This window comes from Macaca thibetana, chromosome 18 (assembly GCF_024542745.1).
Source record: "Macaca thibetana thibetana isolate TM-01 chromosome 18, ASM2454274v1, whole genome shotgun sequence".
In the NCBI taxonomy this organism is placed as follows: domain Eukaryota; kingdom Metazoa; phylum Chordata; class Mammalia; order Primates; family Cercopithecidae; genus Macaca; species Macaca thibetana.
In genome coordinates, this window is record NC_065595.1 from 43031452 (window position 1) to 43175630 (window position 144179).

General features: G+C 43.1%; 1 protein-coding gene and 1 long non-coding RNA gene across 2 annotated transcripts in view; one reads left to right on the plus strand and one right to left on the minus strand.

Moving 5' to 3' along the window:
- Positions 1-20434: 20434 nt before the first annotated feature.
- LOC126941062 (uncharacterized) lies at positions 20435-112468 on the minus strand. The gene is made up of 3 exons (XR_007721065.1): positions 112359-112468; positions 28337-28412; positions 20435-20655 (listed from the first exon to the last, which is right to left on the minus strand). It is a non-coding gene; the product is annotated as an uncharacterized LOC126941062 (long non-coding RNA).
- A 24698-nt stretch (positions 112469-137166) lies between these two features.
- The window catches only part of TPGS2 (tubulin polyglutamylase complex subunit 2), an 821754-nt gene continuing 814741 nt past the window's right edge, over positions 137167-144179 (plus strand). Inside the window, exon 1 of the mRNA XM_050767311.1 lies at positions 137167-137170. The gene's annotated coding sequence lies outside the window, so the exon portion shown is untranslated. The remainder of the gene's footprint in view (positions 137171-144179) is intronic.

Consider the following 144179-nt stretch of genomic DNA (forward strand, 5'->3'; position numbering starts at 1 on the left):
TATGCCTCAGTTATGGCCCCAATAGAAGAGTTACCTGCTCAAAAGGCTGAAAGGAACTCAGAGTCTAATGTAATCCCTCAGCCCCTAGACAAGATTCGTGTTAAATCAGCTCAAATGGTCTTTACCTTTCTTTTAAATAAATTATAAACTCATCTAGAAAATCGCAGACTCTTAGAGGTGGAAGGATCTCTTTCCTGAAATCCAACATCTTTGACAGATGGCTGTACAGGCTTGGAGGGAGGAGGGGGATGAGTTCAAGAGCTTCATCCCACATCTCTATTCTTTAGAAAGTTAGTTCTTGTGTCAAGCTGAAATCTGCTTCACTGTAGCTTCCATCTGCTGTTCCAGTTCTGCCATTTGGAGCCACACAGGACATGTCTGCTCTCTTCCATTTGACACCCTTTCATTCCTGACCTCCACCTCCCATTGTCTCTCCTCTGCACAAAACATCCTCCTTCTCTTTGAACATTCCCCACATGCTGTGGTTTCCATATTCTTTACTATGCTAATAGCCTCCCTATGAAGCCACTGTTTGGTTATTGTCTGTCTTAAAATGTATCTTCTACAACTGAGTCCAAATGTCCTAGATATGTTCAGGCCCACACAGAGCACCAAGAAAATCAGTGGTGAAGAACAACAGCTTTTTCGGTCAGATATACTTGGTTTCATCATGTCCTCGCTCTGTGTCCCGGCCAAGTTAAACTCTTTGAACCTAAGTTTCTCCATTCATAAAATGAACATAGTAATGTGGTTTTCAGGAGTCGTAGCATTAAGCACAGTACTTGGTACATGGTTAGTGCAGCATAAATGGTGGCCACATAGAATGTTGATGTTTTTGTATTATTAGACATGATACTCCATTACTAGTATAAAATTTTAACAGCTATTCATGCCATTAATTCACAATGAGTCAGCCAAAACATAATTTTTTTCTACAAATTATTGTCAAGAAACATCTCTCCTACCTTGTTTTTGTGCAACTTGTTATTTGAATCCAAATTCAGAATTTGTCTGTATTCATGTTTATCTTCTGGCTCATTACTCCAACATATCAATGTCATCTTTCATGGGTAAAAAAGAAAAGATCCTCCCTTGGCCACAAGCCACAGCACTTGACTGCACACAAAGTCAGGAAGCTTTTCTAACATAAGCAGAACCCCTGTGTAGTTGGAGTCCTATTGCATCATGGTTTCTTTCCCCACCTGGCACTCCAGTGTCCAGACTTCCACCATCAGGAATTTGATGGTTTCATTCAACAAGTTAAAGGCATATTTGTCGAGTGCCTTTTCCGTGGCAATGACTTCTCTTGACTGGAGCTATGCAGTGGATAAGACAGGCAAGACCCCTACTCTCATCAAGTGTACATTCCCGAGGGGGAGGACAAGCAAGAAGTGCATATATCAGATAAGTATAGACCATACATATTATGTGTGAATAAAGCAGATGGCAAAATGGAGAGGGATGTGGGTGGGGAGAGGACCACTAGACTGGTGGTTCCAGAAGGCACTCCCTACCGAGAGCATGACCAGGAGGTGCCAGACCCAACAGATGTATACGTAAGCACTCCCCTGGTCTATTTGGTTGTTCCTTTTTTATAAATATGAAAGACACCAAAATGAATGTCATTAAAAGCAGTAAATTGCTCTATCTTCAAAGCTTCTAAAAGCCTGGCTCGAGTTGTCTACCCACAGCAAGCTCCTCTGGCTCATGAAACAGAGCCTTCTTTGCTCTTGCCAGGAATGACAGCAGTTTAGTGTGATAATCTGGAATATCATACGCTCTTTGGAAGTTAAGGGAGCAGTTAAAATGGGAAAACATATTTTCACTAAACTGGTTCACTTGGGAAACAAAATCTTATGAGATCCATAAGAAGCTGGACACAGTAGGCCTACTTGGTGGGAAAGAGTCCGGGCATCGTTTCTGTAGAGCTCGGAGGTAGGGCCCAAACTCATTCCCTGAATTGCTCTCCATCAGTGTGAGAGCACCATCCTCATGGGACTATCTGATTTCTCACGAAAAGAGGCCTCCTTCTTTTCTAATCAAAAGATTAGAGGTGCACTGGGGTAGGGCTTGTTGTTTCAGCCGTTCTCTACTGGGATTCCAGGTGTACTGCCACTAAGAGCAATTTGTCCTATTTTTTTCCTCAAGATGGCCTCTTCCTACCTAAGTATAGGACTTCACTTTTTCTAAAGCCCCATTGGAAAACAACATGAGAAAAGAGGAGACTAACAGTGCTAACTAATACATACACCTTGGTCAGAATCTGGGGAGAAGCTCCACTGGTTCTATGAGCTCTGGAGCTGAGGGGGTTATTGACTTGGTACTTGAGCCTGACAAGGAGAACAAAACCACAGCTTGAAAAGATGATCTCATCTTTTCCTATGGAGAAAATTAAGTCTTGAATCAGAAGTACAGGTCTACCTCATCTGACCCTGGCCCACTCACCCGCTATTGCAGTGGGGCCTTCTTTCTTAGGTAATCAAGAGTTGTTCTGGGCCCCTACCCCAACACCCAGCCCCCAGAATTCCTCACTGATGCATTTCACATATACTCTCAGGTTACACTTTCCCTGGAATAATACTGTGTCCACATTTACAGGTATATCAGTATACACTTTTCCACATTTACAGATATATAGGTGTAAATACATAGAAAACTTAATGGAAAGATTCATGCAAAATGCTCACAGTAGTTACCTCTGGGGAGGTTTGAGTTCAGAAAAGGGAGATCAAAGAGAGTTTTTTTTATATATCTCTACAGTTTTAATATTTGGAAGAACAATGTTTTCAGAACTTACTTGTGCAATGGAAATTAACTGTGTAAAAAAACAAAAAACACTACCAGCATCTGGGTAGAAATGAATCAGATGGACTACGAGACAAAAAAAAAAAAAAAAAAAAAAAAAAAAAAAAGAAGAAGAAAGAATAAAGAACAGGCTCAAACTTCTCCTGTACAGCACTAAATATGAGAAGACTCAAAAGAAATACATAGAATTTGGGGGGAAATTCTATAACCAAACCAGTGGTTATTCTGTGATGACTATGACAACAACATATCTTCTGAATAAAATTACTCAGAAACGATCAGTTAATCCAAAAAGGAACTGTGTTAAATAACTTAGAATAAAAGATTACAGTTCAAGAGGAATGGTGCAAGTATCAAAAGCACTTAAATGTAGAATTGAGTCTGAATGATTATAGAAAATGTGGACTCAAAAAAAAAGAAAACATTTAAAGAACATAGGTAATGTAAAAATAATTAATTATTAAAATTCCAGTTCTGAAATTCCCCAATAACAACAAAAGCAGGAAATGAATGGAGAGTTAAAGGCATGGCATAAAGTAAAACTGTATTAATGTCTTCATCCACAGAGTAGGCAACTGACAGCTTCTGCTTTACTTGGGCAAGTCACTTAACTTTCTGTGTCTCCAAATCCTGCTGTGAAGACTAATTTAATGAATATACATACATTGCTTAGCACAATAGCATGACATGTATTAAGAGCTCAAAAAACATTAACTGATAATTATAATTATCAATATTATATTGACTTTTATACTTCTAAAAATACAGGCTCAAGTATATATTAGGCTACTTGATTTTTAGTAGAATAAAAAAGATGCATCCTTAGCAATTCACAGGAGAAAACAAACGCAAATAAAATATCATCTACATACATATAACAGAAAACCAAAAGCTAAAGAGAAATAATACATAAAAAGCAAGAAATGAAGGTAAAAAGATTTAAAATGAACATATTGTGTGGGCTGGGTGCTCCTTCTATAAGCAGCTGAAACCCTGATTTAAATTGGCTTAGGGCCAGGCGCAGTGGCTCTCGCCTGTAATCCCAGCACTTTGGGAGGCTGAGGCAGGTGGATTACTTAAGCCCAGGAGTTTGAGACCGGCCTGGGTGACATTGTGAAACCTCGTCTCTACCAAAACTAAAAAAAGTTAGCTGAGCATGGTGGTGCGCCCCTGTGGTCCCAATTATCCGGGAGGCTGAGGTGGGAGGATCACTTGAGCCTGGGAGGAGGAGGCTGCAGTAAGCCATGATCGTGCCACTGTAATCCAGCCTGGGCAACAAAGTGAGACCTCATCTCAAAGAAATAAAATAAAATAAATTGGCTTAAACAACAAATAAAAAATTGCCTAATTTTATGTAACAGGAGCACAAGATGTAGAACCACGACCAGATCATTGATTTAGAAGCTCAGGGATACTTTCAAGAGTCCCAATTCTTCCCTCTGTCATCCTTTTGAGGACTTCCCCCAAGGCAGGCAGCAAGGCTGCTACCTATCACATTTCCAGGAGTACCATTTCAATGTGATCCCGCTCAGCAGAAAGACCACCTATTCCTGTGGCTTTCTTAGGAGCAAAAACATATTCTCCAGAAAAGCCTCCCAGGCCATTTCCTTTCTCAGTGTCTTATCCAGAATTGAGTTACCTGCCCATTCCTAAGCCAATCACTAATACAAGTTGGGATTGCACTTGGACCAACCGGCTCACCCTGGGAGCTAGAGTGGAGTCAGGTTCTCCTGGGATGCAAGGACTGAATTCCTATAAATATCTGGGCTCACTTGAGACAAGGCAGGAAGGAAAAGATTCTGGGCAGGGAATAGCAATGTTCACTACCCATATCAGTTTTGAAAATCACTGTCAGTGTAATTAACTCCCTCACTAATAGACAAAGGCTTTTTTTTTTGTTTGGTCAAAATACAAAATACTTAAGCTACAACTCAAACAAGGTCAGAAATAAAGGCTAAGCACTTAGCCAAGATGTATGCACACAAAAAGGAAACAGGGATAGAAACTGCAAACAAAGCATTAAACAGGCCAAGAGGGGCATTTTAGATTGATTATGGGTATAATCCACAATTAAGATACAAAAAAACGCACAACCTCATTTCACACTGTTATAGCATAATAGAACGAAAGCAAAATCTCTGACAAATGAGAGAAAACCAAGAGTCATACAGTCACCGCAGAAAAGTTGGACACATTTCTCTCAGGTTATGGCTGATTACATTGTCAGAAAAGGGTGGAGAATTATAAATAATATGACTAATAATGCCTATCTAAAACATTTCTAATTTAAATGTCTTCTAACCTGGCTAGCCTGGTCTAAAATAAAATTCAACTGATGGCTCCAGTCATGATCATTTTAATCACCCACCTACCCTAGGAAGCAATAATGATTTCAAGGTGCACTCTGATGTTTCTTACAGCCCCTCAGGGCTCCTCATCCCAGGTCTGCTTCATCAGTCCCCAGGACTGAGCCCTCCTGTTCATCCGTGTACCCCCACCACCTCCAGCTGCTTGGCCACCATCTTTGGTACCCTGCCACCGGACCAAGGCTGCCCTCACCTTGGCAGAGGTCTCATTTCCCCTTCCCTCTCTGCATGGGTCTAGAAGATACCAAAGCAGATAACAGCTTTAGCAAGGATTTACTGAGAGTTCATAAAGAAGGAAAGAGAGAACCAACTATCCTTGTCAACAGATGTACCCACTTCTGGAGGCCTCAACCAGGGCCTGCCCTCAGGGTTCCTCCAGCAACCCTCCCTGCCCTGCCTCACTCTGTTCCTGAGAGCTGGACCTTTCTGTACAGCTGTGCTCTACTGCACTCTCCAGGATAATATTGGCCTCCCTAACCTTGACTGATTGACTGTCAGTATTAGTATTAGAGTCTATTCTAATTAGTATTAGAGTCTATTTCTGAAGCTGCTTCCCTGTACCACTGGTTCATTTAATAATTTTTGCTTTGACTGTAGGAAGGTCTGTCAGCTTCAGATGGAATCACTCATGTCTCTGTGTGCTCCAGCCCACTGGTCTCATCAGTGCTATCCAACAACTTTTACTTTCTACTATGTTTTTGAAATTCTTAGAATTAAATTTCATCTTGGGTATCCCATTACAGAAATATATCTAACTATAGATACTACCAACAGAGAACACTGTATCTTTTCAAACACACATGAAGCACTTAAAAAAAAAAAAAAGCATTCTATATTAAGTCATAATAAAAATCTGAATAAATTGCAAAGAGAAGAAATTTTGCAAGTGAATAGCAAAGAGAAGTAACAACAAAACACAACCACTTGGAAAATTTAAAGGTATTCCTAAATCACACTGGAATTAAATGTTTTTTACGACTGTTGAGAAAATTATAACAAATGGAAAATTATATATAAAACTTTTGTGTGACAACCAAAAATGCTGTCAGTGTGAAATTTGAGGCCTTAAAAGCCTATAAAATTTAAAATGAAATATGAAAATAAATGAACAAAACGTCCAACTTAGTTAACAGAAGAAAAATAAGATAAACTCAAAAAAAGCAGAAATTTATAAATCCATTTTAAAATATGAGTTAAAAATGAGAAAACTGATAAATCCTAGGAATAGATCTTTGGAAGGAGAAGCCAAATAGCTAAATATCTAGCAAGTATATGCAAGTAAATGATACAGAAGATACAAAAACAAAAAATTAAAAATGAGGAAGCAAATATATTCATATACTTTTTAAAAAATTGTATAACAATGATAAAAAGAGCAATTTTCTAGGGAAACATAAGTGAATCAAAGCTTAATCATAAAGAGCAAAACTATCCGAACTGATCAAAAATACAGAGAAAAATCTCAAAAGGCAAATACCTATTATCTCCTAAATGGCACAGAAAAATATGTGGGTTCTTTAAAACTCCATGAGATATAAAATATTCCAGAATATATTTTAACAGATTTCTAGGTTATTTTCCATAACCTTTATATCCAAACTTGATGAAGAAAGTATCTCCTAAATACACACACTCACACACCACAAACACCATATACACACATCTCTAAGCCCCACTTACAAGTGCAAAAATCCAAAATAAAATATCAACACAAACCAGAATCATAAGGATATTGAAGATAGAAATCAATACACATGATCAAGTAAATGTGACTTCAGAAATTTAAAGATTAAAGAAAAAAATATATTTAAATAAAAAATAATATTCCTGGTTAAAATCATTTCTATGTAAATTTACATATATTATATGTATATATACATGTAAATGTGTATATGTAAATTATATACATACACTAAGAATAAAGCTTTCTTCCTAAAAAATCTCTCTTAAAACTGGACACTTGGTTAAATGATGAAACCAAAAGTCCAGCTTTATGATTCCTCCATCTACCTTAGAATGAGTAGCAATACAAATAATACAGGCAGTGTCCCTGTTTTTACGTAATACTTTGAAAGTTCTAACCAATGCAACAAAACAAAACAAAATGCATGAGTAATATATATTTTAATAAGTAAAAGGAAAACTTCAGAGAAGAAACTAAAATATTAGGGCCAAATACAAAATGCATATAACACGCAGCACACTCCACAATCCACAAGAGCTTTCCACCAAGAATATCAGCAAATGTATAAAATATCTAGCAATAAATGTAGGAAGTAGGTAGCACTTAATGAAGAAAATTGTTATACTTTACTGAGGAGCATGAAGGACTTTTAAATAAATGGAGAAACTAGTAGAATTCCTGAGTAGGAAGAAATAATTTTTCAAAAGGACTTAATACTGTAAGTATATCATTTTCTCCAAAAGAATTCATGTTTCCATAAATTTTAATCAAAATGGCAAAATTTTCTTCAAAATGAATGTAGAAATTCATCTAGAAGGATAAACACAGAAACCCCTCAAAGAGAGAGTAATGAAAGGGGACTAACACTACCGGAAACGACGCTTACCACATTGTCAAGCTCAGTAATTAAAGCCATGTGGTGCTCAAGCAAAAATTATTAAATGAACCAGTGGTACAGGGAAGCAGCTTCAGAAATAGACTCTCATACTAATTAAAGTTCAGCATTTGACCAGGAGCACATTTAAAATCAAGGGAAAGAGAAGAGAATGTAATGGCTTTTAGACAACTGATTACATTTTTGGAAAAGAGAATGTTAGATTTCTGCTCTATACCATATCCCAGAAATACTGACCAATTAGTTGTAAAATGAAAAAAAGGAAAGAAGGGAGGGAAAGAAAGAGGAAGGGAAGGAGAAGGAATAAAACAGAAGAAAATGTATGTTATTTTAAAATCGGATTGAAACCTAAAAACAAAGGAAAAAATTATTGAGGAATACCTACATTTTAATATCAGACATGTCTGTTTATGGGGAGAAATTACTATTTAATTTTTAAACAAAAGCAATATCTGGGGAAAATATTCATAGCATTTATCAGAGTTCTCCAAAGAAATTTTAAAAAGCATTTACAGATCATTAGGAAATGGACAAGAATGTAAGCAGGCAATTCACAAAAGGGAACCAAAAGAAACACAAAAATAATAAGAATGTATTTAGTATTTTATGCAAATTAAATAACTGTGATTTCCTTTTTGTCTGTTTATCAAAATAGTACTTTTTTAACAAGGTTGCAATGGAAATATGCACAAAGGTTGTTAATGGGAGTTTAAATTGGTTGACTTTCTGGAGTATATTAATGTTTATCAAACACTTTTAATATCTTTTAAAATCTACTTTTGGCAATATTTCCTAAGGAAACAATTTAAAATGTGCCCCAAAATATGTGTATAAATATTCCCATATATGATATATCCCTAATTTAAAAATTAATGAAGAACATCTTTCATGTCTTCAAAACAGGGCTTTGGTAAAATGTTCCTAAAAGTTTGACAAAAATGTTCGTGATATAAGTGAAAAAGCTAAGTGTGTAACCTTAATCATGTATAGCATGAATATGGACTTAAATTTGTAAAATCAAAACAAAGATAGATGAGACAGAGAGAGAGGTGAGGACAGGAGTGAATGACAACGAAAGAGAAAGAGAAAGACAGAGACAGAGAGAGAGACAGACAGAGACAGAGAGAATAAGCACACCATATGTTAGCTAAGTGGTGGGAATAGAGATGTGTTCTATTTCTTCTTAAATCATACAGGGTGTTTATTTTTTAATTTAATGACTAAGCATTGCTTGTAATGTCTGAAAAAAAGGTATCATTTAAAAACTAGTCATTATTTGCATCAGGATTCTTATTTAGGTGGAAGTGTTTTGATTAGAAGCAAATCTTCTTGAACTGTATTTATACTTTAAATATTGTACCTACAAATAATCATCCCTGTCTTTGCCATTATGAAGACACTTTTATTAAGCTTTTCTTCATTTCATGCAAGCGGTGTGTGCAGAGATAGAGATATATAATAAACTCACTCACTTCAAGGACTTTATACTCTAGGTTAGCCTTGTACATGGAACTTGATGTCCCACTGAAGATTTAACTTGTATTTATGTTATGTGTTTCTCTCTTTTGGCTAGACATAGTGTTGGTCTTTCTTAGGATAAACCAAAATGGAGAGGCAAAGATGACTTTTCCCCTTGCAGTGGCAAAAAGAGCACATCATCAGATAAAAGGCTATAAGCAGACCATTTGGTTCTGTGCTTCTGACAAAGAGAAAATACCTCCTCCCACAGTGGTCCTGGGGAGGAAAAAGAAACAGTAGGAGAGACTCTAGACCCCCCGCTGATACCATATCTGGGGCCTTAGGAGACAGCTATGAATGGGACTGAGCCTGTTAAGTAAAAGCATTGCAGCCCAGGGAATCACAGCAAAAGGCAAGCTTTTCCTGATGGCCCCAGAGAGAGAACCATTCTCCACACAGATGCTGCTGAAAGATTCCTCCCTCCCAGGGAAAATTTGACAAAGATGCTCATGACATAACACACTAAGTGAAAAAGCTTGATGCAAAATTTTGTCATATGTAGCATGAATATGAAATTAAATTTGTGAAAACCAGATTTCTTTCCATTCAGTAGTGCACCACCAATTGACGAGTCTGGATAAAGGGCTTTCAACACCATCAAAATGGCGGCAGGAAGAAATTGCAATACTAGGAAAAAGAGCCTAATTCATAAACAAAGCACTCCGCACACAGCTTGTCATTTAAAAATGACACTTTCCCCCTTTGGATTTTGTAAGACCCTGAAATTTCGTGTTTTCTCAAAATGTGATTATACATTCAAAGAATGGGGGAGGAAATTCCAGTAAGGAGAACTACATAAGCAAAAAAAAACTGGAAATGCTATTTTGTCTGCAAGAACCAATAAATGGTTGCATTTTCTTCCAGTGTGTTTATTATTACAGTTTGTCCCTGGTTCGAGTTTAAAAACAGTTTATCCCTCCTCACATCAGGATGACTTTTTTCAAAAGACATAAATTGCATTTACCCAGCTGGATCTGTCAACAAAAACAAAAAGTTTTTCTGCTTTCCTTTCCTTTGTTTTACTCAAAATATTTGATCCTCCTTGTATCCCAAATAGAAGAATATAATAATCAACATTGATTTATTTGTGTGGACAGAATGATTTGATGCTGTTTCTTGTCGTTGACAGAATGATCTGGGTGGAATTGCATTCCATTGATAAAACTGTGATGAAATGTTATTCGTTGGATGAATAAAGTTAGAAGTCAAGTGAAATTGCTTTGGCTCACATGATATTTTTTCTGCTGTCAGTCATTTCTTGGCATTTGATCACATCATTGTCTCTGCTCCCATCATATTGACTCTGTTGTCTGTTATTAATTGAAGCATGACTTTTCTTTCAAAACTACAACGAAGAGCACAAACTCCAGAAAATAGAAGAAGTTTCACTTTTACTTTTTCTGGCTTCTTATCTATCTGGTTCTCTCCAGAGTGCCTCAACTTCCTTATTGGCAAGCTTAAAACATCATAGCCAGGGCTCAGTGGCTCATGCCTGTAATCCCAACACTTTTGGAGGCCGTGGAGGGAGGATTGTTCGAAGTCAAGAGTTCAAAACCAGCCTGGGCAATATAGCGAGGCATCATTGCTACAAAAACCTTTAAACAAAATTAGAAAATTAGCTAGGCACTGTGGCACATGCCTAGGACATGTAGTCCTAACTACTTGGGAGGCTAAGGCAGAAGGATTGCTTGAGCCCAGGAATTGCAGTGAGCTATAATTACATCACTGCACTCCAGCCTGGGCTACAGAGTGAGACTCTGTCTCAAAAAACATTATAATAATAAACATTGTAAAATAAAGGTTAAAAAATTAGATATCACAAAATGGTATGCCTTTCTTTTAAAGATGTACTCTATGAAATGAAACTTCTCATGATTTGACTCTATCCAGCATGTCTTCAAAGAGCCTCATGAAGACACACACTTTATAATAATGCTCCCTTGATGTGCAACAAGAATACCATACAGCACTGAGAAATAAACAACTGATCATGCATAACAGCATGGATGCATCTCACAAGCATAACGTTGAGTGAAAGACACCAGGCAAAAAGACATATACTGTGAGTTCATCCATAGAAAGTTTGAAATCAAACAAGATTTATCATTGACGTTTGAAGTCAGGAGAATAATCTACCTTTGTGGGGCAGTGACTGAGAGGTGATGGAGGGTACTTCTACAAAAGTTCTGATTTTTTTTATCTGAATTGTGGTTATAGATATACATATTCTACTTGGGAAAAAATCCCATCATATTGTGCACTTATGGAAGTTTTTGCATAGATATTATACTTTAACAAAAGTTTACTAACTAAAAAATAGTTTAATTACCATTTAATTAATTACTTTAATTAATTTTAATTAAAGGGGGATTTTTTTGTCATTAACTGATTAGACGTAGAAATGAGAGGAAACAAGACTGTAGGATAACCCCTATGTTTCCTTTAGGCATCAGTGGGTTAGGTGTACAGAGGACAAAAAGGACACAGTGGGGAGCTGGTTTGGAGAAGTTGAGTTTGAGACGCCTGCAAGTCAGGACACCCAGTATACACTCAGAATGGACACCTGAGATGGAGTATATGTTCAGAAGCAGTCAGTACAGCAATAATAACTAGAGCCTATGAGAGGATGCAATTGCCAGAGAAATGTCAAAATAAAAGAGGGGGAGTGAGGAAGGAGCAGGAGTAGGTCCCTGGGGTGGGCTACAAATTTCCATCCCAGGGCACATGGGCAGGATGGACTTCCTGGAAACTCAACTTCCATGGACCCAGACTGCCCCTGGGGCCCATCCCACTAAGAAGGAGGTGGGGCTAATGCCAGGGCCAGTCTCCTACCTCAATGACCCTTCTGACCCTGACCTCTACTTTTTACATTCAGACCTAAGCTCCTTGCACATATTTGATGAATGAATGCTTCACAGATAAGTCCTTAGTCATATCAGCATTTACGGGCTTTTGCAATGCCAAACAAAAATGAAATAGAGGCCAAAGGTGAATGCAATTGATGTGTATGTGTGCTGGCAAAATGAGGAAAGCAATTTAAAGCACATATTGGAGGGGAATCAGGGACTATGGATATAGGGGTTTTACATCAACTTTGGGCAGAGCAGTGGGGAGTGGGGCGGAGACAGTTATTAACAATTCTCCCACTTATAATTCCCTATCCTCCTTCTCCCAGTTCAGTTCAATAAATACATCCAAAAATAAATTCTCTTTCATTCTATAGACAGTCAAAAAATATCTGACAAGAAGCAGGTCAGCAAAAACGGTAGTTGTATCTGCAGTATGGAAATCACCAAAGGAAGCCACTGTTTGTTTTGAAATTAATGCCTGTTAGAATCAGTAATACATTGGAAAATTGATATTGACTACAATGTGTTTGTGGGTGGCTTTCAGCAGGGTTGGAAGGTCCATCAGCTTCCTTTTTACCCAGAGGTTAAATAAGCAAGTCACAGTGCACAATAACAAGGCCCCCCTGTTGACTCCATTCTTGGAAAAGAGCACCCGACACCAAGTAAGAGCTCAGGGAATATTAGCAACTATTTGTCAATTTGTGTTTCAGGTGTTAGTGTTTTGTCATTTGTTGGTTTTAAAAATCACCGTGAATTAACAACACTTGATATAATGAAGGATTTAGTGCATTTACCAATGTCACCTTATGTCCGACTCTGTGCTACAGACTCTCAGGTAACTCAGAAGTAAGACAAAGCCCTTCTCAGGGTCACAACCTAACCCACCTTTAACTAAAAAGGGTTTATACCAGCATCTTTGCCAATCACTTTGTTTTCCAGATGAGGGAATCTGAAGTGATAAAGGACTAAGTCTAGAACTCAGTTTTCCTGAGCTCCAGTTTAGGGAACTTTCGACTATAGTATCAGATCTCTTCTGTACTTGAAATTTTTATAATTGTATTAAAGAAAACACAAGAAATATTTACAACAATGCAAACTAATGTGTTTGCAGTTTATGGTTCAGGGTCTACTGGCAACAGTGTTCTGAGAAGGGAGGAAACTCAGAGGCAATGTGGTATAAAGGGATTGTAGTCAGAGAGTCATGGGTTCAAATCCCAGCTAGCAGGATGACTGGAGATAAGCTATCTAACCCTCATGAGCTTCTTTAAAATGGAAATAAAATAGTAATACCTACCTTAGAATTAGCTCTCAGGAAGAAACAAAATACAGCATGAAAAATGACTAACAAGGCACCTGGCACATTAGACAATATGTGTTAGCTTCTTCCCTTTTTTTCTCTCCTTGTAGTACCAGTCAGGGGTTCATAGAGAGTATAGACTGACAATGAACCCTAAGCAATACAGTCGTTTTTTTTGTTTGTGGTTTTAGGTTTTTTTTTTTTTGTTTTTTTTTGTTTTTTTTTTGTCCCTGAGTTGGTGTGTTGAAGTTTGCCATCCAATATCCACAGTGCCCAAGGCCTGAGCTGTGAATTCCGACTCTCAGGGTCATTGCTTACTTGAACTTGCTTGCCAGGGCATAGGGTGTCTCAGCCTGGGTCCTCCCCAGGTTCACTCTCTAGAGCATGCTCTAGGAAAACAGAAAACAATTGTGCAGCAGCCTTCCTTCCCACCTACTGCATGCAGCCCTGCTGGCTGCCCAATATGCAGACCAACAATGCAAAACCAAGGTCTCCACAAAAGGCTTTCATCTTTATCTCTTCCTTCTCCTAAGAACCTTTGAGAACATCTGGATTTCTTTCATTTATCCAGAGGACAGTCCCCTCAAAAATAACTGAACCAAGACGAAGTTCACTGACCGCACCGAGGTGCTTGCAGGAGCTCCCTGGGCCCGTGGGTGATTGTGCACTGACCTTGACTAACTCATCCACTTGGGGCCTGCACTCAGTCTTCATCACCAGGTCTCCCTTAGAACACTCCATCTCTCCTGAGAATGACTGAAATCCACTCAATCGCCCTCTTCCCTGGGCTGCACACATTGTGAAACCAGACATATCACAAGAGTAACTCTCCTTGTTCCAGAACTGCTCATGCAGAGTCAAGAAGAGACGGCACAAACACAAAGACACAGGGTGTCATGCCCATACACTCCCTACACCAAGAAGACATTCCCACAGCACACAGATATGCAGGAGCACAGAAAGACGCCCAAGCACACAAATTATGGTACACACACACTCATCCGCGCAGCTTCACACAAGAGCAATCGCACATGTTCTGCATATAGACACAAACCTCTGCCGAGACTACCATGACTGTGCATGTCTCTGTGTGTACCCAGGCACTATGTGTACCCCTCTCCAAAGCATCCCCACTGGCAGCTCCCCCTGGCAGGGTAGTTCAGCTCTGGAGTCAGAACAGAATTTGAATTCCTGCTCTAACTTTTCTACTCCATAGCCATGGGCCTAGAGCTTGGGCAGGTTGTTCAACCTTGCTGGCTTCCTTTTCTTTATCTGTGAAATAGGGGAAATAGCAATTTCCACCTATAATAATGTGTGGTTTTTTTTCCTCACAGGGCTGCTGTGAGTTTTAAATGGGATCATGTATTTGAAGTATTTGGCACACTGCTTACCAAATAGTTAATGTTCCACAAATGATCTAGGTAGGTATTACAAGCCCACAATCACAGAATCCAAAAAAACTAAAAAACCAAAAGGTTTTTTATAACCTGACCTGGAGAGACATTAGGTTTTTTTATAATGCTTATTCACCCCACTTAGGATCAATATTCATAACTTTTGCTGCAAAAGTGTGAGTATGTTTGGTTAGAATACTGCCACAGTTGCTACTGGGGTTTTGCTTTATACACATTATTTATCGCTTTGCCTTTGGGAAATCTGCAAACTTTGATTTTGAAAAAAGTATGGTCCCGTGGATTTGGACAAGAAACTGTAGACCAGAATTATCATTAATATCATTATACTTTTTAACAAAAATAAGAATATATTATATGTAATAATGACATTATGATAAGATTCAATAGTACTGGAATAACAGCTCTTGTTACTGTCATTACACTCATACTCTCTGCCTTTCTAGCGCATACATTTAAGTGTCAGCTGTGATGGTGAGCTCACACACTAGCCTGCCTTCCTTTCCTCCCTCACATACCAAGTCACTTTCTCCTGGCATCATCTCTCCCCACTTCAGGAGGGATTGAAGCTTCTCACATCTCGCTAGTGCAATGAGCATCTGGGCCATTGAGGCCGCCCTGGTCTTGCTCTTGCCCAGCCTTCCCCGGCTTGCAGCACATCCTGACCTCTCTTTCCAGCCCCAACTCCGTCACACACACTGGACTCTGATGTCCCCAGTCCGTGGCTCTATGTAAGGTAGTGTTTCAGCACTGATGGGGTATGGAGAAGAGGAAGCATCTCTCCCCATGTGTGCTGTGACTCTGGACAGCGGAGGTCTCAGAGCTCATTGCCTTGAATCCCTCACACATGTCTGAGGACCAGAGCCATAAAAATGATTTGTAGATTCCAGTGCATCCAAGACATTTACTTGGCTTTCTTCTCTATTGTAACCCTGAGTATACTCAGGCTCTCTCTAAGTCAATGAGACCTCAGGCCAGGACTGCACTTTTCTGCATTGGTGGCTTTAAGGTTGGTCCTCAGTGTTAGGTGCTCACTAGAATAACCTGGGGAGATTTTTTAAAATCACAGTAGGTGGCCCACATCCCAGACCAATTAATTCAGAATCTCTGGGGATGAGACCCAGGCATCAGTATTTTTTTAAAGCTCCCCTGTATTTCCACTGTGCAACCAACACAGACAGTCCTGTGCTCTGGGCCACTGGAAGGAAGACCACACCTGCATGTGTTATTAAACCTCACTACATGATTGTTTCTGGGTAATCCCAGGAGCCAGGGACTGTGGGATAAGTACTGCGAGGAGGAGAATCTCCCACAGAAACCCTGGCTGTGTTGCCCTGGAATAAGAATCTGGAAAGAAGGCAGCACCAGATCCTTGGAGGACTGGGCAGGGGACAACCCCAGAAGCAGAGCTCCTGAGTGGGCTCAGCAGTAACTTGAGGCCTATGGAAGGTAATGTTGCCAGGTAAGATACAGAGCAGCCAGCTAAATCTGAATTCTAGATAAAGAGCAAATTATTTTTTTAGTTTCAATATCAAATATTGCATGGGATATACTTATACTAAAAATTATTCTTTATCGGAAATTCAAATTTAACTACACATTCTGTAGTTTTCTTTGCTAAATTTGGCAACGCTAGGGGGGACAAATTCACCCTGATTTCCTCCCACTTGTGTTGCAAAAGTTTGTTTATGCAAAAAAGAAGGAAAGCAGTCATGTTATTCCAGACAGCATTCATTCCATTTGCCAAATAAATAGAACTTGTACTTTCCTTTTTAAAAAATAAAAATAAAGCTTTGTCACATTTCTTTCTTTCCCCCCCCCCCCGCCCCAGAGACTTGGTCCTTCATTTTATGCTGACACCTTAACTCTCTGTCAAAGGCCATTCCAATCTGTAATGGAAGGAATTCAGGGATGCCTTCCCTTTCCGTGTGCATCGCGCAAACATAGAATTGGAGATTCGCTGGCAGAAATACCCTCAGCTACCTCTCTGGTCTTTTCCAGCAACTCCCAGAAGGGCCTTGATCTCAGGGCTCTTGTCTGCCCTACGCCTGGGAAGCTTTACTCAGGGAAAGAAGAACAGAGGGAACTGGGCTGCAACAGAGATGGTGTTAATTGGAGCAAAAGATTTTGCCTACTGGAAATAGTAGCTGTAAGCGAGATCAGATCCAAAGAACCCAGTGCAACTCTACAGGCCCTCCTGCAGCCTGGCTCCCCCAGGGAAAACAAGACTGAATCCCCATTGAGGCAAGGCAAAAAAGGCTCAAAATCAATCAATTAACAGCACATATAAGACAATAAATGCCTGTATTTTTTTTTTCTTCTATCTCTGTGTGAATGTTAAAGTCTTATTCGAAAAGGAGAAATATTTGCTCCACAGCCTCAGGATCTGCCAGTCAAGTCAATTCAAGCTTCAACACTGAAGGGTCATGGAGGATGACCTTGGCTGGGAGATATCACCTTACTGTCCGCAGCCTGCTGGAGCTGTGCTGGCCCCGGGGTTGGGTACTCTGCAGACCTCTGAGGGGTTGGTTTTGGTTAGGTCTGGCTTCCTCAAGGCAACGTCTTCTCCTATCTCAGGAGCCTCCCAGCTGAGACCATCCCACTTCTGAACCCCATAGCACAGTGCTGCACCTCTCTTATGTAACCTTGCACCTCTCAGCCATCATCATTGGTGTGCATCAAGCCTACCAGACACGTGAGGCTGGGAGGGGTAAAAGTGCCCATCCCATCATCCTTTCATCCATGCATTAGCTAGCCCAGTGCATTGCTCTGAAATATTTGATGGATGAATGAGTGAAGAAATAAAGAGTGACAACTACCTTCCCTTTAAATATACACGCTTACTATCTCCTTCCTCTTTCCCATTGCCTCATCAGAGCAGAAGGGCTACAATTATTAAGCTCATCTTGCAGCCTAGAAAACCAGATTGGGAAAAGTGACTTTCCCTAATGGGTTTTAACTCACTTGTGGCAAAGCCAGATTAGCAGTCCCCACCCTGGAGTCCTGCCTGGGTGTTCTTTCCTGGCACAGCACTGCCTCTTTGCCAGGCTGCTGAGAGGAAGACGCATTGGAGATAAATGTCCCAATGCTTGAGAGTTTATCAACAAAAACATGGAGACCTGATATGGTCCATCTCTTCCATAACAAATAAATAATACATAGTAATAGTTGTGTCAAAATATTAGGGAAAGGACAGAAACTGCAATGCATGTTATTTGGGTAAAATACACAGACTATATATATCCTTTTGAGTAAAAATTGTAGTCAGCTAGAACTTGTTTCCCAAAAAGGAAATCAAAGCTTTCCAAATCAAACAGCATCTCTTTGGGGCCCATTTATTTATTTAGACGTTAAGTAAAGATTTGCCGTGTGCCTGCTCTGGGCCAGGCATCACTTTAAAGGCTGGGATAGAGTTGGGGAGTGAGTCAGGAGGGCTTTCTCTCCTCATAGAGTTTCCATGCTGGTGTGGGGAGATGAACAATAAAAAATAAACCCAACAAACAGGCAACACAGTGCCCGGGTGTCATCAGTGCTATGAAGAAAATAAAGCAGTGTGGTGCAGGAGAGAGGATGAGTGAGGGGCTGCTTTAACCAGGTCAGAAAAGGCCTCTTGGTAGAAGTGACATCTGATCTGAGACCTGCCTGACAGGAAGCAGCCAGCCCTAGGAAGACGTAGAGCAAGACATCCCAGGCAAAGGAAACAGCCAGTGCCAAGGAACCGAGGTGGGGACAACCTCAGGGTCTCTGAGAAACAGTAGGTGGAGTGGGATGAGCAAACAAGGAAGCAGAACAAGAGATGACATCAGAGAACCCAGCAAGGGCCAGACCCCAGGAAACTCAACTACGTGGGCCAGGATAAGAAATTTGCATCTTATCCTCGGCATAATAGAAAGACCCTGGAGGGTTCTGAGCAGAGGAGTGCATGGTTTCATTTATGTCCTAAAAATACCATTTGACTTTGTGAAGAGTGGATTTAGGTAACAGGTGAAGCCAAGGGGATGAGTGAAAAGAAGATTTTGCAATGTTCCTGATTGTGAAGATCGTCGCCTGCCCTGGGTTGAGAGAGAACAATTTAGAAGAACGTAGACTATGTTTTTAAGCAAAGTCAGTAGGATTTGTCAATGAAAGATATCCAGGGAATAGAAGGATGAGATAGATTAGAGTTAGGCTTCTGCTTGGCTTGAGCAACTAGGTATATGGTGGTGGTGGTGCCATTTACTGAGATTTGGAAAAGAAGTTACAGAAGGCAACAGAGCCTCCTTTGGGGATGTCTGAGAAAAAAAAAAAAAAAAAAAAAAAAAAAAAAAAAAAAAACAAAAAAAAAAGAAAAAAAAAAAAAAAAAAAAAAAAAAAAAAAAAAAAAAAAAAAAAAAAAAAAAAAAAAAAAAAAAAAAAAAAAAAAAAAAAAAAAAAAAAAAAAAAAAAAAAAAAAAAAAAAAAAAAAAAAAAAAAAAAAAAAAAAAAAAAAAAAAAAAAAAAAAAAAAAAAAAAAAAAAAAAAAAAAAAAAAATAAAAAAAAACTATTAGATGAACAAGTTAGTTGGGATTCCTATTAGATGAACAAGTAGAGGTGAAGAGAAGACAATTGGGTACCTGAGTCTCAAGATCACGGAAAAGGCCAGGTGTACACACTTGAATAATTTTGGAGTTACTGATACAAGGTTAGTAATTAAAACCACAAGGTAAAGAAATTTCCCCAAAAAGAGGAAGTGTTTGTAAAGGAAAAAAGAGAGCCCAGCACGATGCTGTAGGTATTCCAACATTCGGGTGGGTGGGAGGAGGAGTGAGTGAGATATGGGCAGTGAAGCAGGAGGAAAATCAGAAAAGTCCAGAATCCAAGAGCACTGGGGAACTAAAGATATCATAAAAGGCTTCCTGGAGTAAGCGGTATTCAAACCAAGCCTTGGAAACTGGGTGGTGTTTAAATCAGTGTAGAGCAGTGAAGGGCACTCTGGGTGGATGTAAAGGTGTGAGCAAGGCCTTGGAGTGGGGCCCAGGCATTGAGGATCTGTGGACAGGAAGAGGAGCAGGTGATAGTTACTAGGATCACTGCCCTAGTGTTGGGGGCCCCAGGTGAGAGACAAAGCCAGGGTTGTGTGAGTGAAGGCAGGAGGAAACCAAAGCTGACTGCATCTTCCACACCCCTTGTCCTGCCTGCGCTTCAGATACCTTAAATGCCCTGGGAGTCGGGCGTGGGCACCCAGTGCTATTGCTTTCTCCCTCCTCCAGGCCCATCAGCAAAGAGCCATGCAGCGAGCTATCCAGGCCCCAGGGTCCTTTGCCCGCTGTGCAGCCAGACCATCAGCTTCTCTGGCTCAAACCTGCTCCTTTTACTGCTATCTGCTTTGGGGAGGGATGCCATGGGGAGTCTTTAACCCAATAATTCAGGAAATTAGCTCTACTTCAAGCTCCACTCTCTCCAACCAACTTTCTATAAACCCCTCTCTGCCCCAAATTAAGGTGCTTTCTTAATAAAGGTGATCTCCTAGTTTCTCTGTAAGCAAGTGTGCTTTGTTTTCCAACTTTCCTTCTCATCTACTTCTAAAAATTTGCTTAATGGTCTCAGTTTCTCTAGATTCCTCTTATTTTGAAGAAAACTTAACCTTTACCCAAAGAAGCTGAGTCCAGCCTGGGCAAAACACACATCATCGGCAGCGTCCTCTAACACTTGTGGACTGGAAAAATGCTTCTCATCTTGAAGTCTGGAAGCAAGGAGAAGTCCAGGGCTGGAATGGAGCTCCAGCTCTTCTGGAGGAACCTGTATCTCACAGGGAAAGCCAGCCAGACCAACACAGGGATGAGGTCTCATGGGTTCACAGGGAATACTTCCTAGAAGAAGAAAGAGAACAGATTAGATGATTAGTGCATGGGCATCTTCAGCCTCCCCCAACAGAAAGGAAGCCCCCACAAGTGTAAGCACACACATAGAAACATGCACACATTCTACACACAATGATGCTCACAAATCATAAACTCATGCATACAAAACACCTGAGTAATGCTGTTAGAGTTCCCTCAAACATGTCCCCTTGGTAATTTTCATTCTTTCACATATACATGCATACAGTTGCACAGTATTCACTTTCAGTATCGTACAACATTCACTGCCTGCAATTAGGGAGGACACTGGGTTTTCCAATAACTAATGCTTTATCTACAATGTACCTCCTGCTGCCTGGAGCTCCTCCCGCACCCCCACCCTCATCATCACCTGATTTGGCAGAGGGGTGATGGGCTGACTCCACGTGTTTGGGACATCCTGCTCTCAGCTCTGTCTGTCCTGTCTACTGACATTAGCTATTCAGCTGGAACCATTTGCACATGTTAATGTCTTATTTGTGTCTCTTCATGGGCCTTTTAAACATGTATGTTTGTCCTAAATACTGGTCTGTGGCAGAAACCACATTTCTCAAATTAGGCCAGGAGGCCTGAGATTCCCCAGAGTGCAGATTGTCTTCCACCAGACTTGAGACACCTGGTGATGACGTGCCTGTCAACCCACCTGAGCTGGAGGCTGCTGGAAGGCTAAGGCCTTCACTTCTATTTCACTGGCACCCTCTGTCTGGCCCACACCAGGGCTTGGCCCACAGGGGACGCTCTGCAGGTGGCACAAGACTGTTTGAGGTTAGTGGGGTTATGGGCCTCCTTCCTCCTAAGTACTGGTGTACTGGCCATCCTCTTTTCAGCCAGTGCACACAGAGGGGTAGTTGTCACAAAGACCCAGCCCTACTTGTTCTCCACCACCAGGTCTGGAGGTGCAGGACTGCATAACCTCATCTGCACACATCGGTCCACATAGGTCCAGTGTCAGAAGCATCAGGAGGACCCACTGGATGCTCCTAAACCTCACCCACTGGTTGCTGGTTGATGACTGTTTTCTCTTCTACCACTTAAGACACAAAGGGAAAGTCTCCCTTGGAAGGTGTCACATTGACTCTGATACTATGTCCCTAACAGGTCAGCTCTCATCCCGGAGCTTCTTCGTGCGAGGGGCTGAATATGAGATCTCTGGGGGCCTGGTCTTGGTGGTGGTGATGGTGAAAATCCTCCAGGGAAGGAAGGGTGAGTCGCAGATGAGAGGCCCAAACTGAACTCTCAAACTGTATCTGTATTACTCAAGGTTTGCCAGAGAAACATAACCAATGGAATGGATGAATGGATGAGTGGGTAGATGGATAGACAGATGATATATATGATATATATGATAGATAGATAGATAGATAGATAGATAGATAGATAGATAGATAGATAGATAGATAGATAGATGATAGATAGATGATAGATGATAGACACATAGATAGATAGATAGATAGATAGATAGATAGATAGATAGATAGATAGATAGATAGATAGATAGATAGATAAGAGTGTATTTATTATGAGAATTGGCTCACGTGATTATTGAGTCAGAGAAGTCCCATATGCTGTTGGCAAGCTGGAAAACCAGGAAACCCGGTGATATAATTCATGTGATGCCAAAGGCCTGAGAAACTGGGAGGCCACTGCTGTTAAGTCCCAAACCCCAAAGGCCCAAGAACATGGAGTTCTAATGTCCAAGGGCAGAAAAAGATGGATGTCCCAGCTCAAACAGTGACAGCAAATCCACCTTTCCTCTGCCTTTTTGTTCTATCTGGCCCTCAGCGAATTAGGTAATGCCCACCCACATTGACGAGAGCAAATTTTCTTTACTCAATCCACTGATTTAAATGCAAGTGTGTTCCAAAAACCACCTCACAAGCATCCTGATAAATAATGTTTTGCCATCTATCTGAGTATGCCTTAACCCAGTCAAGTTGACATCTAAAATTAACCATCATGATGTCCTATATACCTTGGTTCTTGCACTTTTTTCTTTTCTTTATTGTCTCTCCTCTACTCACCACTTTCTCTCCTATAGCCCACCTAAAGTGAAATAAAGACTATCTGGAACATACAAGTTGGTAGGGGCAAGTAAGAGTGACTGTTGTTTCAAGAAGGGATTCAGCCTCCTAAACAGCCAACTAAGAACAGTTAGAACGTATAGACCAGAGTGGCCTTGGCTGACCTCCTTAGCCAGGACATCAACATCCCCTTCTTCAGTGCTCCCATACCACTTTCACATTGCTATTACAGCAGCTCAGACAGGGCATTGGAGGTGGCTGTTGACCAGCACCTCTGCTGGATGGCAAACCACTTAAGTAGAAACTGGGTTTTATTTCTCTTCATATTCCAAGCACCTAGCACAGAACCCAACATGGCAAGCACTCTTAAGTTCTCACAGAAGAATTATGAACAGGAAGAAACTTTTACGGGTCAGGTTTCCCAGAAAGCAGACTCTGAGATTAAAACTGGCAGCAGGAATTTGTTGGAGGGTGTTTTTGGAATCCACAAGTTCCCCTGACAGGAGTGGGAGAAGGAGGATTGGGCAAACAGAGTAGTTGAATTGCAATGCAGTGACTACAGGGAGCTCTGCAGGTGAAAGGGCCCTTCAGAATTATCCTGTCTTCATACATCTTCATCCAGCAGTCTCTACACGGTGGACCAGTGTACTAATGCCCCTAGCAGCGGGGGGAAGGAGTGCTTCAGTGCTGGACAGGGGGTCTGGGGCACCATGACATCCATCACAGGAAACTTAATGGAATATCAGTATTTCAGAAATGGAAAGAAATGTACTAGCAGAAGAGCCATAGAACCCAAGTCAGGAGCCCTGTGCACTAGTCTACATGCGTTTTCTGATCTTGGACAAGTCACCGAGCTTCTCTAGCCTCTAGTTTCTTTTATACTGGTGGCACATTAAAATCTCCTGAGAAGTTTTTGAAAATTACTATCCCTGGTCCCCATCTCATACCAATTGAATCAGGGTCTCAAAGGGTGGGTATCTAGGCATCAGTGTTTTTTAAAACTTCCTGGTGATTTTAATAAGCAGCCAAGTTGGAAAACCAATGGAAAAATATATGGGCCTTAGAGCCTCTCCTCAGTGATTTCTAATGTCCATGGTACTGGATTTCTAGTGTCTATGCTCTGTAGCCAAGAGCTGGCTCCCCTATGAATAGAAGGACGTACATGACTTCTGGTTGCAGAAGCTTCCCCAAATTCACTCCTTGTTATGTCTCAATTGCATCCTCACAAATTTTGTATGTTGAAGTCCTCATCCCATTCAAGTACCTTGAAATGTGTCTGTATTTGGAGATAGGGCCTTTAATTAAGTAGAAATGAGGTCACTAGGGTAGGCCCTAATCCAATGTGATGGGCGTCCTTACAAGAAGAGGACATCGTTATGTACAGAAGGATAACCATGTGAAGACACAGAGAGAAGATGGCCATCTACAAGCCAAGGAGAGAGGCCTCAGAAGAAATCAACCTGCCAACTTCTTGATCTCTGACTTCCAGACTCCAACACATTTCTTTTGTTTAAACCACCTATTCTCTGGTATTTGTTACAGCAGCCCTAGCAAACTAACAGAGTCCTCAACTCCAAACCCCTCTTCTTTCGCTCAATTTCTCTCCCCAGTTTACTCTTTCACTTCTCCCAGAGACCAAAGTTCATAAACACTCTCAAAGTCTCCCGGCTCAAATGCTGATATCACAAGACAGAGCTAAGGAAACTTTCATCCTTGTGAAAAATCAGTGAAAGCAACTGCAGAACTGTTTCCCTGGCGTTCTCTCACCTTTCCCTCCAGTCCATCAGTGAAGAAAGCTGATTAAAGTCCTTCCAGAACAGCCAGCCCATTGGGCCCATTCTCAGAAAACTCATTGAGGGATTTATGAGGAAAAGAGGGCAGTCATAAGAGAAGTTCTTTTCTGTGTGGAGTGGTGGTATTATGGGCAAGCCAGCCTGCCCATAATAATCCTCCTACCAGCCTCTGGCCAGTTGCTGAAATTCAACCATCCAGGACATTCTTGTATTAGTCAAGGACTCTGTTAAAATGCCAATGCCAAAGAGACAGGAAAACAAAACCATTATATGCTGTTTATACTTTAGGCTCAATTTGCTATTGAAGTTGTGTCCTATGGGTTGGTTTGATTAATGGTTGTTAAGAGAGAATTAAGGCATTAGTCACTTCAAAGAAAAAGCTGGACTTGTAGAAGGCCTGTTGCCTGCAAAAGCTGCCTGCTTGACAGTATTGGCCACTATTCCCTTTCTTATTTCACCATAAGTCCCCCAGCAAATAATCAGGGAGTATTCCCCAGCCTGCGTTTGCACTAAGCAATCTTAGACAAGCATTCCTAGGTTTCTCAGTTACACTCAAAAGGAGGCCAATCAATTTGTCCAAATAAATATCATAAACACAAAGTGTTTTAAAAGCAAAGGAGAATGGGAGGAACTTCTAGTCAATTATCTTCCACCGTAAATAAATACTGGTTTTCAACCCATTCCCTCAATGACCGAAAAAGTCCTGTGGACACAACAATGTATTTCCTGGGGAGAGTTTCCCCCTAAGAACGCAATCTCCTAACCCATTCCTTTGCATAAACAGGAATGAAGTGTGAAAAACAAAAATGCTCTAAACAGGATTTGCAATTATTTTAGGTTCTTTCCTACAGGAAAAGAAAACATCATCCTGCTATAATTTTCTCTTTACTTCCCTCCCTCATTCTCTCCTCCTCTTCTACCCACTGTTTAATGAGCCCCAGAATTTTCCTCCAGAGAACTTTTCCCCATCATATAACACAACCTTGGAAATAAACACTGGCTCCAGTTGGATGGTGTGAAAAAACAGGGTGGGCCTAAAGAGAATGCATTCACTGTAAGGGAACAGAGCAACTCTGTGCATTGGATAAAGCTGGATCGTTTCTGCTTTTTTCCATACCCTTATTCAGGCAGTTCCCATGTTTAAGAAAACATTCTGAGACTGATGTTCAGCCTTGCCCTAGAATTTAGCCAACACTGAGCTTAGAGAAGGAGTATTTCAGAAGTGTATTATAAGACCCTGGGACTCAGCACTGTGTGCTTTAGTATGAACCAGATGCTGAGCCCTGGGAGCTCTCTTGCTTGATTCTGGCCATTGCCTTCTTGTCTTGCTCTCATGCATGAATCCCTGTCTCAATCATCAATCTAGTATCCAGACCTTCCCTGCTCCAGACCCCAGTGGCCAGTCATGGAGATGGCCCTTGTGTTGACTAACCCCATGCTTGCCTGCTGAGTTTGCCTAAATCGGCTTCCTGCTGTGTTCCTCAGTTTCACGCTGCCCATTGTTAGGGCCATGCTCTGCAGAGAAGCAGTAGAAGGAAGTTGTTAAGGGCATGAACCCTCCAATCAGCTAGCCTGGGGTGAGGTCCCAGAACCATTTACCAGCTGTGTTACCTGGGAATGTCATTGCTTTACTCTGCCTTGGCTTCCTCATCTGTAAAAGAAAGATGAGTACCACTTGCCTCCCAGGTCGGCAGAGAGGAGGAAAGGAGCTAGCACATGCAGAGTGCTAAGAACAGTGCAAGATGCACAAATACGTGGGGACTGTGAGCTTCCTCACAGTGGTTTCCCCTTGGGCTGCTTGCTTGAACGGTCACACCCTCTGAACACTACATTTTTCATCTACTGGAGTGTGCTCCCCACAGTATCTGCTGTACACATATGGGCCCATCTAATTCCAGAGCCCACTAAGATACTATAAATTTAACAGCAAATAACAAAAATGAGCACTTACTACGTGCTAAGCACTATACTGGATATGGGGTATGCAATTAATAATTTATATCCTCTTACCTTTTTAAGGAGCTGGGGGTCTAATACATTTATAGAATGTCTCTAAAATCACAATGGAAATTAATAGGAAAAAGAATCTTTGCACCCCCGACATGTGACCAGTGCGTACAGTTAGATTCCCCCGAAACTTGATGCTTTTGTTTTTCAGGACTGAGTTCTCTGGGTTGGATGGGGGTTGAGGGGGTGGGGAATCGAGTCAGCTATCTCAGCATCCCATGAAGACTGACATTCTCTGGATTGTGGGGCAAATGGATCTCCAGGGAAGAGATTCAGGGGAAGAGTCCCTTTGGTAGTTTTCCAGTTCTTAGATATAAAGCCCTTGCCACCACCAGGGGATTGTGTTTACCGTGGCTATTCAGGGAGGCACAACAGGGTTATAAAATTAGAAAGCAAATCAGGTTGATGATCCCCAGCCCTTCTCTAATTCGTTCCCTCACTGTCTCTATCACCCCAATCCTTAGGAATCCAATATGTTCCTATGCATTCATGCTTGTTTTCATCCTCCCTATTAGGAATGAAAGGTGTGCAGTAAGCATAGTTACTCTGTGGAGACAAATCGGAATGTGTTTTCTGTGCTGGGGCCTTAAGCCAGCACCAACTGAGGATGGCTCAGGGTCCCAGTGAGGAGTAGGGTCCATGCCAGCCTTCAGAGCCCACAGGCAGGGTGGGCACAGGCACTGGTTGCCTCGGCAGAGAAACTATAATATATGTGGAGGGATGAGGGGCTCAGGCTGCAGTATTTCAGTCAGCACACCCCTATAGGACTGCCTATTTAGTGCAGTAATCATGTTTCCCATAGAGCCCTGGGAGCCCCAAGGCAGAAGGTAGGGTAGTTCTAGAAGCCTTCCCAGAAAAAAACAATGCATAAATTAGACTTAAGGAGGGTCCCAAAGAGGGTGATGTTTAACCCAAATGATATAATGTTTAAGCCAAGCAAGAAAAATACCTCGGGCAGCCTTTCACAGAGCCAAGACAGAATGATGGGCAGAGGCACGGAGCAGGGAGACCTTGCTGGCAGCCCTAAGCTTTGCCCCAGATGCACTGCAAGGATATTTAAGATGGCTCTGCAAACAGGCTATGTAAACTGAATGAAAAATCAGAACCTGAGGCACAGGGTGCCCTTTAGGAAGCTGGTTTCCCAGGCCTCAGCCTCTAGGGATTTCCCTGGAGGACTGGCCAAGAGTTCCCTGTGTGATGCCAGAGACCTAAGTGGTCAGCATGTCCTTCCTGCCTTCCCCTCCTCCAGCCTGCCCCTCAACCCCCAGGAGTTGCCGCCAGGTGGGTTCCTTTCCTGGGTCTACTTTCATGAGATGAGTTTTCAGGAGGCAACACAGAGGCCTAAAAGGCTGAGCACTTCAACTCTTCTTTCTTTGTCTTTTAACATCACATTAAAATTCGCCTGTACCTGGGAAGCCTGTTTATGCAGCAGCAGCATCAAAAAGCCATTTCCCTACTTCCCTAATGCTTTTTCTGAAACACATAGTAGCTCACAGGAACTAGAGCCAGAGCTCTTCCTCCTTCTGTCTGTGATCTTTGTGTGTTCATGGCTTCAGTGTCAACATCACAGAGACTAACAGAAACACAGGGTCCCCTGAGGCGGCCCCTCCCTATAACATATACACACACACACACACACACACACAGCCCACCGATGGTCTCTTAATGAGTCCTTCCTTCCTTTTGCTCTCCGTCCTTCCCTCCTCCCTTCTTCCCAGCACTATTTTACGTGTGACTGTCACTCTCATCATGGTGTACGACAAGTATCCCTTTGCTTGCTGGGCTCCCCTACAGACAGCCACAAGCCCCAAGAGAGCCACACAAAGGTACCCGGTGTAGATGCTCGATCCGTGTCAATTACTTGTTGCCTTCACTCACCCATCTTCTTCTCAAGGAGGTCTTCTTCCTGGAAAAATGCAATCCAGTTTCATCACTCCAGCCTCCTAAGACCTCACAGGTATTATTTAGAGAGTTTATCCCTTTCAAACCAATACAGATTATCCCCTTCACTATATTAGTTTGCTATGCCTTCCCTCCCTTTTAGGGTCATGTCCCCACATCTAGTGCAGAGCCAGCTCATGGTGAGAGTTCAGTATTTGTGGGATGAATGAATGAGTGATAGTGTCTTCCATAGCAAGTGGGCCCCAAGAAAGCAGGGGCACCATTTCACTTTGGTCTTGACCTGCCTTCAGTACTCCTTACATAATTCTACACATAAAGACACTCAACCACATTAGCTAATGGTACTTGCAAAACCATTTGGATGTGTTTCTTTTGAGGGATGCCTGCATTTTGTGCTCTCTACCTCTTCAGATCTCACCTATCCCTGTCCTAGCCCATTTCCCACCTAGACAGCACTGCCTGGGAGTCTAAGCAACACTGCCATCCTATTAAAGTCCTGGGCATTTGGGCTGTTTCCCTTGCACAGAGGATGGGCCCCCCAGTGCAGGTGTGCAGTCTCTACTGCCTCAGCTGACCCCCAGGAAAGAGGGTGTCCTGGGCTCATCATGAACTCTGAAACTCCTGGTTGACCTGACTTGAATCACAGCTGCAAATCACTTCCCACAGGCTTCTTCAAGGGGCCACTTCCAAAACCTGAGAGCTACGGCCCTTGGCCCTCAGTGACCACAGACCCTCCCTCAACAAGGAACCAAAGGCGACTGAAGAAGTCATTGCTGTGCAGCTGAACTCCTCTTTATGCTGGAATTCTGTTTGGATTTCTGTCTATAAAAGGGAGTGTCCTTCTGAAGGCAGTATAAGTTGGTTTGATTTAGAAAACTCTTCACTTGCTGGGCTCCTCTATAGATGACCACAAGCCCTGAGAGAGCCGCACACAAAGCTACCCAGTCTAGATGCTCGATCCGTGTCAATTGCTTGTTGCCTTCACTCACCCACCTTCTTCTCAAGGAGGTCTTCTTCCTGGAAAAATGCAATCCAGTTTCATCACTCCAGCCTCCTAGGTGGGTTTTCTAAATCAAAGCAACCTATACTGCCTTCAGAAGGGCACTCTCTATTATAGACAGAAATCCAAATTCCTGGTCACACTCAAGGTTTTGTGTGTCACTAAAGCCTGAAGGCTCTTCACTCCCCCACCCCCACCTCCTATCTCTTCCCCAGATGCCTCCACCCTCTTACTGGCTCAGCTCTCTTCTGGAGACAAAACATGCCCTCAATGGTCATGTGCTCTTGCGGTTCTGTCCTCGGCAAATTCTTACTCACTCTCAAACCTCCCAAACCCCTGAAATCTCCCTCCATTCCCCCAGCAGAGTTTGTCTCTATCTGCCCTGTTGTAAAACTACACCCTGTGCCACATTTTCCCATACGATCATTCATGCAGGTGCGGAAAATAAATGGACTCTGCCTAAAGTAATCCTGCAGGGAATTGACAAGGAAACCACCTCTCCCTCTGACATAAACCCACATCGCTCAGGGCTGGCAATGCTGAAGACTGCCCACAAGGGACAGGGAGAAGTTGAACCTTGACCACCTGCACCTGCCGCTGAGCCAGGCTGTCCTGGGGAGACTCTCGCTCACTACCACATTCACAGCCAGGCTGGGCACATACACATCTTACCTGCATTCTGCCCAAACTGGAACATAACCAGACTCAGGGTAAAATAAGCAAAATAAGCTAAGAGGTTGGGCACCACTGGGATAGCCTGACAAAACAGGATGCTGGTGTGAGGCAACAGAGCCCACCACATGGGGCCTAATTCAAGTTCACTGGGACCCTCACAAGCTCCACGGCCAAGGGAGCAAGGCAAGAGAGGCCCAGCCCACTCGAAGTTCCCCTTTCCTGCAGAGAATCCACTTCTCTGCAGTCAACACTGGAAATTATGGCGCCCTACAAAGGGCATCCAGGTGTGTCCTTGCCTGATGACCTCAAGAAACCAACATGTATAATCCAATAATCAATAAGCCCGACGTTTATCTAAGGGGAAGACACCTTCACTGAGGTAGGTGGAGGGAGGGAAATCATGTTTTAATCTTTTTAAATTCAACACATTTTAGTAAAGGAAATGTTGCTTTTCTCCCATTAATCCACCAGTAGAGATGTCTGCTAAATCCAAATTGCATGGGGACAAGCTCTATCATGTGAATTTGGGTTCGAGGAAGGAAAGCTGGGGGATCTGGGTAGGAAACTGCCCACCACGAGGTGACAAAGCCAACAGAATACACGAGTTAGTCTGATTAACTGAGGTGGGCTGGTATGCTGACAGCCTGGGCCCAGTGAGCCCCCCCATCCCTTCCAAGCAGCATCTGTGCTTGAGTAGGAGCATCTAGAGGGAGTCACCCGCCTGATGATGATGGGATTGGGTATGAAGAGCAGAGGGCAGGACTGACTGGTCTGGAGCACAGGCCTGCTGAGCTGCTGTGCACAGCCTCTTCCATGGCTGGGACACACAAGGTCAGCTCTAGGGCCAAGAGGGAGACTCAGGGGAAGCCCCACAGAAAGGGCCACTTCTTCTTTCTCCTCCCATTATATAGCATACGACATGCAGTTAAAATGAGCATATCAAGGGCAGCTTGAGCAACACAACTGAGAGTCTAAACATCAACTCAGAAAAGAAAGGGCATCCCAGATGGGGAGAATGGCCTGAATAAAGGCTTAAATAGGGGAATGACTACATTCTGTTCTGAGCAGAGAGAAGAAAGCAGCTGATTTGGAGAAAAGATCTATTAAAAAGAAGATTGAATTTTTTCCTTGTACCTTTTTAAAAAGAAATTAAATAGAATTTACTGATCTCCCACAAAGACGACCAGTCCTTCCCTTAAGGAGCTTAACGTCTATTAGTGGGAAGAAGATAATAAACACACATAATCAGGGCAGAACATTAAAAAAAAAAAAAAAAACCACAGGACATGAGGGCGGGCATGGAAGGCATGGTTTCAGGGGAAAATAGTTCTAAGGAAGGTCAGAAAATGCCAGCATTTAAGAGGGTCTTGATGTCAGGATCATATCAAAAACACTTTTCCAGGACTCAAGAATGCTGCCCCAGGGAATAGCTTCTCTGTGTTTGGCCCCCAAACCCCGATGGGCTGTGGAGGAAGCAGGAAAACCGTTTTCAGGTAAGATATGCCCAGAGTAGCTGCTTCAGTGATTCTGCAGGTGGGGACTCATCTCTCTCCTGTCTCTGTGATTTACAGTAAATGCCGAGGGTGCCTGGAGCCACCGCTCTGCATTCTAAGTGTGTGTTTCACACTCTTCTTTGGGGAAAGATGAAACAATTGGGCCAGGCTTCCAGCCCATACAGGTGAGTGGGTGGGGGGCTGTGTGATGGGCAGAGTAATAGCAGAAAGAGCTTTTCCCCTCAGCTGGCCGGCTTTTCCCTTCATCCTCCTCCTTTTGTTGACCCTTGGAACACCCCCACCCCATATTTAGCCTCCCCAGTCAGGGGCCCAGCAGAAATGGGTAATGAAGGAGAGCTTGTGCTCGCAGCCTGCTGGCCCCCTGCTGCTGTAAAGAGAGAGGAGCCAAGCCTGGACCGGTGTTCTACTCAGTGAAGTGCAAGACCTGTCTGGGTTGGATGCCCCCAAAGAAGTTTTCATAGCCTAGAGTTAGCGGTGCCCAAAGCTGATACATTTGAGTGGTGGTGCTGAGACTGTGGGATTCTTTGTCCTTTTCATAGGTCAGCTGCCTGCTTTGGAGCTTGTCTCCCTGGTCTTCAGAGATGCTCAGTAATTTCAGTTCCTACATGAGAGAGGCTCTTCTCTACTTGGTCCAAATTCCTCCTCTCATTGTGATCCTTCAATGTTCAACCTGCAGGGAACTCCAGAGGAGGCACTTGGGTACACACAGACCTGGGTCATCTCAGTGGTGGATGTCATTTCAGGTGACCGCTCTATGTTGACCTTTGGGACCTTGAGGCAAATGACTGCATCTCTCTCAGTTTGTTTCCTCATCCGGAAGATGGATGTGAGCGTGCCAAACTTTTCGGATAGTGTGAGTGACTGAGATCACGCACGTAAAGCTCTTAGCTCAATGACTAGTGCATAAAATTAGATCTTACTTTACATCATTTACTAAAATAAGGCCCAGATGGATGAAAGACTTAATACTTTTTAAAAATAGAAGAGAATATTGAAAACTGCGTTTATGATGTTGAAGATAAGGAGAGTCTTCTTATAAATAGGATAAAAAAAGCAAAAGTCATCAAGGAACAGGGTAATATAAATGGGCCAAATCAAAATTAAGCACATACATAGGACAAAAAACAAACAATGGATGGAAGAAATTAATGTCACCAAATATAACACAGATTACTGTCCAAATTATATATTTTTAAAACCCCAAAAAAAAAGTGAGAAAAAGGAAATTAACTCAATAAAACAACAGGCAGCAAACCAAACAGGTCATTCGCAAAACAAAAAATACTAGTAGGCAATAAATATATAGAGGCTCAACTTTATTAGGATTAAGGAATAAGGAAAATTCAAATTAAAACATCAATAAAATTGCATATTCTTTGACACTGCTTAGATTGGCAAAATTAAATTTGGTAGTATAAATGGATGGTGAAGCTGGGTTGTACAAGAACTTTAAAAAATGAGCAAAATGACAATCCTTGAGGAATCTTTAAGATATATTCATATATTAAGACATCTACAAGGATATTTATGGCAGCACTGGTGAAATTTTAAACAATGACTAAATTAAATGTGGTATCCTTATAGACTAGCATAAACCTGTTAAAATGAATATAGCATATCTCTATGTTCTAAAAGAAAATAATCTCTAAGATACAATATTGAGTAAAAAATGCATACATGTGTGATATCATTTATAATAGACATTTATATATTGTATGATTTTTACAAGTACATATATGTACACATATATGTCTTTTTAAAAATCACAGAAAGCTGCATACCAAACTTAAAACGGATAACTGCTAGGGAGCTTGGCAACGGGGGTAGTCAAATGATATTTAGTTTCCACTGTAATGTTTTAATTTTTTACAAGGAGAATGTATTCATGAATTCCTTATGTAATTAAAATTAATTTTTAATTGAACAAATAAAACACAATAAAACCTATACCTCATTATAAACTTCAAATTCTGATCTAAGGGATGCATAATAATAACCACTAATGTTAATTGAGAGATTATCAAATGTCAGACAGACCCTGTTCTAAGTGGTTTCTATGTATGTTTTCCATGTTGCTATGTTTCTATATTTCCTGTGTTACATCCTCAGGACAACACTATGAGAAGGGCTTGTTCTCAATCTTCCTGTATGGATCGGGATACTGAAGCAATAGAGAAATGAAGTTATTGGCGAAGGTCACCAACTGCAAGGAGTTGTAGAGCCAGAATTTGAGCACAGGTAGGCAGACTGGTCAGAGGAGCCTACTTTGCATTGTCCCTTAGCTCCTTCTGGGCCCATAGCAGAACATATGAGGCAGCAGTCTCCTCGCCCAGGGAATGCACAGCCCTCCCAGCTCCAGACCCTGTACTTCCCAAAGAAGATCCAGTCTGCCTTCCCATGGCCTAGGCTCCCTATCTCTGCGGGTATGGGAGGACGGCTTGCTAAGGGTTCCGTAGAAGGTGGCAGGAGTGGGTCTTGAAAAGTAAGAAAAACTGGAGAGCCCCTCACAGGCAAGTGAGACAACAGTGAAAAATAGGCCAGAAGGCCTTGAGTCGAACAGTTCTCAGCAGTGAAGAGAGGCTGAATCGGGGAGGGCTCCCAGCAGCCTGGCCCCTGCAGTCTGAGAAACCAGATTTTCACCTCCAGCTCTTGCTGGAGTGAGAGAACACACCATATTTAATCCTTCTAAATTGGACATGAATTATTCAAAGACATTTAAAAAGAAGAAGGAGAAAACCTCTCTCCTGGTAAATGTGACTCTTATGGACGCTAATATCATATGATTAACAAGGGGCAAAATGAGGCATTTGGCACAGGGCAATAGCAATAAGTGAAACATTTCCACTGAGACAGATCCTGCCTGACTCAGCCTCAGGGCACCAAGAACCAGGCACCTCTCTGGATTGTTGCCCATCTGACAGCCAGAGATGGTTCCCAAATGAAGTTTGCTCATGGACATCTTCTACCAGGGACAAACCTTTGCATGGGTGAGCAGAAGCCAGCAGCATACATATGATTTAAAAGTCATCATGATGTACTGCTGGTCTCAACTATGCCTCCACAATCAAAGCCTCCATGATTGGAATTCCCCCGTAGGCACCACAAGGGTTGAGGCCATTGTCTCAAGAAGCCCCATAAAAGGGTACTCACTTAGGACACCAAAGAAAAGGGTTGTCCTGGGCCATTCCTTAAGGAAGTTCCCAGACTCACAGTTTTTAGAAATCCTGCATCAGAATACTAATGGGTAGCACCTACTGAGTGTCTGCTAAGTGCCATGTCTTTTAGCCATTTTACCTAACTTAATCTTCACTGTAATATAAGACAACCGGTAATGTTACCCCCATCTCACAAATGAAGAAACCGAGGCCCAAGGAGGTTAGATAACTTGCCCAAGATCGTGTAATTAATTTGTAGGTGCCAGAGGAGGGATTTGAACCCAGGGAGCCTAGTGCCAAAGCCCACTCTGTTCTGATTAATACAGGATAGTATTAAAGTGGAAACTCTAGGGCAGGACCAAGGAGTCTGCCTTTGAATAAGCTACATAGGTGACTCTTATGCATTCAAAGTTTAGAAAATCAGAATATTGTGTGCCCTAAAAAAACCAGCTGCTTCTTTGGAACTAACTCTGTTATTTAGCTTATCTCACTATGTAGACTTTGCACTCCTTGGAGAAGCATTGTTTTCATTCTTAACACTTGCCCCGCAACCCTCCGGCCTCCTTAGCACAGTTCCAGAGTGTGGAACTCCGGCAATACTTATCAGCCCAGGGAGAAAGCTCTGGACACAAAGTCTGAAAATCAAAACTTGTATTCCAGCTGTTATTTAATTTGCCTAGGCAGGTCCCCGCGACAGATTTAGGCTCAGCATTCCCATATGTTCAATGGAAATAATGTCAAAAAGAGATTTTAAAATACTAATTTTTGGCCGGGCACGGTGGCTCACGCTTGTAATCCCAGCGCTTTAGGAGGCCGAGGCAGGTGAATCACTGGAAGTCAAGAGTTAGAGACCAGCCTGGCCAACATGGTGAAACCCCATTTCTACTGAAAATACGAAAGTTACAAAAATTAGCCAGGTGTAATGGCACACGCCTGTAGTCCCAGCTACTCAGGAGGCTGAGCCCAGGGAATTGCTTGCACCTGGGAGGCAGAGGTTGCAGTGAGTCGAGAGGGCACCACTGCACTCCAGCCTGAGTGACAGAGTGATAATTAAAATAAAATAAAAATAAATAAAATACCAATTTTAAAAAAACAACTATCTTGCATTAGTTGCTTATTCTGTGATGGGTTCTACCCAGGACCTTTGGCATACATTGACTCTGATCCGCAGGGATCTTCAAGGTAAGTTTTATTATTCTCATGTTACAGATAAAGAAAAAGGATTTCAGAGAGATTGGGTTGTTTTGGATAAGCCTGCACAGCCAGCAATGATGGGAAAAGCCTTCTTACCCAGGTCCCTTTGATTCCACATCACACGCTTTTTCCTCGACACCACCCAGAGTGATCAGCCTTTTCTCTATCCCATGGACATAATGAGAGTCAAATGAGATCATAGATATATCAGTCAGGATGGGCTGGGCTATGCTGTGATTTAAAAACAGCTCCAAATCTCAGTGGCTTAAAACAGCAAACGTTTATTTCTTGCTCTCACTACATATCTATCAGGAGTCAGCAGGGTGTTTCTGTGCAGCGTAATCACTCAGGGACCTAGATGGAGCAGCCACCATCCTGCGTGTTGCTCAAGAGAAGTAGGGCTAAATATTGCAGGCACATTGAAAGCTTCTGTGTAGTACAAATGAGCTGTACATCACATCTACTCATATTCCATTGACCAAAAGAAGTCTTGGCCAAGCCCAGAGTCAATGGGGTGGGAAAGCATGGCAAAGGCAGAAAGGAAACAATAATTGTGAGCAAACATTTAATCTACATGGAAGACCATGGATGTGGAAGGTACTCAACTGAAACAGCCTGAAGTATGCTTTCTCCCACGGAGGCATGGTTGTGGGCCCCATGGCTCCAAGCTGAGCCTCCACATGCTGCAAATCTATGGATATCTCCCCTGGTATCAGGAATCTAATTATTACTCTGCTTTCTGCTCAATTATTAAAGACAAGGCAGTGAAGAGCCATGGAAGAGGAGAAAAGTCTGTTTTGCAGCAATGACAAACCATATTTCGTATGCATAAAGGGGAGAAATAAAAGAGCATTGCTTTTACTCTTATAATTGCAATTTCCTGCTCGTTTCCTTTTCAAATTAGTGGATGTAATTGTTTGGTAATAAAATATCAGCATAATATATTAGAGGCAGAGAACAGACGGGCTTAAGGGACAGTTGCCAAGAACAGGAGGGAGAGAAAAGATTGAACAGAATCAGAGTGTTCAAAGCTTGTGGGGTTTTCATAAAATGTATACCAGGTTATTCCTGCCACTCTTCGTGCCTGACTCTTAATGGAAGCAAATGAATGGTCCAGACAGATCAGTAATCTTAACATAGCTTAAAATTCATGTCGGTACCAGGTTCAGAACAGAAAAGGAGACAGAAAGTGCAAGAGAGAGAGTGCACCAGAGAGAGAGAGTTCAGTAGGAAAAAATTACTGTGGTAAAGAACAACAGTTTTGAGATCATGCTTGGATTTAATACCAGCTCCACCACCCATTGGCTGTACCACCTTGAAAAGATCATTAACCTCCCTGAGCCTCCATTCATTCATTTGTGAAGAAGGAATAAAAAAAATACTCCATCTCAAGAGGTGGTGCTCCATAAAGAGTAGCTATTCATATTATTAGAAAATTAGAGTAGGTGGTTGAAGCCCTGCAGAGGGGATGTGATGGACTGCAGGGGTCACCTTTGGCAAAATATCAAAACTGGAGAAAATGTTCTTTGTTGCCTTCAGTTTGACCATTAGCTGCCCCTTCCTCCATCCTGGTGCCCTGCTCCCCTACCTGCCCCATTTTTTCAAGGCCTAGCCCATTGTCCTCAAGTCAATGTTGTCTGATGTTTACCATGGTATTGACTACCAAGGTGCTACCTGATAAAGAAATCCTGAAGGCGGCCGTTGTGGAGGAATGAATGGCTCCTGGACTGGGGACGTGCTGCTGCCTCCTGCAACACACTGTAGAAGCAGCCACTGTCATTAATGCCTGCCCTAATTGAGTGGTTGGACCCCATAGGCGAGTCCTAAATTAGGAGCCATGGGAGGTTAGAAATTAAACAGTAGATTCAGTCTGTAACCTTAGAAGCCTCTCAGACTGGTGGCAAGAGAGGCAGCTAAGTCTAGTGTGGAGATCGGAGCTCCCTGGGAAGTCACCCTACCTGGCAGTATGAGTTCAGGGACTTGGGGATCTTCCACTCCAAGGGAAAGCCCCTCCAGCTGCTCACAGGGGCTCCCAACCTTGACATAAGAAGTGATTTCCTTATTCAGACAATGGTGAATCAGATGCCCCATGGAAAGTATCCTCCACGCACCCTGGAATTTCACTGGCTGATTCCAAGGGGAGGGAGACCACCAGCACCCTTGTAAGGAAGGTCACAGAAGGCAGAATGCTGGGGAAGAACTTCTGGGTTCATCACTGAATGCACCCCAGGGAAGGTGAGCCATGCCAGAAAAGAGGTCAGTGGGAAGTTGTTCAATAAAACCAGGAATGGAGAAACTGACCCTCAGTTCCAACAAGAGAAACTTAGTATGAATGTAAAGTAGAACCTTCTGGCAAGGTAGTTCTCAGTCACTATCCCCAAAGCCACCTGAATGCAAAATGTCCCTCATGGAGGCTCGGTGAGAGTTTTAAAACAGAGATAGTAATTTGCCTCTGAGAGGGAGGGAGGCTGTAAAACAAATTCCCCGACGGAGACATCAAGCCAATACATACAAAATGGATAGGAAGGTGGGGAGAAAGCCCAGAGAACAAAGGTCCTCAAGTGGCATCTCTGTCTTGTTAGGACCACCCTCACAGGCTTGGCCTTGTCTTCCCCAACAAAACCTCCTGGACCTCACCTTTGTCAGAGTCAAAGCCAGAGGTACCTTGCATTAGCATGACCCCAGAAGTTCCTTCTCAAGTTCCCACTCAATCAACCCACAAATCCCTAGGGAAGACTTACTATGTGCCAGGAAATGTGCTAGATACTTACCAAGCATAGCATAAAAATTCTCAGAGTGCTAGACTCCTCCAATGTAGGGGATGGTGACTCAGAGGCCCTGTCAGACTTGCCAGCACTGAATACAATCAGTACCTGTGCATTGTGAGAGCCCAGAGGCCATGACTCAGCCTAGAAGATAAACCAGTACTTGGAGAGGTGGTGAAGTCCAGGTGAGACACAGTTGTTTGCCATTCTCTCGGAAAATTTTCCTGGATAATGACAGGAAGAAGGCATCTCTCCTTTGGCTGAGTTGAACCAGGTACTCTCTGTTCTCACATTGAGATATTCTGTCCTCAGCAGTGAGTATAGCTATTTGCTGTGTGTCTATCATCTCTTGAGCTACCTGGGAGACTTTAACTGTCTCTCACGATGCCTGGAATAGAGTCTTGAGCAAAGTGGTGCATGATGTGTGTGTGAGGGTGGGGAGGGGGAAGAGAGAATATATGTGTATATTGAATGAATAATGATCAATGGGACATCTAAGTGCTTCTGCAAAATGAATATTGTTGATCTAAGTTTACCTCTTCTCCCATGTACCGAGTATCTAAGGAGGCTTCCGGAACTGGCCAAAAATGCACGTAGGCTGATAAGACAAGGTTCACATGCACGTGGTGCTTACTATAAGTGCTGTATTTCATCATCTTCAGCTCCTCACTGCAGGAGTTGCCTGGACCCTGGATGCATTTTCTCAGCCAGTCATTTCCAGCCAGAAGAATCCTTGAAGCTTGGCTCATCATCTCAGAGTGTTTGAATCTTGAATTTCAAGTAGGAAAGCAGTAGACTGCAACAAGACTAAAACTGAAAGCTTTGAACACACACTTATGACTCCATCTCATTTCCCCCCTTTCTACAACCCGCACAAACCCTAACCTGAACCATAGAACTCATTGTCTGTATAACTGGGACTTGGGGCTACTTGACTTGTAGCATCTTCTTTATAGCTTTTTAATCTTTTCCCGTTTTTTTAAGCCCCTCCTTAGACTGTAAGGCCCTTGTGAGAGAGAAACATGTGCAGCAAGACAGAATGAGACACATCCTGCTTCATTTCAACATCACCTCTTTATGCAGAATTTACAAAGGAAAACAAATGAACGTAGTTTCTCAATTTTTGGACCTCCTCAGCTCAGTCAGGTATTTAGGGAGAGTAGAAATATAGCATATAGATTTCCCCAGGCCTAAGGAGGAATTATCCAATGGGACCACTTGCAGAAATTGGAAATGTATTTCTATACTTCAAAGACACAGAGGAATGTCCACTGACATATCTGTGAAGGTCAAGGATACTGGAACATGATCTGACCCCTTCCTGAAAATCTACAGGGTGAAGGTGGAGTTGACCAACTGCCCCAGTGGTGAGGGCCGCTTTACCAGGATTGGCCTTCACTTCTAGAATAGAGGAAGAGATGCACGAGTGTTTCTCATGAACTGGATGTGGGTCAGACTGGGAGAAGCTGCCTGGGGCCTTCTTGGGTCCTAACTAATTAAGCTGCCTGGAGGAAGGCAGGCCATCAGCAGAAAGAGGCTGGAGTTATACCATCAGATGCCCATGGCAAAGGAAGATGTCACAAGTGTCTACCTGAAGTAGATAGGTTAGGGAATCACACACTGGTCACAAAAACCTTAGGTCACAAGACCCAGCAGGAAACCTTGTAAGATCCTATGAAAGTGCTTTCAAGAGAATGAAATCAATTCTATTCCTTGGCCACCACCAGAGACCATGATGCCCTTAGCAAAGCAGATAGTGTCTCATGAGCTCAGTTCTCCTCTCTCCCATGCCTCCACCCTTGTGAGATTCACTACACAGCTGGTGACTAAGTCAAGTAGAACATGAGCTAAGAATCAGGAAACAGGAGAGAGCCAAAGAACCATCCCCCATCTCCCACCCCAGGCTTCCAGCCTGAAGCAGTCCAAGCCAGGGCAGGGAAGAAAATGTAATGTTAATTCCAGTTCAGAGTTGTGACCATCACATGAGACTAGATATACTATTTATTAGCTCTAGCCTGTGTTTGTGGGCTATGATAATGGCCATAGGTCTCTCTAGTGTCTACAAATTAGCTGAAAAGCCCGGAGACCTGCCAAGTTTCTTGTTGAGCATAGGGAAAATTATTCCCACTAAATAAGTTTAAACAAGTGTCAGGAAACAAAAATAAAGTTGCATTTTGATGATGTCTAAACCACTCACATTCAAAGTTCCATGGAACAATGCCATGTTTCAAAGTTTGGGACAAAAGTCCAGCTTTTTAAAATAAAATAAAAATCACAGTCCTAATAGTAGGAGAAATTAGGCACCAAAGAACAAATTTAATAGGGAAAACTCAGGAAATGGTCACCAAGGCCCATTCCAAGCCTCCGATCGACCCAAGAGACCACAACACCCACCTCATGCACAGAGAGGAGTGGCACGGACAGAGAATGAGACCAAAATTTGCTGTATCATTTAAAGAGATGAACAAACAAGCCAAGATGTGTGTTGACTGGGAAAGTTTACAAAAGGCAAACAAACAAATACACAAACAAAAAATCCTCTACTTTAAATACATAAAAAATGTAAAATCTCTCCATGTTCCTTAATCCAACCGAATTCTTTTGGTGCCAGCAACTCATTAAAGGCTTCAACAGGCTGCTTAAGAGTTACAAACATGGTATCTCTAAGTACCAGAGTGAGTCTCCTTAGAAGGTTATCTGAATGCAAGGCTCCACTGAATGACATGGTCCTTCTGAAAAGTCAGGAAAGACTATGCCAAACTAATAAGAATTATAAAGTGTCCAGGAAGAATATGGTGTTCAGATATTTGCACCTGCTGATCACCATTCAAATCACTCCAAAGTTGCTCTGCCCCGGCAATGGGGTTCATAATTTTCAAACCCTGAGGCTGGATGGCAACAGAAAAGAATGCTCATGGTCTGTGGTGGGAAACTTCTTATCCAGCAGGCTCTGGAAAAGTGGGAAAGTGAATTACAATGAGAAGTATGCTGATGGAAGCAGGAAGTTAGAGCCTGGGAGTTGCCCAAATGCTGGCTCCCCAAGCCTGCTGCTTTGCGTGCCACACAGCTGCTCCCTCATGCTAGACTGTTCTTGCAGATACTGCCCCTCCATCAGCCACAGGGTCTCTCCAGGATCACTGCTTTCAAAGCCCTGGCAGTCCTCTCAGCTCTCCTATTTGCATCATAGTTTACCATTCCAAGGATCTCAGCTTGCTTAAGTTTATCTAAAGAATATTTTATGGGCCAGATGAGGTGGCTCACGCCTATAATCCCAGCACGTTGGGAGGCCGAGGTAGGCGGATCATCTGAGGTCAGGAGTTTGAGACCAGCCTTTCACCAACATGGTGAAACCCCATCTCTACTAAGGATACAAAAATTAGCCAGGCGTGGTGGCAGGTGCCTATAATCCCAGCTACTAGGGAGGCTAAGGCAGAAGAATTGCTTGAATCGGGGAGGCCGAGGTTGAAGTGAGCCAAGATCTTGCAAGCACAATCATGCACTTCAACCGGGGCGACAAGCGCGAAACTCCTTCTCAAAAATAAAATAAAATAAAATAAAATAAAATAAAATAAAATAAAATAAAATAAAATAAAATAAAAATGGATTAAAACCATTCTGCCTCAGTTTGCAAAAGGGGAAGGAAATCTTCAAAGACCAAACCAAGAAACTGACCTAAGAAGGACGCTGGCTTGCCAGCATTGTCTGTCAATCTGTCTGCTTTAATACTACCACCAATAGCAAAGCAGACCATTATTAAACAATTATTTTTAAGTTTTCTTTTTACCCTTCTTGACATGAAGTCAGTTAATACAGTAGTCTCTCCTTATTCTTAGCATTAATTTCAAATAATCCTACCTCAGATGCCAAATACTCCTCATCACCCCACACATTTCCTTTACACACAAGAAAATGTCATTCACACACACAAGGGATTTGTGGAGTAAGTCACTATAACTCAATTTCCTTGATAATCATGTGGGAGAAAAGGGGGGAAAAAAGAAAAGGAACAGGAGAAAAAATGAAAGTCTAGCTAACCCGGCAACTTGAAAGAGAAATACAATCAATTGGCTCAGAATTTGAGGGAATCAGGGGCTCTATAACTAAAGGCAAATAGACCCTGAGTAGAAAAATCGTGTGGGAGGCGATGGAGAAGTGGAGAGAGGAAGGAAGAGATTTCTTTGGTACTTACCTGTATGGCATCGACTTCAAGTCGTCTTTAAGTGGAACTGACGGTATTACAAACACAATAAGCACTTCTAGACAAACTGGAATAGCAATCACCTCGGGAGCTGGGAAGCATTCACAATTTTGCTGTTGTCAACGCTTTCAGTGGCTTTAATTTTCAATGGTAAGCACAACTTCTATATAGTGTTGTCAAACCCGCAATGAAGTTATGTCATTGAATATTAAAGGCCCAGCCCGCGGAATGCCAACACACAGATTTGAATTTCATGCTCGCTCCTAAACATCAAGACAAATATGTCTAATTTCATAAAAACCTGGCCAGCCCCAGGGAGGCTGACAATCATATCTATTGTTACCCAAGTTTGCTAGAATAAAACCTGGCCCTGCTCAGTGTGTGAGGCCAAAAGGAAGCAGGGAGAGGAGGAGAGAGAGAACCAAGAACTATCAGCAGAGTGAAAACTGGCTGACTTTGTACAGTACTTGTCAGACATGCAGGTTCCTGGGGCACTCAGTGCCAGTAAGTCTCATCCAGCAGGATTGGATCCATGTTTAATGAGCAGCTTTAGGAAACTGTACGGTTAGGTCATGGAATTGATGTTGGGAAGCTTGCAGGAGATGGGAAGTATGACTGGAAGGGAGAAGGAAGCATATGGGCCCTCCATTACATTCCAAGGCGTTTGGACTCCATCCTGAAGGCAGTAGCAATCCCAGTAGGATTTTAAGCATGGGTGAGGTCATACTTGTTTCTTAGAAAGATTACTTTGGCTTCAAAGTAAAAATTGGATCAAGGCAAGGAAAGCTGAAAGCAAATAGAACAGTTAAGACTCAAACCCCACATGAGGCTCTGATATGGGCAGATCTGAAGAAAACCAAAACTGGGCAGCTCTGAGAGGCAATCAGAAGATCGGGATCCTTGGTGCTGGATGAGAGGTGGGATGAGGAGGAAGGAGCTGTCTGGGGTGACATCTAGGTTTCTTGCTTGGACAACTGAATGGAAAACAGCTGATGTTCATCAGTGCTAATTGTGTGCCAGGTTCTGTCCCAATGTGGAGGTACAGCAAGGTATGATAAGTTGCCCAATTAAGAAGTGGCAAATGGAAGATTCAAAAGCTCAAACCCAAGTCAACTAGGTCTGGAGTTCACACTTCTAACCACTGCTTCATGTTGATGGCAGAGCTTGCTCCATGATGGGGAATGATAGCCAGACTGAGATTAGGAGTTGAGATAGGAAAGAAGAAGAACAGAGAGAGAAAGAAGAATGTGGTGAGTGGGCAGAAAGAAAGAAGGAGACTACAGAGAAAGTGGTGTCCTGGAGATCACAAGAGGAAAGATGTTTACTAAGATCCTATAGGAGGAGGTTTATGCTCATTTATTGCAGAAAGCAAGATAAGAACTGAAAAACTCCTACGAGTTCAGCCACCTGGAAGCCATGGAGAATTCACCTATATTTCCAAGAATTAGTAAGGGAAGGCTGCAAGGACTTAGGTGAATAGGAAGTGATGAGAAGGGTGATAATTCTCAGCACTAAAGGCAACATAAAGAAAGATAGGGAGAGTCACAAGGCCTGGGAAGCCACTTCCTCAGTTCCTTAAGTCAGAGAGTCATTACTTCTGGACAGAGCACTAGCATTTGTGTCCTCATCACTCTTCTCTTTCTCCACATGTCCTCATTTCTTTCCTTCAAGGTGCAGATCAAATCTTGCTGTCTAATGAAATCTCTCATGTCCCACATTGCTCTTCCTGGGTATGACCTTCTATTGCACACAGAGTTTGAGCTGCATCCCACTGGCACCCTGGTTCACACACATTAACCTGTATGATTTTCTATGTCATGAGTAGATGTGATATAGCTGCAAAAATAATCATGGTTTAGAGCCCAAAAAGCTTGGTTTTAAATCCAGCTACAGTAGTATCTAGCAAGTCACTTGGTGCCCTGGGTATCAGGCTTCTTTGTTTGTAAAGTAGCTGTCATAATACTTACATTGCAAGGTACTGTGAGAATCAGCAACAATTTACATACAGTCTACTATATGCCACTGTGCCTAACACATATTAGGTGCTCAATAAATAAGGATATCATTTTTTCATGATCATTAGTTATATTGTTTTGATGGTATGTGATGTCTTATATCCCCAGCCAGTCTGTGGGTTCCCCAAGACACTGCTCACACATTGTCATTTCAGCCCCCCACCCCCACTGCCTCAAGCCCACACTAGTGTGCCCTCATTGGCAGATGACCTTCATTCCCATCCCTGGAAGTGATGTGGTAAAGTCTCCTCATCAAACTGTATACCAGAAAAGGGTAAGGAGAGAAACCTTGGGTGACATAATAGAAAGAGTCGCCCATATCTATGGCCAAATCTCACCCCTACCTTCAGAGAGAACTTCTCATTGATGAGGCTCCAGCAGGAACAAGGCAATCAAGCTGGGATTTTGAAAAGAATTTAATCATGGGATTAAATGCAGATTTAAGGAAGCCAACAAGAGATGTCAAGGCACCCAAATATTTGTATAGCAGGGGCTGTTGCCACCCTTAGCCTAAAAGGGCAAGGGCGGGAGGAAAGATGTTACCAGAACCCAGTGAGAGCCAGAACCCTAGAAGAGGGCCCAGCTGTTAGGAGCTGCAAGTATAGAGAAATGGTCACACCAGAACTGCTGTCCAAAGCCGGAGAGCAGGGAAGAAACACCTTGACCTCTCTCTCCTTCCTGCAGCTCCAGCATCCTGCTGGTGTCTCACTGTGGTTGAAGCCAACAGGGAGTTAGACAGAGGACTGCAAAGGAGTCTGGGGGGATGTAGGATGCAAGGGTCAGCATCCCAGGGCAGATAGCAGGATAGTGAAGGGCAGAAGAGGACAGTGGTGGAGCAGCAGATGTAGTGTTATCAGCACAATTAGCAAAGACAAACCGCCAACTGCAGAGGTGTTTGCAACATGCTTGTCAAAGAGTGAATATTCTCAGAAAGGGCTGGATGCCTAATTGGCAGGAGGTAACTGATATCATTAAGTATTTGCCCAGTAGTTGTTGGGGACACACTAGGAAAACCAAACACAGCCCATTCAGGCAGATTCATATCAGTGCCAGCAAGATGTGGGGATTTCTTGACCCAGCATCTAACAACAAATTAAGGGAAGATTGCGAAATGCTCTTCGCCAGTCTTGGTCTCATATCCAGCAATCACCATCACATGGCAATAAAATAAACAGAAGTAAACTGAGGCCTGGTGCAGAGGAGGGAAGCAGCCCTCACTGTGGCAGGCCTGAGACAATGAAACATGAGCAAGCAGGTATTGTTAAAAGGAATGTTGGTGAAAGTGGTCCACCCTGGGGTCACTGGAAGCATGGCACAGGCAGCAGCCAGAGGCTCTGATGGCATTTGGAGAGAGCTTCTGATGTAGCTCACAGACCAGCAGTTATTTTCTTTTTGGAAGGGAAAGCAGTCTGGGAAATAAGCTACGATGCTCAGGGGATTAACGGTGCAGCCCCTGCCGGGAGCAGGTGGTAGCTCAGCGGGCTGAAGAGGCTGTAGCCCCATATCCCTTCCCCACAACAACTGTGAGTTTTATTAAGAGATGCTCAGATTCGATGAGACTGGGGATTATGTGGAACTCATCTTACCACCCATTCAACTCTGTTGATTAAGTTTCTTTCTCTAAGACCCTGTGAGTGCTTAGGAAGCCAGGCCCTAAAATCCCCATCTCTGTGGTGGCAGGGCCACAAGGACTCTAAGCACAATTTCCACTTAGGCTCTGTCCCCATAAAGTTCTCCATCAAGGCGACACATAGGAGGAGGATGATAATGGTACCAGCCCCTTCTCTCTATTTAGTTGTTGTTTTGCATCATAATACACGAAAAGCTCTCTGAAAAGGCAAAAATAAGGGCCAAGAAATGTATCTATGTATGCAAATGAGATATAAACCTAAAGTTTCCTCTTTAGATTATATGTATTCATAACACATGTAGGTATGTATTACACACATATATCACCACAAAAGTATACATATACATGTATGTAGTTAAAAACACCTCCCCTATTGGCACCCTGTTCCAAGCACTATTATCTCTCTCATGAACTATTATTCTCACTCCTCATTTTCTAGCTTACACCTTTGCTTCCTATAATCAATTTCAAACACAGGTCATGTCTCACACATGTCCATGACCCTTAAATTGTTTCCCATTTTACTCATAGTAAAACCCAAAGTCCTCCAATGGCCTACAAGCCCTCCTGATGTGGCTCCCATCACCCCCCCGAACTCATCATCCCTGGCTCACTCTATCTCACTCCAGCCATAATGGACTCCTTGTTAGTCTTCAAACATGCCACACCTACACCTTAGGATTTAGCATAAGCTATTCCCACTTCCTGGATGCTCTTCCTACAAATACCTGCATGGTTAACTGTCTCCTCTGCTTCTTTTTCAATGTCATTTCAATGAAGCCTGCCTTGACCACCCACTTTAAAATCACTTGCATCCCAATCCTCAGTCACTATATACTTTACCCTGCTCTATTTCTATGTTCACAGTGCACAACATTCTATCACACTATTTAGTTTCTTTGTTATAATTTGCTGTTTGTTTTCTGTCTCCTTCTCTAGAATGTAAGCTCCACAAGGACAATGACCCACGCATCATTCACAAGTGCTCAGCACAGTGCCTAGAATAAGGCATTCAATAGGTATTTGTTGAATGAATGAATGATCCAGTGCATACCAGGCTTTTCATTGCAGATCTTTATTCCTGCAATGTGCCTAGCATAGATCTTATCACAAATTAATGCTTCTTAAGGGCTAATGGTGTTATTTATTCAACAGACACTATTGAGAGCCTATTTTACCCAAAATATCATGGGAGACAATAGGAAATATAAGAAACCCAAGCTGCTTTAATAACATTATTATCTAATTAGGGATGTGTTCCCCAATATGTGGTTCTTTTCTCCTTCCAGATACCTGGAAATTTTTCAACTGCTGGTAAGTGGGTAGGGTTGTGTGATTAATTAGCCAATGAAACCTGAGCAGGAATGGTAAGTGTCACATCCAGGATGGGTGAGTGAAACGCACAATCTTTCCAGTGATGGTGATCAAAGAGACCCTGTGCTCCAGGGTACAGTTCCTTGACAGAAGAGACTATTTGGCTTAGATCCTTGAGTCATCACATGGAAGTCAGTTGCTTGGAAAATTATCTAGACCTGCAACTGACTTCATGTGTACAGAGGATAAAGCTTTGTGGTGTTGGGCCACTGACATTTGGGAATCTTTTGTTCCTTCATAAAGCAGCCTATCCTGGTGAACACAGAGGCCCTGGCAGGGAATGGGGAGAGGTGGCAGCAGGGAGCAGGGGCACTATGAAACTGATAAGAATGATGATAACTGAATGAACAGCTTTCATGAAGCTGGATGTAAAAGGTGGCTAGTAAGAGATATAATCATTGAGGTATTCATTAAAAGGCAGGAATGTTAAAGAACTGTTGGGTAGACTGGATATAAAAACCGAGGGTATTATAAGAATGAGCAGGATTTAGATAAGCAGAAAAAAAGGGAACATTGTAGTTTAAACAAACGGCTTCAAGGAAAGCATAATGATGATGATCATGAGGAGGAGGAGAAGGAGGTATTGAGGGGGATGCTTGGTCAGAATTGAAGCCAGCTGAGATTGTAGGGACAGGCTGATCAATTCACCCATCAGTGAGGCCTGACTTACAGAAGCATCAGCATTGGGACAGGCCCCAAACAAGGAGAAGGACATTTCACAGGAGCAAATGTTACTTAAAATTCGATTTACTCTTTTTTGTTGATTTAGGGTGGCTATTTAATTAGTTTTGAGCATTGCACATTGTTTATGGTCATTGTTTCAATAGAAGTTAAAAGTAAGAAATTTTACCATGCCCTTGATTTGTAGACAAAATAACTGTTCCAGATTTCTCTCTTGTCCCCTTGCCACATTTCTGATTTAACAGTGTCTCTGACCTGGTGAATTGCTTCTAAATCATATCACCAGGTTTCCTGAGCTTCTGTTGTGTGGAACTTCTCCCAGAAGACAACATCACTAGAGCTGAGAAAACACATCTTCTCCCGTGTCTCAAGTGATAGGTTGTCTGATAACAAATGCAATAGGCCAAACGAACATTTGTGTTCCGGGAATGGCATTCCTCAATGTGGAAAATTCCACAAAATATGTAGCTTAAGCTGAGAAGTTCACTTTGGAGTCCAACAAGACTGATCTCTGAGCAAGCTAGGACTTGCCCACGAACCAGTCTTGGAAAGGCTCCAGGAAAGGCCACTTCTTCTCAGTTGTGGATCTCTAATTAATAAATACGAGGTAATCAAATGTGAACCATGTACAAAACTCTGTGCTGAGAGCTATGGGTGTGTAAGAGCAGACCAGGTTCTGGCCCACACCCCTCCCAGCTCTATTTGAGTACACATAATTAGTTCTCGAGGAAAGGAGGCTAACAGGGTGTAACAGCAGCCATGGCATTCAGGCTCCCTTCCTGTCTGCCACCAGCCTCACAGCCTGCTTGCCCAAGCACGTTTTGTGAGCCAAAAAGAGGAATAACCTCAGGAAGAACTTCCTGAGAAAATTCAAAGCACAGACAACTGATAGAAAGTCAAGATTACCTAAAGTTCTAAAAATGAGACAAGGATGAGCTTGATACAAACTTAGCATATGAAGGAATGGTCTATTTCAGGAATATTCCTATTTGTGGGAATTGCTACAAGTTGTTAGAGGATGTGCTCTTTGAAAAAGAGGCTTTCCTCAAAGCCCACCAGGATTTCTCCCTTTCAGAGCTCCTATCCTTCCAATCATTCCTAACTTCTTCTCCTATACAAATGTGGACTCTCTGCCCTTCCAGGTCAGTCTCTCACTAAGTCAAATCTGTATACACACACATACACACAGGAAGAGAGACAGTGTGTGCATGGAAACACAGTGTAGTGGTTAAGAGCTTGGATAGGGATGGGTGTGGTATTCGTGCCTGTAATCCCAGTGCTGGGAGACCAAGACAGGAGGATTGCTTGAGCCCAGGAGTTTGAGGTTATGGTGAGCTATGATTACACCACTGCACTCCATCCAGAGTGTAAGACCCTGTCTCTGAAAAAAGAGAGAGAGCGAGCTTGGATGGTGGAGCCAGACTGCCTGGCTCAAACCTCAGCTTTATCACTCTTTAGATATGTGACCCTAACACCAACTTACTCAGTCTCCCTTTACCTTGGTGTCCTCATCTATAAAATGGGGTTAATGATGATATTTACTTCCTAGGGCTCTTCTGGGAATTACATGGAGTGGTATGTGTGAAATACTTGGACCAGTGCTTGACCTGTGCCTGTATCATCTGTTGTTATAGTTGTTGTTGTTGTTCTGTGTGCATTTCAATTTAATGGGCAGATGGGAGAGTCTTTACCACATGCTAGGGACATGGACTATAAGAGAACTATTGTGCATTTCCCTCTCCCACTCTTTTGACTCAAAGACTGAGGCTTCCCACTGTGGCCTGGAGTTCCTGCAATGTAGAAAACAGGGGTTGACAGGTGCTCTCCTCTGTTCTCTGAGCTACTATTTCTTAAACAGTCAAGAAACACCTCTCAAAATGGCTCAACTTGTTACAGCAGCTTTGGGCTTCTACTTTGCCACCACCCACGTCTAGAGGAAGGGCAACAAGCAGCACAATGGGTCTTCAGCTGTGCTCAGGGTAGAAGGGGGAAGCACCACCTGCCATTCTTTCTGGCATCCTTTATGAGAAACCCACTCACTGCCCTCTTCATCTTCGCCCACTATGAAACCTTTAGTCTCTGTCCTCTTTCCCTACACACTCTCCTACCCCAGGATACTGCAGGCATGGTATAAAAACACAATAGTTCCTAAATGGTTCAATAACACCATCCCACTTGTGTTCACATTTAAAACAATTCACAATTCCAGCCAATAGCCAGACTCTGGCAGCAGGTAGGGCTGGGGAGGGAGCCTTCCTGAGTCATTCTCCCCCATCGCTGGGCTCACAATTCGAAGAATTAGTGGTAGCTGGGCAGTCAAGAAAGGCTTCTCAAAGGCCAAAGGACTTTAGCAGATGCTGGAACAATGATTAATAACAACATGTAAGGCTTCAGAAACAGTCAAAGTGTGCCAGACATGGGAATTGGCAAAGACAAAGGTGCAACAGAAATTGATGCGCACCTGCACAGGATAGTGCTACAATTATGACAGCATGCAAATAAGTATGCAGGGGCATAAATATACACAGAGGTATTTATTTATATTAGAGGACATTTCACACTACACAATACATCAGCTTACGTTACCTCATTTGATTTTCACAATTGATCTGTTGGATTAACAAGGTATGATATGATTCTTCATGTCACAGGGAGGAAATTCAAGCTCAGAGAGAGGAGCGACTTGTCTAGTTCTTAAAATCAGCAAGTACGGAACTTGGTTGTCAACTCACAAGTTCTAATTCTAGGTTCAGTGCATTTTTCCAGATGCCCTCTCACCTCTCCTTCTCCCCTCTCCCCTCCACTTCTCTCCTCTTTTATCCTTCTGTCCCTCCCATGTGTTTCTCTCTTTCTTCTCCCCACCTCTTAGCAGTCCTGTGCTTGGACAAAGGTTTTGCAGGTAAGTCAGGCTCCTAGAATAAGGCTCCTTTGTGCCAGATGAGCTCATATCTCCTTGCAAGTCTCTCTTATGAGGAATGAGTCCCAATGGTTAGAGTGCTAACCTGTCCATGTGTGCCATCTCCAGCCTGCTGCAGGGCTGGAGCTCCCATTTATATGTTCTCTTACCACTGGGGAGTCGAGTGTACCCGAGGCAGAGGGGAGTCCTTCTCAAGAGACTCATCTGCTCAATCATGCCACACCAGAGACATAATATCCCAGGGTGAGAATAAGAAAAAGGACAAGAGAAAAGGTACCTGGGGAAATAACCAGCATTAAGAGAAAAAAAAAATGCCAATATGGCTGGCTGGATTGCTTATATTGATGGAGCTAAATGCACTTAGGGGGTTATAACCATAAACAAAAATAAATAGAAAAAGAATTGAATCGCACAGGCTGCATATGTAAATGTCACTATCAGATAGTCATTCCTAGCCATCCAACTGGACCAGCAATTGATGACATCTTAGCCCAAGAGACTTGAGAATGTGAAGAAAGATACAACCTGATCTCTGAGATTGCCCCTCTTCAAGTGATTTCTAGAATCTTCTTTGGTTTGGGGACTCCATAGGAATCCTGGATGCAGGTGCAGGTGTCCCACCCCACCACACACACACACACACACACACACACACACACACACACATCACAGATCCCATCTAGACCTGTACTCACCCAGAAGATCCTGTGCCAAGAATTTCTCTTCACATCAGACCCTAGCCTCCTCCAAGATGCTCCACCTGGAAAGACTTTGATCATCTCATCCCAATATGAGTGACTGCCAAGAAAGGAGCTTCCAATGCTTTGTCCTGGGTAACATATGTATGCCCATGCCTTAAGCCAAGGAGTAAGACTGTAGGCAAAAGCAGTCTTGCAGGGCATACCCCTCATTTTCCCCCAGTGTCCCAGCACAGGGAAGTAGAGAACTATTAGAAGCTCTATCCTTGGCTCAACCTTCAATTGCGGTGCTAGGGACAGGGACAGAGGGGTCCTAGACTCCTCACTCCCCACTCCAATTTGCACTTCAGAAAGCTTAGGGCCTGATGTGATCTCCAGAGTCGGCAGGCAGTAGGGCCATCTGCTAGCAAATAAGAGTCCCACGAGGCCTTGCTCACCCACACCTCCTTCTACTCCTGGACTCCAGACCCTGGCTCCTGAGAGGCCCCACATCTGGAGAGGGCTAGGCTTGCCCTTTCTGACTCACCTGTTCTCTTGCACCCTTGCCAGTTCTTACAGGTGAGATCCTTCAGAGCCCCTCTGGGAGTCATCAAAACCCTTTGAATTGATTTCTACTTCTCACCTTAGGAAAACAAGTACCATGCAGTCATTCCTCTGTGATGCAAATTGATTTGTGGTTTCACCCTGAACCTCTCTCAGCATCCAGAAATACCCCAGTCTAGGTGTTTAAACAACATTCTTCCTCTCACACTTCTGCCCCATTCTCAACTCCAGCTTTTCCACATTTTCTTCTTACCCCTAAACTTTCCCTCTGTACTCTGGGGTAGCTGGTACACAGCAGCAGCAAACATTTTTAGGACAGTGGCGCTGGGGCCTCTCTGGAAAACGGAATGAAGTTTACCCTGGTGGGAAAAGAACAAGGGCCTTCCCTCCAAAGGGAACAAGGAACAAAGGGAAGTAAAGCCATTAATGGCAGAAATTACTTTATTGTGAGAAGGACCTAGGGCCACCGGGTGGGGTGGGAAGGTGGAAACATGAGATCAGAGAATAAGAATTTTCTAAACACACTGATCCTCAATGATATGGACATTACCTGGTCCTGTGTGCTTTGTCTTGGAGCCCTCACCCTATCATGCAACATTCCATAGGGATGAACTTAATGGCTGGAGGCACTTATAGTCAGAAGAACCCCAACACGTGCACCTAACCAAACACTACTTTCAAGAGTGCCATTCCAGGACACACTCTGCCTTAAGAGTTGTGTGTATATTTAAGTCTTACCTGCAAAGAAACGAATAGCTCTTCTAGGACAAGGACCAGATCTCCTTCAGCATTGCTTTTCCTCCTCACCACCATTCTCAACCCCAGCGCAGGGTTGGATGCACAGTAAGGAAGTTGCATGGGAACCATGGGAAAAGCTGCACTTGTGTACATGAGATCCAGGCTTTAGCCTTAGACCTGTCTAATTATCTTGTGACTTTGGGAAATTCACTAAAATCCTCTGAGCCTTTGCTTGCTCACCTGTAAAACAGGGCTAACTAGACATTTGGGCCACCTTCTTTAATGGAAAACCAGCTTAAAAATACCTTAAACTAATATATGCTACTCAAATTGTATATACTGCAGACCCTGGCATTCACAGATTCTCTTACCCCATCTTTGACTGTTTTCATGAAACCCCAAATCATATGACACAACAGTAGGTTACCCTTTTGCTGGAGTCTGATTTTCATTTAGGGGCTGATATAGTAGGCTGAGGCAGGAGCCTGGAGAGCAAGCCTGGCTGACTGCCCCACACTCATCGACCCCTCAGTGTAGCGGTTCTTCCCTATGGGCAGGCATTGCACCTCTCGCTAGAGATCTGAAGGTGCCATGTCAGTTCTTATTTGTGCCTCTATACCTTCATAACATATCTAGAATACCTCCGGTTGCCACTTATGCCCACCCTGGACTATCTCATTTTCCCTGGGCTGTTACAGCATTCTTATAACTCATCAGCTTATGTCTGCTTTGTCCCTGATTGACTGCTTTGAACACAGCAGCTGATATGATCCTTGAAAATCATAAGACACATCCTTTTGTTCCTTCAAACTCTTCCATGTCTTCCCAGCCTCCCCATCACACCCAGGACCCTCTGAGGGCAGAGACTACTGTGTCGAGGACACGGAGGGCATTGAGTAAATATTTGTAGAATGAGTGAGTGATCATTGTTCTGCATTTATAGAGAAAGGGAACTACATATGACTATTTTTCATGCATCTGAGATTCACGGAGGCCTCAGGATATAACCTCACAGATGTCAAGACTCTCCCACATTACAATAGTAAATAATCCATACATATTTAATTGTATATGGAAGTGAATTGAACGACACCTAAATCCACATTTCCAGACAATGCCCAGAATCGGTGTACAAATAAATCCATGACTGGGCACGGAAGCATGAGGCTGGCCCATGCAACCTAAGAGAGGGTGGGGTCAGATGACAGGGTGAGAGGGAGAAGGCCACCGACAGGTGCAGAGAGCTCCCTGAAGCTGCCCAGGGCAAGGCAGTTACTGCTACCCGTAGGGGAGGGATGCGGCACCTGGGTGACTTGCTGAGAAAATTCTGTGGAGTATGTTAATTTCTTTGGGACTTCAGAGGCCCCATAACTCTTGGAGATTAATAAGAATCTGGGAAGTATCTGTCTTTGCCGGCTGCTTTCGTTTGCGCAGTAATAAAGCTCGCCTTTCTTGTTTAATAAAAACAATGCGGAAACAAATGGTTCTGTGCACAGTCGAACTTTAGAGAAATGAATTCGGTGGCACAGAGGGAAGTGTTTCATCACGCTGCCGGCTCCCCAAGTCTAAAACGTAAGCCATGTTTTCTTTCCCCTCCACCCCCATTGCACTCATACACCTCTCCCCATGTTGTGGTGGTACCTTTGGACTCAGTCCTGGTGCGCCAGCCACGTGGGCAGAATGGAAAGGGACAGCAAGTCCCCTGCGTCTGAAGGCCCACACTTGTTCTGTAAACAGGAAGCCGGGGCTTGGCTCCTGAGACTCCAGTAGCTAGAAGTACATGAGTGGAGGCCCAGTCCTAGACTGGAAATAAATATGATGAGGAGGAACTGGCTTTCGTGTAAAGGGAAATCTGCCTGAGAAAAGAGACTGTGGAACAATTTAGTAGTCTCACTGAGACATGAATCGTTAATGTGTCCCAAGAAGAAACTGGGATTCCATTGCTCACTGGTTCATTCATTATGCTCAAGGGGATGGACAAGGGCAGGCAGACTGTCCCCATCTGACTGCCTCAGCCACTGAGTCCAATGACCAGCTAACCAAGCAAACACCCTGGCTCAAACAGTGTTCCTGATGCCACCCCCCTTCTTTTCTCAATTGGGAACCCTTGAATTTCTAACATAGATAGGGCATAAAAGCAACACCCTTTGCTGGAAAGCTGTGTTTCCTCTTTGGGGTCCTGTATGACTACCTGGGAAATGGCATTAAGGATCTAAACCACGTTTATAATGGGGAGAAAGACTAGTGGAGCACCTCCCCACTGCCGGAAAACTCAGAAAACACAGGATTTATTAACTGCCTACTATGTGCCCTGCCCTGCTGGCCACCATCCCCAGGGGGACACATGAATCACAGTAATGAATTAGAACCTCATTAAATTAGACAAGTAGGGGGTCTGGCCTATCTGCATTAATGAAGATCTGATTTATTAACTATCTTTAAAGAAATGCAGTTTTATTACTTTCAAGTGTACGCATTGATTCATATCAAGTGCCAGCAAGCATTGCCAAGTGGAGGTCCTGATGGCCCTGCCTTAACGAAAAGATAAGATTAATTTGTAATTAACAGCATCCATTTGCATGGAAACAATTAATGGGCTAAAGACCTCATAAAAACAGTGCAATCTATTAACTAGATTAATAATGCCCACCATACAATCTGGGATAACTTATTAGTTTTTTCCAGAAAAGGCAAAGGTCAGATCTACAGGAGCTTGGGTGCCATGCTGAGCCCAGAGAAAATTATAAAGGTGTCCAGGCTTGTTTGCAAGGTCCCCAGCTCCCTCATCTCTTTTTCCTTCTGTTTCTTCCAGCAGGCATTTCTTTTGGACAACTGAAAGAAATTTAAAGAGAGAGGTATAGAATAATTATTGACCTCAAGGAGCTTTCAGCATGGCAGGGAAGATAAGATATGTACACATTAAATACTAGGGAGAAATCCAAGTGTGGGATGAAGGTAATGCATAACTAACAAGTGCCAACTATGGTTGAACCCTGATATGGTTTGGCTGTATCCCCACCCAAAATCTCATCTTAAATTGTAATCCAAATTGTAATCCCCACACATTGGGAGAGGGACCTCATGGGGGGTGATTAGATCATGAGGGCAGTTTCACTATCCTGTTTTCATGGTAGTGAGTAACTTCTCACAAGATCTGATGGTTTTATAAGGGGCTTTTCCCCGCTTCACTCTGCACTTCTCTCTCCCACTGCCATGTGAAGAAGGACCTGTTTATTTCCCCTTCCACAATAATTGTAAGTTTCCTGAGGCCTCCCCAGCCATGCAGAACTGTGAGTCAATTAAACCTCTTTTCTTTATAAATTACCCAGTCTTGGGTACTTCTCTATAGCAGCATGAGAATGGACTAATACAAACCCCTAGCTGTGCTAGTCCTTGTGGGAAATTCTTGACATGTATATGTTAATAAGTAAGCAACACGCAGAAACAGCCCTTGTAACTTCCTTTCCCATTCTGCACATGAAAAAAATGGAGGCACTGAGTGCTCTAGGACTTGTCTACATTTGTACAGTTGATACAATGTAAGGTAGCCTCACAATGAACCATACACACGTCCTAGTATTTACACCACTATGTGGACATTGCCTCTTAAATCTCCTCTTAAATCTGGGCTGATTCGATGGCTTGCTTTTGACCAATAAGACTACTGCAGAAGGGGGCCAGGCACAGTGGCTCACACCTATAATCCCAGCACTTTGGGAGGCTGAGGCTAGTGGATCACTTGAGGTCAGGAGTTTGAGACCAGCCTGGACAACATGGTGAAACCCTGTCTCTACTAAAAATACAAAAATTAGCTGGGCATAGTGGTACATGCCTGTATCCCCAGCTACTTAGGAGGCTGAGTCCAGAGAATCACTTGAATTCAGGAGGCAGAGGTCGCAGTGAGCCAAGATCATGCCACTGCACTCCAGCCTGCTGGGCAACAGAGTGAGACTTGGTCCCAAAAAAAAAAAAGAGAGAGAGAGAGTATTGCATAAGGAGTGCTGTGTGACTTCTGTGGCTAGATCCTGAGAAGCCTTACAGCTCTGGCTACGCCTCTTAGAATACTTGTTCTGAGGACAGGCAACCTACAGAATGGGAGAAAAATTTTGCAATCTACTCATCTGACAAAGGGCTAATATCCAGAATCTACAAAGAACTTAAACAAATTTACAAGAAAAAAAAATCCCATCAAAAAGTGGGCAAAGGATATGAACAGACACTTCTCAAAATAAGACATTTACGCAGCCAACAGACACATGAAAAAATGCTCATCATCACTGGTCATCAGAGAAATGCAAATCAAAACCACAATGAGATACCATCTCACACCAGTTAGAACGGTGATCATTAAAAAGTCAGGAAACAACAGAAGCTGGAGAAGATGTGGAGAAATAGGAACACTTTTACACTGTTAGTGGGAGTGTAAACTAGTTCAAGCATTGTGAAAGTGTGGCGATTCCTCAAGGATCTAGAACTAGAAATACCATTTGACCCAGCAATCCCATTACTGGGTATATACCCAAAGGATTATAAATCATGTTACTATAAAGACACATGCATACGTATGTTTATTGTGGCACTATTCACAATAGCAAAGACTTAGAACCAACCCAAATGCCCATCAATGATAGACTGGATTAAGAAAATGTGGCACATATACACCATGGAATACTAGGCAGTCATTAAAAAAAGGATGAGTTCATGTCCTTTGCAGGTATTTACACTACTATGTGGACATGGATGAAGCTGGAAACCATCCTTCTGAGCAAACTATCACAAGGACAGAAAACCAGACACTGCATGTTCTCACTCACAGGTGGGAATTGAACAATGAGAACACTTGGACACAGGGTGGGGAACATCACACACCAGGACCTGTCATGGGGTGGGGGGCAGGGGGAGGGATAGCATTAGAAGAAATACCTAATGTAAATGATGAGTTAATGGGTGCAGCAAACCAACGTGGCACATGTATACCTATGTAACAAACCTGCACATTGTGCACATGTACCCTAGAACTTACAGTATAATTATATATATATACACACACACACACACATACACACACACACACATGCATATACATGTGAATACTTCTTCTGAGGGAATCCAGCTGCTATGTAAGAAGCCAAGCTATAGTGAGACTGACATTCTATGAGGAAGCCCAAGCTAGCCCCATGCAGAGGTTGTGTGGGAAAAGAAAGATGCCTGAACAGTCCTAGCTATTCTAGCCATCTTCACTGAGATATCAGACATGTGAGTAAAGACTCCATACTTGACACAAGCCCAGTAGATCTTTCAGTTGAGTACAACATCAATTACAGTCACCATAACCAAAGGAAAGACCCCACTCAGGAACCACTCGGCTAAGCCGAGCTAATCTACAGAACCATCATTTCTCATGGTTCTATGCAACAGACCACCAGACCTAACTGGTAAGATTTGAATGTGAGTGTTCTAATGACAGAATTAAAAACTTGGTCACTGTGTCACACCAGCAGTTGGGTAGTGTGGACCACTGTGTGATCATCATGAGTTTGCCCACCTCATCCTTTCTTCTCTCCTCTTGGAGAACCCCAAACAGGTTTCCTCCTTCATTCTGATTTTCTGGCCTGTGAGAATGGTGTTCAGTTTGTGAGCATGTCTCAGAGTAGCTGTGACCCTGCCTAGCTCCTGTGTATCAGCATTCATGAAACAGGTCTAAAACACTGCGGAGAGGGCAGGGCAGTCTAGATGGTGCCTGTCCTGAAGAGAGTTTGCCATATTGTTGAGACTCTGTCCTGAGTACCCTATTTAGACTTCCATCTCTCTGGTGTGAGTCCTGGACCCTGGTCTCCACTTTTAAGCTCATACTCAACTCTCCCTGCTTCCCCTCTGAATCCATGGAGGTTGGGCGATTGAGCTCTGCTGGTGCCTGATTTTTCTTGGGACCTAGGCAGGTGTCACTCTGAGCTCAGATGAATTTGTCCAGAGTCTGACCAATCCCTGGACCTTTGATCTATACCGGCCAATCTACCAACAACAAATTCTTACCTAAGTTTTGCCTTGTGGTCTATTCTGGCATTGGGATTTCCTAGCCTCAATAGTGCCAACCAAAGATGCTGGGTCCCATGACCATTAAGGTGGACAAATGATGACAATAGCTCAAAACATCAGGCTGTTGTAGCTGCCCTCAACAAATGCATTTTGTCACAGTCAAAATCTGTTACTAATAAATGAAACTCTTGTTATAAAATTTCTGACATCCTTACAGTGTGGGCTAAGTACTTTGATGAGCCTCTTTTCAAAATCCCTGGACCTTCTACCAGGTTGGATGATCACTTCCACCATGTATGTATATCACTGGCTTGATCTTCCCCTCACTGTCTCCATCACCAAGACTTTGTTGAAGTTTTTTTTCAGGGCTTGAAACAACACCAAAATTTCAGTTGGAGGAATGAAGCTGTAACAAAGGAAAAAAATATTTCTCCCTCTTCCTCTCAACTGTTCACACCTCTTAGCCCTGAGAGCTCTGAAAGAAAACTCCAGTTGGGAAACCTCTCTTCCAGAGATAATATGGGATAAGCAAGTATGCATAACCCAGGGGAGGTATCTTCCTGGTGACTCCTGGCTCTGACTGTGTCCCACTGAGGAAATCACATGGCCGGGGCAGGAGCACCAATCTAGAGCCCACACCCTGAGTGTCACTTCCAGACTCTGTGAATTCCAGCAATTTCCTTAACCTCTAAGGCTAATTTCTTCTTCTGTAAAAGAGGGTTACTGGTGTCTGTTGTAAAATTCAATGAGAAAACACTTTCAAAACTTTTATACATAATACCCAGTAAATGACATCTACTAGCAATAGTAGTATATACAGTAGTATGTCAATGACAGGAATATGTTCTGAGAAATGTCTCCTTAGATGATTTTGTCATTGTGCAAGCACCATAGGGTATATTTACACAAACCTAGATGGTACAGTCTACTACACTACTAGGCTATATGGGGTAGCCCATTGCTCCTAGGTTACAGACCTATGCAGCATGTTACTATACTGAATACTGTAGGCAACTGTAGCACAACGTTAAGTATTTGTGCATCTAAACATACCTAAACATGGGAACTGTACAGTAAAAATATAGTATAAAAGATTTTTAAAAGGTACGTGTGTATAGGGCACTTAGCATGAATGAGGTTTAGAGGACTGGAAGTTGTCCTGGGTGAGTCAGTGAGTGAGCAGCGAATTAATGTGAGGGCCTAGGTCATTAATGGACTCTCCTGGTAGATTTTATATACTCGGTATACTTAGGCTACACTAAATTTATTTTTTTTAATTTTCTTCAATAATATATTAACCATAGCTTATTGTGACTTTTTCTTGATAAACTTTTGTTTTAACTTTTTACTCTTATAATAACACTTAGCTCAAAACACAAGCACATTATACACCTGTAAAAAATATATTCTTTCTTTATATCCCATTCCATAAGCTACTTTCTATTGTAAAAATTTTTTTCTTTTACTTTTTAAACTTTTTTGTTAAAAACTAAGACACAAACACATACATTCGCCTAGGCTTACACAGGGTCAGGATCATCAGTATCACTGTCTTCCCCCTCCACATCTTGTCCTACTGGGAGGTCTTCAGGGGCAGTGACACACATGGAGCTGTCATCTTCTATGACAACAATGCCTTCTTCTCGAATACCGCCTGAAGGACCTGTCTGAGACTGTTTTACAGTTACCTTCTTTTAATAAGTAGAAGGAGTATACTCTAAGACAACAATAAAAAGCATAGTATAGTAAATATATAAACCAGTAATATAGTCATTTATTGTTATCAAGTATTACGTTCTGTACAAAACTGCATGTGCTAGAATTTTACACAATTGGCAGCACAGTGTTTTTTTTCACACGAGCATCACCACAAACACATGAGTGATGCATGGCCCTGTAACAAGATTTAAAAAAAAAATCACCCAAACCTTTTCAAGAGGTCATGACCTAGCAGGAGAAGCAAGAGAAATATAAGTATTAAAATTATTTTTAAATGAAATTTTCAGCTCCATTATACTCTTATAGGACCACCATCACATATGCGGTCCATCATTGACTGAGATGTCTTATAAGGCACAAAACTACTCATTTTTAGATTTTTAATTGACATAAGTTTTCAATATTGAACCTCAAATTGTATCTCCAGATTCAATATATATAAAATACAGTAAGCTTTCTCAAATCAGATTTTATTAAGGCCTCACAAAACCACTATCACAACCACATTTTTTAAAAAATTAAAATGAAATATGGAGCCATGCAGTAGCTTATATTATACCAATTTTGAGAGAAAGAATTTCAGATTTAGAAAGAGCAATGATTTTGTTAAGGTGGCATAATCCCCTGAAAAAGAAGGCCACGTTTGAACCCTATCATCTGAACTTGAACTCTAAGCCCATGCCCCTCCGCCCTGACCTTGCTAATGTAATGGTTCATCTGTCCATAAACAGGTACTTGTTTGAGCACCTACTTTCTATCAAGTTCTAGAAGAGATACAAGATAGGAAGAAAAAAATTACCCAGGTCTTCTGCTGAAGAGGTCATAATCTAGCAGGAGAGACAGGGGATACATAAGCATTAAAATTATTTTTTAAATTAATTCAGAAAACATTACTAGATTGTGTGCCAAAGTTAAGATTTATGTAAATTCCAAAACAAAATGTAGGATAGATATGGGGAGCTATATGTCAGGGACTCTCCAGGAAAGAATAAAACATTCAAATTAGGAGAGCTTCTTTTTTTGTTTGTTTGTTTGTTTTTTTGTTTGTTTTTATTTATTTATTTATTTATTATTATTATACTTTAAGTTGTAGGGTACATGTGCATAACGTGCAGGTTTGTTACATATGTATACTTGAGCCATGTTGCTGTGCTGCACCCATCAACTCGTCATTTACATCAGGTATAACTCCCAATACAATCCCTCCCCCCTCCCCCCTCCCCATGATAGGCCCCGGTGTGTGATGTTCCCCTTCCTGAGTCCGAGTGATCTCATTGTTCAGTTCCCACCTATGAGTGAGAACATGCGGTGTTTGGTTTTCTGTTCTTGTGATAGTTTGCTAAGAATGATGGATTCCAGCTGCATCCAAGTCCCTACAAAGGACTCAAACTCATCCTTTTTTATGGCTGCATAGTATTCCATGGTGTATATGTGCCACATTTTCTTAATCCAATCTGTCACTGATGGACATTTGGGTTGATTCCAAGTCTTTGCTATTGTGAATAGTGCTGCAATAAACATACGTGTGCATGTGTCTTTATAGCAGCATAATTTATAATCCTTTGGGTATATACCCAGTAATGGGATGGCTGGGTCATATGGTACATCTAGTTCTAGATCCTTGAGGAATCGCCATACTGTTTTCCATAATGGTTGAACTAGTTTACAATCCCACCAACAGTGTAAAAGTGTTCCTATTTCTCCACATCCTCTCCAGCACTTAAATTATACTTTAAGTTCTAAGGTACATGTGCACAACGTGCAGGTTTGTTACATATATATACATGTGCCATGTTGGTGTGCTGTACCCATTAACTCGTCATTTACATTAAGTGTATCTCCTAATGATATCCCTTCCCCTTCACCCCTCCCCACAATAGGCCCTGGTGTGTGATATTCCCCTTCCCGAGTCCAAGTGATCTCATTGTTCAATTCCCACCTATGAGTGAGAACATGCAGTGTCTGGTTTTCTGTTCTTGCGATAGTTTGCTGAGAATGATGGTTTCCAGCTGCATCCATGTCCCTACAAAGGACACGAACTCATCCTTTTTTATGGCTGCATAATATTCCATGGTGTATATGTGCCACATTTTCTTAATCCAGTCTGTCACTGATGGACATTTGGGTTGATTCCAAGTCTTTGCTATTGTGAATAGTGCTGCAATAAGCATAACGTGTGCATGTGTCTTTATAGTAGCATGATTTATAAACCTTTGGGGAGAGCTTCTTTATGGAGAGTTTATTACCACAGGGCAGGCAGGGTGAAGAGGAAGCAGAAGACCTAGTGTAAGAACATAGGGACGGTAGCAGCGGAGTTGTGGCCAGCCTCAGGCTGAAGGGAGGAGGAGAGGGAGGAGCTAGTGACTCAGAAAGGGAGAGGGCCTCATGTAGGGCAGACCACAGAGGAGGCAGGGACCTTACAGTGGCAGATGGAGGTGATCCCACTGGAAGGAATGAAGAGGGGAAATACTTTATCCCCGCTTAAGTCCCTCCTTATTGGCCCAAGCAGCCAGAAGCCAAGGGGCTCACATGCCCATTGACATAATTCATACAGGGCATCCTGCAGGTTAGAGGGCAGAGGGCAGATGGGGAGTGGATCTGGAGAGCCATGGGAGATATGAGGCATGGGGGACTCTGAATTGTAGATGGCATCTGAGTAGGCAGGGATGGAAAGCATCACATCAGGAGCCAGTGTTTGAAGGCAGGATAAAGGTGTGAGTGAGACCAATGGAAGATGGTGGTTGGTGAGAAACCTGGCTGAGGTATACTGAATGGGCTTGGTAGGAGAAGAGTGGGATTTGAAGTTGGGCCAAACATTCATTTCTTGAATTACAGGTTAAATTTTCAGCACCTAGTAGAATCTCAATGAATCATTTTTAAAGAAACACATCAATCCCACCACTAAATACACAGGCATGAGAATCAGGAATGCCAAAAAGGAAGGCCTCTCTAGATCTACACGCAGAGAGGAGTGTTGTAGGTGAACTGGGAGAATATGTTTGGTGTCTTTCACACGTTTTCTTCTTCCTGGCCTTTAGTTTTGAAATCTCTGTCCCATTCTTCAGTTAGAGCCCAGTGAGGTCCAGGAGATACATATTTCCTTCAAAAAGAGTCTAATTCCAGGCTTTTCTCCTTACCTTATCTCAAGCACCAGTCCAAGACATTTCTATTAGGATTACTTAGGGGGAGGGCCTCTGGATGTGGAGAGTACAGCAGGGCAGAAAAGAGCAAGGGAGGAGCTAAGTAAAAAGCAAGGTCTCCAAACCCTAGCAGAGGCTGGCCAAGCTGATGCGCTGCTGCCGTATCCCTGATCCAAATGCTTCCTCTCCCCAAACCCCACATTAACACTCAGGGCTGGTGCTCTCTACTATGAATGTAACAACAGGGAAAAATCTACCTTGTTCATGTTGGTCACCATGGGACCTTAGGCTGATACCAGTAAATAGTCATGGAATGAACAAAGAGTGAATTGGAAAAAAATATATATATAGGAAAGGAGAGGTGGAAGTGGGGAAGAAAAAATTCTCAAATGCCCCAAACTCATCAGTGGGGACGTCCTTACTGACCACCTGTGTCTCTCCAGAACAATACAGGGCACTGTTGAAAGACACGAGAAGAGGACATACTCCAGCTGAGGGACAGGACTGTGTCAAAAGGCCATCACCAAGGAGAACCATCAAAGCGTAGGCTAAACAACACAGAACTGGTCATAAGTGGAGAATGAATGCACAGAGAGCAGAGGTCAGGGGAGTGGTGAATCTGAGTGGCTCAAAGGGTAGGCTACGTTTCAATAGGATGAGTGGATGGAGAAAGGTTCCCAAGTGAAGGGAACAGCGTGAATGAAGACAGGAGGTCAGAATAAGCAAGGCTGGTGTCCAGAATATTGCGGAGACAGCGTTGCTAACTCTCCCAATTCACATCACAAATATCAACACCTGCCCCAGTACTGCGCAAGGCACAGGGGATCCGGAGATTAGGGAGAGTCTCTGCTCTCCATAAGCTGTAGGGTTACTTCCAGCTCTGAAAGTCTAAAAGTGATGATAAACTAGCCAGACTTCTTACCCCAAACAAAGACTCCTTCCAGAGAATTCTGGAATTATGGTAGGCTGGCTTCTACTCCAACATCCCCAGAGAAAGTCATCTTCATCCATTCTTAGACAATTTTAATTGATACAATTTCTGGCCAGATGCAATGACTCAGGCCTGTAATCCCAGCACTTTGGGAGGCCAAGGCAGGCGGATCACCTGAGATCAGGAGTTCGAGACCAGCCTGGCCAATGTGGTCAAACCCTGTCTCTACGAAAAATATAAAAATTAGCTGAGCATGATGACACATGCTTGTAATCCCAGCTACTCGGGAGGCTGAGGCAGGAGAATCGCTTGAACCCAGGAGGTGGAGGTTGCAGTGAACCAAGATCATGCCATTGCACTCCAGCCTAGGTGACAAGAGTGAAACTCTGTCTCAAAAAAAAAAAAAAAAAAAAAAAGAATTTCTAGTATACAACAACTGAAATCATTCCCAAACAATGTTGTTTTTGTGATGAAAACCATCATGATTACGATCATGCCTGTCAATCTCTCCACACCCATTCCTCTCTGTGGATTCTCTCCCAGGACTCCACAAGGATGCTGGGACCACCACCCTCCTGGGTGGATCTGTGATGACAGCCTTTACTCTTTCTCAGAACAAAGCCCCAGGTCTTCTCCAGCCTTAGATTCTCCCAGCACTCTGGGCCTCTGTGTTTCAGTCATGGCACAAAGGCCACCTAAGGGTCCAGTCTGGTGGTACAGTACACATTAAATGGCCAGAACCATCACAAGAAACGTCCAGGCGAATATCACAAGAACTCCCACCCACAACTGCTCTCCTTCTCTCCCTATTGACACAATCCTTTGAAAGCTGTGGGGAGTAGAAAATTGCTTGCTTTCTGTTAATCAAGGACACTCTTTAAGATGCTTAAGTACAATACTGCTTAAAAATGGGCAGTTTTATATAAAGGGAAGGAAAAAAAGTACAGCAGGAACGTACAGTATATCAGATTGAATTAGTTTTTCATGCCACAACATGTAAACAAATCTGTTTAATTAGAACACCTTGTTTTTATTACATTCTGAGCAATTTTTCAATGATGAGAAAGCAAGACAATGGGGAAGAGATTCTAAAATTTCCCAGGGACACCCAGAGATCTTCTCTGCTTTCCCTGATGAGCCCAGCTCCTGGGGGGTTCCCTTGTATTCTCCAGAAGTGCCCCTGGCACCTCCTCTTCCCACTTGCCCACACCTCCTTCAAAATAACAACCTCCAATTATAGAGATGTCAACAAATTTTATGCACAGAGGGGAGATAAGACGTGGTCACTGACATGATGAAAGCTTGGAACCCCAAGAAATGAAGAGCAGGAAATCCTCAAAGCCCCCAAGGCTCCAAAAGAGATGAGTGAGCCCTGGACTGGAGGCAGATATCTGGTTCCAAATCTGGTGCTAGGGAGGGCTCCAGGCTCACTTCCCCAGCTCAGGCCTCTGTCTCCTCAAGAGGCAAGCCCACTCTATGTAGGAGAGAGCTTGACTGAGTACCCTGGCAGCCCCCACACTAGGGATTCTATGCTTCAGACCTACACACATGCCTAATACATGGCCAGAATGTCATAAGCAACATCCAGGTGAGTATCATGAGAACTCCCACCCACAGGGAGTTCATGTGATATTCATTTGGATGTTGCTCATGACATGGCATGTTGTGGCATGATTTTCACAAGGACATTCTCCTGTGCTTCAGACCTACACACATGCTTGATACATAAAGGCCTAAATCAAGGGATCTGAGAAGAATTAAGGAAGCAGCTAGTTGCCCCTCACCCCACTCAGAGCCCAGAGGATGCCCTGGCCTCTCCACGTTCTCTGCTGTGGTTCTCTCCTCCCCAAAGTGAACACTCTCGGGTCCTTACCTACACCCACGCTTCTCTCCTCACCCCCACCATTGCACTCACACCTGCAGGGGTGTATGTGTTTGTATTTTTGGTTTCTGGTTGGTTTCCTAACAAGCAGAAGATTTAAGCTTTTAATCCATCTGTTGGGTGCAAAGCATAATATATTCTGGGAGTGGATTAGGGGACTAAATTTGGGAAATGTGTTGTCAAAATGTGGATTTGCAATGCAAGCTTATTGATGAGGGTGTCATTTGGAGTCTGAAGGCCTTTTTGGAGTCTCTGTGTGACGAGGGTTGAAGAGTAGTAGAGCAACAGGTGTACAGAACTCACCCTCCACAGAATAGTAGAGATGAAAACATTTCTTTGCAGGGTGCCCCAATCACTACTTTCTGGCTGCTTCTTCTTCTCTTGTTTCTTCTCTCATATAGTGGGACCATACACATTTCAGGATCTCTCCCCTCCATAGTACCACCCTCAGGATACTGACTTATATTTAGTTTCACTCAGGAGGGATATCTAATAATAAAACAGAAATCTCAATGTCTTTCTTGGGTATGCACATTTTAAGGATGATCAAAGTCTTATGTTCTTATGGTGGTGGGAATGTGGGCACCAATCAGTATTTAGGGATGATGCTAGGAGAGACAGAACAAGAGACTCATCTCAGGGACCCAGAAACAAGCACCCCCTGGTGGCATCTCATTCACGTGACACCTAGGATCATTAGAGAACAGATATCTTCCTCTGCATGGAAGTGGCCAAAAATAGCCTCAGTTTGTTTTGTGACTGACGCTATTCCCTGTTACCTTACCCTGTGTCACGTGCCTGAACTGAGGCAATGGGTGAATGTAGCCAGGAATTCAGGAGTCAGCTGCAGACTTGGGATAGGTAAGCAGCAGGGTAACAGGCTACGAGTGTAGGTGGGACTAAGGGATGAGGAGGTGGGGATGTGTAAGCGTAGGAAGTCATCACTCTCTCACCCAGGCAGGGCTGCTGCACCACAGAAAACCAACATGGTCCTCAGAGAAAACCGACAGCAATGTAGGAGGCCCATCCGCAGCATCCCTGACTGGTAACTACCAGCCTCTAGTAGACTATCTGCAGCAAGGGAGAACTCACCACCTCCCAGGGAGGTGGAACACCTGGCTCCAGGTATGGACTGAGTAGGCAGAGGAGCGAAGACGGGCCGAAACTCACTTTTTATAGAATCTAAATGCAACAGTAGACTAGGGTGATTGGATTCCAGCCTCCATACTACACATTTGATACAGAAGGTTGGGATGAAATCTCCCCATCAGACCCACTTTGGCCTTGTTCCAGCTGACTTAAAGATGAGGTTGAAATGTCTTTTTGTCTGTAGGCTTTGCTCCTAGCTGACTCCATCATCCCCCATCTGTGTACTGCCAAGTGTTAACCCACCTGCTGCCCTGCTCTAGACAAGTGCTTAGCGCACTGAAGCATAGGAGAATCCCAGTCCTTGGCCTCAGAAATGTCACAACCCACATGGGGGAGATGCAGAAAACGCATTCAGAACATAGAGAGCATGGGAAGGCCGTAGGAAGGGATTTGGATGCCAGTTCAGTAAAGTTTTTTTAAAAAAGATCCTTTAGTGGGAAGCCATAGACACTGGAGACCCCCACTCCTCCCTGTGCCACTGCACCTAACATGCTTCTGAACAGGGTATTTCTCACCTACCCATTTCTCATTAAAGCCCCTTAAGTTGTCGGCCTCACTTGCCCCTTCTCCCATGGTTGGTCCCAGTTTGTCTCAAAGTGACCTTGGTGTTTTAAAATAGAATTTGTCTTATTGCCTCAAGGACTAATGTCAGGGAGCCCAATCCTGCTTCCTCGTGGGCCTATCTCTGCAAGAAAAAAGAAAGAAAGAAAAGAAAAGCACAGGAAGTGGTTCAGGGTTCCATATTTAGAAAACAAAAAGTGTCCTGGTACTCCCATCCCCTGAGTGGAGAGTTGACAGATGACAACAGAGGAAACACTAAAGCTAATGATGGGACTGAGGCTACAGTGGGGCTTGATGCAATTGTTGGATGACAGAGAATCATAATGTAATAGACACCCCTATCTGGGTAAGGAACACCAGGAGTAAGAGCAGGAAAATCTTGGCCAGTTCCTTTGGTTGTTTCCATATCACTGTTCTTTATCCTTTTCTCTGCTGCACTATCAATTTTTCACTCTTACTGTATTATTACCATCAACACATGAACATGCCATTATGTCTGCCATTAAATGAAACTCACATGATAGTGTTTCTCTCTCTCTGTTGGCCCATTTCTTTGTTCCCCTTTACAACAGACCTCCTCAGAGGGCCACCTACACCCTCTCAAATTCCTCTCCTCCTTTTCTCTCTAAAACCCACTCCCATCCACTTTCACCCACACCTCTCAACCAGAGCTGTTATTACCATAATCCTTAGTGACCTCCACATTACTGTATCCACCTACCGTTTCCCAATGCTCATGGTACTCAACCTACCAGCAACATTTGACAACACTGGCCAACTCCCAGGGCTCCACACTCACTAAATGTCCAGTGCTCTGGACTGTTCCTTGGTCCTCTTTTCTATCAACACTCACCCTCTTGCTGATATGACTAGTATTATATACTTTGAATGCTGTTTCAGGATCATGAATCCTGAATTCATCTCTCCGGCCTGGACTTTGCCCCTGAATCAGAGTTGTGTATCTCCAAGTGCCTACATGATGATCTCCACTTGAGTGTCTAAGAACCCTCTCAAACTCCACATGTCCAAAATTGAGCCCCTCGTTTTTCCCACCTGAATCCTACTCCACTCATAACCTTTCTCATCTCAGCCACTCAGCCAAAAACCCTGGAGTCATCCATGACTCCTCTTTTTCTGTCATACTCCATAGCTAATCTGCCAAGTAGATTATATTGGCTCTAGCTTCAAAACACCAAAATCCGAGACACTTACCACCTTTGCTATCACCCCTGCAAGTCTAGTCAACACTTACTTCCTTCCTGGATTACTCCTGCAGCCTCCCTTCCCTCCTTGGAGGTGTTCTTAATGCAGAGGCCACATGAATGTTTTGAAATGTAAGTTTCTTGTCATTTGATTTAAGAATCATGTCATGTATCAGTTTAAAATCTTCCAGTGGCTCCCCTTCCACCAAGAGCAAACTGAAACCCTCACAACAGCTTATAAGACCCTCCCTCCCCATGACCTCTTTGACCTCATCTCCTATTACTCTCCCCCTCACTCATCACCTCCAGTGACACTATCCTCCTTTCTGTGCCTCAGACACTCTCTGCACCCCTACCTTAGGGCCTTTGTTCTGGAGTTCCCCTGGTTAGAATATTCTTTCCCCCAGTGTTTTCTTGGCTCACCTCATCACCTTCTTTCATGCCTCTGCTCTCACTTTCTAAGGAGACCTACCTGACAATTCAATGTAATCCTGCACCTGCCTGCCCCATAGCCAGTATGCCCAATCCCCTTACTTTCCTCTGCATTTCTTTCATAGCATACATCGGCATACTCTATCATTTACCTATTTCCATGGTTTTTGTTTTCGTTTTGAGATGGAGTCTCGCTCTGTCACCCAGGCTGTAGTGCAGTGGCATGATCTCGGCTCACTGTAACCTCCACCTCCTGGGTTCAAGCAATTCTCCTGCCTCGGCCTCCTAGGTAGTTGGGACTACAGGTGCATGCCACCATGCCTGGATAATTTTTTGTACTTTTAGTAGAGACAGGGTTTCCCTGTGTTAGCCAGGATGGTCTCAATCTCCTGACCTCGTGATTTGTCCACCTCAACCTCCCAAAGTGCTGGGATTACAGGTGTGAGCCACCATACCCAGCCCTATGTTTTTTAATGTGTATCTTCCCTTGCTGAAATATAGGCTCCAAACAAACAAGAATATTTGTTTTATTCTCAAATATATGCCAAATACCTAGGGTGGTGCCTGGTACATGGGTGCTCAATAAATATGCACTGAATGAATAGACTTCCCTTTTACTACCCAAACATAGCCCATTTCACCCACTCCTCCCAGCTAACAACTCTGTGAGTCCTGCTCTTTGGGATAACAAGTGTCAATATTTCTGACAATAGTAGTTATAACAACAGCTACGGTAGCTATAATTTATGGATTGCTTACAAGGTGTACAATCCACCAACCAGATGAAAGTGCTCAACATATACTAGATGCCAAGCTAAACTTTTAACAAGAACTATGTCTCTTATTGTTTCTGATAGTTCAGTAAGACAATGTGGTAAAATGCATTAATGAATCCAATATTTTACCCCTATCCCACCTGCAGCATCCATACCCTTGAAGTGTCCTTATGGTGAGCAGGGTAGACCTCTTCTCCCCTTGACTTTTAGTGTGGCCATATGACTTGTTGTGGCCAATGATAAATGAATGGAAATGATAGCTTCCAGTTCCAAATCCAGGACTTAAGAGGCTTTGCATGTTTCCTCCTGCCTTCTTGCACTTCTGCCTAGTCCCTTGGGAAGAACAAGCCCTGACTGGGCTGCTGCTGTTGAACGACCCATGGAGCAAAGCCACCCCAGCAAAACCCAGCCCAGATCAGATGCCCTCACCAATCTCCAGCCACAAAAGCAGTAAAAATAGTGGCTGTTTTAAGCCACTGAGCTTTGGTGTGGTTTGTTTCACAGCAATAGTTAAGTAATAGAGATATTCCCCTATTTCCAATTTTAAAGGAAAGGAAAATGAGGCTTCTCAAAAGGAAGTAATCTACGCAGGATATCACAGCTGGCAAGCAGTGAAATCAGGGTGTAGCTCGAGTCTGACCCCAGAGCATGAGCACCAACCATTAGGTAACACCACCAACCCCCTTTTTGCTTTCTTTGCTCTTCCGTAGCACACGTTGCTTAGACACATTCTGAATTCCTCTCTAGATACATTCAGTTATTCATTCATACTTTCAAAAAATTAAAACTAAAAAGTTGAGTACTCCATTGTGCCTGTAACTTGATAGTTGCTGGAAACGCTGAGATAAGATCTGAACTATGTAAATAGAAATGTAGCAGTAAAGGAGAAAACACAGAGTGTAGCTGGAGAGACGTGCCTGAAGGAAGCTGAGAACAATCACAAAGAAAGTGCTGGTAACAACAGTCGTCAAGGCTCCAAGAAAGTAGACCCTGATGTGGCTTGGGGCACCCAGCTTCGGGCAAGGTGCTTGGGATGATTGGACAATTTCTATCCTGCGTGCTGGCAGAGTGCCACCCTCCCTCTTTTCCTTACAGATACTCCTTAACCCTCATGACCTTTTACTTCTCTTTGCTCTCGGAGTAGGACAAGAGAACCTAATATTATTAGTTACTGCCACTCAATGTTAAAAATAGACAAGCCATTTTCAGGCTTCATCAAAACAATATCATGATGAGTCACTTATTTTTCAGGATTGTGAATATCCAGAAAATATTAAAACATTCCCAAGACAGTGAGACAGTTCTCAGTGTAAGGCAAACGTGATTCTTCATAAGAGTTTGTAGCTTGTCTGGTGTCACATGGTTAAAAAGTAGCATAAACCAAATGAGAGTTAGAGTATTTAGGGATGAAAGGACACAATGAGTGGAGAAAAAGAGCAGGTAATTCATTCACCTTGGGTAAGTTGGTTAAACTTTCTAAATCTGTGTTTCTATAATAAATTGGAAATGAGAATACCTGATTCATCAGGTTGTGGTGATGTTTACGTATGTTTAAAAAAGAGAGAGAGACAGACAGAGAGAGCCCAAGAAGGTGTTTGGCACCAATCCACGGGCAGAGATCAATCATCATTACCATCCATTTGACAAATATTCAGCCAATGTTTACCATGGCCAGGTTCTATGCTATGTCCTGGAAATGCAGTGGTACATAAAATGGACCCATTTCCTCCTCATGGAGCTCACAGTCTAGTAAGGGATACGGATAAGTAAAACTGGCAGATACAATGCAGTGAGCCATGTGCTCTATCAGTCTACATGCAGGTAAAAGGGCAACGTTCACCAGTCGGCACAGTTTCAGACTTACAGTTCCCAAACCTGAGGCACTTGTCAAAACCTCAGAGGAGACATCAAATGGTAATGCAAAGGACATATTCATCAGAATCTACTCATCCTGTAACAAGATGGGAAAGACCATACCTAACATTCTGAATTCTGAAACAACCATGGAATAGTGACTTCTAACCCAAAGGGAAATGGTCCTGCAATGGCAAAGCTCAATGAAATTAACTGGTCGCATCCAACCAGGGCTTACGAATCTGTCTCATGACATAAGATTCTTATCTGTTCCTTGTCCTCATTCTGCATTAATCTCACTCATATATTAAATGCTTACTCCACAACCCCATGTAATCCTCATAACATCCCTGGTAAGTGAGTGCTATTTTTCATCCCCTTTTCACAGATTAATGAACTGGCACTTAGAAAAATTCAGTAACTTCTCCAAAGGTCACACAGCTTGGAACTGACAGGTAGGAACTCACACGGCTACGACTCAAACCCAGGAGCTCTTAAGCATCCAGGACCCTGCTATCCCTCATAATAGGCCTGTCTGGTGGGGCAAAAGGGTCTCAAAGACATTTTGTAGGGTGCTCTTGCAGACTGAAGCCTGTATATAACTGTTCAGCTACCACAAACCACAAGACCAAATTGGGGTCATAAACATGAGGGCTGTGGACGATCTGTGCAACTTGAGTTATTAGGGAAGGCTGTGAAATAGAGTTAGGACTTCAGTCCGTGCCTGGGTGAAGAATAAAAGCACCATTCGTTCTGTAATTCTTTTGATAAAGATGCATGTTCTGTGCACTGAGCTGCAGTTTATTTCTTATTACTCTGCTTTTGTCTTCTTTCTTAGAACATCTTAGATGCATAAAGAAAGAAAACAACCAAGCTTGCTCTATTACTGTAATTACAGCAAGACATGGTTGTGATTGAAGAGAAAACCACCTCAGGGGCTGGGGAAAGGAGGGACAAATGCCAAGGGAGTCACCCGTGCCTGTAGGAGGGCAGGTCACAGGGCTTGCAAACAAAGAATGAAAGTTCTCATTACACAGGATTCTTATCTGTTCCTTATAGCAAGCCCAGCACGATCCTGACTTAGAAACTAGTTATTAGTTCATGATTCCATCTGTGCCTGGCCCTCCCAACAGGAACAGTTCTCTCTTCTCTGACCTCCCCTAACCTATTAACTATGCCTCTTTGGGGAGATTTGACATTTTCCATTTTTTATAATATTTATGCATCTGCAGGTTATTTCCTTGCTCAACTTTCATCTCTGTGTGGGCAGGCCTCTGTTTTGATGTGTCTTTGGGTCCTTCATAGCCCATGGTGCAACACATATGCCCACCATACACCATACACCATACAGTGTTTATTGATAAATGAAGATACAGCTCCATCCCTTGACAAAAAACTGCCTTAATCACAGTGTCTTCCTTCAAGGATCTGGATAAATGAGGGGAAAACTATATTGTTCTCAATTTATACACAAGAAGGTCTGGCTCTTGGAAAATCCTGTTTATCCAAAGATCAGCTGCTAAGATCAGCTGATGAAAACCACAGGCAAGACCTGAGAGGGATATCAAATATTTAGAATAAGAAACAATAATGAAAGAACACTGAGCCAGGTAAGCACCCTTCACCTTCCCAACCATTGCCTGCTCCTTGCCTCTCCCGGTCCTTGCTCCTCTTCATTGTTCACTCCCAACCACCACCTTAGTTCAACCCTCACCAGCATTTAAGAAACTCCAGCATTTAAGAAACTCCCTGACCCCAGGCACTTCCCTCCTTCTAACCTGTACAACATTTCTGGATTAACTTTCTGAAACTCTTGTTTGATCATATTGAGAAACGAATATACATAGTGGTTGAATGCAGAGCTTTGGACGTGGCCAGATCTGGACTCAGTTCCAGCCATATTGCATACTAAGTGGCAGTCATCTCAGCTATAAAATGAGGATAATAATAGCAGCTGCCTCGTAGGCAGGGGTGAGAATTAAATGAAATATTATGTATATTTACAGAGTACCTGACTCCTGGCAAGCCCTACAGAGATGTCAAGGAGCAGGAAACATTTTCCTACTCTCAGTCCTAAAATGGTCCTCAATGCCAATGAGGCACCTTGCTCTGCCTGGCAAGCCAGGCCCTCCAGAATTTGAATGCAGTTGTCCTGCAGCCCTGACACTTCCAGCCCCGACAAGCGGCCCTTTACTTCAGCCAGGTTCTCCTCACACTGAATGTGTGTGCAGGTTACAGAATGCTCGACTCTCCCCACCAACCTAAATCCTATCTGGGTAGATACTTGGAAAATAGCCTTTAGGAGACCCTACTCAGAACATATTTTAAGATACAGTCCAGATTGATTCAAGAACTGCATGGTGTATGTGTATGTGTGTGTTTGTGTGTGTGTGCGCACACATGCGTGCACGTAAACACAAAGGAAAAACAAAGTAAAATTATATTATTATGGCTAAGACCTTTCATGAATATGAGCAAAAGAAAAATACACAAATAAAAAAGATTACCAGATTTGACCACACAAATGCTAAAAAAGTCTCTACGTTTGAAAACACACTATAAACAAAGCTGAAAAATAAAAGACCAAATCAAGAGGAAAAATATTTGAGCCATATATGCTAAATAAAAGATTAATAATTTATAAAGCACTGTTATTAATCAACAGGAGAAAATTAACCAATAGGAAAAATAAGCATTGGACTTAAACCAGCAAATCATAGAAAGAGAAGCCTAGATGATAAAGAAATATACAGGAAAATGCTACCCTTTTAATAATTAGACAAAATCACAGTAAAGCCCAAAGTCTCACTTTGATCTCTCAAATAGAAAAACTTCTTTTGTAACAATACCAGTAACAACTGGTATTGTCAAATCTGCAAATAATCATGGATTCACCCTGGCAAGATGAGCAGTGAGCACAACCTGCCCCTACAAGCCACAATGACAAGACACATACAAGGTTTCTAAAATGTGTATAGCTTTTTACCAGTAATTCTAACTTTAAAAATTAATCCTAAGAGACTAGTCATCAATAAGCACCAAGATTTCTGCATACTTTCATCACAGTGTTCTTTGCAATAGAATAAAAAGGAACATCTTAAATTTCCAGTAGTAAGATATTGAAACATAAATATTAATGGTATATTCACATGATAGAATGCTGTGCAACCATTCAATATTATATTTTAGAAGAATATTTAGGAGTTAAGGGAACTATTTGCAAAATATTGTAAGTAAAAATGTTAGGTAGTATTGAAAATTGGCAATTTTCTATATATTTCCAGAAGGGAAAAACTGGGGTAGGATATGCATGACAATGTTAAGTAGCTGTCTCAGTATGGAAGAATTCCAAAAATTATAATTTTATTTATTATCACTTATTTTCTCAGAAGAGATGAACATAAATTACACATAACAAAATGGACTTTACCTAGGCTTCAAAGTCAGTTCAAGGTCCTACTTCCTCCATCAAGTCTGCCCTGACTACTACAGACCTCACTGAACTACTCATCCTTCACACTCTCTTAGCCATTATTATCCATGTTATACAATCACCCATTTGATCAGATGCCTCTTTGTACTGCTGTCTAATTATTCTGGGTTTGAAAGTATTAATTCCTCCCACTAATATCTGGATCTACCTCACCCATGGCAGGTTGTATTTTCCAAGACGGCTGCAACAAGTTTTCCATCCCACATACTCTTCTTACTGCTGACATGGACACTCCTCCTATGAACAGGCAGGGCTTATGGTCCCTGTCTTTGCATCTGAGTGGTCCAGTGCCTATGGCAAAAGTGATGCTATGTAAATTCTGAGGCCAGGATGTATAAAAAGGATAGTGCTTCCACCCAGTTCTCTTGTAGGTGCTCTTTTTTGGAACCCAGCTGCCACATTGTGAGGAAACCCAGACCACATGGAGAGTCCACTTGCAGGTGTTCTGGCTAAGACCCTAGATGAAGTTCCAATAACAGCCAGCAAAAAACACCAATATACAAGTGAGAAAAGTGTTAAGCTCAAAACCCACCATCTGCCTGCACACATAATAGACCCTGTTCAACAACTGCCTAGCTGAGCCTAGTCAATTGCCTGACCTTTGACAGATAATAACAATAAAATAATTGCTGTATTTTAAGTCAATAAATTTTGGGGTGACTTGTTATATGGCAATTGATAACTGGAACTTATTCACACCACCTTTTTATCTTTACTGCCTCACAGATCCCCTCTCTGGACCACTTTCAGTCCTCAATCCCTTAGCTTTATAAAAACTAATCCATGTATATTTATTATACAAATGAATGAATGAATGAATGAGAGTTCTAACCTTCACTTTATTCCTTAGATCCAAACTCATACATGTCAAAAAGTCTTCTTAGTAACTTCCTCACCTAAGAGAACCAGAAAAAAAATTTTATACATCTGTGAACTTTATATTTCCTTCTGTGTAACTCCTTTCAATTATACCCCTAACTACCCAGCATGCAGAATAATTTTGCTTACTAAAAAAAGAATAGTGCAAAAAACAAGGAAAAGTGAAGAAACTGACTTCTCTGGTTTGCCCTCTTCTCAGGAAGAAGCCCCTCCCTAGGAAAAGGTGGGCCTGCTTTGGGGCCTACCATATTGTTACCAATATGGTAACAGGATACTGATACCTCCCTATCCTCAGTAAATAGGGATGCCAACTACAGAACTGCAGCCCGAAAGAGCAAACAGGCCTCGCAGTAAGCCACTATTACTATAGCCCTATACATGGTGCCAACTCTGTGGTGTGGTTTGAAGAGCAAAGGGTCTTCTCTATACTGACCCACCATGCCAGATCCAGTCATGGGTTAAGCATTTTCCTCTCCACTCTTTTTTGTTAAGAAAATCCCCTGGGGAGGGAGCACATATTAATTGTGCAACAGAATCAGCAGCAGTACTCTTGTTATTTTGCCTGACATCAACATTGCCTGAATGTGTTCATGGGAGTTTGTCCCTGGACTGGAGGTGGTAATTGTGCACAACCAAGGCAGGGGCTCATGGGTGAGGACGCCTACAGAAAAGAGAAAATTAAAAGAAGGGAAATGCAGAAATTCCAAAATCGAGCTTATGTTTTACAAGCTTCTTATGTTTTACAAGCTTCTTATGTTTTACAATTGCACCAAAATTTTACCTGATGGGAACTGATTAAATTTGGTTTTTTATTTTATTTTATTTTTTTTTTTTGCTGACTTTGGTAATTAGCAAAATTGGGATTACCATGAACTAGTGTTGCTCCCCTCATTTATGAGGCCTCAGAGACCCTAAACTTATCCTGGGCCGTTTGGGTGTCATCAATGTCATGCACAAGAGTCATCTAGACATCAAAGTTCCTTTGCCTTAATGCTGTCATCTCCCCAGTTGGACCCAGTGACTCAGAAAGGCAAGGATGTCATGACTCACGGGAGGAAATAGGGAAGTAGAAGGACCTATTCCAAGCACAATCTTATATGAACGCTCTTCAAAGACAGCGGGATTGTCTCAGATCCTGAAAAAGAGTTTGATGATTGACTTTCTCATTCCTCCTCTCCAGACACTGTTCAAAGCATGGCAATGAGGAAGATTGGCACCTTTTTGAATTAATCTGACATTTTAGAGGTTGCTCATTTGTTTTGTGGCCACTCTCATCAGCTTGAGTTTGTATCTCCATGTAACTTCTCTAGGATCACTAGGTGTCCCCTGGAAAGACAGTGATATGGTGCTTGATATACTTTATTTGTTTTGACAGGACTGACCACAAGCAAAAGGTATTTTTGCTTTCCCCTTCCCAGAGGTAGATATTTTTTCTGCCAATAATTTATTTTGCCAGACAAAAAAAGTGAAGTTCATGTTAAGATTAGTTCCCTGGGTTTCTCAACAAATTTCTAAGATTGAGCTACCTGCTACTGCCATCACCATCACTATCCCCACCCTGCCCATGTGCCCACCTACTTCATCTTTCCCAACACCTAAACAGGTGGGCCTCATTACTTTCACTATCTCCATGATTACTGCCAATTTATCATCACCATCAACATCATCAGAATGGCCTTCACAAACCCCAACTGGGAAAGGCCTGTTCCCACAGCTACAGGAATCTACATATTAAGACTTTCAAGCTCTTCAAGCTCGAGAGCTCTGGAATATACTAATGGAGAGAAACCGTATTGGAAAAGACCCCTGGGAGAGGTAGGGAGGTAAAGTGTGCCGCAGTCGCCTCTCAAAATATCCAGCAAGGAGCCATCAGGGAGCATGTGCCCGTTCTTTGAACTCCCTCAAAGTACCTTTCATCTGTTCTAAATCCAGGATCATCTTTTGTACAAAGCTTGCTGTTTCTGGATAAATCCTTGGCCCTTGTTCAAGCCCTGGACTGTGTCAGGATGTTCCACAGACCCCAGCAGGAAAGCATTGCTAAACAAGCATTTCCAGCGGGACCCCTTTCTTGTGACAGGGATTCCAAATCCCAGCCAGAGCATCTGCATTCAGAGTATCAATGACAAGGCAGTACCGTTGCATTCTCATTTCAACCCTAATTTTCCTGGAGAAGGCCCCCACACCTCCACCAGGAGATAGTCATCAGTTGGTAGTTTCTTTCCTGAGGCACTCTATTTTCAGCTTCATATCATATCACGGACTCTCTTTCCATGCGGAGCAAGCTGGTGAAACATTTTTCCTTGCCTAAGCATTTGCCTCATCTCTGACTCAAATCTCCAACCTGGAAATGAGGGGGAGGGCAAGCCAATATGGCTCCAAGGGGAAGGCCTCCTGCTCTGCCAGCAGACGGCACCTCAGTCCGGAGAATTGCTATGTGAGGCTAAGCTGATATCCTCTCCTCTCTGAGTCCCCATCTCACCTCCTGTTGTCAGAGAAAGAGTTTGGCACCATCTGCTTCCTTGGGTGTGGCAGAAGACTAATACTATTTTCCCAAGTGCATTTCCAAAATTAGATACTTTCTCCTGGTATTTTTCTTTCCTGGTTGTCAAATGATCCTTTATTGAAATATTTTCCTTTATAGATCTAAACTAGCTGGGCATTCCACTGCATCACTGTTGATGTCATCTATGATATCATGAAGGTGGTGGCCATCAACATTACAGCCCACAAACTGTGCAGTACTCCAAAGCTCTTTCACGGTTCCAGAGTTCTCTAATTAAAGACTGGTGCTGCATCTGTTGGGCAATCTTGACAATGTCATCAAAAGTTACACTGTCACTGTGCTTAATGTTTTTCTGCTTCTTTCTGTCTCTGGCTGGTTCCTTAGGGTCTTTGATGATCAGGACAGAAGCAAAAAGTACAACCTCAATCTAGGCCTGTCTGTTCTGAATGGTCAGTTCCACTGTAATACTAAGACCATTCTAGTCACTGGTTGCTTTGGTGATATTATCACCAACCGTTTTTGAAGACAGATAGATCAAGGGGGTCAAGGTCAGACATGGCACCAACTTCCCCACTGGTGCACCTCAGGTACAGGCCTATAATCTTGTTGGAGTCAAACATGGGCAGAAAGGTGGATGTGGCCAGTGTCAGATGAACCTGGATATGGGAACTGAAGAAAGTTACACCTTGGCATCCTCCAAGCCAAAAGCAGAAAGCTCCCCTCACAGTTTTAAACAATCTTTATCTCTTCATTGCATTTTCATTTAGTGTGTTTTCTAAGTCACAACCAAATTTGTGAGCAAAGAAGAGCGATTTCATTCCCATTTTACAGGTGAGAGAACAGAGCCAGAGTAGTACATAGCATCTCTTTCAAGGTCTTAGCTATCTGCATAATGGCCACTTTGGGGCTGGAATCCAGATGTTCTAACTGTTGGAGCTCAACTCCACATACTTCCCACCCACTGGCCTGTGTGTAATAAATGTAAGTCACAAAACAAACCTGAAACCAGTCAAAGGGAGCATGAACATTATGAACAGATTGTGAAATGTGAGTGGACTATAAAAAGTAGCCATTCAAATGTGCCTCACACTCTACCATGAGGACACTTTCACCCTAAAACACACAAGGCCCACAGGTTACTCAGAGACACAGATACCTCACCCAGGACACGTGTGCTGGAAGAGGACTGAAGAGTCAGCTCATAAAACACCTCCATTTTATAAATGAGAAGAGTGAGGCCCTGCAAGATCACTGACTAGTCAAGGCCACTCCAGGACTCAGACTTATTGGATGCCCGTTTCCAAAAGCTCTCCTTTCAGAACCTTCCTCTGCCTTATATGAGAAGGACATGACCTCTGGTAGAGGCCCAGGCATTTCACTGTGAGCCAGGAGAGTTGGCCCACAGCCATGGACACAGGCAGAGTAACTGAACACCCAGCCAACGAACTTCAGAGGAACTAGGAGGAGGAGCATCTATAAAACCATCCCTTCAGCAGCCTGCCTTGGTGCATGAACTTCTGAAACAGGAGGAGTTCCCTTAACCCCCTCACAGGGCATGAGACAGGGGTGTGGCTCGCTTCTTCAGTGCCCCGTTGCTCAAACCCCTAGGGGGAGCAGGCAGACAGGCAGGTTGTGGGGAGCATTTATGGGCTCTGACCCCATGGCAGCCTCTAGGGTTGAGTTTTACAGCTCCTGAAGCCCCAGTGGACGTATGTTACAGCGCGCTTTTTCAGTTTTGCCATCTGCAGGTGGTTTGTGTTAATCAGCTCAATTAGACCCTCTGCCTTATCATGAGGACAGAGGGCTTTCTGTATCCCAGGTTCTTGCCTTAATGTACTAGAAAACTCAGATCACACATGGGCTTGGAGGATGGATGCAAGGTTTTATAGAGTGGAAGTAGCTCTCAGAGAGGTGGATGGGGAGGTCAGAAGGGGGATGGAGTGGCAAGGTGATCTTCCCTCAAAGTCGGGTCGCCCAGCGGCCGGTCTCTCCCCCGACCGAGTTCCTCTTGGCATCCACATCGTTCCGCAGTCCATGGCCTGCCAATGTCTGCTGGTGTGTTCTTTTGCTGGTGTGTTCCTCTCGACGTTCAGCTACCTGTGTGCATGCCCGCTAGGGTCTCGGGGTTTTTACAGCCACAGGATAGGGGGCATGGCGAGCCAGAGTGGTCTTGGAAAATACAACATTTGGGCGAAAAATAACCAGGAGTTCCAGTCCTCACTTAGGTTCGCGGGCACGAGCTCGAGGGTGGCACCCTCGCCAGGGACCCCACCCATCTCTAGCCAGCACTCCTCTGCCCCCCACCTGCATCACTTCCACTGTTAGGTATCCAGTTCCGTGGATTATGGCATGAAGGACTGTGGTCCAAATGTAAAAAGACCACACAGGAGCACTGGTAACGGGAGCAATTCGTAGCCATCAATACCTGATGTAACTTAATCAAATGATCACTAGCAGAGGGGAGGGCCCTAAAGAGACAGAACACAGGACAGGTGTGTTTTAACAAAAAGAAAAGGGAAGACAGTAGCCCCTGGCCTGAAACAGGGCTCTGACTATGGAATGCTTAGTCTAAGCTCTGACTCCTCAGTCTGGAGGCCAGCCTTGGAAACCTGGGATCCAGAGGAGGGGAAAAGTGATGAAGATATATGGATAGAGAAACCTACTGCACCAAGTAGTAAAAACCCATGGAAGCTAGCTTAGTATTACACTTTTTAAAGTTTTAAAGAATGTATTGGTTTGTGAAACCCAGAGGTCGGAAGGTGCTCTGGCTTCAGGCCCAGCCGTCTCTCTTACCTGCCTGGCTCTAATTTGCCCTGAGCTGGCTGCATTCTCCTCAACGACAGCAAGCACAATTCCGGGCTACCCCCGGCTCACAGGCCAGCAGCTTGGCCCCTCCCAGCCTAAGGAGAACTCCTTCTTTCCAAAGTGCAAGCAAGGCTGGCCTCTGATTAGCCAACCTAAGATCATGTGCCGGCTTTAACTAATCCTTGTGCTCTGATTGGCCAGGTCTAGATCACGAGCTTTCTAAAGCGCCATTAGACTGACAGCCGCAACTTTCAATAAGGAGGCTGGTTTCCGTCAGATCAGAGCCAATCACACTCCTACCTCCAATGCTGCCGCACAGTGGGGATCCCAGGAGGCCAGCCCCTCGCTCAGGTGCTCCAGGGCCTTGGCCCTCGTGGGAGGGCGGGGACTGCTGGAGGGAACCAGGGCCCCCCCACGCTGAACAATAGTTTCCCCTGGAAGGGAGCTGTCAAAAACGCCATCTCAACTCGCGTCATTCTCTGGTTGTCTGTTATGTGCCGACCGCCTCCTCCCGTGTGAATTTTAGCTCTGTGAAGTCAGAGACTCTGAATGTTTTCTTGCTTGCGGAATCCCCAGCACTTGGCACACGGTACAGGCTCAGTAAATGTGTATGTGTGCACGACTGAAGCCTAGAGTGCGCCTGGGGATACCCTGTGAGTCTCACCTCTGCTCAGGGTGGTATTCCCACTGCCCTTCCGGGGCCCAGAGACAAACTCGGGACAACGGCGAGCAGTCACCCCTTCCCCTGGGCTACTTGCGCACAAGGGAAACGTGCCAGGGGTAGTGCCTGCCTCTCGGGCTCCAGGTACTGCGGCGTCCTGCATTCCCTACCCCTGCCAAGGCCTGCTAACACTTGGCTGAGGTTAAGCCATGGAGGTGTGATGCCCCTAAACCAGAGAGCAGTTGAGGGCAGCTACACGTCAGGGGTTAAGGGTCTGTGTGGGTGTGCGTGGGGACAGTAGAAGGCCAGAACAAGGATTCTGGGAGCTGCATGGAAGGAGGTTCTGCTGGTGCGAGGAGAGAGCAGAACAGGAAGGGGAAATGGCAAATGGCCTAAGCAACGCTCTGCTCCCAGATCGCTCACTCCCTCCATCTCTGGGAGGCAACCAGGGCATGAGGAAAGGTTGCTGCCATTGTCTTCTTTTCTGCACAGACACCTGTAATCAAGGGCTCCATCAGACTTCCTGTCCCTGCGTGGTAGCTGCTTGCCACAGTGAGAACCTCAGCTCCAGACTGGAGTTGCCTAGCAACTCGGAATCCTGAAAAGAAAGCAAGAAAATAGAGGAGCCAGACAGAAAGGGCAGAGGGAAGTGGGCCTGGCAGAGGAAGGAATTAATCAGGAACAAACAGCCCTATGCACTGGCTCAAAGCACAGGGCAGCTTCACAAGTCCTTAGGACCTCTCCACTAGCCTCTTGCTGGCTTCTCACCCTCTGTTAGGTGCCTGCCATTCTCCACCGGGGATACTTCCTTTCAAACTGCTTACCTCCCTTTAAAATGCAAATCCTCTGGAGAGGGTTGTCCCATTTCGGTGTGGGAGGAGCTTATCAGACCCTTTGGGGAGGAGAGAAGAGGAAATGGGAAATGCTTCTAATCCCATTCTAATCCATCCTGTGTGTTTTACTCTATTCTACAGCAATTTGGTCCATTTCATTCTTCTCCATTCTAAGTCTGTCCACTGGTGCAGGGCAAAGGTGTCAGACTTGGGTGTTTGGTAGCCATCTGTGTGGCACTCAGTGAGCTGCTTACTTTAGGGAGCCTCTCAGTTCTGTCCAAAATAGTCCCAAGTCATGGGTTGTTGTGAAACCCATTAAGCAAAATCCTGCAATTGAGAATATCTGGCACAATGTTTGACAGGTAGACAGCACACAGTGCATGCTAGTTTCCCCTACTGAAGAGTGGAGTCATAATGTCATAGTCACTGGAACCCCTGGGGTCTGTGTAGCCCTCCCACTTCGGTGCAAATTAACCAGACTCTAAATTTTGGAGGTGAAATTTAGTCCTGGAACCCAAAAATGACTTCAGCCCTTGCTCTTAGGGAACACTCTGTGGGCAAGGCAGAACCCCAGCTGCCAGGAGAGTCAGAGAACAATAGGCCATGGCACAATGTTCTGCTCCTGAATTAATCAGTTGTTCTCTTGTCTTTATTTTTCCAGCATCACTGGGACTATTCTTGCATCCAGTTGCTTTTCACGGGTCCTTTTGGTGAATCTATGGTGGTGTTTCTGGTGCATCTCCCTGTCATCATGGCTACAGGAGTCAGGGCTGGGGCTAAGAATTTCTCTGGAATTGGGTTCGCCATTTTCCAGGTTAGGGGTCAGGCCTCCGGACAAAACCAGGGCTTAAAATTTCACTGGCAAATGGAATTAATGTACAAACTAACAATGTTGTGTTTATCCATCCATCTATCCTGTACTTACCGAGTTGGGCCTAGCACTGTACTAGATGAAGAGATCACATGGAAGAGAGGATACAGCCAGAAACAGCCTGAGTTTTCTGCCCAATAAGAGAACACTGGAGAATATTCAAATCCAAACAGAACAATTCCTTTTGTCAGGGCAGGAATCGTTCAGAGGAAATGGAGATGGCCTGGTCGAGACAGAGGTCTCATGAGGCAGAGGGAACTGTTTGAAGCTCCTCTTCCTTACCCAAACTGATGAAAACAGTTTGCAAAAGGTAATATGATCTTTTCTAAATTCCACATTTCTGGACCCAGATGAACCCTGGAAAACAAGCATACCTAAGAATAGAAAGAAAAGGTACAAGCAAGCAAAGACCCCCACATCTTGAAGGATAATTAGAGCTGATGGAGAATTAACAGGAGAGGAAAGAAGAGGGAACACGAATGCCCCAGTGTCATTTCTACAACTACCTGTGTGGGTGTTTGATGAACAGTGTCATACAGCATCTTAGCCTTGAGTCTTCATTAATTCACTGCTCTCAAGTTAGAGCAGTTCTGTCCTCTATGTTGCCAAGGCATGTGTGATTTTTGAGTGTTCATATATGCCTGCATGCATGATGTGTTGTGTTGGGGTGGATGTCTGTGTGCTTGTTAAGGGAATGGAGGGACACCTACAGTGCAGGCAGGTAGCATCTGAATTGTGTGGATGTGTAATACTGTGTGGATTGGATTCATGATGGAAAACACCCTGATATTAAAACAAGAACTGGCTTGAAAGCCAGAAGTTTCTAGGACCTTTAGAAATGTCCAACAGTTTTGTTTCTTTCGGTGCCTCTGTCCAACTGTATTCCTGGGACAAGTCTTTGAGCAGAGAGATGGTCTGAAATAAGAGCTTTTCTGAGCTGCCCAGAGTCGTCCTGGTGATTATCAGAGCTACCCATACTATGACTGTGGTTAGATTTCATATTTACTTCAAGTGGGATGGTCTCATCTATCCATGGGTGACCTACTTTCAGGGCAAGGCAGAAAACAAGGGCATCAGAAGTTGGGTCTCTGTCCGATGGTTAATTCCTAAGGAAAGATTCTGCCAAGGGGAGGAACCCCATGGGCCACCCCTCCCTGCCCTTTATTTCTGCCCTACACAGGAAGTTTCTTAATACCCCCAGTGTATGATTTTTCATGTCCACTCTTGGCCTTTGTCTGTGCCATGCCCTCCACCAGGAATGTTCTCCCCTGTCCTTCTCTGTCTCTCCAAACCTCTGCATCCTGCTAGGCTCACGCTGCACACTCTCTCCACTGTCTGCTCCTGGACTATCTGTGTGAACCACTCCTCCAGAATTCTATTCTGTCTCTAATTGTTTTCCATCTGAGTTTTGCCTTTCCAATTGAGGCACCTACTCCCCCGCCACACTCCCTGACTTAGGCCGAGCTTTTAATAAAACCTGCTTCCCTTGAATTAACTCTGTAGCAGTGCTATAGTGTTTACAAGAAGCCACTTCTCATGAATTACATAACTCGAGCTTCACAATACTCTTTTGAGGAAAGCAAGGAAGAGCTTATTATCCCCATGTTACAGATAAGAAAGGTGAGGTTCAGAGAGATTCGTGATTTATTCTAAAGCCATGTAGCCAGGCTAGCAAATCCAGCCAGCCAATCCCAATGCTACTCTTCTCACTACAGCAGTAGTGAGATGGCCAGGCATTTCCTAGATACCATTTACTTCCTCATCTCCGCTATTTGTTCTTCTCATAGCTCAGGGCCGTCTAGGTAACACATCTTTCCAGCTGCCTCCTAACTGTCCTGAGTATCTGAAACCCCATCCGCAATGCTAAATCCTTGGCTTGTATCTACCCCAGCCAGATTGGAAAGAGGTTTGGAAATTCAATCACTGTTGCTAAAGGTTGATGAAGGATTAAAACAGAAACACTTAAAAGTTGACTTAGAATGGGTAATAATCCCTTTTTCTACTCCTCGTCTACCACAATAGCAGAACATCTGAGGAGAAAGGTCCGTTGGACCTGTGTTTTTCAGTATGGTGGCCACTAGTCACTTGCGACCACTGAGCATTTGAAACAAAGCTCATCCAAATTACAATATACTTTAAGTATAAATAAACATGGTATTTCAAAGATCATGCTTCATTTCAAAGCATGAAGAAAAAGATGTAAAATATCTCAATAATTTTTATAACATTTTGTTAAAATTTGGAGATTTTTACATCTATTAAATTAAAAGTATATTAATAAAATTAATTTCACCTGCTGCTTTTTACTTTTTTAATGTGGCTACTAGTACATTTAAATTATGTATGTAGCTCACATTACATTTCTATTGGAGTCTTAGTTTGGACAATAGGGCTTTTCTAGTACTTCAAATAACTTCACGTGCAGGTTACTTGAAGGTATGCTCAGATTATGCTTGAGGTTCCATTATCTGCAGCAATAAGAATTCAGGACAGAGTTCTTCTAGAAGATGGTGCTTGATTACTCCCAAAAGGAGCCACCAGCTGTCAGCTTCTTGGGCCCCACAGGGTTGATGGTCTGCCCCGCCACAGAAACACCCAGCGTCCCCAGCTGAGCGCAGACTGAATTCCCTGAGCCAGGCTCCCAGCCTGGGCTGGGAGTCTCTCTAATGCTTCCGTGTTCCTGGCTCCTGAGGGAGGGCCTCTAGTTAAAGTCATGCCTAAAACTCCTAAATCTGCCATGGAACACTGAGAGGCTATGCTCTCTATGGAATCTTCTGAGAGATTGCTGACTTTGACCAAAACAAAAGATATAAGAATTAAAGGCTGTTTAAATCAAGGTTACTATCATTTAATTGGAGTGGAATCTGGGGCCTGCATTGATTGAGTCCTTGCAGGGAAAAGCCACCTCCCTCAAATAGCATAATCCAAACTTCCTAAGCTGGCAACTTCTGTCTAGGGTCTTAAGTATACCTCCAAACTTTATCTTCACTTTAAGGATCTGACATTATTATCAGCATGCTGGCCTAAAGTGAATGCTACTTCCCCTTTGGAGAGCATGCTCCTAGACTCAGGGTCAGTTCAGGGGACCAGAACCATGGAGCTGAAGTCAGTGGTCAAGTCCTGGACAAGAAAGACCCAGTCACCTTTTCTTCACAGACCACCTTCAATGGGACTACTCACATCTCATGTTCTTGTCACCCCTTGATGGGATGGGGAAAGCCCCTAGAACTACAGTTTGTTTCCAAACATTCCACATAAACCAAAGGAGGCCACCCTCAGAGGCCACTGCTGGCCTCAGCTATGCCAAGAAGCTCTGAATGAAGCAAAGACAGAAACACACAATCAGCCATTTTCCAATAGAGGAAAGCCTGCAAGCCCCCGAAACAGGAAGCCACAAAGCCAGGAGAGTCTGAAGATCTCAGGCTGTCCCCCAGTCCAAGGTGGGGGTAAGGGACACATAACAATGTCATTTCATGTGATTAAAAATATATTGCATAAATAAGGCCAAGGAAAATAGAATAAAATATAAACTAAAAATAAATGGTTGAGTCAACTCATCTTTAATGCTTTTCCGTGTAACATCTATTTTGTATAATGGAATACGACTTTCATACTCCGACTGCAAATTTAACCTTGGCCACAAGTTATGATGTACATTACAATACACTTTTATTATGTTACACAGTATTGTGGTGGTTTTTTTAATCTATTGCTAAGCCCCTAACAGTATGTCTGCGTCAGTGAAGCCCATCTGTCACAACCACAGTGGAGACATTATTATGTAAATAGTTCTAGGGCCTCCTTTTGGGGGAATTTAATATATTGTCCTAATATCCCAGCCGGAAAAAAAATGTTTATAAAAATATATATATTTTTTTGGTTTGTTTCATTTGTAGAGAAAGGCAGGTTGAGTTGCTCAGGGTTTTTTTGTTTTGTTTTGTTTTGTTTTTTTAATAGTCCAAGTCTCTTTTCTTCTCTCTCCCACTCACAATGTCTTTAAAAGCTAATGATATGGCTCCTAATAAAATAAAATAAAATACATGAGAGACTTATTTTAAACACACCAGCTGAAGTATAGGGCATTACTATCACACAGCCTAGTGTATTAGCCATCTTTTCTATATTACAGTCATATTTCAATAAACTAAGTTGTCTTAGCAGGTGCCATCTTGGATTATTTCTTTATTATACTGAGTTATAAAATATGCAGAAGGGTATGCTGAATTTTTTGTTATTTCTTGCCAGTTTTAAGCCTTTGCCAAAATCCATACATCTAAATTTTCCCTCGTAGAGGTGGAGAGGAAGACCGGGAAGGGACGGACAGACACTTGTGCTTGCAGGGCTGAGGGAACAAGGGCGGGACCAAATGAAGTGTGGCTTGCAAACAGAAGATGCCAGTGTCCCAGACTTCTTATTGCATCTTAATTAACCAAGCCAGGATTTTAGGACAGCACAAAGAAAGGAGTTAATCATTGGTGGGAGCTGGGCCACCTGGACCTCCCAGCAACACATCAGCCAAATCCTGGCTTTTAATCAGGCCTCAAACATGTACTAAGCACTGGCCAAGCAGTGAGTTCTTTGAGAGAAGCAGAAGTGAATTACTTACTCAAGGGCATCCACTGTGAACAAAGAAAGAACAATGTGAGGATAAAGTAATCACACAATGGTAAGAGTGGTTTGGACCAAGGGCAGTAAGAGTTGAACAGAGGAAACTACAGTGCAGAACTGAATAATCAAGGGAAGCTTCTTGAGGCCGTGAGGATTCCACTAGATCTTGAAGAAGTAGAATTTAGGTGGTTGGAGTGGAGGAAAAGTGCCCCCAGACATCACAACTCAGGCATGCATTTCTACCTGCTTCAGGCAAAAGAAAAGACACAATGAAGGCCCAGAGGCAGAAGGAACCCAGAGGACCTAATAGTCCACACCCGTACCACCCTGAATGCACCTGATCTCATCAGAGGGCTTGATAAAGAGGCAATGGGCTTAGAGAAGCAGGCTTTCCATCTTAGCTTGCTGGGATCGAGACAGGTCTGGCAACAAGATGGGGTAATTCCATTGGGTGTCTATTTAAGAGAATCCTCTTAAAATAAGCAGAAGTCAGGAAACCAAGCTTGATCCAGGACAGAGCAAGACTGGTCAGTGAAGGAAGGTCATTCTGAGGGCAGCATGACACTTGTCCCTCACGCATGCCTCTCATTCCAGCCATGTCTCAGGTCGAAGGGGGGAAAGTGGGCTATAAGGAAAATTTTTAAAAAGCCACTTCACCAAAACTGCTGCCAGATGCTCCTACTTGTGACCTCACCAACAGCATGTCACACAGAGGCTAGTGAAGCATCCTCTGACACCCTTAACTTCTCACAGCTTATAGGAAAGGGCCTGCGAAACACCACCTGAGAAGCTAAGTGTCTTAGCAGAGTTGTTTGTGTGCATCGGCAAGTGGTCATAGTGAATGTGACTCCATTTACGCACCCGTGCCATGTCTTCAGTATATATAGATCCAGGTAAAGGAAGAAATGGCTGGCAAATTCCCTGGGGCCCAGGTGGGAGAAAGAGTTCTTGTGCTAAGAGCAGCAACTTGCACCTGTCTGTGGCATGTGAGGACCGTGTGGGTGAACGGCCATTCCTCTGCTCTATGTTGTCCTCAGTAAGGATCCAGCTAAGCCCTCCAAGCAGAAGCTCAGCCTGTGCCTCCAGACAAAGCTGGTTTATCTCAGAGCCAGGCAAATGGGAGCCCAGAAAAAGTCCCTGTGGCTTAGCTACACTGGTTACTCAGTTACTCTCTCCGCAAGGACCGTGGCAACCGTGTCAGGGAGGGAGAGCAGAAAAGTCCCCATCTAGGTCAGCCAGGAGCCTTAGTCCAGGCAGAGGAAGGAGTCCCACGTGGAGAATTAACTTACTCAATGCTTCCTGCGCACCTGTAGTAACTCCAGATGACAGTGGAGAAGAGAGGGTGCAAGAAGGAGGTGTGTGTGACCTTCCTAGAAGACTGAGCCGAGGGCTAGCTTTGAAGAGTCCTAAGCACTGGACTTGGTAGGAAGAGGGGAGCCCACTGGGAGCAGAGGATGGTCAGTGCCTGGGTGTCCCCCTCATCCCACTCCCCGGAGTAGTCAAGAGCCAAGCATGCCTGATCCCCCTTAACCAGGTTAAAGTCTCAGCTCTGCCAGTTGTGCCATGTGTGATCTTACGCTAATTTCACAATCTTTCTGAGCCTGTGTCCTCATCTGTAAGGAGGAGCAACGATGTTTACCTATTATGATTTTTGTGAGGGGTAGATGAATATCAAATGGCATATAGTAGGTGTTCAACAAATGGTAATCTCATTCCTGCCTTGAAGGTCCACTTTGGTAGTTGGGATTTATAGTCCATGGACTCATAAATACATCTGTGGCATCTAGTTACATTTCAACCCGTGCTGCCCCTGGGGGTAGCAAATCTCACACAATGACTCCCACTCCAGGACCTCCTGTTAGAGCTTCCTCAGTGCTAGACGTGCCTTCCCAGGTCTCCCATGCTCACCTGAGGGCACATTAACTCCATGAGTCAGCGGGGAGCTTTTAGGAGGCTAAGTCAGGGCCTAAAAATGGTTGATTTCAAGAGGTCATATGAACTTAAGCCGGTGCCACCACAGATGGAGACCCAAAATTCCAGAAAGGGACCTTCATCTCTTTAGTTTAGATCCCCATAAACCTGCAAGGCTGCAAGGGAGGAGCACAGTGTTCCGACCCAATCACTGGCCCCTTGGGGAGAATCTTAGCAGAGTTGGTGGAAGTGGAGAGCCTGGGCGGGGGCGCAATTTTACAAAAGGACAGCTTCACTAGCACTGTGGCTAGCCCCAGAAGATGAATGACAGGAGCTGCCCTAGGCCACATCCAACAACAGGAGCTGAGAACTGTCTGTGTCCTCCCAGGCATCTCCCACCAGCCAAGCCTTCATTTCTGCCTCCTGTTCTCAGCAGGGGCGGAGTGGGTCCCCCTTCCATCCCCACAGAAATGAGGCCATGAGAGGTGGCCCAGCCCCACCCAGCTGCCCAGGATTCTGTCCCTAAGGCTATCGTCCTTGGGCACCATGGGAGTCAGGGAAAAGAAGGTGGTAAGGGAAGGAAAGGAAGAACCAGGAGATGGGCCATCTGGGGAAAGGACAGTGACCTTCCAAGTGACATTTGCACAAGATCTGTTTTCTGCACAAGAACCTCTTTTCATCTAATAGCAGTTAGAATCTTCTAGGTCATGGGGCAGCTTCACAGTGATGAATTATCTGTCAGCTGAGAGGCAGTGGTACAGTTGCCTGAGGGTGACACCTGGGGATGGGACCCCAGAAGAAACTAAGAGGACACCACAGTGGCCAGGGAAGGCTAGAGGACTTTTTCCCTCTTGTTCAGGGCTGGAGTTAGGCTCTGACACCTGAAACCATCTGGTAGCCCCTCTCCAGGATAGACATCATTTCAGGGACCCCTCCAGTCAGACCCTACCACAAATCTGAGATGCTGCAGAAAGAGGAAAGTCAGTGAGGAGGGAATAACAGCTTCCAACTTCCATCTAACATTTCTCTATCCAAGCTCAGAAATCAGATAACCAAGAATACTACAATAAGATTGCATGACCTATCATCTCTCCCAAAATCATTAAAAAGGGTCTTCAGTGTCTTATCCTACAGATGATGGGATTGGCACTCAGAGAACACTCACAACTTGCCAAGACCACACAGGACTCCGTCCCCCTGACCCTAACTCCTATTTCTGTGTTCATTTAATAACTCCAGAGTTACTCAAGAAGAGGTCAGGGGAGCATTAGTACAGATGTCCGCTCCTCCTGAGCCTGGAGTTGTGATACCCAATAGCAACGCTTCTTCTCCTGGCTGAACCCGGGATTGACCATGTCCAGAGCTGAGTTAGCTGTTTGGGCACAAGTGGCTGATTAGTAAGGGGAAAGCAAGCACTTTGGGAAAGGCCTAACTGGGCAGGCACATGGATGCCTAGGGAAGAAGTCAGAGGCAGAGGCAGCTCCATTTGGAAACACCCCCACCAGGATGCAGATGTTCCAGCAGCTTGCTGGGCAGCAGGCCTGGCAGGAAGCTGCTCTGGCTCTGACCCCAAAACCCCCTTCTCACCCTTTCACTCTTTTCACTCTGCCCTCCTCCCTCCCTCCCCCATTGCCTTCTCCTCTCCAGGCGCTTCCCCTGCGCTCCCCACCTTCTCTTCCCTTTGCTACACTTCCTGCTCCCTCTGTCCCTCATACTCTATCTTGTCGCTTTCTCTCCCTGACATTTGTGAGGACAATCTCCCTCCCTCTCTTCCTCTCTCTCTCTTCTACTTCCTCCGTGTCTAGCCTTTCTGGTTCTGAGTAGTTCACCTGGAAAGAATAGCCAATGTGGCAATGTCTTAGTGTCTTGGTCTTTTTCTTCTGGCCAAAACCAGAGAGTGCAGACACAAGCAAAAAGTGCCCGAGAGGAGAGGAGGAAGAGAAGAATCTTGTCTAAGGACATGTTCCATTTTTATATTCCCTCCATATGACAGATGGATTGAAAAAGAGAAAGATAATCAGTCCATTAAGCATCCAGAACTCACAGGGCACAGACATGAAATGATTTGCTTTTTCTCCAATTCGTTTTCAAACAGGCCCTGTTAAATTCCCTTTTCCATCCTTAATGATGACCTAAGCACATCTCATTGCTGTCTAATCACTTCCAAATATTAAAAAGTACAAATGAATGGAGGCTTACTTAGAACTCCATGGTATATCCAATATAAGTATCATTTCCTCCTCTCCCCAGCATTGGCCAGGCCACGGCTCAAAGGATAAAGAGATGAGAGAGGCAGCTCTGTTACTCTTAGGATACCTCCTACTCCCCAACTCTTTAGTATGTTATGACAAAAAAGGATAGATACCAAGATAGACAGTGACAAATATCTTTTACAGATATGGTGCTGGGGTGGTTCTTCCTTGAATTCACTGACCATTATTGTCTGCTGGCTTCTAAACCTCAGTTTACTTGCTCTCCCATGGTGGGCATGTTGGAGTCTTGGAAGACTACCCACAGGGGCTACCCCTGCACATTGCCCTAAGCTGAGAGATTCAGCTCCACCTCCACCTCTCATAGCCTCTCATCACCCTCTCTACCTCTGCAGTGGAGGTTTCTTCCCCAGGCAGCTAACTTGTTGGTGGATCTACCAGACAGTGGCAGTTGCTGTAGACAAAAGGGTATGCGTGCTGCAGGTACAACCCAATGTCTACATCTTGAAACATTCCCTGGCTGGGACAACCAGGACTCTGTGTGTTCTAATCTCTCACTAGCTAGCTCTGTATGTCAGTTTATCTTTGAAGTATGGCAGAGCTGAATTCAAATTCTAGTTCACAACATGCTCATTGAGTTACTTTGGGCCAGCTATCACCCTCTTTTGCACCCCAGTGGCTTCATCTGCAAAATGAGGGTAATAATATCATCCATCCAGTGCTGCTAAATATGATCACACTTAGGCATAGGACTTGCACAAAATCATATTCAGTAAGTGATAAGCACATTATCTTACCTCTTGCAGTCTAATTTTCCCCATATTTAAAATAAAAATGAGGTGATGAGTTCCCAAGTTCCTTTTCAGCTTTTGATTTTATAGAAAGTGTACACATTTCTCTCCTCTACTGAGGTATTAGCTATGCCTATGCAGGCAGGGACACAAATCTCCTTCCATGCCTGCCCAAATGTGCATCCTGAGCTGAGAGGCTGGGGGACTCAGCTATGAAACACCCATTCCCTTTATGGATCAGTTAGCATCACTCAGGACTTGGGCTACACACCCAAGCTGGACCTCTCACTAAGCCTAAAAAGTAGGCTCAATTCGGTATTGTCCACACCCAGTGCTAGAGATGGGATACCCAGAAGACACATCACCAAAAGGATCAGGACTGCCATCTGTGTATCTGGAAAACAATAATTTCTTACTGTGATATTTTTGTTTCTTAAAGTCACAAACCACACATTAACCACACAAGCCATATCTAGGAGATGGATCAAGAATTGCAATATCATTCTCCTACCACATTTTGGGGAATTGAAGAATAAAAAAAACACAACTGCTTTTGCTCAAGGTCACACTGTCTGGAATCGAAACTCTCTTTGTCCTGAACTTAGTCTCCTGGCCAAATTGCCTCTGAAACACTTTCTCCCTCTCCTGGGCCATCCCTCAGGCTCTGCTAGGAGCAAGGACAGGAGATCTAAGATCTCAAAGATGCTTTTAACTTTGTTCTTTTTCCAAGATTGTCAGACTCTAGGAGCCACTGAGACTCCTGGAGGGAAGAGCATAGCTTTGCAAGTTTGGAATGACTTTAGTTCAAAGCATTCTCCACTCTCCCTGTGTTCCCAGTGAAGACAAAATCCAAGAACCCTGGGATACCAAAAAGATCTCAAGATTATGTTGGTATTTTCCTGAAAACTCACAGAGAATAGGGCCATGCAAAGGACATGTCAACAGCTTTTTTGATGACTTCAATATAAGTGAATCAGAAAAAGATGGATTAAGTTTCCCTTCAAATACACATGTGCTGGAGAGTTGCAGCTGAGAAAATGCTTAGACCCATGCATTTCCTAGGGCTGGTCAACTCCAAACAGAGTGGGATGTTTTGCTGAGTCCCAAACACTGACTTCTCTTCCTATCCCTAAAAATAACTGAGCTGTCCAGCTGTTGGATGGATATTTTCTCCTTTGGTTTTTGTTTCATTTGATTTTCTCACAAAGTATCAGGGTGATAAATGACTTCAAAACCTGGTAGAATATTCTGGGGGAATTAGGCATTCAGAAAAGTAAAAAGTAAAAATAAAAAAAACTGCCACAATCTCACATCATTGCCCTCACCAGGCATTCTGTCCTTTGAACATTACCTGTCATTGCTTATCCATCCATCAATGTCAATCCCAAGATCTGTTTCCTCTGGGAACTCTTTGGGATTATTTTGGTCCTCATGAATGTAGAAATCAATCATTGAAACAAGTTTTTGACCACCTAGCATGTACCAACAGTGACTGTCTAAAACAAGGCCCTTGCCCACAGTGGGTTTATGACATAATTAAGAAGCTCCTACAGACTCATGAAGCAATTAAGAGGTAATAACAGATGGTACAGGTAGGTAAAAAAAGTATGATACAAGCATAGGGGCTTTAGGCCTTCAGAGAATAGAGAAGGCACTATGTGTATCAAAGAAGGTTGGAAATCATAATAACCAACATCCACTAACTGTCGTGTTTTGGGGACTTTCACAGATGTTTTCTCTGGATCTCCACAAAAGCCCTTTAACACAGACAGGGTATTGGTCATACAGACAGGAAATAGAGACTTGGGAATATTAAGTGTCTTATTCAAGGTCATTAGTAAGTGGTGGAGCAGATGTAGAGACAGACTAAAGGCTTATAACCCAGGCACCTGTGCCTTAACACCACACTAGTTTTTTAAACAGTTTGTTAAAATTCGATAGGTAGATAACTATGGTCTGATACTGCAGATGACCGGAATCTCTGTGACATTTCTGAATATATCCAAAGTTGACTTGCACACCCCCACCTCTCCATTTTGCTAATGAATTATACCCATCTGGAATTTTCTCGTCCTTTCTCCCATTCCTAAAGATTCAGGACAAGTTTGGACCTTGGATTTCCCCAGCCTAAAATGTTTTCTCCTTCTTTGGAATAAATAGGACTTAATGACTGTAACTCTCACATGTCAACTAATTATGCACTGGGAGTCACATCACTTCTGTTTTCTTGTACTTTTACTTAAAGAATCTTAGGTTATTATTTAGCATATCTATGTCTCACCTTCTGCAGAGATTAGCTGCTCTCTGAGGAGAGTTTTTATGCCTGATACATGGTACCAACTGTTTTGAGAGTAGTCCAAAGCTATGTCTAGTAAATATGTGTTGATAGGAGTGAAAATCTCCACCCTATGCTGAGTCCTGCATCAGCAGGCCCTGTTCCCATCTTGGTGTAGAACTCTCCGTCTGCATGTTCTACATACTTCTCAAGCTCCTGTGTGGAAACTGTTACCATCTTCCCCTAAAACTAGCTTCTCTTCCAGAGGTTTCTCTTGCTGCCAGAAGCAATGTAGTTCTCCCAGTCAGGCTCCAAAGGTGATCATCAGTTTTGATCTTGATGACCTAGGGTACTGTTGATTGTGCATTGAAGTTTCTTATAAATAAAAGGTGCCCGACCTTGCGCTGGATGATCCGGCAGAGACCAAAGAAAGAGCAAACTCCTAGGAGAGCTCCCAAGCAAAGAAAGGACAAGATACACAGGGAACAAATTAGTTAACAATGCAGGCTTCTGTGTGATCAGTTCACACTGCCAACGCCATACTTCAGAAGTGGGGAAGATGAGCTTGTGTTGAATTAGCCCACAGATGCTTCCTGGGAAAGTATTTGAGAAATCCCTGGAGACAGGGAGGACTGAGTTGAGAGAAGGAGAAGGGGAAGGCTCTGGGGGCAGCCCTGTGGGGAGAAATGAGAAGATAAATGCATGGGCCCTACTCTCAGGCATCAGAAGTTGACCAGTTGAAGACAAAGGGAAACCGGTATGGGGAAGTACTTGAAATCCAAATGGAGAATCAGTCGTGTCCACTGGGGCTATTTTAGGGAGCTAAGAAAAAGATACCAGAACTAACATTCAGAACCTGAACTTGCTCTTCCTCCTCTTCCAGAACAGAGCCTGGTGTAGTCAGAATCCCCATGGCAGGATTCTGGGGTTATTCTCACCTTGCCATGGTGCATGTGCAGGCACATGTCAGAAAGAAATAGTACTCAGAGCAGGCCCCCCACGATGCCTTTGAGAGCCTCTTCTCCTTCACCCAGAGCTTGGCTCCCAGCTTGGCTTGGGATGCCCCAAAATCAGGAACCTTAGGACAGCCTCCTGGAGGCTGGAAGGATAGGGGCAGCTGAGGTCATTGGGTTTCAACTTTAATGACTGGGTTATTATCATTGCCCCTAAGTGATTTTTCAAAGGCACAGGAAGAAGTCAGTCAACATTCCAAGCTCCCACCTGGAGGAGGCATTAGGAACTATCCTGAGAATCCCACTTCTCCTTTCTTTCCTTGCTACTACAGCCATGAAAAAATACTTCCAGGCTAGGCACGGTGTCTCACACCTGTAATCCCAGCACTTTGGATGCCAAGGCAGGTAGATCACTGGAGGTCAGGAGTCTGAGACCAGTCTGGCCAACATGGTGAAACCCTGTCTCTACTAAAAATACAAAAATTTGCCAGGCATGGTGGCAGGTGCCTGTAAACCCAGCTACTAGGCAGGCTGAGGCACGGGAATCACTTGAATCCTGGAGGCAGAGGTTTCAGTGAGCCTAGATCACACAGCACTCCAGATGGGGGAGACAGTGTGAGACCCTGAAAAAAAAAAAAAAGAGAGAGAAAGAAAAGAAAAGAGAGAAAAGAAAAGAAACAAAAAGAAAGAAAAAAGAAGGAAGGAAAAAAAATATTTCCACACCAAGAAAAGAGACTCACAGGGAGCATAAATGACTGAGGGCTCCAACTCCTAACGTTTTATTTATTTATTTATTTATTTTATTAATTAATGTTTTTATTTTACTGAGGGGCATAAGGCAGAAAACAGAGACCAAGACATGTTTCAGAGCAGGAGTGGACGTTTATTTTAAAAGACTTTAAAACAGGGAAAAAAAAGCAAAGTACACTTGGAAGGGACCCAAGCAGGCTACTTGAAGAACAAGTGCCCCAACTCCTAAGACTTGAAATTCATCTCAGCATTCACACTGAGTTGACAGCTCCCCAAGGGTGCTCTTCATGTGACTAAATGTGGCAGGGATTCTAAGGAAGACCTGCTCCTGGGAAACAAAGGACTCTCTTGTTGATGGACTTTGGCTCACAGACACCCTGCAGCTTTGTAGAACCTTCCTTAGACTAATCCAGGACATTTCCACCTAAATTCTTCTCTCCACTAAGTCAGACATGAAACAAACCAGTTCTGACAATTCTCCACTTTCCCTGCTTTCTTCTCTTTTTCCTATCACAGAGGAAATTCCCTACTTCACCTCTCCCTGGGCTCAGAGAGTACGCAGGGAAAAGACTGTCAATGAATTTATCCTTGCAGAGGTGCCAGGCAACATCCACCAGATCTGTCCATGTCTACAAGCAGGTAGGTAATATTCCTTAATCCAAGAAGAATTCAAATTATTTATATCACTGTGAATAAGGGGAAGTTAAAAAATCTCAACCGGAGTTTATTTACTGCCATCAGAGCTCCAGATCCCCGGAGTATTGCTCCTCCCGCCCCCACAGTTGCAGACACTAATGAAATGGGTAACATAACTGCAGACAAAACCTGAGGTGACTAATGATTTCAGTCTGTTCTTTCTTTTTAACACGTCTTCCAAAATACTTTGCTTTGGAGAAGAAAACAGTAAAAACAGGAAAAAAATGGGGGGGGAATATATATTTTGCTTTTACATAAAATAGTTCTAAAATGTGTAGACCTAGATGGTCAGGGGAAAAAAAAAAGGGAAGAGGAGATGGGGACAAGCGGGAAGAAGAGAAAAAGGAGATGGAAGACAAGTGGTGTTTATCTCTCAATTCTGACCCACCTCTTTTGTATTGCAAAATTATATCACATGTACAGAAAATAACCTAAAATATAAATGTCTACTTTAATAAGTAGGTACAAAATGAGCACTCTTGTAACTACTATCCAGGTCAATGTAAAAACATGTCTAAGCATTCCTGTTTGGTTTGGTTTTCTTTATAAATCTTATCAATTAATTTGTATTCCTAAACACTATAGTTTAATTTTGCCTGTTCCTTATATTCAAGGAGTCACACAGGTATTCTTCTGTGTTTGGATTCACTGGCTTAACGTTTGGTTTGTAAAATTCATCTATGTTTTGCATGTTGCAGTAATTTGCTCATTTGCATCGCTGTATAGTATGTCTGCATCTGAAGAGACCACATTTGATATATCCATTCTATCAATAATGGATATTCGAGTTGTTACCAGCTTGCGCTATTGCAAATCATCTCTTGGCATATGTGAGCATGAATTTGTGCTGACTGTATACTTGGGAGTAAAATTGGTAAGTCATAGGGCATGTATATCTTCAGCTTTAGGAAGTGTAATTTTCCAGCATTGTTGTGTCAGTTTATAGTCTCACCGGTGGTGTATAAAAACTCTGATTGCTCTGCAGCCTTATGAAAACTTGTCGTTAACAGGTTTTTAAAATTACCTATCCTATTGTTATGTAGGGTTATCTCACTGTGGTTTTAATGTTCACATTTCTCATTATTTCTGATTACTAATGAAGGTGGACACATTGCCATGTGAACACATTGTTTTTGTGTGGAATCCTGTTTAAGTCTCTTGCCCATTTTTCTATTGCACTATCTTCTTTTACTGATCTATAGGAGTATTTTATTCAGGAAACAAGATTTTTTTGTTACTTATATGTATTATATATATGTGTCCCTCCCAGGGTTGCATCTTCACTCTCTTGAGGATTTATTTTGATGATAAAAATTCTACAGTTGAATATAGATAAATTGACAACATTTTTCTTTATGATTGGTGTTGTTTCCTGTTTAAAAATCTTCCCTTCCTCTGCAATTATGAAGATACTCTCTATCTTGTCTTTCATAAGATTTACTGTTTTGCCCTTTACAATTATATACTATTAATATTTAATATATTAATTTTATACACAATTTTTACAATTTATAAGTTGTAAATTTATATTTTACAATTATATACATAATCTATATGGTTTTTTGGAATAGTGTTAAGTAGGGGTGAAAATTTTTTTAATTATATGGAGATCTATTTTGTTCCCAAAGCACTTATTCAAAACACCACCCTTTGCCCACTGCAGTAGGTGCCGTACTTGTCATAAATCTAATAATACATGCATGGGTCTGCATCTATTAGCCTATTATTACTATAATACTACACTATCTTAATTTTTATAGCCTTAAAATAAATCTTAATATTCAATGGACGAAATCTTCTTCAAGGGTGTCTTGTCTATTCTTAGCATAATTTACATCTTACATATCTGTTTTTAGATTTATTCTTAGGATTTTATTTTATATTTTAATACTACAATAAGTGCTATATTTTAAATTTTATTTTGTAATTATTTATACCTGGTATTTAAAAATCAATTGGTTTTTTAATACCATTTATTTAAAAAAGTGCTGAACTCACTTGTAAATGTTAGTAACTTATCTGTAGATTTGTTGAGATATTTTTACATATAAAATAATATAACCAATATATAAATACAATTTTATCTCTTGCTTTCCAATTCACATAATATTTATTTTTCAACTTTTCTTGATGCATTGCCTAGGATATGCAATATAATGTTCAATAGAAATGATAATAGTGAGTACCATGGTCTTAGTCATAATCTCAAAAACAAAATCTGTCAACATTTCTACAAAAGAATTATTAAAGATGTGGTTCTTGTACATATTCTTTATCAGAAAGATTACCCTTTATTACAAGGAAGTTTATACTTATTCCTAGTTTGCTAAAGACTTTTTATAATACATTTTATCAGACATTTTTCCTGTACCTATAAAAATAATTTTTTTCTAGTGTATTCTACTAATGTGGTGAAATGTATTAATTTATTTTCAGATATTAAATCAATTCTGTATTCACAGAATAAATTCACACGAGAGATGACAAATTATTTTTTCTAAATATTGTTGGATTTTGGTTTGCTATTATCTTATTTATGATTTTTGTCCAAATGTTTAGGAGAGGCGCTGACTTGTAATATTTCTTTCTTTTTTTTACAGGTATTAGTGTCACGTTTATGATGGCCTCATAAACAAGTTAGAAAATATTTCTCTTTTTTTTGTCCCTCTAAGAAGAGTTTGGTTAAAATCACTACTATTTCTTTCTTATTATACATATTTGGTAAAATTTGCTAGTGAAATAATGCTTCAGAAGTTTTCCTTTTGGGGAAATTACAAATTAAATTTATTAACTAATATATTTATTAGCAATTCAAATTTTCAATTTCTTTTTATATTTAGTAGATGCCTTTTTCTAAATATTTGTCATTTCAAATAAACTTTCAAATTTATAATATACTCCCTTTTCTCTTTTTTATGTTAATTAGATCCATGATAATAGTCCCTTTTTTGTTATTTGTGATCTTTCTCTTTTTTCATGATCAATCCCATCAGGATTTTATCAGTTATAACCTTTTCAAAGACTGATTTTTTAATTTCCAATGATCCCCTATTTTGTGTGATTATTTTTAGTTTTATGTTTTCTGTTTTATCTTTATTATTTTATTCCTTTTACATTCTTTGTGTTCATCTTGAAATTGTGTTTCTAACTTTTAAAATGGATGCTTATATTATTTTCAGCTTTTCTTTTTTCCTAATATGCACATTCATGGGCATAAGATTTCCCCAGTAAATACTTATTTTGTCATACTCTACAACTGTTGATGTATTTTATATTTATTATACTCCAGTTTCAAATATTTGCTATTGTGCTTTGTGACTTCTTCCTTGAAGAGTGGGTTAAATAGAAGTACATTTCTTTCTTTCTTTTTTTAACCTTTAAGTTTAGAGACACACTTGCAGGTTTGTTACATAGGTAGACTTGTGTCATGGGCGTTTGTTCTACAGATTAGTTCATCACCCAGGTATTAAACCTAGTACTTACTCATTAGTTATTTTTCCTGATCCTCTCCCTCCTCTAACACCCCACCCGCAATAGGCCCCAGTGTGTGTTGTTCCCGTCTATGTGTCCACATGTTCTCATCATTTAGCTCCCACTTATAAGTGAGAACATGTGGTATTTGGTTTAAAAGCACATTTCTTAATGTCCAAACAAACAAGGATTTTTCTAGTTATCATTTGATTTGTCTGGATCATTTGTGTTTTTATCAGAGAACATAGTCTATATGATTTCAATGCTTTGAAACGTGACTTGCTTGATGACTCAAAATGTAGTCAAATTTTATCAATGCTTTTGTGTGCTTGAAAAGAATGTACATTCTATAGTTAGCTGCAGTGTGCCATACACATACACACACACACGTTTATATATTTTTATGTAAACATTAATATTTTTTAAAAATCTTTAATATCCCCACTCATTTTCTTTTCTGTTTGTTCTCTCAGTTAATGAGAGAGGTAAGCTAAAATACATATTATGAGGGTATGCTCATTTCTCCTTTTAGATTTGTCCATTTTTACTCTAGTTTAAGGTCATATTTTAGCTGTATTTAAAGGTAGTATCGTTATTTTTTTTCCTAGTTAGTTGAATCTTTTATCACTAGGAAATTCTTACCATCTCTAATAATATTTTACCTTGAAGCCTACTTTTTCTAATCTTAATATAATATATATTTCCATGCTTTTAACTTTTTGATATCATTATGTTTTAGTTGTACATCTCAAAAAACAAATACAATTGAGTTTTTTAACCCTGTCTGACAATCTTTGTCTTTCATTTGGAATATTTAGTCCATTTACATTTAATGCAATTATTGATATATGTGTGTTTAAATCCACCACTTTACTATGTGTTTATGCTTTGTCTCTCTTATTCTAAGTTTTATTTTCTCTCTTTCATTTCTCTCATGGTTTGACTTTTTTAACTTTCTTTTTAGGGTATGGTTATGTATTCATTGGCTAATTAGACATTTATTTTTCTATTCTCTTAGTGGTTAAACTAAAAACTAAATGTACATCTTTAGCTTATCAAAGTCTAATGTTAATTGGAAGCTTCTTCTGGAAAAGAAAAAGACATCAGAGAATTATAATTTTGTTTATTCCTCTCCTAATATATATACCAGTTTTTTATTTATTTTACTTCTATTTTAATTTTAAACCCCAGAAGGCAATATCATCATTGCTTTATAAAATCAATAGTCATTTAGGTTTAATTGTATATTTCTTATTTTTTTATTATTTAATCCTTCCTACATCCTCATTTTTCTCATGTGAGCTCATTTTTCTTCTGCCTGAAGAATGCCTTTACCTTTTTATTTAGTATAAGATTGCTGATGACAGATTTCCTTTTGTTTGTCCAAAAATGTCTTTATTTTACCTTCATTTCTAAATGATATTTTTTCAGGAGATAAAATTCTAGATTGGCAGTTATTTTTTCAACACATTAAAAATATCATTGTATTGTCTTTCAGCATTTTTTTCTACTGAAAAGGGTTACTCATCAGTCTAATTGTTGCACTTTAAAAGCAACCTATCTTTCATTCATGACTGCTTTTACAGGTTTCTTTTGTCTTTGATTTTATGCAATTTTAAAATGATGGACTAGGTGGGGTTTTAATTTTTGCTTATGTTTCATAGCAGTTTTAAGTCTTGGCTTAATATTTTAACATTGTTAGAAACGTCTCAGATATTATTTCTTCAATAGTTCTTCTACTCCATTCTCTCTCTTCCTTTTCTGGGACTTGAATTAAACGTATGATAGAACTTATCACTGTTTTCTCTGATTTTACCCTCTTTGCTGTTTTTTTTCCCCACCTTTCATATGATTTGGCTTCATTTGAGATATTTTCTTCTGACCTATATTTCAGTTAACTAACTCCCTTTTCAGCTATGTCTAATCTTTAAATAAACCATTCCATGTGTTTTTATTCATATGCTTTTCATGGAACTAGTTTTTGAAATTTGATATATCAATTTTATGGTTTCTTGGTCTCTGCTGAAACTTCCATCTTGTTTTTAATTGCTTGAAAATAGTATATGTTATTTTAGTAACAATATAGTATATATTTGATTTATAGTGTTATTTTAAAATGCCTAATATTTCCAATACCTGGAGACTCTGTGGGTCTTCCTTTAGGCAAGTTCTTGTTCATTTGGGTTTTTTTCCTTGTATGTCTGGTTATCTTTGATTGTGTGCCAAACAATATATTTGAAAAAAAAACTATAGAACTAATTTGAAACATAGAATGGAATTATCTTCTGCCAGAGGTTATTTCCACTTACTTTTGTCATACTTCCGAGGACAACAACAACCTTGGATTACCTTAATTCACTTTCAGTATTGGAAATTTCTGCCCCACCTAGTGATTCAAGCTAGGATAGAGTCTTGAGAGGGTGTGTTTACTTCTGATTAACCTGTATTACTAGGGTATAGCCTTTCAGAGTTCCAATCCAAGTTAAGGGTGATTTGCTAGTATTTACATCTCTATATTTCGATCTCCTGAGAAATGCTTTACTACCTTGTTAGATTTCCAATGCCTTCGGCAACTTGTTGTTGCTATTGTTGTTGTTTTCATCTTCTCTAATCCTCAGCAAAAGAGTTGGTCTCAAATTATCTAGTCCACTTATTTTGGCAGTGTCCCACATCTGACACCCAGGAATCCTATACTGTCTTCTGACTCCAGAGAGACCTCTGCCCACACTCACACCCATACCCACCCTTTCTCTAAAGACATATTACTAGCAAAGGGAATTGAAAGACTTAGATTGATACTCAGAGGATCCACTTTCAAGTTGTCTCTGCCCTCATCTGACTGTGGCTTCATGTCTCAGAACTAGTAACTGGGCTACTGTCTCATTCCTGTGACCACGTAATACCCACCTCAATTCTTAGAAACTCATCCATCCTTTTCTTTGTACCTAAAGACATGCTCTGTTTTCTAAACCCTCTAAGACTGGGGCTCCAAATTGCTCCTTTTCACCTTCCCTTTAACTGCAGCATCTCTGTGTGTATAAGGCGAGGACCACAGGACCTAACAATGTTCCTGGGATGCCACTTACCGGACAGATCCAAGTTGCCAACACTTGATATCCTCCTCTTTTTGAGATACTCTGTGCCCCTTCTAGGACTTTTCTGAGGATGACCACTTGCCAGGGCACCATCAGTGAGTGCTCTTCAGTGCTCATCATAAAAGTTTCTCCTGCAAAGCTGAGCTTTCCCCTCCCCCTGATCTTAGGTTTGCTCATTCAGAGCTGTCCTTCCACCTAGCTGGGCTCCAGCTGTAGCCAGGCCTGTGCAGCTCACCAAATCCTGTCACAGCTTCCATCTCTGCACCCAGTCCCACCAGGAGGCAACCTGGTCACAATATGAGTAGAAGAACCTGAATCACAGTGAGATAGGCAGTATAGCATTCATTCAATCATTCATTCATTTATTTACTCATTCATTTTGTTCTTTATAACCTGTGATCCCAGAGTGAGGGAATGAGTAAATAAATGAATGAATGAGTGAATAAATGCCTAATTACCAATAAATTAACTACTCTAAAGCAATTGTCTTTAATCTTCTTATGAAGTTGCCTTTTCAGCCTTTACTCTACAGTGGTAATACTAGGTCTGGGAGAACAATTTGTTCAAGACTTGGCTAAAATCTATAAAACCTTATTGCTAGGATAATATGTCTTTGTAATAAATGTAGTAATCATTTTTATGTAAAGACTGTTTCTGTGGAAGCTTTGCTTTATTTATTCATTGGACAAACATTTATTTATGCAGGTTTTGAGCTGGGAATACAGAGAAAATGGACTAGGGACATCATTTTCAAGGGATTCCCATCTGTTGTAGGATATTTACAATGCATTGTGCTAAGGGTTATGATGGAGGACCACATGCACAAAAGGCACTCTGGGTCTCAACAAGGATAACAAGCAGATCAGGGAGGGTTTCCTGAGGACTTGTAGTGGACCTATGATTGGTTATCAATAACTAGCTGAATCCCTCACCCCTGTTTCCCTTCTGACATTGCTCACTGACTTTACAGATACACTTTTCAAAGTACAACAGTAAAATTCAGCTCTGTGGGTCTGAGTGATTGCTAACTCTAAATTAGTAGAGTTTGAGTTAATGAGGTTTAAGAAGATCATTCTTTTTTCCTTATAGTGAAGTGAGTCCATGCTCTGCTCATGAAGCTCCTAGAATAATACTTTACCCAGTTTCTTATCACATATGCCCAGTTTCCTCACTCAACGGCCTAATTATAAATATATACCATTAATACCAGACAAGCTGGCCCAAAGTCCTCCAAAAGTCTCCAGTTGGGAGGGCTGGTAGGCCATACCCTCTAATATCCTTTTTATGCTTTTCTGTTTATTTACCAAGCAGTAAATCAGTAAGCATTTAATAACCTCCAACTGTGTGCCTGGTCCTTAAGTATTGTAGATTTTTTCACATAGGGTTCCTATGCTAAATATGTTTATAATCTAGGTGAATAAAAAGGAGATGTTTTCATGCTAATTTAGGCAGCATGCACTTACTTATTCCACAAATCATTATTGGATATTGAGGACGTACTGAGTATTGCTCTAGATATCAGAATCTCTCAGCGAGTAGGACAGATGGACAAGCCAGAAGAAGACTGTGGCATTAGTTACAGGGAACCATCTAAGTCTCCTCAGCACAGTAAGTAGATGATCACTGACTCTGACTACTACAGAAGTTGCTGTCACTTTAGCCAGCCAGGCATATGGATCAGGCTAAGGTTTGGGATGCCTGCCATGCCCACCACCCCTTCCAAGGGATCTTCCCACACAGGTCCCCCGACCCTCTGCCACATCAGATCCAAAGTGGCACTTAACTAAGAAAACCAGCCTCTATCTTAGTCACCAAACTTTGAAGAAACGGGCATTCACATTGTGACCAAATAGAAACAATGGTGCCCAGCTGGAAACATTTTATTTTCTTTGTTGGAAATTTTTTAATGGGGAGAAAGTGAACCAGTTGATAATGGGACCACAGAAATCATGCCAAAAGTAGCCAGTCTGCAAAGGCCTTTAGTCTTAGATTTGCCCAAATGAACAGAAGCTACAAGTAAACAGAAATTCTTAAGTCAGGGAAGAATAGCAGAGGAGGCAGCTTGTCATTAATGGAAAGAATAGGAGACTGCGAGCTTCTGCTTCTAAGACGGCACCAAGATATTCTGGGCACTAGAGTTGGGCTGGATTCCAAAAGCCTCCCAAGCCCCAACTCCATCACAGCCCTGGCATAGCCCTGTCCTCCTGATTTCCTGTTCCTAGGAGGTCCAGCCTGTGCCTGTTGTGGCTTCACTTGGTATAAACCCAAACTCTTGGTGTCAACTGAGCATCTCTGTACTTTCACCTTAAAGAGTCTGAACAATGTACAGGACAGGCCCATTCCTTAGAGTTCTGGCCTCCTGGCAAAGGTTGAGGGAGGCCAGGCCTCTGCACATCCCTAGGTACACATCTCTTTGATACATCCTGTAGAGCTGAGTCATGCACACAGGCTATGCCCAATGCAGGCTGCTGAAGGAGATGTCAGAAGCAAATTACTTACGGCGAAAAGGAAGGTGTTACTTAGGGATGCATGGCTATATGCAAGGACTGATAGAGCCTGGAGAGAGGAAGAGGAAGGCCTCTCTGAGGAAGGCAGGACATGGACCCATCTTGGTAGAAGACAGGGCCACCCATCCTCACCCTTCAACCTCCTCCCACGCTCCGGTCTCCCACATCTAGTTCAGGACAAGTGGGTGGATGTGAAGGAAAAGAGGTGCAAAGTGACAAACCTCAGGTGACAAAGAGGGAATAGACCACAGGACATATTGCTGCTCTAGGGGACACTGCAAACTGTGCCCACACTTTACGCAAATACAGCCCATATTTATGCAAATACCCACAAGGGCTTTATTAATTGCCAGAAGCAAAAAGACCACATAGCAGGCTGAGAAAGAAAGTGGTTGACTTCCATTCTCAATCAGATACTATCTCATTGTTCAAGTTCTCTAAATGCAAAAGCGATTGTGACCTCGTTGCCTTTCTCTCTTTGATGAAAAGGGACAAATGTGCCTCAAATGCTGAGTCCTTAGGAAGCTCAGCCCAAATTACAAACAGACATGTCTTTCTTCAGCAGGGCCAGTGCTCCCTTTTGGGGGTAGCCATCCTCACCTCTGCCTTTTAGACACCAAACCCAGACACCCCATGAGTTCTCTCTGTCTCTCCCTGGCTCTACCCTTGTCTCTCTTCCACTTGCAGTGCCCCATGATACAAATTTTTCTCCCTCGCCTGCTCTCTACCCAACTGATCCTCCACCTCTGGGACCTGAGAGGCAATTAATGTTAATGATGCCTAGTTCATGCTAAGACAGCCAAACTTCATACACATTTAAAGAGGTAACCCCAATATCTTGACCTAAAATACATCATAATAAAACTTCAAGCAGATATTTATTTTGAATGGTGGGAGGCTGAGGTCTCCTTTGGGCTTCCAAAGTCAGTTGCACAAGCAATCCCCTCCTCTCACCCCATCACTGAGCAATTAAGACCCTACCTCATGCTGACTCTTCCCTTCCTGGGAATCTTCAACTCTGCATGTTAGTTTCTCCTTCCCAAATGGCTATACCTTCTAAGGCAACTCTCTTGAAGGAAAGAAAAGAGCTGAATTTTTAGGAAACAAATTCCCTGGAGTCATGACCAGGGCTGGTTTCTGAAATTCATTTTCCAGCTAAGCACTTTAGAACTGTGTTTCTTGTGGTTATTAGCACAAGTGACAACAGCCTTTTCCTCCCTGAGCCACGCAGATTAAGGAAACCTAAGACTACATTTCTAAAATTGTTTCCATTTCAACCCACAGAGAATCAATACAAGAGAAGAGCATTGCCTTCATTGCCTTAAACACTAATGTTATCCAAACTCAAATTCATTTTTGATGGATTGGTGGCTGTGTTTTCTTAAGACCAGGCTAGGATAAATATACACACTTCCTGATATTTTTTCTCTCTCTCCCTACCCCCACCCCCTACATATGAAAAATGCAGTGAATGATACACTCACACTTGGTTGTCCCTTCAGGACACCATCTGTATGGGAAAATTGTGAAACCATTTCCAGTAAAGAGATCCTGGGGCTTTGCTAAGGCCATTGGCCAGCATTGACTATATGACTCAGGAGTTCCCAGTCTGAAGGGAGAGTCATGGCACAAGCTGCAGAGAGCCTGGGTGTAGGGTGCAACACAGACATTGGGACTGTCTGCAGCCACTGCTAGACCCAGTCCCATCTCTCCTCATCCCTATTGTTGGGGTCCCTGGATTCTGATTGCCACTGCCACTATGTGTTTAAGCCCAGCCCTGACCCCACAACTGGCTCAGAGTCAACTGTGGCTTGTAGCAAGAGAGGTTGACAAAGCTCCAATCCCACATTTCGAGCCTGACATCCAATTGTTGCTGGCCTCAGGTGGCTCCCTTGCTCACCTTCTGCTCCTAGAATGCCCCTTCCTCACCATCTTATTCTTCAGGATTCAGCTGAAGCATCACTTCCTCCAGGACATTTTTTCTCTGACTGCCTTTTGAGTCAGTTACCCTCTTCTGTCTCCATCATTACATCTTGCAAACATGTTGGCTGTTGGCCACCCAGAACTGCAAATGGCTCTGTTTGTATCTCCCCCGCTATAATGTGAACTACCTGAGAGCAAGGTCTGAGTGTTACTCAGCAGGAGGTCTGAGACAATGCCTGACACATAATAGATAATTTTTAGAAGGAGGAGGAAGGCAGGCAGGCAGGCAGGCAGGCAGGCAGGCAGGCAGGCAGGAAGGAAGGAAGGAAGGAAGGAAGGAAGGAAGGAAGGAAGGAAGGAAGGAAATTGAATGAAGCCCCAGCTTGGAGTGAGTACCCAATTAATAAACAGAGCTTCTGTTTTCATTCCTGAGATTATATTGAAAAACGGGGCATTAATATTCTTAGATGCTGCCATAAAGAGGTAGATTTATCTGGACTTCACTTCAGGACTTGGCCACATGACTTGTTTTGGCCAATAGAACATCAGCCAATGTAACACAAACAGGCTTGAAACGCTCTTACTCAATGGAGTTTGCCTTCTCTTGCTGCTGGGAATCCTCCAACTGACATCTAAACAAGCCTGAGCTTTCTATAGAATGATGAGAGACCCCAAGAGAGGCCTAGCCATTCCCACCACACTTGCCATTTTAGCTGAAGCCCTAGACATGTGAGGTCATTATAGATCCTCCAGCCCTATCCAAGCAAGCCCAGACCAGAAGAAACCCACAGAATCATGAGATATAAATCACTATGTTTTAAGCACTAAGTTTTGGGGTTGTTTCTTTTCTAGCAAAAGCTAACTAATACAGTTCCCACTATAAGCCCCTCTACTGTAACTTGTTTCTTTCCACCTTGCCCATTCTCCAACCATGCAGATCCCTTTACTTTCTTCAATAAGCCAACACTTTTCTGACTCAGGACCTTTGCACATGCTGTGCATTGCTCTCTGCTATGTTCTGAACCTGGTTAGCTCCATCTCATTCTTCAAGTCTTGGTTTTCTTGACCATTCATTCTAAACTGTGTTCTCCAACACTTCCCAGTTCTTTATTAGCACTGTTTGTTTCCTTCATATTTCTTTTAACAATTTGTGATTATTTTATGTATTGGTTTGTCAGTTTTAATACACTCCCTTCCATGCTCCAAGAAAGTATCTTGTCTGTTTACTAGATTGTCCCGAGATCCAATAGAGCTACTGAAGCATTCATTAGTTATTTGATGAAGGAAAGAGGAAAATAAAGAGAAATGAAGTCAGCTCAGTCCCTCCTAGGATGGGGTGCTTCTTAGCTCTACTGTAAGATAGAAAAAGTACATTATCCCCATTCCCCCATCCCCCTCAACTGTCATGAGAAATTTGGGGGAGGTGAGGGATGAGTATGATGGGAAGGAGAAGACAGAGAACCTACCATGGCCCAGCCCTGTGATCTCCATCTGAAAAAATACAAAAGGAGCCAAATACCGGCATAATGAGGAAATCAGAGTCACCCACAGAACAATCGGCAACTAATCTAAGCTCCCTGTGATGCTGTCCTGCATTGTGGGGGCGTCGGGGAGAATCACATAGAGGCAATTGCAGCAGGTGGGTGGGGCTCACTGTAAGAGAAGCAGGTGGGGCAGCTGGGTGGACAGTGAATGCACAGAGCTGTGCTGGGCCTAATCCTAGACAGGAAGCAGTCAGGTATGGTGTACACAAGGGAAGAGTGGTGGTCGAGCAGAACTAGCCCTGGCCCCAAACCTTAGGTGCAAACCCTGAGATAAGAGAAAGCTGGAGTCTAGCTCAAAAGAGAGCTACTGTACCCCAACAAATGGAACTTAAGATGAAATCTATGTTATTCTCACATTTTATCAGCACCATAGCAAGACTGGAAAGGCTCACCTGGCAAGATTCCATCCACGAAGATGATGTCCAACTGCCCTCTTTCCCCAACTCTCCTGGTTTGGACTCCACACACAGTTCTAGTCCTGGAAGTTGTCTCACTCTCTGGGTATCTTCTACTCAACACTTGTGAGACCAACACTAGTGAGATCCTGCCGTCATCCACTGGGCTGGGTCTGACTTTGTCCATTGTTTCTCCAATACCCATATGGGCCCTGCTGTCTCCAATGTTGTCTTACTGGGCGTTTACTGGAATATAAAACCATCACAAAGTTCAGCACTATCTTCTTTACCCTCTTACAATCATCCAGTTAGAGCAGACTGCTGGATTGCCACAGTCATTTTCATCACCATAGTGTACTTCCTGGGCTCTCCAGGAATGCTGGCAACAGTCAGTCTAGGCCACTGGCATTTGATGGGCGGGAAACAACCTGAGGAATGACATTGCACATTGAAAAGTCAGCTTCTTGGGAGTTTGGCAGAGGTTTAAATATTCTGCTTTCCTGGTTGGGTGGAGACAGGAAAGAGAGTGGAGAGAAGAACAGATTAGAAAAGAATCATAGTGTTGGTCCCAGTCCCAGATTCCTCTTACATGGCTGGGAACTGAGCTGTGAAACAATACTCCTGATCCAGGATATGGCTGGACCCCAGGGGGATCTCCAAAATGAGAAAATGACCTCTGGAGACTATGGACCCACTGGTCGGGCCTTTTATAAGCTGTGGACTGCACATTCAGTCTGCCTGCCAGGGCTTTGGGAGATCATAAGTTTGGGCCCATTGCATCCCTAACACAGAGATCATGGTATCTGTGTTATAGTGAACAGTACTTTCTCTGCCTGATCTTTGGCAGATGGAGGGGCCCATGGCCACAGAGAGTGTTAAGAGCATGTCAGGAATATCTAGTCCTCTTTCTCAGCTGGTCACCCCCCAGAGAATGTAATCTAACGAGGAGCCCCAGCATTGACATTTGTAAAGAAATCAGAGTTTAGTTTAATGCCTGTTGGGTGACTAATTTTATTATAGGCTAGATCTAAATTCCTCTTTTCCTGAGGAAATTCCTCACTTTTCATAATATAAAATTAACTACTAATTTTATGTTCTTAGAGGGCAAGGGTGGCATCATTTTGGTTTGGTTGTCTCACAGCATCTAGTCATGGAAACAGAAGAATCATTGCTGCAGCTGAGTTTGAATGAGGCCGTGTGAACGCTCACAGGAGATAGGCAGAGAATGGGAAGATTGACCAGTGATCGAAATATAGCATTTGTTATTAGGATATCCTTTCCTTTCCAGCTTCAGATTTGGGATAAAGCAACTTTAGTCCAGCAGAATCAAAGTCAAGATCCTTAAGTAGCTCAGCCTAGCAGATGTGTTCAATATTATTTATGATTCATTTGTTAATTTATTCAATACATCTATTAAGCACCTGCTATGTGTAGGCAGAGCATTATGCCTCCCCGAAAAGTTAGTGGGGAAATTGGGCTGGAGCTAGAATATTCAAATGAGCAATGGACATTGCTAATAAAGAATAAAGTCAGACAGCAAGGTAGGGGAAGAAAAGCGAGAACTTTCTCTTTGCATCACTATCACAGAATCCACCGGTTTCCCTCTATTTCACACAAGCCTTTTGTTTTCCCCAGTTCCTGCAGTGCACCCATTTTCTCCTTTTGCAATATTTATTCTGTACTACTCATTCTGATATTTAATCATATCAACCTCGTCTGGGCAATTTCAAGAGTGAAAATCCAGGGCAGATATTGGGTCCTCCACAGAGCTAACCTCAGCCCCATCTGTACCTGCTTCATTCAACATCATTGTGCAGCTACTTCTGTAGCACATGGTCTAGCTCCCAACTATAATTTATCTCTGGCCTGCTGTATTGTTTCCTATGGAGAAGCCTAGGTCCTCAAGGGACCAATTCTTCTCCTTCTCTTGGGCTTCCTATATAGGGCAGTACATAGTTGTACCAAAAAAATTCCAAATAAGTAAATTAAAGGCTCAATAAGAAAACCATCTAATTGGGCCAATTAAATAGTTCTTCCAGATATGGGGAGACCTATGCACTTGGTAACTGAGTCTTCTAAAAGGTAATTTATACTAAAATGTAAATGACTGATAATCAAAAACAGTCATTTCTGCCAGAAAATATTTGCATTTAGTCAGAAATACAGAGTCTTAACCCAAAGAAATATGTTACAATTAGTCATTAAGTTAGATAATTGTGACCTAAACTCATGGTGCTGTCACTCATTTAACCCACTGTCAAGCCCTGGCTCCCCTTCACAATATCATCACTGTCCCCAATTGAGTCCATAGTGATGACTCTGTGTGTTAAATGAGGTTTAAAACTAGGGGACACAAAAGTAGCCCCATCCCGTGTTAGCAAGCTCTGACCTCCCTAAGGTAAATGGTAAGCGAGAAAGCAACTGTCACCTCCCTACTGCCTACACACACATACGTACAACCATCCCTGGAAGTCTCACAGTTCCCCATAGAACTGCTTCTCTCAGGAGAGAGTGGGTTTTTAAGATAAACTCCTCTAAAGGTTGTATGCCTGCCAGCCACTGATGCAAGGAGCATAATTAAGATGGAAAACAACCAAATCCTGCAAAGAGCAGAGACAGAACAAGACTGGGCCAACTCAGTGAAAAGGCCTCTCTCCCCTGTGGCTCTGTGCTCAAGAGCTCTCCACAAGCAAATAAATAAGGGAGGGTGGAAAGGAACACATGAATAAAACAAAAGGTATATTTATGGAGCACTGCTGGGCAACCCCTACAGCACCTCCTGCTGGCTGGACCCCTGGGGTCACCTTCCAGTCCAGGGCTGGATCTCCATGTCCCACTCCATTCTTTCCCACAGGCCCCAGATGTGGCAAGTCAGCTGAACTCAGGTGGAAATCGTGCTGAGTGCACAGGACTAGGGGAGGTGGAGGAGGACAGAAGCCCAGAGGAGGGCTAGGGAAATTGTGAAAACTATAGGGCCGACCACAAATCAGTGACCAAGGGCCCTAAAGGGTGGCGATGAAGTCAGCCCTGGCTCCACCAGGCCCTTAGATCCCTAGAATTACAGCTTGGAGGATGAGGAGTGACAGCAGGGTGAGCTAGATGGGAAGTGTTGCCAAATTCGGTTGGGGGACAGCATCATGATGTGGGTGTTTGGTTCATTAAGAGCCACACACAGACCACAAGTTTGGGAGGCAAAGAAAAGAATCCAGGCCCACAGAGTCTACACAGAAACTTGCCAAAGAGTCAAGGTCAAACCCAGGGGCCTGGACTTCAAGCCAGCAGTCTGTCCCTTCCAAAGAACTGGATGGCAAGGTAGAAAAGAACAACAGAAAACCAGTCATGATTGCATCAATTGGACTTACGGGATTAAGGGAATGAGTTTTGGAATCAGGTCAACATGGCTTGTACATCCAGTCTGTTCCTCATTTGAAAAATATGGGAGAGACCTTCCCACAGAACTGTTAGGGAGACTAAATAAAATAGTGAATGAAAAGCACAGAGCCTGGCACATACACTATTATTTTGGTACTGATGGCAGAGATAGGGCTGCTGGTATTGAAGGAGAAATTATAATAGTGGCATCTAGCATCACAACCATACTATCTATTTCAGTCTCTACTGGTTCATGGGGCTGAGGTGCCTAAAGGCTCACCTGCTGGGTCAGGGTTGATGCAGAAACCAAAGTGCTGTAGGCTGAAGGCTGCACCAGCTTCAGGTGTCCATTGCTGGAGCTAGCAGGAGCTGGAGCCAGGGACACAGTCAGCTTATCTCTGCCCCATATATACCACCACAGGCTCAGATTGTAGAGTTAAAAGATGTATTTGCAACCAACTAGCCCAATTGCCAGATCACAAGGCAAGTGATCTGTACAAGGTCACCCAGATGGTTTGTGACAGAGCTGGAAACAGAATTGAGGTCTCCTAACTCAGACCAGAGTTCTTGCCATTCTACTGGGGCTCCTTCATCCCCATGAAACATCTTTACCTAACGCCCTCCTAGCCTCACTACCCCTACTATCAGCAGACAGATCTATTCCTCTAGAGTGGGTAGCTATTTCCACGGGAAATAGGCATGTGCTAATGAAAATGTCACGCATAGAGAATCTACACACTCTGCATGAGTCTCCTCTCCTGGATGTGGAAGCCACCTGCTCACTGCGACATGGGGAATGGAGGCCAGGGTGTAGATTCCGTGGTGAGCCCACCATGAGGAAGGGTCAGCTTCATTCAGGAATTCAGTTACTGGTCTTGTCCTCTTTTCCTCCATATCTTTCCTAGTATCATGAGACACAAGCTACTCTATTCCAAACATGAGGGATGAATCAGAACTAAAATTCTGTTTCCTAAATTCACAATTGAAAAACAACAGCATTTACATTAGTTATTTTTATCTAGAATACCAGGGTAGTCTATGAATAAAATACACACAGTTGGAGAGGAGGAGAATATTCATCCCACAGCTCTCTGCCAACCCAAAGGCCAGTTGAACCATCTTCATTACTTTTCGTAATTAAGAACATAGTAATAGCCAACTAGGTTTGTTTAATCAGTGTTTGGGGTTTTGAATTCAATTCTCACCTGAGCTGACTTGAGTTGTCAGGTTGATTTAAAGTAGTTAAATAAAAATTAATTAATGTAATTCCATAAATTACTGAGTTGAAATGAGTTATTTGAAGTAAAGCAAAATGAAGTAAATCTAGGTTGGTTCATTTTTAGTCTCAGTACTCATTACTGAGTTGCTGGCCAATGGCTATGGGTGTTGGCCTTAAGTAACTGAGAATTCTAGAAAACTGGCTTTAAGACATGGCCCGGAGCAAAACCATTGCTGGGTCCTGCAGGCTAAGTCCATTTGGGGCAAGGAAATCTGACAGCAGGGAGTTCATGTATCATCCTGGAAGCCCACAGATTGAGGGGATATGGGGACCAGAGGTGCTACATGGCCTGGGCACATCCTATAAAATGCAGACCTTGGTCATACTCCGACCTCTTAATTTAATGCAATATTGTCTGTTACTGTAGAATTCAACTATTTGTCTCAAAATTACAAACTATATGCATATGAAGTGGCTTAAAGAAAGGTCCCATGGGGTGGACCACACAAATCTAGAGAATATTTTAGGCATTCTGTGTCCTCTACTCTCCTTCCAAAAAAAAATGAATGTATTCTGTACAGCAAATGTTCACATCTTCCCCCTTTTCCCCATAGAGCACATGATTCTACTTCTATCAATTCTTTCTTCCAATTCCCATTGTTACGTAAGCTGAATGTCTTGGAAATAGGCATATGTCTTAAAAATAGGCCTATGTATATAATTTAACTGTGAATGTGGTATTCAAGCAGTCTCCAACTTAAGAGCAGGCTCTGTTCCAAAAGTTTGAGTGTATGTCAGTTTTCTAGTACTCAAAATGCATTTTCCCATAGAAACCATGTTGTGCGTGGTAGTTAGGTCCCCCAGGCAGCCCACAGAAGCCTGTTGAAGCCCATGAAACTGGAGTGCAGTACGGTACTAATAGAACCCTAGACCCCAACATGTTTCTGTGGGAGAGCACATATGGAGCTCTAACCCAGGACTCCTCCTCTCCTTCAAATCCTACCCTTGCTGGTTGTGGGAGTGGACACACGGTCTCACCATGTTCTCAGAGAAATGGACCCTGCATCTCAAGTTCCAAACATGCCCTCTGTAATTTATCAGTTTTTCCCTTTTTTTACACAGCTTTTCTGTTAACAGTCAAATTATGCTCTTCCCCACAACACATCGGTGCAAAGCAGGGAAGCAGACAGACTCGCACCCAGGTTGTCCTGCCTTCAGGGAGGGAGATCCCTGGGGAAAGACTTCCTTGAGAGACAAGCAGGGTCAACCTTCACGCATTCTGCATACCCTTGGTGGCTGACAGAGAGGAAGACAGAGGCCCCAGGAAGGCCACCAGGAGAGTGGTGAAGATGACTTCATCGTCTTATGGAGCACCCTTAGTGCCAAGAACTGTGTCAAACACACCCAAGAAGGAAGAAACTACATAGAAAGATTCAAATTCCAAACAGAAAACAAAAAGACCTTATGTAAGTCCCCTTTAAAATGAACATTATCCCTAGGTATATTATCAGGTGAAAAACTATTAATGGGTAAAAAAGGCAACAAACAAAACAAGACAGGATGAGAAAAGTGGAAGGAGAAGGTGCTCCATCTGAATGAATTTAGTGCTCTCTCAGAGTAACCGACAGCAGCCAGCCAGCCCAGCACCCCAAGGGGTCCTGAGCCCACTGGCAGTTCGGGGACCCTTGTACCAGAAATCGAGTTGAAATCTAGAGAGCTCAAGGGGCTCCCTAGAGAAGTGATTTCACAATTGCTCCTGACCACAGTTTTTTAATTTCAGGTTTTGTTTTTTGGTTTTAGCATTTAGCCTGAAGTCACCTATCCAATGAAGAACTGATATAAATAATGTTTGGAAACATAGAGTCCATTTTTTCATTATTTATGAAGCATAAAGTAGATAACTCATCCTCACAGCTTTCACTAAATTATTTCCACTTCTAGCTTCCACTGTAGTACTTGGAGAAGGAAAAATAATTTCATACCCAAAGTTTTAGGGCTTCCTCTAATTGTCCAGAGTTTTCTCTCCCTTAGTAAGTGGTCACCACAAATCTGTGGGAGAGAAAACTTTGTGGCTCTTATCCATCAGGAGGGACATGACAGGTGGTTGGGTCCACCTGCCATCCAATACACTAATGCTTTGAGCCTTCCACCATCAACATGGCCTTCCACCATCAACAAATGATTGGATAATATAATGTGGTATTACATACAGTGGAAATTCTGACCCATACTGTAACATGGATGAACCTTGAAAACATTATGCTAAGGGAAATAAGTCAGACACAAAAGACAAATAGTGGATGACTCCACTTATACGAAGTACCTGGAGTAGTCATATTCAAAGACACAGAATGTAGACCAGTGGTTGCCAGGAGCTGGGGGAAAGGGGAAATGAAGGGTTATTGTTTAATGCGTTGAGAGTTCGGTCTGGAATGATGAGAAAGCCCCAGAAATGGACAGTGGTGATGGTTGTACAACAATATAAATGTACTTAACGTCACTGAACTTTACACTTAAAAATAGTTAAAATGGCAAATTGTATGTTATATATATTTTACCAGAATTTGAAAAATATAGGGGCTTCCAGCCTCTGCTCAAACATTTCACCTCATTCCAAAAGCATAATGTATCCAAGGAAACTATGTGCCAAACATTGCTCATGCCATTTGCTTGGAGGAGGGTTGCAATTTTAATAGCATGACCAGAAGAGAACTTATTATGAAGATGAAGTCTGAACAACAACTTGAAGTAAGGAGTAAGTCAGCCATACCAATATATGGGGAGAGCATTCCTGGAGGAGGGAAGAGACAGTGCAAAGGCCCTGAGGGACTTTCTGCCTGGAGGTCTGGAGAGCAAAATGATGCTGATGGGACTTGCGTGGGATTGCATGATTGTGAGTGCTGTAATGCTGGAATTTCCCAGTGAGGATGTTCTGCACTCAGGTAATGCTGGATCAGTGAGCGTTCAGGGATGTAGATGACCAATTCAGATCTCATCCAAGTGGAAGCAACATGAGCCATGAGTTTAATCACTGTTTGCACTAAGGCACCACCCCCTCCCCCCCGCAACACCCCCTTATGGCCAATGATGCAGAATTTGAACCTCTGTAGTTCAATTTATCCAAACACTAAACTTTCCTCTTCCTGTCACAGTGTGAAGCTGGGTACTGGAGGGGTTCTGAGGAACTAACAACACCTCAAGCAGATTTTCAACAAATCCTCTTTTTAGCTCACTCCCTTGCTCTCAGTTTCAGGGCGCCTGGGATCCCCATTTCTTTGCTGTTGAATAGAGAAATGAATGGATAAATGAACACTATACTTGAAACAAAAGAGAATCTGGCACTGAAATATATAGTTCCTGTTCCACGGGCTGTTTGGGGTCAGATGTGAGGGAGAAATCACAGGAATCTTTAGAAGCATTAGGAATCGTCTATAAGGACAGAGACTGCTGCAGATGGAGCACATTAACGGACCAAGGCCCAGTGTCTGGAAAAGTGGGGTTTACTGGGGGGCCCCTATTAAAAGCATGTTCAAGGTGCCAAAGTGCATCCCATACATACCTGAGACTGTACTCAAGTTTTCAAGTTCTAAGCCTTCTGTCCTTCTTCAACTCATTCTTTCTTGTTGAAGCTCTCACTGGGATAGGGGAAATGAGGAGTCCCTAAAAGTTTCCAGGAATTCTTGCTACTCTGGTGAGAAATTTTGTTGTGTGTGGTTGCAATTGGTATCTGGGCTCCCAAAACATTTTGAGGACATTTCAAAACATTTAACACATTGTGTTCCACTGTTTCCAAACCGTATCTGACTCTCCTCATAAAGACCATGGCCTCATCAAAGGATTTATCTTTGTTGCTCACGTTGGTAACACAGCATCTGACCATAACCGGTGCTCAGTAAGTATTTATGGAATAAATCAATGACTGACCATTATTGATGCCACCAGAATAAGGTTTCAGTATTCAAATACATCTTAACATCCCCATGTTTCCCGCTATACTTAGGAAGACTGGTGAGAATAATTCCATTTTACAGATTGGAGTCATAAAGGGTATGTTAGTTTATTGCTACATAACAAATTGCCCCAAAATATATCATCTTAAAGCAATACACATTTATGATTTATTATTATTTCCAAGTTTCTGTGGGTTGGGAATCTGGACACAGCTTAGCTGGGTCCTCTGCTCCAGGGTCTCTCACTGGCTGTATCCAGGTATCCACAGGAGCCAGTCATCTCATGGTTCAAATGAGGCAGGGTCTGCTTCCAAGCTCACACAGTAGATGTGGGCAGGATTTGGTTCTTCACCGGGCTGTTGGACTGAGGTCCTCACCTCCCCACTGGCTATCAGCTAGAGGTTACCCTCAGTTTCTTGCCACATAGATCTCTCCACCATGACAGCTTGATTCATTAAAGCCCCCAAGCCATGAAGGCAAGAGAAAGAATGCTGCATGATGAACATCACAGTCCTTTATAACTGTGATGGTTAATACTGAGTGTCAACTTGATTGGATTGAAGGATGCAAAGTATTGTTCCTGGATGTGTCTGTGAGGGTGTGTTGCCAAAGGAGATTAACAGTTGAGTCAGTGAACAGGGAAACCAGACCCACCCACAGTCTGGGTGTACACATCTAATCAGCTGTCAGCACAGCCAGAATAAAAGCAGGCAGAAGAACGTGGAAAGGCACACACCCAGGAACAATACTTTGTAGCCTTCAATCAAGTTGATAATATTAACCATCGTGATAACCTAACCTCAGAAGTGACAACCCACCACCTTTGTGGTATTCCATTCACTAGAAGCATATCGCTAGGTCCAGCCATATAGGGCATGAACACTAGGAGGCAGGGACCACTGGAAGCTGTGAGCTGTGTGCAAAGCAACCAAACACAGGGGCACTGAGCGTACCCAAATCCTTCAGGATCACACAGTGGATTTGGGGTCAGAACCAAGCAGATCTCCACTGTCCTCTCTCCTCCCTCCATCTTGAGCTGTGCTATGGGGCAGGGCTGGTGGCATGGGCACCAGTAGGTTGGTAAGGAGGGAAGAGGAGTAGTGAAAGAAAGAGGGCACCAATGCATTTACCCAAATTTATTCTGGAACAGAATTTGTTTTTCAAGTTATCAAACAGGCAAAAATAAGAAGTGACTGAAGGTATGGATTTATTACCACTAATGCAAAAGCTGTTCCTGATAATGTTTTAAAGTATTTCCATATAATACATCTGTTCAGTTCAAATTTATAAATGGGGTCTAGAAAGAAGCACAGCACCCATCAGGGAGCGCTGAAGAGCCGTGTTTGTCTGGCACTTTGTGTGTAGGTTTTTCCAGTAGGGAAGGATGTTGTTTGGGCTGATTCTAGTTCAGAAATCATTGCTGGTGGATTCGGCAGTTGACCAATCCCCCCACTCCACTCCCCACTCTGTGGGGCTGCTCACCTGCTCAGCATCCCTATGGAAGAAAAGAAAGAGCTTGGGACACAGCAGAGCAGTACGGGGCCAGGATAATGGAATGGGGCTCTCAAATCAGAAAGCTGTGTGGGTGATTAATTCAAATGATCCCAAATACTTCCCCTCCTCCAGCCATAATGCTCAAGCCTTCCTGCTGTGTGCTCAGTTCTTTCTTCTTGTGGGTTTAGCTCCTCTCCGTGCACAAACCAGGCTTGACTCAGGGAGGACAAAGCATCGCCACACCATCTCCACATCTCTTATCCAGTGTGTGTGCATGTGTGTTTGTGTGTATGTGTATATGTAAATGTACATGTGTCAGGATGGGGGAAAGGGGTGCTGAAAATAGCAACATGTTATTTCTAGGCTCTTTGGAAAGAAATGAAGCAGAATGAGAACAATGAGAGAGAAGTGTGGAAAACTGAGTTAGAAGGGAGGGGAGAGGCAAGCGGTGCAGGGAGGAGTAGGGAGCTACACACCTGCTGTCTTTTCCTCACACTTCAAATTAGCCTTTCCCATTTGGGGAACAACAAAACTGAAGCTCAAGGGGCTGCCGTAGCTTGGCCAAGGTGGCACAGGGTTGGATGATAGGGGTGGATGCAGAATGCCGCCCTATAGCAGCCTGCTCTGCAGAGCATGGGATTGGTGACATGGCACGCAGAGCAGCTGGCCTTGTGATAGGTGGTTGGCAAACTTCTCCTCCTTCCATCTTACAAATTACACACACACACATATATACACACATATATACACACACACACGCATATATATATGGATTCTTGTTTCCATTGTTCAAACTATTTTAGATGGCAAATTCTCATTCTAGGAGGCCATTCCCAGGAGTGGAATCCTGGAGGGTGTCATAAAATCCCTGTGGGGTGGGTGCAGAGTGCAGCCAGCAGCAGGATTCTTCGTGGTGTCTAGGCATATTAGCCTCTTGGCCACAGCACTGTGCCATGAACAGAGGCTCCCTCAGACCAGAAATATGATCTAAGCGTGAGGTCTTCAAAGGACAGAGGGTCTTTGAAGAGGCTTCTTGTTACTGGGGGAGGGAGCTTTCCGGAAAGCTGGCACCTGATGGTTCTTTATGAGAAACTTAGGCCGGTGTCTGTCCATGTAGGAACTTCAGATGACAGGTGAGAAGGCCAGCTTTACCTGGAGTTGGAAGCTGTCTTTCCAGCTGATATTTCTTATATTAGCAGGAAGGGACAAATTTCAAGAAGCAGAAGTCAATTGTAACCAGTTAAGATAGAAAGAAAACTGCCTCCCCTAAAAGATGTCCATGTCCTAATCCCCCAAACCTGTGAATATGTTCCCTACATGGTAAGGGGGGATTAAGTTTGTTGATGGAAATAATGTTGCTAATTGACTGACCTTAAAATAGAGTGTCCTGGATTATTCAAGTGGGCCCAGCATACTCACACGGGTCTTTAGAAGACAGAAGAGTGTGCGTGTCAAGGACATGCGATCTGGGAAAGACTCCACGAACCTTGGATGGCTTTAAAGACAAAGGAGGCTATGATCCAAGAAATGTGGGATGCCTCCAGGAGCTGAGGAAGACAAAAAAGAATTTACCCCCAAGACCATCCAGAAAGAAGGCCAACCTGCCAACACCCCGACTGTAGCCCAGTGAGACCTGGGTCACATTTCTGACCACCAGAATTGTAAAATTAAAAAATTTTGTTGTTTTAGGCCACTGGGCTTGCAGTCATTTGTGACAGCAGCCACAAGAAACTAACAGGAGGCCAAGCACGGTGGCTCACGCCTGTAATCCCAGCACTTTGGGAGACCAAAACAGGTAGATCATTTGAAGTCAGGAGTTCGAGAGCAGCCTGGTCAACGTGGTGAAACCCCATCTTAAAATACAAAAATTAGCTGGGCTTGGTGTGGGTGCCTGTGATCCCAGCTACTCGGGAGGCTGAGGCAGGAGAATCGCATGAACCAGGGAGGCGGAGGTTGCAGTGAGCCGAGATCACACCACTGCACTCCAGCCTGGGCAAGTCCATCTCAAAAAAAGGAAAGAAACTAGAAATTAACAGGAAACAGTGTAGGGTTGTCTAAATCCAGGGAGAAAATCTGTGCGGCCCAGAGAAGTGGCCTAATTCCTCACCTGATGTGGGCTGGAGGAAGTTGAGAATACATCTAGCCCCTGCAGGACTTGGCGGCCAGGGTCACGGGTGAGAGTCTGAGAAGACTCGTTTCACTTCTAAGTAGTCAAGGGCTGTCAGTGAGACCCCAGACATGGCTAGAGAAGCTCTCACGCCCCTCCTTAGGAACGTTTGAAGTCATCATTTAAAAAAGAATACAGGAACCACCAGCCAGTGACAGCCACCAAGAGAGCTCTGCTTCTTTGACCTCTTCACAGTCTTTGCTGTTTTGTTTATTTTCCCCATAGTGATTGACAGCTGAACCCTTTAAGGAAAAGGCCTTGTAAATTGTTTCATGAACAGAAAAGGAAAAAAATTTAAAAATAAAAATAAAAAAGAACACTTCCCATTTCCCAGTCAGCCAGGACTGCCAGAAACCTAGGTTGGAGAAACAGGTGTTGGCAACAGGGAGAAGCAAAATCCTCATGGATCCCTGAGGCAGACAGGGAGACAGAAAGGCTTCAGAGGCTATGAGAAGGTCATCCACACAGAGCCAGGACCCACACAAGGAAGAAGTGGCTGTGCTCCCAGGGAGGACTACTTGGCTTAGCATGGAGTTAGCACTCAGCAAACATGAGATGCTCTTATTATTATCACATAATAAGAAGGAATGTCAGATTACCCATTCATTAAAAAGAATACATTACATTGCATTCCTTCATACTCATTAGTTTACCTAACTTTTCCATAACCACGTTGACATGGTAAGACTGGTGGCATTTTCCCCCACCACTTTATAAATGTAAAAATGTCAAAGTGAGACACATTCTCGTTTTGAATAAACAGGATGAGGAACTCAATGGTCAACAAGAGACTCCAGGCCAGAGAAGGAGACTCAGCAGGGTATGAAGGCAATGGGCTCAGAGCTTCTGGGAGACACCCTCTGTGACCTCCAGGACCAGCTGGGGAAACCAAGAGGTCAGAAAGGCTGATCCACTGTCTCCAGAACTCAGAGCTGGCCACTTACTTGAATCCAGCTCTCAACTCTCTGCTTAGGCTCAGCACCACCCTGCTCTGAGACTTCCTAACTGTCTTGTCTCCAACTGATTGGGAACAGGGTGGAAAAGGGGATGAACCACTTGGCAGGGCTGTCACCCTCCCAAGGCTCAGAGCTGCACCCTGGCAAGTTTTCCAACCACTTCTGCCTTCTAGTTACCAAAGAAAAAAATACTGATTGTAAACATCACTTTAAAAGCATGCCATCCGACAGCCGGCTCAGCTGCAATACATCAGCCTGAATTGTACTCATTTATGGTGAAGCATTTTATATTAATGTTTTCATTGCTTATCACAGACACTGGCTTTAAAGTGCTTAAGCCAGCTGTACTGAGTTATTTATTAGGCTTTTCTTTTTTCCAAGTTGCCTTTTCCTTAAATAAAGAGTTTGTTTTACTTTTATACATTTAAGAATCCCTCTTGTCGCCTGCCCATCACTTCTGATTCCTTGTGTGCATACACTCTTTGTTTCTCTAGAATTTACTCAGTGCCTCTGGAAGTCAAGTGAACTGGAGCCAGCAATGCCCACGGAAGGAAAAGGTACAGTGAGGCAGAGAGTTCAGTCTCTGCAGGACCATCTAGCTTCCCTTCCTTCATCCTACAAGTTAGATTCCACCTCCACTATAATATTGAAGATCTTCAATGATTGCCCAAAGTTAACTGATTTGACAATTGGGATATAGTCAACGCTGCTAATCATCTCCCCTTCCATGGTTCTCCTCTTGCCATTATGACTACTCCTGTGTCCCCATCATTAACTCTACCTTCTTTTTCATTCCTAAGTGTGGGTGGCCTAAGGGTCAGGCCTCAGGCCTGTCTCCTGCAGAACTAGAATGCTACACAAAGTGAAGTCCTCTAAATAGTGAGACACCCCCTTTCCTTTACCCACAGGGCTCCCGGAAAGCTGATAGCAAGAAAGAAATCTGGACAGTTGGTTTCTAGAGAGTCAAACTTTCTATTCTTGTGACTTTAGAGTTGGCTAACAAAATTCCAGGACCTAGTAAATCCACACTGAAGCCCATCAGTCAACAAAGTCTAACAGTAATCATAGAATTCCAGTCAGCAATGTGGGTCTTCATTCTGAAATACAGAAAGCCAAGCACCAGCTGACACTTAAGAAGAACTCTAACAAAAAGTGAAACAAAACAAAAATTGGAAATAAGGGCCTTGCAAGAAACAAAAGTAAAGCAAGAAGAAAAGAAATTCTTAAAAAAAAAAATTGTAATTATCTTCAGAAAAAAATAAGATAGGCATCCATGCAACAAGAATAGCAAGTTATTATGAAATAATACTTAGAAAAATTTAAGAAAGAATATGTGGGAATTAAATATGGAATACCGATAATAAAAAATTAAATAGATTCTAGAAGATAAACATAAGCAATCTCTAGAAGATAATATAATCAATAAATATTATTGGAAGTAGACAAAGTAGAATGTGATAGAATGCAGGAGAGAAAACTTAAAGCATCTATCAAGCAGGTTCAATAGTCTCAAAGAAATTTTAATAAGAGATCTGAGAGAAAACAAGGGAGGCAGTTACAAAGAAAAAAATTCCAAAAAGATTTCCAGAACTGAAGGGCATGAAATTCCAGATTTAAATAGTCCATCAAAAGATCAAATATAATGAATGAAAAAAAGAGGCAAACCTGGATATACCACTGTGAAATTTCAGCACACCAGGGATAAAGAGTAGAAATAAATACTTTCAGAGAAAGGTAAAAAAGAGATCATGTAACAAGAGTAGAAGTCAAGGAGGCATGAGGCTTCTGAGTAGGAACACAGGAAGCTAGAACACAATGGAGCAATGCCTTTAGAATCCTGTGGAAAAAGCACCTTCATCTTCAAGTTCTATATCTAGCCAAATGGTAAATGAGATATGAAGAGCAAATAAAGACATGTTCAGATATGCAGGGGTTTTAAATTTTACCCTCATGCATGTTTTTATGAGAACTGGAAGAGGCTCTTTACCAAAGCAAGAGAGTAAAGCAAAAAGGATATGACATCCAGGAATGAGGTGATCCGAGGAGCTCGGGAAGACCAAGGCAGCAGGTCCAGAGACAGCCAGTCCAAATCAAATAGGCAGGAAGTTGGGGCCCAAGGAAAAGCGGTTCCAAGAAACAAACAAACAAAAAAAAAAAAAAAAAAAAAAAAAAAAAAAAAAACACACTGTTCAGTCACCCAATGGGTTTGACTCTGTCTAGGAGATCTTGGTACCACTGCCAGAGATTTTGGGAAAGAATCAGTGATAGGTACATAGAAAACTAGGCAAATTATTACACTGGACAATCACTAGCTCATGGAAAAACCGACAATTGTTTAAAAAGGAAAATCATATTTGTATTCCTTTGTGAATATTTTTATAGATATAAATATGAAAATCCTAAAAATTCACTAAGCAGAAAATAGCAATATAACTGTGTTAGGAGGATGAAGGAAAAAGAGGAATGGTATGTTAGCTAAAAAAGAAAAAGCCTAAATTCCCGTGGATAGAAGGTAAAAAATATAGCCTATAGATATAATAATATCATATTATTTAGAAGTATGAAGTTAAATGCCAGCAAGAATTGTTCAAAATTTGAAAATGGTGTTTCTAAGGAGTAAGACCCAGGAGGAAGGAAGGGTGAGCCAGAAAACTGCTAGGTTTCTTTTTCCTAAGTCTTGTCAAAAATTTGAATTTTGTAATTATGTACATATGATAGTTTGACAAGTAAAAGTTTAACTCAGGTATGCAAACAATAAAACATATGTATAGCTATATATTATAGAAGGGCAAGAGTCCACGATGGGCAGATGTTTAATGAGGAGCAAAAGAGATGCAGCCCCTGCCCTCTGAGAATTTCTCTCTAAACATGGCATGCCATCTCATCTCTGCATCTTGCACATACCTTTCACTGACTACTTGCCTGCCTGGAATATGCTAATTCATCTATTAAGTCTCCTTTCACACCCTCCTTACTCTCCCAGGCAATCAGGCCTTTCCTGGGTCCTACTGTCCTTTGTGCAAACAACCAATGCAGCAATTGCATCATTGTATTTGCAGGACATGTTTATTTGCAGGACTCCCAGCTAGCTCATAAGTTCCTAAAATTTAAGGACTTCATTTTACCCTGAGTGTGTCCCTAGTAATGAACACAGTGTCTGATTCTATGTCAATACCCAGTAAGTGCTTGTCAAATGAATACATGCATGGATACAGGCATGGGTGCATATCTGGATGTATGAAAGGATGGATGCATGGACGGAGAATAGAGGATCAGGCTGTTTCCTTGTTACCACCCAAAAAAGAACAATACTGGTTGATTAAATGAACAAAGAAGACTGAGAGAGCTGGAAATATCCAGAAAATTGATTGTACCATCCTCCCTAGGCCAGGCATATATAGGCCTATATAGTGCTTGTGGTTCACTGCCTCACTGAAGCCTCAGTGAACCACTGGCACCTAACTATTACTACCAACTACATTATTGCTTCCAACATGCTTGGGACCCAAGGTGGCCCAAAACAATGTGCATGACACAAAAAGAGGGCAGGAAGGAAGGAGGTGTCATGGAAACGGGAGGCAGGGGGCTCTAATGACACGACTTGATGGCAATGGCACCTGTCTCTCATTGTGACTTTCAGCAGAAAGATCAAATGCCTTTTGGGTGCTGCCAGATATTGCTCTCAGCTAAAAGTGCCCATGAAGGAGGAAGCCAGGGCACCTCCAGTAATGACAGCCATGTCTAGTACTAGGGCCTGGCTGAGCTGGTGGAGCTCTTCTCAGGCCCATCCTGTGGGTGCTATCAACATTGCTTACGCTAATCATTTGAATATTTCCACAAAGATCCCCAAGCAAGTGGATGACAAGATGTAGAGGATCATGTGCGCAATGCCCCTTCTAGCCCCTGCCCCATCCAGCACACCTATTTCCTAAATTGGAGGGTAGGGGGAGGAGAAGACTTGATCATCTGAGTCTGAAGAGGAAGGGACATTACCAAAGACTCAGAGGGAGCTTCTAATGCCTGACTGTTGCCACTTCATCCCCACCAAAAAAAAAAAATCATTAGCAATTGAAAGTTAAAGTGAATTTCTCACCCATTCATCCAATCCAGAATGGTAGCTGGTCAGCACCATAGCATGATTTAAGGGCTCTGAAAAAAAACCACACTGCCCCCAAAATATCTCCCTGGCCTGAAATTCATTTCACTTCATAACCATGCCTGAAACTCCACCAATTAGAAATTCATTTACAAGCCCCTCTTGTAAAATGTGCAACAGTGATTAGCTTTATTTGATTCTGCTCCAGAATCTAAAATTAGTACCAATGGCTGGGCCTAATAAAGAAAAATTGATGGGCTTTAGTTTGACTGAAAAAACCTCTTTTGTCAGTTCTTGCTCTTCAGCAATGGGACCGACAATTCCCATGAATGACACATAAACGATTACTTAAGACAAAATCTCCTTCTGGACAGGTCAAAAGGGTTAGAAAGTTCTTCTTTGAGGTAGATTAAATGGGCTTCCCAAAGCACTCAGCAGTTTGCCCTAATTCTGCCCTCAGCAACACAAAGAGAGTCTAATCACTCGCCTCTTGTCAAATATTCTAAGCTAGGCTTCCTCTCCCTTGGAGTTTCCATGGCCCTTTCTCCATTTCTAACAGCTGGGCAATATGTGTGCATTGATTTGGTTAAATAAGACATGGCTTCAAGGCTCTGCTTACACACCAGCAAATGGCCTTTCATAGGGTAGAAGTTTTAGGGTGTGTGTGATATGCAATAATAGCCTTGCTTTCTTTGCTTCTCACTGACTAAGCACTCTGGAACCTACAAGAGCAGGTAGGGCTGGAAGCATCACGTGGGTGTTGTAGGCATCAAGCCATGGGCAAGGAAGTCAAATCAGAGAGAAGGGCTCAAGAAGATACCAACACCTGGGCTGGTTGGCTTTGATAAGAATTTCACCAGAGATCAGGAGACCCTGAGGGTGCACCCTGATGTCATGCCAGAGGCTGTTTGTTCTGTATTTCTCCATGAAAGTTCTGCTCCTGCAGGCCCATGATCTGGCCTTCTGTCCTAAATCAATCCCTCATTAATTGACACTTTGAGCAAGTTTCTTAATTCCCATGAGCCTGTTTCTTTATCCACTAAATGAAGACTTTTCTATCTAGTTGTCTGGTGGAGTTTTACAAGAATTACATGAGAAGATGAATGTGAGAATGTTTTAAGGTCTATATACAGCCAGGTGCTGGCAATGGCCAATGGTGGAGATCATGGTTGACTTTTGGCTTGTGGGGATGGTCCAGGTCCACAGCTGGGAATCATGGCCAGAAGGAGCACCAGCATGCTGCAATGAAGCACATTTCTAGTTCAGGCAGAATCCAAAGGCCAAGTATTTAGAAGCATTACCATCAAATTTATGGCCTTTTATACATTTTTGCAGCCACACAATATCTGATAAAATTTTCTGCATGATTGTATCTTTTTTCTAGATTTGCTGAGATATAATTGACATATAAAGTTGTGTATATATAAATATATCTGTGTGTATATATAGTGCATGTATATATATACAAATTACATATATATGAGGTAGATTAAATGGGCTTATACAATTTTGTCTACATATATATACACTTTTTATTCGTCTCTCTAGATATACAATTTTTATCTATATATATATATATATATTTCAGGTGTACAATGTGTTGATTTGATACATTGTGAGATGATTGCCATCATCAGCAAATTAACATATCCATCATCTCACATAGTTACCACATATAAGTGAGATCATATAGTGTTTGTCTTTGTGTATTTGGCTTATTTCACTTGGTGTAACGTCCTTCAGGTTATTTTTTCTGACATGTTGCATGTAGCATGGATGATGTGGGTTGGTCAACCTACAGTATGTCTGGTTGCATAGGGGTACCTCATTGGCCAAAGGAGTATACAGGGAACACATTGAGCTATGAGTGGAGACATCTGTTTGGGTTATTCACCAGCCAATCCTAGATCAAATCTTCACTTGTACAGATATATAGAAGTCGAGGATGGAAGGGAATGTGGAGTCAGAAACCTCATAAGGGAGGTAGAGTCGGAAACCTCAAGACAAACCATGATTATATCTGTGAGTAGACTTTCCAAGGTAGCCTTAACTTAGATGTATCTATTTGATCACCTAATTCCTGGAGTAAATCAAGACCAGATGGTCAGAAGGCCTAGGTTCCTGCCCTTCTGTTAAATGTGGGTCCAACTGGGAGGGTCTCCAGGCTTCACTGTAATTAAGGGAGCAGTACTGGGTGATCTTTTCCTATACCTTCCATTTTATCCTTGCACTCATTCCCCTCAACTCCCAAACATGGGTAACTTCTGCACATCCTTCAAGACTTAGCCTTAACTTCGCTTTCTCGGGGAGGTCTTCCTATTTTTCTTTAAAGCCCCTACCAGACAAACACAGCACTTCCACTTTCTTTTCCATATTCTCCCTGAATACTCTGTGACCACCATATCTTTTTGTGTGCCTGGCACAGAGTGGGTATGTAATAAATTAAATTTTTTTAAAAAAGAGAGAACTCTTAGTAAAGGAGAAATCACCAGCCCTCTTAGAATGCAAATAAGAAAGTACCCACTGCCATAAGGAAAATTTTTAACTGCTGTATAAACTGCAAATAACCACAAAATCTTAGCAGCAAAGCATCTTCCATCAGGCAGTGCATACGATCAATAGAATGCACAAGTTCCAAGCCTAGACCTCAAAGACCTTGCAACTTCCTATTTTGCCACCTTTAAAACCCTGAGACAACCATGTGAATAAGCCCAAGCTGGCCTGCTAGAAATTGAGAGCTCCTGTGGAGAAGAACCAAGGCACCCCAGCTGACAGTCAGCCAATTCCTGCCCAAGAGCCTGTCAACTTTCAGACACATAAGTGAGGCCACACTAGATCATCAAACCACCAGCCAACTCACCAGCTTCCCAGAGACACTTTCAAAAGCCCTGTAAGTGACCCCCTGAACCAGTCCAGAAGAGATAAGCTGCCTATTGAAACCACAGAACTAGATAAACGGTTGTTGTTTTAAGCCACAACATTTTTGTGGCCATTTGTATACAGCAAACGCTAACTGATACAACCTTCCCTCCTCCCCTTTTTGTTTAACTTAGAAGATCCAACTCTTGCTAAGTGGCACTGAAAGCAAAGGGCAGAAGGCTCCTGGAGCCCTAATGTAATGTAATGAATACAGCTGCCTTTGGAGTGGGGGATAACGCATGTCCTAATCCCCGCAGGAAAAGCTTCAGATTAGACAAATTCATTCATGTGAACCACAGGGACCATGGTCAGTCATTCAGTCAGAGTAGGAAACAGCTAACAGCACCTTTAGTGCTTAATCTGTGCCAGCCACTCTTCTAAGAGGAATCTTTATATCTATTTTCTCATGTAATTTTTACAACACCCCATGAGATGAGACCATTTTTACTTCCACTTTCCAGATGAGAAAGCTGAGGCACAGAGATCCTAAGTAATTCTCTTCAAGAAGTGGTGAAGCTGGAATTTGAACTGAGACAGGCCAACTCTAGAGTCATTTCTCCTATTCAGAATGCTAATCGGCCGAGTAAGGATAACTGGGGCCCCAAAGGGGACCTCCAAAGAGTGAAAAGGGGATGTGAACTCATGACTAGGCCTGGGGCCCAGGAGATTTTATAGGGACAAAGCGATTCTGACACAGCACATGGTAGAAATGGGAAATGCTTCCGTACCCAGTCACTCTGGAGAAGCTTTGGGGAAACAGTGGCCTAGCACATGAGAGTATGTAAGTGAGGACCCAAGCATAGGAAACACAGCAAAACTGCTGGTACAGGGACTTGCACCCACAAGGGCATGATCAGAATGCCAGGCAGGAGCCCACAGGCAACACAGGCCCTGTGGACCAGAATGCAGCAAAGACGCCACTCCTCCACCACCAAGTAGCAGTGTCATAAACAGAGGGGGCTTTCAGTTTCTTCTCCCTCTTTGAGGGAATGCAAGTGGGGGAAATGAAATGAGAAGCTGGACTTCCTGACAATAAGAGCAGTTGAGGTTTTAAGTGATTGATCAGGAAAATAAAGACGAAATGGTCATATTTACACTCAAAGCAGGTGAAGTGGTCTTAGTGGCTTCATAAGTATTTCTTGAATAGAACTGCACAGTTTATAAAGTGCTTTCAAATACTTTATTTCCTTCTCACAACAACCCTGCAAGGTGAGTGGAACAGGTGTCATTGTCTCTGCTTCTCAGTTGGTGGAACGGCAGCTTGGGAGAAGTGCCTTGCCCAGGGTGACAGAACCAGTGGGAGCAGAGCCGGGATGCCAATGCGGGGCTTCAGCCTCCAGATCTGCAATTCCCATCCTTGGGCCATGGCTTCTCTCCATGCACATGGTAATTCATCTAACAATCAAAGAGAAGTCACAACTCAGGACAGGAATCCTAGGGAATGGACATTGATGACTCATTATCAAAAGAGGGATCCCAGACTCTTAGAGGAGCTCAGAGAAAGTCACTGTATCCCAAGGTAATCGGCAATGGCTTCAAGGAAGAAGTGGGGGCTTGGGCTTGATTTAATTCATTCAAGCAACTCTTTGTTCCCCAAATTGTTCTTCGAAAAGTTGCCAATGAATTCAATCCAGTCATTTGTTAGCAACAAGTTGCTTGGGGATGATCTGCAAAATAGTTGGTTACCTGATGTAATCCATTTTTACTGAAACTGTTTTATGTGTTAAACAAATCATGGTGATTATTTTTGTGTTTGCTTTTTTGTCAGCTTAAAAGCAGAGGCTGTTTCTCAGGCAGCAGCCCTAGCTCTCAACCCTCAACACCTGCCCACTCTAGGCCAAGTCCCAGCTGCTGCTGCAGCAGCGTTGACAGCAAATACAACTTTCCGTTGCTTCCTGTTGAGCAACTGGGAAAAGACGGAAGCAAGAAGAGGACCCTGGCATCAGACGTCAGCACTCTGGAAATGGGTTTTTATTGGGGACGGAAAGAAAGAAATTGCTGAAATGGAAGGAATTATCATTTCTAGAGTCATCTCTGGATAACAAATTGCGGAGGCCTAAATATCCACAGATTATTCTATCTGAGTTTATCTTGTTGCGACAGATCTGCATGCTGTAATCAATCATGCTGCGTATCCATAAAACAGCTTGATAGTACACATGTATTCTCCTCAAAAGAAAGTTGTAACATTTACACATAATAACATTGGGCTGCAGGCTTTGCCTGACGTATGCTCAATATCATCTGATGTTTTATTGGATCCCACACAAACTTTTGCCTAATACAGTCGTTTCTACAGAGAAAAGTTAATTGAAAGTCTTGATTATAATAAAGAAAAAAATTTTTAAAAGACAGGGAATTGTGACAACTACTCTGGGGGCTGCAGAGAGGCCAAGGTGGGTGGAACATTGCGGGAAAAGGACAAGGGTGGGTTTGAAGACCTCCACTTGCTGGCTGTTGGCTCTGGAACAGGACAGTTCAGCTGTCCAGATCTCAGCTGCCTCACCTGTGAAATATTTGGCATTACCAAATGCTAAGGTGTAAATCATACAGAGAAAGTGAGATGGGTGGAAGAGGATGGAGAGATCACGGGAAGGGATTCCTGGGCAGGAAATAGGCATAATTAGCCAGTGTGACAAAGCACACAGAAGACCACTTTGTCTGACTCAATGTGGGTTTGGGTAGTGGTAAAAGAGTTTGAAGAGGAGCTTAGAGCTATTTCTGAGGACTGTCATTATAGGTCACAGTTGTACTCTGTTCATTTCTCTCGCCACACTCACTAAAATCTGTATAAAAGTTATTTATTTGTTGACTTATTTATTATCTGTATCTCCCCATCTCAGACTCTCAGATCCATGAGGCAGAGACATGGCTATCTTGTGCACTGTAGTGTCTGCAGTCCTTAGCATGTACTAGGTACTCACCAAATTGACAAAGGAATGAAACACAAATGAGTGAATGACCAAATCAGGCCACGAATGCACCAGCTCCAATTCTTACAGAGAGCTGCCACAGAGGTGCTACACTGACAGCCCCTCTGGCTAATGTCCTGTGCTCTCCCTCTCCCCAACCTCCATCTAAACTCCCATCCAGTGCCATGCTCCCAGCAATATAACCAACCTAAAAGCAAGGACCAGTGGGCATGCTGCCCTTTGTGGACAACAAAGGGTCCCTCTGCTCTCTACCCCAATCTGAGGACACATGAGATGTGGAAGCTGATTCGGGGACACACTTTAAGAAATCACAGAAACTAGCAAGTGCCATATAAACAAGTAACTCTCTTTATGTTGTAGAAGTTCCAGTGGATTGGGTGACATGCAGGACCATGCATCAGGATCATTCTCAGAACATGAATATCACCTAGGGAGCTTTGTCACCTTTCCACCCTAGCTCTGCTCTTGGAAGTCCTGGTTGAGTAGGCTTGCGCTGGGGCCTGGACACCTATCATTCCTAAAGTTTCTAAAGTTTCGCAGACAATTTTGATGTGCTCTGAAGATTGACAACAGCAGGACCGGACAATGGCTTAGGTCCCTTCTTTCCTGCTTCCATTGTAAGTGTAGTTTTATCCAAGACTGATTGAGTTTTCTTTGAGGGAGAGAAAAAGGAGGAATGAATATTCATTGGTTTCTTTGAGGGAGGAAAAAGAGGAGGAGTGAATATTCATATGGTTTTCTTAAAACTCAATCCAGTCTAAGATAAAACAAGTGACTCATTAGAGAAATTTTAATATCTGGCCTTCCAGTTTAATAAAAATTAAGCTAGGGTTTTCATTGTCCAGTGAGCACGCCATGCTCATTTCCTGCTCCTATCTTTGGTTTGTAGAATTCTTCAACGACCACCATTGTCCCTTCCTTCCTCCACAACCTACCCAAATCACACCCACTTATTTGGGGAAATGATGAGATATGGCTAATCGTGTAAAAATCGCTGACAATTGGGCAAAGAACTTACCTCAACCTTGTCTTGCTAAGAGCTTTGAAATTTGCTTTGGGATAGCCCACTCCTATTCACTCATTAAACGGACATGTTGACTCAGCTCTATCAGGAGTTCTATCATGTTTGACACAGCTCTATCAGGAGCTGTGCTAGGTGCTGGGTTCAGAGCAGTGAAAGAAACTGATATGGAAACATGATTCTTGCTTCATGCTTCAGCATCATTGCTTAAGAGCAATCTGCTGTTTGCAGCTTGGTGCTTTGAGAAATCTGTAGTGTTGACAGCTTCCAAGGGTTTAAGAAGACATAACTCTCATGAAGAATCACAGATGTTATCCTGAGGATTATCCATTCAATCATCAAAGGTTTTATTCTTATACTCTGTGACAAAGAAAAGGCTAAGATTTCACGTGACTCCCTTTAGGTGGGGCTACTCCACCCCAGCAAAATCCACAAATAAGCAAGTTGAGTTTAACTATAAACTTGGGGACTTTTGCCTTGGAAATGGATCTGGTACCTTGGCTCTTCTGTCCAGGCCAGCTAGACCTTGCTGAAGTTGGGCTGCTGGTCTTAACAAGCCCATGTGTTTGGTTGCCATGGCTGTGAGGTGGGGAAGGAGACCCAGGAGCATGCTGGATGCAGGAAGCAGCAGCAAATCAGGCTGGTGAAACCATGCTGCTGAGATAATCAGGGATATTAGGGGCAGAACTCTTCCTTTCTTCTCAGGCCAGTCCTTATTCCTTACACAAAGCAGCTGGAAATCGTTGCATTGTCCTGAGCCAGGCTGGGTGACTAAGTTGCAAGCACAGACTCAGGGATGAGGACATTTCCCATGACAGCCTGCACTTATTCTCAGCCACGAGGACCCTGGGTTTTCTCCCACCCTTCCCAGCTCAGGCCATCCTGTCTCTCTAGAATGGTTTGAAGCAGCTCCAGGATGGCCCCTGGACCTGGAAAATGTCCCAGATCGGAAGGGATTAATCACTATGTGACGTTCAGCATCTTCACTCCCCAATTCCTGGTGCCAGCAAGTCTCTGCTCTCCCTGCCAGGACCTCTGCTATACTCAAGGTACACAAAACCCCCAATCTACCACACTGCACACACCCTTTCCTTTTAGTTAACCAAAGTCAGACTAGCACTTTCAAAAAGAGCTCTTATTAGGAAACCCTGGGAGCACAAAGAAGAGAAATAGATGAGTGCAATAATGTTTCACATTTGTATAGCACTTTGCAGTTTGCAAAGCACTTGCACATTCATTACCTCATTTACCCAGCATGGATTCCTTCCCATAACTTAAGTAAAGCCTAGATAGAGATTGGCACGGGCTCTTCTAAGAGTTTCCCCCATCCCTGCCTGACTACCATTTCCCCAATCCAACCTTGACATCTGGCAACACCAACAGCCTGAGTAGAGAGTCCTGGTGAAACCTAAAGGTCTGATTTCTGGTCCCAGGTCTGACTCAGATTTTTTCCTGGCCTACCCAGCCCACCCCTCTCCCAGATATTGTATTCTGGAAGCATTTTCACTAACTAGTTGCTAATGGTGATTCTAACCACAGAGGGAAGCACTTTCACTTACTTGTTTCCAGAACGACACTGGGATGGGTCACTATCAACTTATTTGTGCAGAATAATAGCTAACATTCATTGAGCACTCTTGGAGTGCCAGGCACTGCTTTTTATGTGTACTAGCTCATTTCCCTCTCACAAGGAGCATCAGGTGGACTGTATGATCTCCACTGTACAAGTGAGAGAAGCAGCTTGGTAAAAGCAAGTCGTATTTTACGTTGTAGAGGTAATCAATGGATTGGGTGGGCTGCGGGACAATGAAACTAACCCCATTTCCTTCACTGAGTCATCAGTTTATGAATGCATGAGTTCAAGATGCATTTACCAACCCCCTCCCATGTGGCTAACCTCATGGATGCTACAGTGAATCAGGCATGGCTCTGCCCTGAGGATCCCATGGGCTGGCTGATCATACCAGCCTCTCCTGCTATTAATGTGTAATATAATAAGTGTTATCGCAGAGGCTGAAACCCAGTCTAGGGCCTGGGAAACTGCCCAGAGGATACAACTTGGGATGAGGAGGGGCAGAGGGGGCACCAAGTGGAGGTAAGACAGCATATCTGGAAAATGCAAAAATCTTAGTACTACTGGTCAAGTAGGGTGTGACGAGTCATATACTAAGTTATGAGATTTGGGCTTTATCCTGAAATCACTAAGACACCATTGATGGGTTTTAAGCAGAGAAGTGACATGAAAGCGACTTTCCCCCAAAGTTATTTTTTAAATTAAGTCTCTGCTTCTCATTTTGTTTTCTTGTGGTTGCCTCTTTCCAATAAAAGTGAGTTCAGATGGGGGAACTCGTTAAATAAGACTCTCTGGCAACTGGTTGCTAATTAGCTAAAGTTTTACTGTCCTCTATTTGACCAGAGGTGAGATTATTCTTCCTCTCCCTCCCGTGCTCACTCTCTCCCCAACCATGGTGGGCTTAGTGATGCTGAGGCCCATTTGGTTCAACAGGCTCACAGGGCAAGTCTGGGTGTGAGGCTCTGAATATTTGTAGCTTCTGTTTCTACTAGATGTTTCTTTACATTTTGGTGTCCATCTACAAGAGTCACCTGCTGTCCACATGATGCTGTCAGAATTCACACATTGCCAGCAATAACCAATACCCCATTTGTCAGGCATTGAAGACATTGTATCACACTGACCTGCTGACTGGCTGTACTGATGTCCCCCCACCCACCACCCCAGTGGGGAACTACTAGGCCTAGGATCAGGGCCAGGCTTGGAAAAGCCCAGACACTGGCACCCCCTTGCCTTCAGGGAGCATTCTTTATTCAGTTCAGGATGCAATTTCAGCAGGCATCAACACAGAGAAAAGAGGGAGGAAGATGCCATGGCTTGCTGGCCAGTCCCACCATGTCAATTCTGATGATTGACAGGGCTGCAGGTGGCACAGCCAGCGCCTTCTCACAGCTGGGAATGTTGTCTTACAAAGGTTCAAAATGTCCAAAACCCCCAGGTCACAGCACATATGTGAACTGGCCTTTGGCTGTTTTCCTCTTTGGACCCAAAGTTCTGTTTTATTTCCACAGATGGGACAGACCTCAGAAACTGGGCTCTGACCAATCTGTGCTATGATCTGATCATGGGACACCAAGACAATGGGTAGGGACCTTTACCTCTGGATCATGAGAGGGTTAAAGACTCAGAGAGTCTGCTAAGATTCATAAGCAATTGTACAGGGCGGCTGTGCACACTGCTTTCATCAAAACCCCATAGGGGTCTGCAGTCCACCGAAAGGTTAATAAGCCCAGATTTGGAAGGTGCTTGCTGATCTGTACACACCCACCATATCGCACACCTCCAAGCCCAAGACCAGCTTTCCCCACGGCAAGTCTGCCCAATCACATCCAGTTGACCCAACTAATGCAAACACGGCAATAATTTATTTCAGTTCAAAGAAATGCAAATTGGGTTAATATTCCTTTCTCTGAACCATCACATATTCAATGTAAACTAATTCATTTCCACAGCAGTGAATTTTTCTAGAAACAAATGATACTCTGTTCTGCACAATTCAAACTAGCACATTTTTTAATGCAACAAACATTTATAAACCACTCATCCCTCCCCCCTTCCCTCCTTCCTAAAAATACCCATTGCAGCACCATCTTCGAGCCTACAGCCTGTCATCCCAAACTGCTGTATTGTATTTATATAATGGGACTGTTTCCATCCCAGTCATCAAATAACCCTGTTTATTATTATCCCCATTTTACAGATAAAGGAACTAGGGCATAGGGAGGTCAGCTGACCCTACCAGCCCCAAGCCCCACAGCAGGGCTATAGTGGAGAAGTGTTTCCAGGCCATGGCAGCCTTGGGAGAGCAGAGGCCGGCAGTCTGGTTGGGCTATGCTTCTAGAGAAAGCACACACCTCAGGGGGGATGATGCCAGTGGTCCCTCACCACAGGCCAATGCAGAGATGACCATGCCCAGAAATGTGGTGAGAGGCCCCCTCAGCCACTTCTGCCTGCACCCCGGTCATGCTGGACAAATTTGTGTGACTACCTGTAAAGGCAGGAGTTCCAAGAGAGGTCAGAGGGAAGCTTCTTGGAGATGACATTCAGGATTTGGAGGCTTAAGGCCATTCAGGAGTGTCAAAGGAGTCTCACCCCCATTCCACAAAGTGCTTGACCTCTCCCCAGCCAGTGACTCCACACTCGGGCTTCTCCCATCAGGAAGTGCCCCAGGCCTCCTGCTGCAGCCTGTGAGGCCTGTGATAGGGCAGCAGGCTCAGCTGGTCATCACTAGAGGCGGATCACAGGTTGGCATCCACCTTTCTATAGACACAAGACTTCATAAACACACATATATCATTTCTCCTGAGGATACAGCTCTTAATTTAAAGGACTAAATAATCCCCAGGGGTGGGATTATTTCTAGCCCCCTTCTAGTACCATTAGGGAGGAATGTGGGGCTTCACGCTGGTGAACATCAAAGTGGCAGGTCCGTATTCCCTATCCAAGAGCTGTCTGTGAACCAGTCAGCTATAGGGATCAAAGGCAAAAGTAACTATTCCATTTGCCTTGGACCCCACACTTGCACCCAAGCGCATACCTGCCTGAGGTCCCTGACACTCCAGGCTTCGATGGGGTCGGGGCAGAGGCTGTGGGGCCCACAGCATCAGCACTCTCCTGCAGAAGGACTCGTCACTAATAAACACGCTGCTCCGGGCATTTGCTCACAATTGTTTGATATTTCAGTTTTCAGTCATTTTCTCAGTTAATAATTTATTAAATGGATTATTTGTCATTTCAATTTATTAAAAATTGATAAAGGGCTCATTTCTTTTTTCCCAAGCTAGGACACAGGGAGAGATACACAGGCCAGAGTACAAATTAAAGACTCCCTACTCCTTTCCCTTCCCCTGTCCCTGTGAAGTCACCCGCAACCACTGAGCACCCTCAGGTCCCTTTCCCGGTGTCTTTGCACACAGAGCCCTGCTCCCTAGTCAAATGATGAAGCAAGAGAGGCCGGCCCTCACCCCCGCCCAGACACCTTCACCACCCAGCCCTGAATCACGGTTTTTTATCACAGCCAGACCCCGAACCACGCCAAAAGCAGTGTACATCCCTTGTACTGCCCTGCTCAGCAAAGAGAATGCCCTCCCAGCTCCCTCAGCCTCTGAAGACTGCGCAGTCCCCATCTGAGGTGGAGCTGTATTTTAAAGAAGGAGCTTGGAATCGTGATGGGATTTCAGGCACTGTGATAAAAGTAGGAGGGAGGTGTTTACAGCAGCAAAAGAACTTGCAGGGGCGCTCGAAATGGCTACCTGCTCTCTCCGTGGGCAACACCAGCACCGTCAACCAGCTCTCTTGTCTCTGGTGCTCTCAACGATTTCACTGTTTCTATATTCTGATCCTGGCTCTGCCTGTGTTTACAGAACAAGCATATGAAGACACTTGAGGAAAAAAAAAAACCGTAAGCAGGCTGTCTCCTGATCCTTCTCCTCTTCTTCTTCCTCCCCACCCTCCTCCTTGTCCCTCCACCATCCTCTGGCTCTGATTTGCTCCTTCTCTCAGGCTCTGGACTCTCTTACCATCTTCACCACCCTTCCTGCTTCTCTCCCCCCTCCCTCTTTCCCTGGAATTTGCTCTATCCTTTTTCTGCCTGACTTTCTTCCCTTTGGGCTCTTCCTCTCCCAAGGACTTGAGGTTCACAGACTGGTAAATACCTAGATTCTCCTAGCCGTGAGTGTGGCCTGTGAGGGCCTCCTTAGAGCCACGATGGAGCTTCATCCCCAGGGCCCTGGAGTCACAGCTGTTCTGTGGTTGTTTCTAGGCTGAGAGTGAAACCCCAGGACCACCCCATGTGCCCAGGTCCCAACTTCAGGTCTCAGAGTACCCGCCCAATTGCAGCAAAAATAAAAAAAAGACAGTGCTTTCTGGATCCAAGATGGTGCCACGGAAAGTCACCCCCTCCAACTCCAAGCGCTGCTAAGGGTAGGGAAAAGAAAATAAACCAGACGGAGAGGTGGGAGCCTGGAGAAGCAGCAGCCCCTCAGAGTCACTTTAGCCAAGAGCATCGGTCACCACTGGGCCATTTCTGTCTGCCTTCACAGGCTCCTTGAGACCCCATGTATCACTGTTTTCCAGAGCACTTTTCCCCAAGATGAGTTTAATGGCCTTATAAAAGCCACACTGTGCACAAATTGGGAAGTTTCTGAAGCACCGTGCCGGCTTTCATGCATATACGCTTGCAAAGTTCCCACAGCCAGGCTGGAAAGGCAATTCAAGGCACAAAAAACATCCTTGGGTAAATTACTTCCTATTAGTATGTCACATATTTCTTAGATACGACTGTAGTTCCAGGAGGTGACAGCAGCAGTTGACAATAAAACTTTGCACTCTTTTTTATTTATATTTTCTCTGCCTTTCTATTTATTTTTTCTTTCCCCTCAAAGTTACATAACATCGCAAGGAGCTCATCATCCCGTTGCTCCCAAGGAAACAATACCCCCTGAGGCTTTTCTTGACATGCTCTATGTGAAGTTGTCCAAGAAGACATCTAACTTCAAGTAGCACAGAGGAACCTCAAAATAGGCGTCATAGCATTGTTTAGACAGGAGGCCTGTGAGTGGGGCTCCCTTAGTCCCCAGTAGTATTCTTCCTCAGTTTCTCCCCTGACCACAGCATTCTGCCTAGTGAGGAATAATACAGAATTCTCCACTGAAGGCTGGGCGTGGTGGCTCATGCCTGTAATCCCAGCACTTTGGGAGGCTGAAGTAGGTGGATCACTTGAGGTCAGGAGTTTGCGACCAGCCTCGCCAACATGGCAAAACCCTGTCTCTACTAAAAAAAAAAAAAATACAAAAAAATTAGCCAGGCATGGTGGTACACACCTGTGCATCCCAGCTACTTGGGAGGCTGAGGCAGAGAATAGCTTGAACCCAGGAGGCGGAGGTTGCAGTCAGCAGAGATCGTGCCACTGCATGTTTGCCTGAGTGATGGAGTAAGACTCCATCTCAAAAAAAAAGGAAAAAAGAATTATCCACTGAACAGCCACTATATGCCTAGGCCAGAGCTAGATGATCTGGAAGAGGCAGGAGAAGATGGGAGTTCATGGTCTAGTTCCTAAGTCCCACACAGTGAGACAGCCTACTTAAAAGAAAAAATATATTACAAGTGACAAAATGAGCAGACTAGCCTGAACATGCTAAAGGAGCTGGGCTGGAAGGGACCAAGGTCAGGCTAAAGGAGGCTGTGACCCACAGCTAGGCTTCCATGGACAGGCAGAGGACAGAGCCATTGGGACCTTTATTGCATCTTTGGAAAAATGAGGTTTCCCTTAGGCTGTTCTTTGCAAACACAATGGCACCCTGGCATTTAAAGGCACATCTGGATGAGAAGGGAATTGTATTAATTCGTTTTCATCCTGCTGATAAAGACATACCTGAAACTGGGTAATTTACAAAAGAAAGAGGTTTAACTGGACTCACAATTCCACGTGGCTGGGGAAGCCTCACAATCGTGGTGGAAGGCAAGGAGGAGCAAGTCACATCTTATGTGGATGGCGGCAAAGAGACCTTGTACAGGGGAACTCCCCCTTACAGCAGCATCAGATCTCCTGAGACTTATTCCCTATCACAAGAACAGCATGGGAAAGACTTGCCCCCAGGAATCAATTAAGTCCCACTGG